This window comes from Melozone crissalis, unplaced genomic scaffold, assembly GCF_028551555.1.
Source record: "Melozone crissalis strain CALT ecotype California unplaced genomic scaffold, PUWL_Pcris_2 ptg000023l_1, whole genome shotgun sequence".
NCBI classification, from domain to species: Eukaryota; Metazoa; Chordata; class Aves; order Passeriformes; family Passerellidae; genus Melozone; species Melozone crissalis.
Window position 1 is genome coordinate 26858504 of NW_026535801.1, and position 121896 is coordinate 26980399.

General features: G+C 47.8%; 2 protein-coding genes across 2 annotated transcripts; one reads left to right on the top strand and one right to left on the bottom strand.

Annotated features, from left to right (window-relative positions):
• Positions 1-40384: 40384 nt before the first annotated feature.
• On the top strand, positions 40385-62758 carry IGFBP5 (insulin like growth factor binding protein 5). The gene is made up of 4 exons (XM_054278167.1): positions 40385-40822; positions 57647-57873; positions 58038-58157; positions 58522-62758. Exons 1-4 carry the CDS (start codon positions 40492-40494, stop codon positions 58651-58653), a joined length of 810 nt encoding a protein of 269 aa, XP_054134142.1. The 5' UTR covers positions 40385-40491; the 3' UTR covers positions 58654-62758.
• Positions 62759-65174: 2416 nt separating this feature from the next.
• On the bottom strand, positions 65175-121366 carry IGFBP2 (insulin like growth factor binding protein 2). Its single transcript, XM_054277891.1, has 4 exons — positions 120967-121366; positions 70436-70659; positions 68896-69036; positions 65175-67094 (listed from the first exon to the last, which is right to left on the bottom strand). Exons 1-4 carry the CDS (start codon positions 121364-121366, stop codon positions 66927-66929), a joined length of 933 nt encoding a protein of 310 aa, XP_054133866.1. The 3' UTR covers positions 65175-66926.
• Positions 121367-121896: the final 530 nt, after the last annotated feature.

A 121896-nucleotide genomic window follows, 5' to 3' on the forward strand; every position in this document is an offset into this window, starting at 1 on the left:
TGCCTCCATGCAAAGCCTTTCCTGCAGTGCCTCCAGCCCAGAGCCAGGCACTGGTGTCAAGGCTTCCATCCTTTTCAGTTTCTCAGGTACCCGTCTGCTTCGAGGAACATTCCTGTGGCTCCTGCCAGGCTCCCTTCCAGGCGGAAAAGACTCAGGTGGCTTTGTTCCCTTTGTCTTTGCCAAACTCTCACATTCCTGCTGACACCAGGGTGCCACAGCAGGGAGCAGTGGCAGGAGGCCAGGGCCTCTGCACCCTGGCTACAGTTACAGGGCACTGGGCATAGAGCAGCCAAGCAAGGACAAATTCACAAGCATTTCACTGGGAGACCCAGCAAACACATCTTCTACTGATGACTGTGTGCTAATTAGCAACACTGCCCAGCCCAAAGGTAGAAGATGCTTCGACTCATTAGCAATGATAGTGATTAACTAAATTTCCCATCTATCTTCACCTCAGATGGTGCAGGATATATTTAGTAACTCTGTCCACGCTGTTCCAAGACAGGGTTGCTGTAGAAACACGTGCAACACCTTCCACCTCACATCCCTCCTCAGGAAAAAGGACAGACATGCCTAGCAAGTCCCCCTTAGGCAGCTTAATGTTCTTACAATGGGAACAGGAAGGCAAATATACCCTAGTACCACAATGGTCTTGATTTGTGGACCTGTGGTGGCTTTGCCTTCTGCAGCTGGGCAACAGAGGTCCAAGCTGGACATCTTTGAAGTTTCAAGAATAGGTTTGAAGGTCTCATTCAAACTTCTGAACTAACCCACTGCCACAAGTACAGTGATTTAAGGCACAGTGGGAGACAGCAAACAAGGGAAGGAAAAAACCACCACAGGTTAAACACGTGATCAGTAGCCTCAGGAGCTTTCTATCCATTGCAACCAGATCTGCAAGGAGCATTTCCAGGCCTCCAAAACGTTGCCTTGCCTGTCAGATCAAGAAAAAGTGGTTGCTATGACACCACAAACCGTATTTCTCAGGCTGAGATGTGCCAGAATTTCAAACAGATGTGGCAGTGCAAACAAGAAGCCCCCTTGGGAGCCTGCCAGGAGGCTCAGACAATGCAGCAGCATCCGCACATGGTTAGGAGCCACGCCGAGCCAGCCCAGCAATAATGGCCTGTGCATGTACTTTCTGGCCTGCCTTGCAGCTGAGCCCAGAGCAACTCAGCAAACAGTGGGACTGGAAAGCTTTGAAAGAAAACTGCTGAGCAGGGAACTCTGCTGAAATAGCACCTGCCTTCTTCTTTTTTTTTTTTTTTTCCCTACCTTCTTTTCTTTCTCTCTCTCTTTCTCTCTAATTTTTTCTTTCCTTCTCATTTTTTTTTCTTTTAGGGCCACGTTTATAGCTCTTTTTTTTTTTTTTTTTTTTTTTGCTGCTTGGAAAGGCTAACCCCAGGCCTGTTTGGCATTTGCTCTTGGCCTGAGCCTTCACATGAAGATCCTCTGTAAATAGGCTAATGTTGGTTTCATTTCCACTCTGAAAGCAAGAAGGGATCCTTCTGTTTCACTAATGCTTTCTTCCCTGGCTGTAACAGAGAGGGCTGGAGTGGGGCAGGAGGGGGGATTTGGCTGGAAATGCCACTGGCCAGATTGGAGAGGTTCTGTCTGCGGGAACAGGTTGACTCTGTCAAACGGTTTGTCTGAGAGCGAGGTTTCCCAGGGAAATGTGCCAGCTCATCTTTCACGTCAAAAGGTCACAAACCCACTTCCAGCGAATTTGGACATTTTGAGGTTTCACTCAGAAGTGGAATGAATTATTTTTATTAGAAGTGGGTTTTTCAAAGAGAGGGAATATCTCTCCTTAGACCTACTAGGAGACTAAGAAAAACAAATCCACTTTGGGGCTCAGCAGCCTTTCTTGGGGTCTGAAATGAGAGTGCACCATTTTCAGCTGCACACAGGTGGGAAACACTTGTTCTCCACTTACTGTCTCCATGTCAGCTGTTTAGGCAATTTGAGGAAAGAGCAATCAGCCTCTGGGGGACAAGGGGAAGAGAGATTAGTGAAGAGAGAGGGGCCAAAGAAATAGTGTGAGACAAAGGGAGGTACAGGTAGATGAAGATGTGTGTCTCTGTCAAAACCACTGCTTTTCTCTCCAATTTTAGTATACCTTTTTTTTGTATTTTTAATTATTCTTTTGATCTGCTACAGTTCTAGAACATTTCTGGGTGTGGAAATCCTGGTCTGAAGCTCCTAATCTACACTGGGATTAGAAAGCAACAAGTCTGCTGCTCTGGAAGAAGGCAGGAAAATGCTGGCATAAGAACAGACAGTAGACAATATTTTTTTCTTCTTTTTCTAAAGGCTAGGGAAGCCAGTATGGACCCCACAAGAGGTGTTAAAGCAACTAGAACTACCCTCAGTTTTATCCCAGCAGCAGTTTGCTATTAGTCATTGTGTTAAACTGAATTAGGTGCTACATGGAAATATCTTGACCCCAAATCTTCTCCATTCCCAGCCCTTTCATTACCTTCTCTGGGAGTTTGGTGTCAGGGCAAAGATGAATTCAGCTCTGTTGTAACATCACTTCAACAATTTCTGTGGTAAAGTGAAAAAGAGCTGTTCACTTGGATGGTTTAGTTCTGCTGCTGATGGTGCACAGAGGAAAAGGGCATTTGTATTTGAACAGTGGGAGCTGAATACCTGGCAAGAGCAGGAAAAGAAAAACTCTGTTTTCTGTCATGTGTTTGGGTCCCCAGGCAATTCTGGACACTGAGCTCACTCCTGAATTCCAAGGAGTGGATGGGCTAATGTAGTCACCAGGCCTCTGATTATTTTATTGAGAGAACTCATGAGAACAATCCATGGATTACAGACCTGTTCTTGGCATTTTTGCAGGTGTGTGGGCAGCTGAGGACAGGACAAAGGAGAAAGGAATAGTGCATGGTTGTGGAAGACCTCTCAAACAGGAGGGTCAGTCTGGGGAAGCTCAAAGGAGCTGCTTGAAATTTTTTACGTTATATACATTTCCCATGAGAAGTTCTTTTGACACTGAATGCTGAGGATGCCAGAAGCAGGGAAGAGGATGATTCACTGAGGCTGGTGCCTATTAAACACCAAGGCCTATAGGGCAGCCTTCTCAGCTAGTACTTTGAGGAACTCATTAATAGGAACTGGGAGGTCCCAACTACAGGATGGTCAGCACCATAAATTTCTTATATTATTTCCCCAGGCAATTTGCCAGTGACCGTGGAAGAAGAGCCTGCTCAGCTGGGTGGACATTTGACAAAATGCTTGGGAATTCACTGGCTTGCCACTGACACAGGCAAGTGGGGAAGCAAAATGACTGTCAGGGGGTTATACTCAGCCAAGGGGACATTTTCTGCAGTGCTCTTTCAGAAACAAATTCATCAAAATGAGAACTAAACACTGGGGAAATTCAAGCTGGACTCCTTCACTGCTGCCTGACCCTGATGAGCTCACAGTAGAGAGATTTCACTACTGAGAACAGGAGACAGTGAGTGACAGGTCTCACAAAGAGCAGTTTGAAATTCTCTCCTAGGGAGTAAATATCATGTTTACCAGAGCTGTCAGCACCCACTGCCCAGCTTTGCACACCTGCAGATGACTTCCTCCCGAATTTGATTCCCGTCCCTCTCTCTTTCTTTAGATGAGCAAGGTAGGAAGGGTGTAATTTATTGTATCTATTTATGTATTTATCTATTTATTTGGCATACTGCACGTAAATCAATTCCTCCTTTGCCGTCCTGGCAGGCTTTCAGGGAGGGAGCAGGAGGATGCGTGGGAGCGGAGGCTCCTGAATGGTTGCACACAACTCCCCGACTCTTTCCTGGCACGGAAAAACGGTTTCCCAGCACTGGGTTTCCATATTGCTCTGCTGGAGAAACAGAGCCGGGCATGCTCTCTCCAGGCCTGATCTTATCTGAGATCGCTCCCATCGCTGTGCGGCGCAGATACGGGATGGCTGCGGAGAGCCCGGCGCTGGCAGCCTTCAGCAAGATGCATGGGAGCCCTCATTTTCACATACCCTGCAGCACCTTTTGTCTCCCTCACATCTTTTTTTCTTCCCTTTGATCCAAGGGAGACAGAGCTCCTGCCTTTATTCCCTTGCTAGGTTTCAGGCCCTGAAGGATTTATGATCATTGAGTCGTGATCATACAGAATTTGATTCAAAGTCAGAGACCTCTTCTTCTGTCTGCCCTCTTCAAGAAATAAGTTTCCAACCTGAACTTGACCCAGGAGAGGAAAACTGATACAACCAGTGTCAGGGCAGAATCTGAAATTGCCTGGCAGGGAAAAACATAATTTGTGTGAGAATAACATATTGGCATCTAAGCCCAACAGGCAATTACCCACTGGTGGTACTCATGGTGGACCAGAGCCAGAGTGTGGACTCAGAATTGGATCAGGACTCACCTCTTCTTTCACTCAAGTGAAACCACTGATTATTCTATATCTGGGCCCCCCCTAGCAGCGAGCCTGTGTCAGTTTTGCAGTAGTGTTCAACCTGGGAAACTTTTATCCAGAGCCATAAACTTATTTTTTTGAGATCAAGCAATTAGGATGTGTCAGTTAAGAACAGATTTACCCTGCTCTCTTCTGTCTCTGCATGTCAAGAGGCAGGTGCCAGCAGCACCACTCAGGAAAGCCACTGGTCTGGGAGAGACAGAAGAGTGGAAAAAAGCTGCCTGGGATACATGTTCTTTGTATATGTGCTCCTTTTGTGGTTCCCTTAATCCAGATTTTTTCAATTCCTTCAACATTTTTCCTGCTGCCTCTGCCTGCCATCCTCACACTTAAGCTTCATCACTGAGCCATTGGCTTGGTGGCCCAGAGAGGAATCCACAGGGCACACCCCAGCAGGGCTTTCTGATCAGCTGCAGGGAGCATGGCAGGATTTTCCCCACATCCTTTATACAGTGCTTTAGAGCAGCCAAGCAGCAGAGCAGAGCTGCAGCATCCAGCAAGGCAGTGCTGGCTCAGCCAGGCAGTCTCTGGTCTTTTCTGAATAAGGGTCTTGTGGCTTAGCTGAGGCAATGACAGCTTTCAGCCATGATCCTGCCCCTTCCTAGCAAACCTACCTTCTGAACAGCAAATTGGCAGATCTGCCAGGTTGGCTGGACCCCAGGCCTTCCTGGATCCCTTCCCTGACTTCTCATCATGCGTGTTTTAAATTACTGTTTAAATCAAAGATGTCAGTGATTCAGGCCAAAGGGCTTTGCTGAGAGGTAATCTCATACTTTTTTTCTGGCATCCTTCCTTGTGCTGATCCCAGCACTGAAGGCTTGGGGATCATGAAGGGGCTGGAGGGGCTGCCTCTCCATGCTGCACAGAGCACACAGCCCACTTCTTCGGAGGACCAGAACATTTTTCTAACATTTCTTGCTATAGGAAGGACATGAGACAAACATTACATGCCAGATATTTCCTGGATTTTGACACATTGCAAGTTGTAGCTTTTAGCCTTGTTTGTTTGTTTGTTCTTCTCCAAAAGAGTTTCAGGGTTCCAGGGACTTGGGTTCAGGGTGGGTGTATGTAAATGCGTGGATGCTGCATGGACTATGAGAGCAAATTTAGTTTTGCAGTATTTGGCTTCAGTGACCCAGCTGCTCTGCTGCTCCTCTCCCTGGGAATGAGGTCACCTCCTGGTGCCGTAGCTGCACCCATGCCCCAACAGCAATCCCAGTGTGAGCTGAATGACACTTTCAAACTCACTGCAGACTAGAAGGAGCCTTTCAGAGCACTGCCCAGCTCCTCCAAACTTGGACTGTAGGACCTCAAAATGAGGGAGAAGGAATCTAATATCTGCTGCCAAACTCTGCAGGAGAGGGAAACTCCCTTCTAAACACAGTGGATATTAATGTTTACTCCCACCCCTATGACAGCATATCCCTTTTAGGGACACTACCTATACCATTGGTTATATCTGAATGGCCTCTCCTGTTATAGCCTCTCCTGTTCTGGAAGGTATTTCAGTAATTATCTGCAGTGCTGAATTCCCTAGGTTGGACAGAAAAGGAAACGTTTCCTTCTGTCACCTTTAATTGCATTGCACCTCCCCTTCATTCCTCATCCACAGCAATGCTAACGGGATGCCTCTGGTGGGATGCTTGGCATAGTGGATTGGTACTGCATTCTGCTCCAGGTTCAAGCTGAGTATGATCTGGGGGAGGGGAGTGTAGGGTGTTAATCAATCTGTACATTTGCCTTTAGTTTATGGATTAATTTAAAGCCCATAAATCAATACTTGCTCTGGCGCAGCTCTGCCGCGTCTTCAGCTTTGGCCAAGAAGTTTTCTATCAGAGCTTATTTCTGCTTTACCCTCCTCTTGAGTACCTCCTCTTGTCTCTGCCTTATTGCATGTCTCTCTATCTCAGCCTCTTCAGTTCTGCTGGAATTTTGTTAGACTTAAGAGTCTTTTTTACAAAAGTCCAATAAAATACGATCACGGCTTTATAAAGTGCATGAACGTGAAAAAGTCAAAGCTGTAAATGCCATGTCCATCTGAAAAACCTCAGCCCACAGACCAATACTCTCAGGCATGAGTGAAGCTCCTGGAGTTAGTCTGAGGGGCACAAACAAGTTTTATTTCCACTCCTGGCAAAATCTTCAATCTCAGCATCTCAGTAGCAATCTCTGTATCCCTTCTGCAGGGAATGTTTCTCCCAGCCCCCAACTTGGCTATAACACAGCACTCTTACTCTCCAGATTTCTATCCTCACCAGTCCCTGCCAGGGATTTGTGTCCAGATCAATCTTTTCTTGCACTTTTTTTTCTGTCCTAAGGCTTGAACAGCTGCATCTCATTCTGAGAAGCAGAAAAGTCCCCAGTGGGTGGGAAGGATGTCTCTTCATTGTGATCTAACCTACTGTTGTCTTTTGACACCTGATTGCTTCTCTTCTACTTTCTAAATGCTGAATCCCAGTGGATCTAGCCCAGTACTGCCAGTCATGTCCTGTTCTTGCACTGTTTCACAGACTGTACAACACTGACTTAAAATTTATAATCCAGCATTAAAAAAATATTAAAATAAAGAATTAAATATAGATATGTCAGTATAGGTCTCAGTTGGTTCCTTAATACTTTTTCTATTATAAAATAATATAAATGTTGTCAAGCACTTGTCTCATACCTGTTTTCAGTGGTCAGCCTATGCTTTCTGTGGTCTCCTAGGAACTTCCATGGTTAATATTTTGGTTAATATCAACATCTCACTGGTTCTATGAGATTTCTGTTGATAGATACCATCCAAGGTTTCTTGCAAGTCTGATTTTTAATGACATCTACTCAGACATGCATCTGGGACATCAGCAATATTAAAAAACCATCTATGATTCTCTCCTTCAGCTAGAAGTGTAATGGGAGGAGATGTTTATGTCACAGGGATATCTGCCTTTCCTGAACTTCTAAATCAGTTACTCCCATCAAAAATTAAATCACAGCCACCCCCGGTCTCCAACAAAGATTTTAACAAAGAACTGTTAGACAGATGTAGTAATAGGACAAATCCTATTACTAAGGATTTATCTGTGTACCAAAACAGGCATTACCCATTATTCTCTGGAATCTATTAAAATTAAACATTAGATCCAACTTGACATAACTTTTGCAGATTTCAAGTTTGGAGCCAGAGAGCTAAGAAAAAATAGAGACAAAGCCCAAACACCTTCCAATTTAAGAGAAGGCTGGAAAGAGGTAGGAACCCACAGTCACACATAATTTCTAAGCAATTTTTCCTAGGTAAGGAACTATTCTCCTTTGTGAAATAGACTCTGAGTGACTTGGGGGACCAATTCAAGTTTATCCATTATTTTTTTATTTAGTCTACAATGTTTCTGAGATTAGGTTGTTGGGACTTTCTTCCTTCAAGAGCTAGGGTATCCACACACACACCTAGCTTTTACAAGTAGAAGGGAAGAGCCTGGTTCCAGTTTCATGCTCAGAAGAAAGGCAGAATGCCAAACAAATTCAAAGATGGTGAGAAAATGTTGCTTTTTACATCTGACACCTGACTGAAGCACACCAGGGGGATTTTGTTCCTTTACCAGGACTTTCGTCCTATCAGTGTTTCTCAGTTCCTTGGAATGGGCAATTCCAATATCTGAGATCACTACACACTCTCCATTTAGTTCTTTTCATCTCTACTGGGTTGGCCATTTAGTGCCAATGGGCAAAGGGATATGCTCCATTTCTGTTCCCCTGGGATATCCATTCTCCAAGAGAACAGACCTGGCCAAGAGAAAACTGTGGACATTCTGAGCAGGCTAGAGCTTTATTTCTGGGGTTCACAGCAATTCAGTCAGCTGCACTGTGAACTCTGTCTGGGAGGAGATCCCTGGAGAAATGTCTCTATACATGGACAGTATCCATGTCTACAGTTTCTGCTTGACACCCTTTTTCCTGGATGACCAGGCACCTCCAGCTCCTCATGCCATCAATCTTTGGACTCTTTTCATATCTCTTTCCTGAACAAAAGAAGCAAACTAATGATATTATAATGAAAGAAACCAGAAGTGATAATTAATGAAAGAGCAGAAATTAAATCTGTGTGAGGCAGGGTCAACTTCATGTAATGCAGGTCTAAGGGATGATGAGCTCCACAGTCCAGAGGTGACCTCAGAGCTTCTGCAACAACTTTCCTCCAAACAAAATAAAAGACTTGAAAACGACACTATATTAGCAGGGGTTAGTCCTTATTTTAAGGTGCTTCCTCTCCTTTCAAAAACACAAACAACTCACACCTTCATAACTTGAGGAGTTGAGTTTGTAGAGGAGAAGTTTAGGTTTTATTTTGTCCCACCTCTATTGGAAGGGTTCAGCCATGGGTTAACCTCCATGCCCTGTAACATTTCAGAGCAATCAGGGAAGACAGACAGATGGAAACACCAGGGGATGGAGGGAAGCTGATTTATATGCAGCTGAAACACAGCCGTGGGGCTGCTGCCAAGCCATATAGATGTGGTGGCAACACAAACAGAGACACGCAGAACAGCCTGTGCAAATATAAACACTGCCACACGTGATGAGGGTTCACCAAGTTCATGCAAACACCAGGGAAGGAAAAGAAAAAAGATACTTAACTGGGGAGGCAAGTGTAAAGATTATGTCAGGCACAGGAGCTCTGTTAAACAAGAAAACAAAAAGAAAGTGCCTCTTTTCTCGTTCTAAAGAAAATCACGCTTAGATAATAGGAATTTGCAACAGATTTAAAGGACACAGGCTGTCTTCTTGTGTCATCAGGAGATATTCTTAACACTCCTGTCAATAACAGTTGTCATCAGTGATCACTTTTCCTCTCCTGTCTAGATCTGGTGGCCTGGTAGTTCTTTAAATCATATGTCTCAGATCGATCATTATGTTTGTTACTCTGTCACTTCAGGATTGTTTCCAAATGTTGGAGGCTCATTACTAAAAGCTGGCCTGGCACTTTCAGTGTCACTCCAGTGAACTGGCATTTCTTCTCCAGCTTTCCCATGTGAATCTACACCAAGCTCAGCAGAGAGTAGAAATCGTCATCCTGCTACAAGGGGCCTGCATGGAAGAAATTTGTGGAGCTGAGTATAGTGCCTAGATGTTATGAATTGCAGGGTAGAAACCACTAAAGCAATTATTGCTGACTGCTATCCTAGGACAGAAGGGACATGGAAACTAAATACTCAGCCATAGCTGAGGACGTCTCCTCCACCACCACGAATCCTCCTGGCCACACATGTAATAACAAACCGTGCTCTTGCTTTGGGCTATCGAGTTGCAGAGATGCCAGTGCAGCATTTTTTAGCAGCACCAAACTGCAGAAAATATTGTATTCCAGATAATTTGTTTTCCAAGATAGTATGCCTTTCTTTCACAGAAAAAGCAAATCTAGCACTTCTTCTTCTGCGCATACCCCCTCTTTTCATATCCCAATGTCCCTCTAACGCCTGCCTCTTTGCTGCCATCCTTTGGCAGCCTCCAGGTAGAAAAAGGGCAGAGAATCACAGACTGCCATCTGTGAAACCTTCAAATATCCCCATCAAAAGCTAAGCACTCAACAAACAAAGCTGTGGTGTCTTACCGAGGGCCCAAAGGGACACCGCAATTTCCTCTGGGCTGAGAGATTAGATGGTTCAGGACTGCAAGCCAGAAGGCTTCCATCCAAGCCCAGCCACTGACTCAAAGTCCATAACCACCTACAGGCCTTTGCCAAATACAGCTGTAAGCAGAAAGTTATATCCATGAGACTGATGAGACACAGTGTCCTCTTGTTTATTGCTGTCCATAATATTGACCTGAACAGACCACACTGTTACTTGAAACTGGTTGAGATATCCTTGAACAAGGGGCCCTCCCATCATACCCAGAGCTGCAGAGACACTCTCGGCTGTTGGCACCCTCTCTTCACCCACAGAAGTCAGCTCCAAGGATGCTGAGAATATTCCAGCCTTTTAGTGATTCTTGCCCTTTCCGTGGAGTGAATCTCTCCTGGAAAAAAAAAAAAGGGTCGTGAGATTATGATGCTGAAATTCCACCTATTTTGTATCCTATAGTTTCTTGTTTCAGTGGAATGTTTATATCCATATGGGGTTAGTTGGATACTCACCATTTGCATTCTCTTTTCCAGATGGATGAGGCTGTGCTGGAATCTCTCATGTGCTAATCAACCCACCTGCAATAATATATAAACACATGCCATTTCAAGATCTTGATCCATCATGGTGCTTTCCTTCAGACTCTTACTTTCTTGATAGTTCTTTCCCTTTTCTTTGGTGTCTTAATCTCTCCAAGTCTTTCCCAACAGTTGTTAGACACCATTGTTAACTCATCTACCAAATGACTGTGCCTTTTGCTCTCCAGACAGACTGAGAAATGGAAATGAAGTGACTATTGCTTTTTGCATCATATTTTTGATAAGGAGATGGAGTGAACTCTAAAATATAGCAGCATGAAAGTCATTTGTCTTTTCAAAAATGCATCAAAATGTCTCCACATCTGTTTACATTCTCCAGTTCTACATCTCATCTCCATAGGGACCGCACAACTCTGTTTGGTCTCACATTGAAGTCTGGATATTTGTTCTGACTCTTTGTGAAGGCTGTACAACCCAAAGCACAGTCCTTTTGGATGCCTCCTCATTCCAGCAAGATCACATTTCACTTTTTTTTTTCGCATTTATTAAGTGCTCTCCATAGTGTGAAGAAGGTTCAGTTGACAGCCCTGGAAATGGAGGTTCTCTGCTTAGATGTAGTAGATGCAATACATGTATCACCACTCCACCCACTGGAAATGAGACTTCATCTTGAAACCTCAGCAAAAAGAAGCAAATTAAGTTCACTCTCCATGACAAAAAGTTAGCTCTTCTGCTGTCGCAATACATAAAAGTGGCAGTTTTGAAGAAAAGGCAGATCTGGGCAAGTCTTGCTTACCCTCTTTGGAGTAGATCACAGAATCATGGAATCATTTCAGTCAGAAAAGACTTTTAGATCCTTGCTAACTTCTGTGCAAAGATCCTTCTATCCCTTTGAGACAGGTGTACCTTGGGTGTTGCCAGCAGGCCTGATGTCATGTAAACTGACACATTATCAAAAAACCCCAAAATTCTGCTGGTGACACCAGGCTCAGAGCCAGATATTGATCTGCTGGGCTCTTCCAGTTTCTTTCCTCATCATTGCCTCCAACTAGAAGGATAAAGAACACTAGTTGCACTCCTGATCTCTTAACAAGTCATCCCAAGATCCTGAAGTGTCTCTTAATATCACCCATTCTATCTCTTCCATTAACAATCAGCCACAAACTCACATTTCACCAACTTTCCTTGGTTCCAGACAGAAACCCTGCCAGCAATGAATCAGATTTGCTCCCAAACTAATCACCAGCATCAACCTCAGCCCATGCAGTACTTTGAAGATCTGAAAGGCCAACATGAATCCACATTTCTCCTGGCTGCCTTATGCATACTGTTCAGTTCTTGCAATTTCCCAGCTCAGCTGGAATTCACAACCAAGCCAAGACAGCCAGGATGCACTGGGCACATGGGAGGGCCAGCAGTGAGCCTGGCAGCAATCATGACCTCAAATAATTCAATTTTTTTAAAAAAATAAATAAATTATGAAAGAGGATCAAGTCCTGTATAAAGCTTTTTCACATTTTCAGCCACCTCCTTTCATATTTTGTTCCCACATGCATACAAATTTGTGATGTTATCCTCCTTGAAATCTATCTTTAAAGCTTCCTTCTTTATGACATGGAAGGCAGTCTCAGCACTTGTAAGAGCTCTGTAATCCTGATAGCTACATTTCACAGTTCTCTCTGCTCAGTATCTCTATGCATTTTTTCTGTCCCTTCTCTTTATAAGAGTTATTGTTTTGCTTATGAAGTTTATTGAATAATCTAATGTTGACTTAGGAAAGAACTTCATGAACACCAATTAGTATAAACCCATCCATTTTAAAACATGATGCAGTTATTCTCTGTCTCACTTTCAAAGACAGAAGATCCATTCTGTGGAAAAGGTAAGGCTGGGAAATGTCTTTTACGGAATAAGATGGGCAGATCAGGCTGGGAACCAGCTACAAGTGATTCCCTCTTTCCTGAAATGGCCTCTAAAAGGCACTAGTGTTAACACTGATGCTACAGTTCAATAAAAAGAGGCCTTTGATTGCCCACATCACTTCTCTTTTTTTTAAGAATTGTGTCTCACACATAAACCATAGAACAAAATAAAAGCTGAAGAAGGACTCTGAGCTGTCCTCCTCCTGCTGTATAACTTCCGAAATCCATTGGATCTACTTCTGTCTCCTTCCCAGAATCATTGTTTCAGTAATCAGAAAAGAGTGAGGATGGCTGTGTGGTATTTACAGCTGTCAGTGATTTCACGAGCTGTTATAAGCACCCCTGCCACTTAAAGCATGTTGGGAAGCGTGTTGAGAATATACACATTCTATATATATAATACATATAATATATAGTATATATATATATATATAAAGTGTCTTGAGAATATATTGACCGTACACTGTCACGGTCAGTGCCATTTTAATAGAAATGAAATTGCAGTTAAGACCCCATGGCTGACGGTGAGAGATTGGTTTCCATCATAAAAACTGAAATGCTTTATTGATAACATGTTTTATGAGCCTAGCTGTTAGCCTTGGGGGTGTCATCACACTGTAACCTTCCAGCTCTTTCCCTCTGGAATGAATTGAAGGCGGCTGGAGCACTAATTTATTACAAAGACAGGTGCTGCAGCAACAGGAAAGAAGGCAAGACAGCAAGAAAGCAAGGAAGAAAGGAAGAAAGAAAGAACAAGCAAGATGGAGAGACTGACAAACTTAACTGCAAGACAGTATTTGCCTGGGCTGTAATTTGTTTGCATGCCAGATGTCCACATGGCTCAGGCTGACAGCCCTGCAGAGGGTGGGAAGTCCAACACTGCCCAAAGCCAAAAAGAAGAAAATTTAAAAACATGAAAACGAAATTATTTTGCTGTTTATTTCCTTCACCAGTGAAAACTGTGTCCCTCCAGATCATAGCTGACCATCCCATGCACTAACACTTTCCCTTGCAAACATGTGATTGGAGTCCTCTTCTTTAGCCAGACCAGCTGAAAAAATGGATTTTAATGTAGTAGGGTGAGGGAATTGTAAAATACACTTCTCTAATTAGTTTATGAGTTTGAGAGTGAAGGACTTGGGTGAAGAAATGTCATGATGTCACTTCTATGATATTTGAACAGGCTTATTTATATTCCTCACCTTAGATCTTTTCCTCCTGCACCCATCTTCCTTTCTTCACCTCTCACTCCCCCCACCACCAGTTTCTTTCTTGCCTCTTGTCAAGTCCATCACATACCCGGGGTCAAACAGACAGTTCTGCAGATGGGTTGATGATGCTGCAAAACACTCAGGGTGAGATGTTTCTGTCTGGCCTACAGATGGGAGACTCATAAACACTTGATACACCCAGTCCCCCATTACTGGTTTAACAGCTTTTCCACTGGAAAGCCAAGAGCTTCCCCAGGCAATGCAGGGAGTTGCCATATGTTCAGAATACTAATAATTCCTCTAAAAGCTCATGTGTTTTCAGGCTAACAGAAGAACTGAAATTCTTTTCTTCTTAGTATGTTTGCAGTCGTTGCAAAAGGATCCATCTGGATGGGCTCTTGTGTGGGTATTGGCAGGCCCTGGATGTTGTGATTGAGAATGATGGTTTTTGTCTTAAGTCATAGAGATTGACTGCATTTAAAATATTCCTCATCAGGATCTTCTGATGATGCCATGCCACAGCTCACCAGAGACACCACCATTCATCTGCCTGACTCTGAGCACAGTGTTTCTGAGAGGTGCACGTGGATACCAAACACCAAGAGGGAAAAAGATGCTGTTCCATATCTCCAGAGTGCTACTCCATCCTGCACAGAGCAATGGACCTCTTTGAAACCAGAATGACCTGGAGCAGGACACAATTAGGAGCTTTCTTTTTTGACTGTGAGATTCCAAGCTTGATCTTAAGGCATCCACATCTGTTGGAAAGTCACAGCAGATTCTTCCTGTGTGAGGCCTAAAAGTGTTTGAGTATTCTACTGGAAGAATCAGTCTTCTTCAATTACTTTGGCTAACCTGAAATGGAGATGGTCAAACAGTGACCAGGTGCCATGAGGAGCAGTGAACATGATAAAATACTCCTTTATCTGCCCTACTTTTTCATGAAGTGCTAGGAAGAGAACGTCCTGCCTCTGTCTGACAGCACCCCAAGGACTGAGGGCTTAAGTGAAGACCACATCAGTCTGGGACAGTGAAGGATTCCAGTCTGCATTTAGTAGGAAAAAGCTCATTAGCCTTGCTTGTCTGGCTGAGTTACTGAGAAAAGAAATTGCATTCTTCTTCCTGAATCCCTTTTGTGGTTTGAGATTGACAGAGCATCCTTCTTTACACACCAGAAATACTTAAGTAATGTTGTTCTGTACCACCTCCTGTCCTAGCTATAGTCATATTTTTTGTATATTATATATTATATTATATATGTAAATCCCTAAGGAAACTGTAAAAAGTTCAGCAGACCTTGGTGAAAGCAAACTGGCTTCTCAATGAGACAGAAATGAGGTGTGCTGAGAAAAGAACACCTCTAAAGGGAAATTCAGAGAGTTGTTCCCTGAGTCTTGTGCCAAATTCCTTTGTAGCCTCAAGGTCTTGGTGTCCAACAGAGACTACATCACTCTTAGGAAGAGGCTAGAAAACATAACTGAAAGTGCTAAAATGCCATTGTGTACACAGCCTCTCTCCCTGACCTCAAACATAGTTTGAATCACCAGCTCTCAAAAGATGTACAACACAAAAAGAAAGATCTAGAGCTGAAACATGGAAGGATTTCCTCATAGAAAACACTTAGAAAGAAACCCCCTGATTTAGATCACTGTCAAATAAAGTACAAGAAAGGAATATAAAACTATGACTGAAATGTACCTAATGCCCTCATCACACTCCTAGAATGAGGGATTTTCACCTCTTTCTGCAGCACATGTTTAGCTTGAAATATGCAAGCTGCTCTTGTCACATCTTCATGCGAACACCTTGGATTACTCATAAGGTTTAAATTTTGGCACCCTGCCTCAGTAAGTTCCTGAGTCAATTCCCCAGTGTGAAGAACTGCAGGAGGACAGGACTGCCCCATTCAAGGCAGTGAGGCTCTGTGGAGAGCAAAGCAGCTGTTGTGATATCCAATCTCATCCACTCGCTCATCCTACCTTCATTCTTAGAGCCATAGCTAGTTCAAAGCAGGGAGTGTTATTCCTCCAGCTGAATTCAATCCCTGTGACATTGGATCCAGGCCATGTACGCTGGGGATGCCTCTCTGTTCTTCCCTCAAGAGCATTTCAGACAAAGAATAAAGTTCTCTCTAGCTGTGCTACATTAAGCAAACTAACAGCCCTCAGTTGCTCCAGACCCCACAGTGGTCCCCATCACTGACATGAACATTTCCAGAGAAAATGAGGGTTTTATTCAGAAGCTGATATTTGCTGTAGAACTTATACAAAAGCCATTTGTGGTGAGATATTTGCATATTGAAGCTGCCTTTAAAAATCCTAGTTTCATAAAAGGCTTTGTCATCTCCAAAAAAAATACTGACACATTTACATTAAAACCAGAATTCTTGGAAAACTGTTTCGTCTTCTGTTAGCTGCAAATAAAAGAAGAAAAAGTCCACATTGGTAATTCTTTTGTCAACAATACAGCACAAAGGCCTTGGTGTCTTCTGAAGTCTTGTCAAGTACTTACTGTCACTCACATGGTGGAAAACAATTTTTTTATCTTCTTTAATGGAGTACTGAAGAATATTTATGTAATGAATCAGATGGAGAAGGCTGGAAGGGCTCATTCTTATCTACATGGATGTTCATCCCACCAACTTTAGCCATTTGTAAATTAGATGCTTAAATTAAATAGCTGTCTAGATTATTCTGTTCATGAAGAAAGGTAGACATTTTCAAGCAGGAATAGCCTCCATCTTTGGGACAGGCTGGGATCTTCCTTAGAGGCACACATTTTACATTTTTCCCCAGTGCCTAAACTGTGATCTATACAGAGTGCTATAGCAAACACCTAAACACCAGACAGTTTAAATCTAGAGGAGATAAACCACATCTTGAGACTGCCCTCCAACATAACATTAACCAGACCACTCACTGGATGACCTCCTTCATTTTATCCTGTTTTTTAACCTTCGGGGTCGTTCTCTCTCTGGTAAAGCTGTACCAGCCACTTATGGGACAGCTGAGGGATTTTGCCAGCCTATCACTGTGTTGATAGATCTTGCTGTTTCAAGTCACCACAAGAGCAGTCTTCTCCCCTTTCTAACTCTGTCCCTTTTGCACTCTGGTTGAGTTCTGGGGACTTTCCCATCCTGTGTCACTTCATCTGGTCACAAAGCCACAACCCTGCCACAGCCTCGTTTGCCAACTATGTTGCATAAGGTTCAGCTTTGTGGGTTTCCTCCAGAACAAGAATACAAAGATCTTCTGTGGCAGCAAAACCAATTTTCTCTCTCAGGGTGCACTAGACATGGGCTTTGGCCTCTTTATTTTCAAGTGAAAGCAGAGTATAAACTTGAGCAGGATCATGGAACAGGGGAAAGGTGCTCAGAAATCCTTGAAAATACTAAAAGGAGATTATTTTAGTACTAAATTCTGAGCTAAGAGCCAGGGTATGCCTGGAGATACTGCCAGCAGTCTCTTCTAGCTGCCACTCCAATAATATCCCAGATGAGGGGCTCCTGACCTTTGCTTGGTGCAGGTCACATTTCTCATCACCCATCACCTAAAATCCCTGCTGTGTCCCCCCTGTACCTTTGGCAACCCCAGTGGTGCCTCTGCATGGCAGTGACAGGTCCAATAAATGAGCCAGGGCAACTTATTCATTTGTGTCTTGCTTGCACATCTACTGTGAAGTAGGAGGCTCTGGATTAGACACAGCTGTCTGGACGATGGACACATCTAGTCTGGTGGGAGCAAACTACCTCAGTACCAAAAAGATATTGAGGCTGTGCAGTCACAGCATGCCATGCAGCCTGTAGCAGGAAACAGCCTCTACTGTGCACACTTTGGACATGAGGAACCAAGGGAGAGCATTTAGCTCTCATGGTTAGCTGTGTTCCCCCAGTGTGTTTAAGAAACAATGTTTTGTGGAAAACATCTTGGCTTATCACTGAGCAACATTTCTCCCCCTCACTCTGTTAATGGCAACCAAGAGGGAAATACTTGGTATTCTCTATGAGCACTCATGGCAGTTCCAAGAAGGGCATACTTAAGGTCTGTGGCCTACCCCAGGCATTGTTCAGCTTAAGGCAGCTGCCAAGGAGCTAGAAGATTGTATGAGAACATTTGGCAGCTGGGCTGGGTCTGAACACATCTGGCCCAGCAACCTGGAGAAAGTAAGAACAGGACAAGTAAATATGCTGTTTCCCCCATGTCATCTAAACATGTTACCCTCTACAAATTTATTAATCTCTAAAGAATTTCTTCTTCATTAACTCATCCAGAGTTCCCTGGAAGCTCATCTCCATCCGTGTCAACCTGACAGATCAACTACATGCCACAGGAGGAAGTGACTACTTTGATTCTGACATGGCCCTCCCAGCCCCATTTGATGTGCACCTCACAAGTGTTTTCCTCTGTCCTCCTGCATCCTCATGGATAGCTCTGCATCCCCCTGCACCAGTACCACTCTCATTTGGTACCTGTGACCAGTGAGTAGAGGCCTGTGCAGTGAAAGAGTTAAAAGTTCAGCTCCTCGTCCATCCTGCTCCAGCGCTCCAGCCCCTCTTTTGCAGAGTTAATACTCCACACATGGTCTGCAGCAGACAGGTATTTCAGACAAGATAGCCATCAGCTGACGCATTTGGAAGTCACAAACTGGCCGGGAGTGCTGCTCCCTGAGCTCCCCTCCAGTGCACCAGGAGGAAAGGCTCTGAGCAATCTGGCTGGAGTGCTGCTCCCTGAGCTCCCCTCCAGTGCACCAGGGGGAAAGGCACCGAGCGTGGAGGAAGGAGATGGCTCAGCATGTCGGAGCATGATGTCTGCTCCTGCTTCTCCTCGGCACCACTCAGGAGGAAGTAAGAAAGATTTCTTCAGGCTTCCCTAAATCAAAAGTGTGTGAATAGCTGAGGCTGGGGAAGAACTTGTCCCCTGCCAACAAATACTTACATACACGATCGTTTCTTCGATCCATATCTCCTCAGGGCAACTGAGTTTCTGGTTGAGCCCAGTGCTGAGTCACTGAGGTATAAATTCAATGAATATAAAAACCTTCCTCTGTGACAGCAATCCAAGAAAGCACAAATGAGCAGAAGAGATTGAAAGAAATAAGAAAGCTAAGAATGTATCAGGGCTGACAGTCCCAGAGAAAGTCCTACAGAAGATATCTCAGCAGCCTCTCTCTGCAACAGCTTCCCCCAGCAGCTCAGAGCCATCCCTTTCCTGAAATCTCCACAAAAACAAATCCAAAAGATTAATGCTTGCTCCAGAGTGGTGCCAAGGAGTCCTCCTACTTATATCAGGAGAGTGCAGAGAGCTTTGCACCTGGCAGGATGAGGTCTTTCGGGTCTTGGAGGGGAGATCCCACTTTATGGCTGGAGGTGAATGGCAGCCATCTGAGCCCTTGTCCCACGCTGTGAAGGGTGGCAGGGCTGCTGGCTGAGCTGCTCTGGCCAGTTTTTACAATGGTACCATTATCCATCAGCCATCTGGCAGGCGTAGCCTTTATTTTTTCTGCATCCAGCCCTGTGTTGGCAGATGTTAGGTGGAAAGGAAGGTTGGCAGGGGAGATTTGACATCTTGTCCCTTCTCCCCTTTGCTAACATTCCTTTGGCTTGTAAGTCTGATAAACCAGTGATGGGAGAAGATTGTTATCAGATAAGTTCTTTGCAAGGGCAGTTTTTCATTTCTTTTAAGACTTCAATGGCAACATACAAGCACATTTCCCAGGAACCAGGAAGGGAAAGCCTGACTGCAAAAGCAACTAGGGAAAACCCTGGGTTTAGGGTTTTTGTTCATTAGCAGGTAAGAATGTCACATCCTCCAAAATATCCTTGGAGGGTCACTGATGTTCTTGGTTATTAAAAAACCTCTCACAAGCGTCAAGGGCAATGCAGGGGGTGTAGTGCAGAGGGAGGATGAAGGTCTTCAACAAATTACTGTAACACAGGTTTCACAACCAGTGTGCTGACAGGGGCTAACCTGCTCCACAGACTCATTTCCTGGAAGACAAGAGTGCATCCTCCCCAAATATGGCTTGACTGCCTCAGCTGAGGATGCTGTTATTCATTACTTCAAGACCCAAAGCAGGGACTGAGGTCCCATTGTTCTCGGCACTGCGTTAGCAGAACGAGGACGAGACGGGCTCTGGTAACCAAACCCAGCAGGAGAGGGGCTCCATCACACCCAGCCCCACCACTGGGTGGTCTCAGCAGAGCTTGTGCTCTTCTGGGGAGACTGGACTTGAGGGGCCCACATTCCTCTGAGTGGCTCAGTACTAAAAAGTGAAGGCAGAAGTAAAAACCAGCAGGCAGAGGAGCTGCCCAAGGCACTTGCCTGCACCACAGAGCAGTGCTCCTCTCCAAACGGGCTCAGTGGCTTCTGCCAAGGGCAGACTCATCGAGAAACTTGTCCAAAGACAGCGTGTCTCACTCTCTGAGTTTAACGTGATGCCTTTTGGTCTCTGCAATTCCCCTAGCACCTCTCAAAGGCGAATGGATTTGATTTTGGCAGCTGTTCAGTGGACCACATGTTCAGCTGATCTGGATGATGTGATTGTTTTTGGGAGGACTTTCCAGGAACATTAAAATTGCCTGGAGGATGTGTGTAGCTGGCTGGAGCAGGCTGGTCTGAAAGCAGGAACCCATCCAACAGTGACGAGTTACGGTCCCAGGTGCGGCGGGTTGGTCCCATCGCATCCTCAGCAGGGTGTGCCTCCAGATCCAGCCAGGACAGACACCCTGGACACCACAGCCCCTGGGAAGGGCAGCTGAAAGGAGACACTCTGGCCCTGCACGAGCTGTGTGAGTCCTGACTTTGCTCCACTAAGGAGTGAAAGAGAAGGAGCAGCGCTCGGCTTTCAGATGTGGGAAGGAAAGGCAGGCTGTGTCCCTGCTGGAGCAGTTTCAGAGAGGTGGCACAGAGCTGCACACCCATCACTCAAAAGAGCCCAGAGGAACAAAACATGAGGATATTTTTTTTAGTCAGCGGATAGTGAGGAAAATAAAGTGCTGCTCTTTGGAGTGAGATGCAGGGCAGTTTTCCAGCAAAAGGATTTTGAGCCTGAACCTCAGCCCAAGGATTTGTCATGAGTAATGGCTGGGTGTCACACTGGCTACCGGCAACCAGAGGCTCTGAGACCCCTGGTCTGGCAGAGCACATTCAGATCTGACTCTGCTCCTTGCAGCAGAGACTAAAGTAGATAATGCAAGATAGAGTTTCCACTGTCATATTTATCTGATAACACACCAAAAATAGGTCTCCCTGTCAGGATACCCTTTTGTCCTCAGAAAAAATAAAAAGTGGAAAGTACTACACCAGCTTCTCTAGGCAGCATGGAAAAACAAATTTTAAAACCTTCTCGTTCGACTTGTGAGATTTAAAATGACCAGCAAGTAGAGAATTTCTAAGTAAGGACATCTGAGTAAAATGAGCCCAGTCCCAACTGCCTGATCCTTCTTCTCACAGTCAAGTCCTTCCTTCAGGAGTTGTTTTCTCAGAAAGCTCCCTCCTGTCCATCTCTCAGCACCCACGTACAGAACTGTTCAACAGGCCACCTCACAGGAGAGGCACAGACAGACCCTTCAGGGGAGGGATGCTGAGCTCACATGAGGATGCCTTTTAGTCTTCAGTAATGCAAACCTTCTCACACAAACACTCAACACTTCCTTGCAGCCTCGTCACATTTCTTCCTTATTTGCAATGGGCTTCAGCAAAACTCATTGTCCATCAAATCCATGTGTCCGAGATCATGTAGTAGGAATCCTGGAGTGTGTGTGTGTGTGTGTGAAAGCAATTACATTTTGCTGCTGGATGTCGTAGCTAAAATGCAAATTAGCTGTCACTCTTCAGTAAATTATGTGGTACTAGGCTTTACTCTGTTTCCCTTTTTTCCCTTGTGTTACAAATAAACATGAGGGAAGGATGGCCTCTCCTACACATCTAGAGATGCTGATAGCTCCATCAGGCAGCAAGATTTGGCTGGGCCTTTCTGTTTATAATAGCTTACAAATCTTGCAGCTTAAAAACTACAAACCACATGAAAATGCAGCTTAAAAACTACAAACCACATGAACATGCAGCTTAATCACTCAGCTCCACATGATTGAGGGAACCCACCAAACCTAAGCACAGCAGAGGAACCCAACAGGAAATGGACATCAGGTGGGACACGAAAAGAGGACTGACAGTCTGGGGGGAGCTGACCCCTCTACAGCTAGAAATCTATTCAAAACTGCCTCAGCTAGGAGCCATAGCCCATTTCCTTAAAAGTCTTTGCTAGAGAGATGTCAACTCTCATCTTTCTTTGTTATCATGTGCTGGTTTTAGCATCCTCAAATCCAGGGCACTTGAATCTCAAATACTATGTTCTTCTCTGATGGGCTGCCACAACTGCTACAAAGACGGCTTGCATCTTGCCCTGTGACCTTCTGATGAGTGGAAATAATGTTTTACTACCAGCAATTACAGCAAGAGAAAACGAATTACTCGTCACAACTTTGAGCTACAATAAAGCAGTTGATGCTAGGTCTCTCGAGACAATTAATACAGCTCAGCTTGGAGAACAACATGACTGTGAGAGCTCAAAGCCAGCTGGAAGACTGCAAACAGACTAGCAAAATGGCAACGTCAGCAGTTACTACCTTTTCCTGGCTAGTTGAGTATCTCATGCCAAAGAGAGGTGACAACCTGCGGTCACTTTACGGGCTTTAATCACAAACAGCGCTCTCAGCAAGAGAACCCAGCATCCCACAGCTTCCCTGCTGCAGCCCCATAAAGCACCAGCCCAGCACGGACAGCCTGCCAGCACCCCGGCTGCACTAAGTGGGTGTATCAAAAATCAGCTCCACACTGTTTCTGTGCACAACAGGACGTTTGTTCCTAGGTTCGGTCACCTCCATAGCTTGATCCAGCCTTTGAAAAACATGTGAATGTGGTATTATCACTTGGGCTTGAGCACAACCTCAGGCATGAGGGAATCTGACTGCTGGAAGGAAGACCTGGAGCCAGCACCAAAATCAGTGAGTGCAAATGGCTGCAAAACTCCAGAGAGACACTGGAAACAAAAAGTATCAAAATCTCAGGCTGTCTCATGCAAATCAGCCAGGAACTGGTGGGCAAAGCACCATTTTCCAAGGCTGCTGCTCCCTCTCTTTGGCTCTCAGTGTGACTAAGTGCTTGCTGAGGAGCTCTGCTCCTGGGGTCAAAACCTGAGATATAACACAAGGCAGAAACATAACACACGGCACAACTGTCTACCAGGCACATCTGGATGCCGTGTAAACCTCACCTCTTCGTCATTTATTGCTCCCTCTGGGAAGTCCAGATCTGTGCAACAACAACAAAAACCAAAACAAAATTGTGATTAGTGATGTGGAAATGTTGCTGCAGGTTGAGACCCTGCAAAATGCGGACTGGTTTAGATAATGCAGGTGAAATGCCCAACTCTCTACAAAACAGAAGACCTCTTCAAGCATGTTTTCCTTCCTCCAGAGGAAGGAAAAGAGACGCAATGAACTGTGAGACTTTTCTCAATGGAGATTACCCCACCTGCTCCCTCCTGGACAAAACCCTGCAAGTTACTGTCTTCTATAGTTTCAATGGACTTCCCATTCTCCTCTCCGCCATCCTTCTCACCTGTGATACAGCAACTGTGACAGCTTCTCAGGTCTCAGCTTAGCAAATATTCCATATCCCCACCAATACATCATCTAAATTTCCCCATTGTGTCCCTTCCCAGCTGTTTAGCTGGACATGATGTCACTCACATGACACTGTTCACTCTCACCCTGCCATAAGCATCCCAAAAGTTTATCCTGCTGCGCTGCTATCACAGTAGGTCTCACAAGAAGCTGACACCAGGCTCTCCTCTCCTCACGTGGCCCATATCTAGCAGATTATGTATAAGCACAGATGGCTCTGCACCGGCTGCTAATTGGGGATTGTTCCTTTTCATCTGGTCACTGGGGCTTGTCATGGGCAGGGGCTGCCTGACTCCTTCCTCTTTGATTTCAGAGGGTTTTGTAAGAAGTTACCAGGCAGAACTGATGATGGATGAGGTTTTCAGGAATGCCTCAGTTTACACGGCCTGCAGGGAGATCTGTAGCTGCGCAAACACACCTGTCATTCCTCAAGGATATTGTGCTATTCACACCAGGCAGCAGGGCTAAGCAGAATGTACAGAAATGTGACCCAAGTCTCCAATCCCCAGGACAAGGATGGAAGTGGATATAGAGTAGGGATGGCTATGTTCCTCCTACCAGCTCACTGGCTCTGTCAAGTCCCTGAGTACAGCAGGTGAATAAGCTCAGCGTGTGACACAAGTCAGTGCATAATGAGCCATTTTTATCACCTCCTTCTCAGAGGTACATAACATCCAGGCATCACTCTGCCCTGCTGGAGATGATGCACAAGAAAAGTTCAGCACAGAGCAGCTTATGCCTGCAATCTCATCCCACTGCCCCCATTCCCCTTGGGAATGTGGTCTGCTGGCAGTTCATGGGAGGCCTGAGCTGATGGTGTGATTCTTTCCTACATTAGCCTTTAAGGGGGAAAATAAGCCTCAACTAGGACATCCAACACCTAATAAAAATTACCTTAAAGAGACTTCTGACAATATTCCTTAGACCTTACATTTTAGTTACATGTTTAGTTATTTCTGGTGGCAGGGGCAATTCCTGTGCAAGTGAGGCATTTTCCAATGTAGAAACACCTCTGTGGGCAGAGGAATGAACTGTCTGGTTGCAATATCTCACACACATATTCCTTAGATGGCCATGACCAAGCCCCTGCCGACTTGGAAGAAGTGAGACAAGCAAACAAACCTTCAGCTCTGCTGTGGAATAGCATCTCAGCAGGAGAGTGCTCCTTCACCCTTCCCGTGAGCATCCTGGCATCTTCAGCATCCCTGGTGTGCAGAAATTCCTCCTCATCAAGAACATGACCTCATTGTTCCAGCGGCTGCACAAATGCAGCAAGGAGATGGCCTCTGCCCCCAGAGAGTCTGTAATAATGTGTAAAATGCTGGACAGGGAACACAGTTTGATTGAAAGAGAGTGTGAAGGAATAATAAGATAATACTGTAATATGTCCTTGGCCTGACTCCCTTTCCTCAGTGTGTTACTCTCTCAGCCCTGATGATGTGGTGTCTCATTTACAATTCTGGAAATGCAGGCCATATATATCCTTGTAACTAAAAGATCAAGGACCATACTCTGGAGTCTGCCTGGCACAAGTCAGTCCAGCTTGGCTTATAACTAAATTCCCTTCCCTCCTCCATCCTGTGGTAGTCACCTCCAGAATCCTTACTGGGAATGAGACATGCTATTCCCCAGGCCAAGCTTCAGAAACAGAGGTATGAGCTGGCCAAGTAAAAGGACATGTTTATCATGACTAGTGTCTGAGACTAAGAAGTTGAAGCTAACACTCATCAATGACTGTGGGGAAAGTCAGTGTCAGAGACTAGGCTTTCCCATCCAGGGACCATGCCAGGAGATAAAGAGAAGTGTTTTTTCAGGTTAGGATTAGTCCTTATTGTATACCTGTTAGGTTTTTTAGCACATCATTCAGTATTAGTTGTCACCTAAGGCTCAGCTTTGTGAGAGTGTGCAGGCACATACATAATAATGTCCTGTGCTGTGTGCACTTGTGAGTCTTGACGAGGTGTGAGGCGTGTTGGCTGCACATGCAAACAGCCACCGTCACGCACAGGGGAAGCCTTTCCAACAAACATAAATGTTCTTTTTCAACCAGTGCATGGCTGGTGCTGCATACGGTGTCCTGGCAAAAGTGACCAGTAGAAAATCACTGCAGTGTTCAGCAGAGGGCTTCTGGCATTGCGTGCTTGAGGAGGATCAAGCTGGTTCCCACTGAGCTGCAGATGTTCAGCCACAGCTTCTGAGCCTACACTCACTACCAAGCTGGAGAGAAGTTGATATCAAATCTTCACCAGTGGTGTCTTTGGCCACTTTTGAGTTCCAGCTTGAAGTTAATCCACTGGAGGCCTTTATCTTCAGTTTCGTGGCTTGTAGTCTGAGGAACTTGGATCTGTGAGGCCTGGATAGCCCAGGGTTCCTATGAATCACTGCTCCTCTGAATTAGAAGGTAGCAATTATAATTAGCAACTTCCAGTTACATGATCACATTGCCCAGACGTGTCTTTACTGTGTGTGGCTGCAATGGCAGAAATGTCACATTTGTTTGCTTGCGCTTCTGTCCTTCCCCTCTGCTGCCCTGGGGTGTCTGCAGTGAGAGCAGGGAAGGGGGTTTATTTTTTTTGGGTGATATAAAGTGAGTGGGGAACAATGAGACCAGAACTGCGGATTTGACCTTGAGTGCTGGGAGAAAACATAACACACAGTCTGTATAAAGTTTCCTCTTGAAGAAAAATAATAATAATAATAAAAATCTTTTTGTTCCTCCACCAGAGAAGACTGTAAAAATTTGCTCCTGCAAAGCTGAAGTGGATTTCACAGCCAGAGCAAGGTCATTCAGAAACTGTTGCCAGGTCAAGTTTTCACTTTGAACATTTTCACAGCTAAAGGAGGATCCAGAGCGTGTGAGAAAACACAGCCCCAGATTTTCAACTTTAAACTTCTTGTTGCTTTAACTATAAGATGCAAGGAAGAGGGAAGGACTGGGGACATTGGAGTGGCAGGGCTTGGGTGATTTGTTTATCTAGAAAATTTGTGCATCTGCTCTTTTGAGTGAAGTTCTCATTGACTTTTTTTTCTTTACTCAATTTTCCAGCTGTGTAGCACAAAGCACGAGCAGGTCAACAGCTTTGCCGAAGATCACAGAGTGAGTCAGTGGCTCTGGAGAGATCAGAGCCAGGACCCCACTGTGTGCCAGCTCTTTGTGCTTCCCTCTGCTTTTAAAATTCATTTCAACCCCAGGTGCTAAAACAAGGTGAAACAGGACAAATTCCAGACTCTGACTTTGGCAGAAGCTTATGAAGGACACAGTGAAAATGCCACCACAATGCTGTGACACCAGACACCACAGACCGAATGGTGCACAGCCATATTTATGCTTAAGGGTGTGGGCATTTCCATGTCCCCATGACTTTACAGTAGCTTTTCCACCCACTGGCCCATTTCAACTCAATCTGACAGCACTGCAGGGTGCTCCAAGATGCAACATTTCTACAGTTTTCCTGAAAACTGGCAACCAGATAAAGAAGAGGGCTGGAGATTAACTACCAGCTATAGGAAAAAGTGACTCATTCACAGCATTGGCCACCAATAAACCATCCCAGAAAGAGCAGGGAGGGTGCAGGGGGCACAGACCAGAGGTTTGTGGCTGCACTTGCACAAGGAAGCTGAAGAGGGCTGGGGCTCAAGCACTGGCATGGAACTGTGAGCACACTCCCCAGCACAGCTGTCACAGCATCTCCTCAGCCTTTGCACAGGGACCTCAGGCAAGAGACAGGCCCAGGCACAAGATGGGTTACATCCTCCTCTTCTGGGGTGGGGACACACACTCTGCAGTTCCATAGATGTGATCTGTGACTTGGATCCTCCAGACTGACACTGAGCGTTCCTTCTTTTTCCTAACTGGACAATTAACCCATTAAAAGTGATCTCTGCCTTTTCCTCCAAATTACTATTTCTTTGTGCTCAGGTTAAACCTTTTAATTTCTGAAATGGATAGCGAAAAAATTATTTAGAGAGCTGTTTTGAGGTATTTGGGGGGGAAAAAAAAAGCCAAGCTTGACTATTTTGCCAGCAGTGGATCTCGATTTGTTATTGTAGGGTCACTAGAAAGTAATGGCTGGCAAGGGTGAAAGTAATTTGCAAGCCCAGAGCTGCGCTGATTAATTGTGGCCAAGCTGCGCAGCAATAGTAGGGTCTTTTATTGGGAGGTCACCAAAGGGTACAGGGCTGAACAGAACGGATCATTACTGGAGGGCTGCTGGTTAATAGGAACTATAGAGCTGTTTATGAACAGGGGGCTCGGCTGGTCTGAACAGGATATTCATGAAGACTGTGCTACAAAATGCTTCGTTGTTGTGGTCATGCGCTCTGGGCTGCTCACATTCGTGGGTGCACTTGTGTGGGCATGTTCGGTTTATTTAGAAAATAAGGGCATTGAAGCACTTGTTTTCTGAGGAGGAAAAAAAAAAGTACAGAGTAAGAATTACTCCAACTGTGCAAATATTGAAGAGAAAGAAAGGAGAATGTCTCATTGTCCCTTTTACAAGTCTTTAAATGACAAAGCAAAGATGTGAAACACTGGGCAGAGCTGTGCTTGCCATTGCCTGGGGTCCCCAGCACAGCAGAAGGCTGCTAAACCAATAATCTTGCTTTCCTGACCTTGCAGCCTTCTAACAAATCTTTTCTACTTTAGCAGAATTGGTTTCAGAGAACTAGGCTGTGTCATCTGGTACTCTGGTAATGTCCCCATTTAACAGATGCAAGGCCGAATCCCGCTCATGCCTTCACTGGCAGAGTCCCATCTCTTTTGGTGAGACTGTTCTGGCTGAGAGCAGACCATGACACTTTTCCCATTAATTTCATTCCCCCTTCCTACTGTGTCTGATTTTACAGTGCCCTGGAAACTGAGAAACCTGTATGTCCTCAGCCATTTGATGTACAGGAAATGTAGTCTCTTAACTAATCGTTTCCCTCAACAGAGAGGGTTTTTTGGGTGTTTGTTTTGTTGAGTTTTTTTGTAGATCTTGTCTTTCAGTGCTCATGGAAACTGGTTATGGCAGAGAGGAAAAAGACTAGTGGATGTAACGCAGCAGCCACACATCATGCTGGGTTAAAACTGTTGCCAGGCAGCTCCAGGAACAGAATTCCCAAGTCCAAAGTTTATATAATGCCACTATCCAGTAACCTCTTCAGCTAGAAGTGGCCCTTCTGGTTCATCCACCAGCTGGAGCAGATGCAGGCATGACTGAGCCTAAGACATCCCGTGCAGGCTGCAGCTGTACCAGGGTGACTGCAGCCACCCGCTCCTGCCTGGGCCCTGGAAGCTGAGCAGCCATCAGCCAAAGGCTCACAAGCCTCCTGGAAAAGCTGTGGACTCCAAGGCACAAAAGCCAGGCTGTTTTGGTGACTGCTCACCACTGCCAGCGGTGACTGCTTCAGCTGCCAACACTGAAGCAGTCACCACTTGGTCTGACCCTGGAAAGGACAGGCTTTCTCAACATCCACCAAAACTCTCTCTTATCTGGGAACATCTCAGATCTTCCACACCTAACTTTAACCACAAAATAGCTCCACAACTACTTTTAACCACACAGTCAACTTATATAAGGACAGATGGGATGGAGCCTGCAAGGACAGGCTATTACATTCCTACTTTTCATTTCTTCACAAGGGTGGCAAGGCACTGGAACAGGCTGTCCAGAAAAGTGGTGGCTACCTCATCCCTGGAAGTGTTCAAGGCCAGGACGGGGCTTTGAGCAACCTGGTCTAGTGGAAGATAACCCTGCCTGGATTGGAGGCAGGTTGGAAAGAGATAACCTTTAATGCCTCTTTCAACCCCAACAATTTTACTGTGCTATGACTCTATCAGCGTCAGTAAAATTGAGGATGAGGTGAAGGTCTTATACGACTCTCTGATCTCCTCCAAAATCTTCCACCATTAGACTTGAAATATGTTTGGATTTTGGAAGGTTTCAGCAGAGAGTGTTACATACAAGATCTGAAAACTCTGGCATGCTTTGGAAAGACAAGATTTTAAGAGGCAGACAAGAAGAACATCAAGAAAGAGATGGGAAATCAGGCAGTGGGCTATTCACAGACTGGGAGACCTCAGAAAAGCATCAAGGATCTGGCAACAAGTAGTGACTTCAGGCAGAGCTAGAGCACAGAGAATAGCTACAGGAGCCAGTCACCTGGGAAAGCTGCTACAGTAAAGTTTATGTTGGATCAGACTGTCCTCAGGGATTTCTGCAGGAAGATTGAAGAGGCTGCTGAAAACTCCGGAAAAAGAGTGCAAATGGGCCATAAAAATGAAGGCACGTGGGAGGAATGATTTTTTTCCTTTGGCCGAAACTTACGCAGAAACTTTTGTTCACAGATAAAGTTCTTGTCCTGAAGAACAATCCATCACTCTGGTATATGAATGCTGGCAGAGATGGCATCATTGCCAGAATGCTTGTTAACTGTGGTCCTTCCAATTGTGACCAAGAAAGGGTTCTCCAGCTTCCTTGTGTGACAGGAGAGGGAGATCCCTGCTCCTCTTCCTAACTGTTGTAAATTGCCTGCTCTTCATGGCACTGTCTGCTGAGTCTACCCTGTCAAGCTGGTCTACATTTGACTTGAGCCCTCAACCACCTTTTGCCCATTTTGCACTCACTGGTTCAATCTCAAATGAAATATGAAAATTAACTGCCCTAGAGGAAGCCAAATATTTTAAAGCATCATTTATACCAGACTTGTTTCAGACAGAGGGATGGTGACCAAAGGTCCACGGATCCCAGTGGAATGTGCAGCCCACAGCTATGGAGCAGCTCTCCTGGAATTTTCTTTTGTAGGAGGGCTGTGCTTTCTTGCCCTGTTGGCATCACTGTCCTCTTGCCAAAGAGCACAGAGTTGGCTGGCATTTTCCTGGGACCACTGCGAGAAGTGCCCTCAAAGACGCGATGTCACGTGTGCCAGAGCATGTCTTTGGTCTGAGCGAGTTCCTGTCAGCCTGATATGCAAGGGAAATGCTGAATTAATTCCTGATGCCAACACATGCATCCCAACACAAAGATGTCACCCACTGGCATGAGTGTGTTGAGTCACAGCATTTCCACAGCAAAAGCACAACACTCACATGCTCATATGCTGTTCCCCAGCAAAGATCCACAAGGGTGCTGGCTCCTGCTGTGAGACCCATGTGCTTCTCTCAAGCTCACAGTGACTCTTCTGAGGAGTCAGGACCAATTCAAGGCATAAGTGGCCCTGACTTTCCCTCTCCCTCTCTCTTAGCCTACCTGTGCTTCTTAGCACAGCTGTGAAGGAAAATAGGAAGACTGCAGAGAAAGCCAGATGCCCCAGGTTGTGAAACTTGGTTCGCAGGAGGCTGTGGAGATTCCCTCCTCAAGAAAAGAAAAGGGAGGAGTGCAGGGGGGAAAGAATAGAAATGATGGCTTGGACCAAGTTCAGGCCTTTGATGTGTGCTCTGAGTCTGGGAGGCCAAGAGACACTTGAACCTTGAAGGCCTCACTGTTTCTGAGCTGGGCACAGACTCTGCTTTCCCTCAACTCCTTCCTGGATTGCTGCATCTGCTCTAATTTCAGCTGCCTTTTTTAGGCATGTGCTCTAATACTACTTTTTATGCATCTAATTTAATATCACTTATTATTTCCTTTAACATTGAGTGAAACAATCCTTAGAGCCAGTCTCAAGCCCATGGACCAGTGTGTGTCCCATGGCTGTTCATGAGATGGTGGCAGGAACTCTTTCTGGGGTATCCACGAGCAATGCAGGCAGCAAGCAGGGCAGAAAAGGAATCAGAATGCTTCCTAGGGAAAACAAGGGGAAAGGATGCATTGTTCAAAGGGTGAAAATGCCTCCCCTCACCAAGGAGGTAAGGGAGTTAGGTGGCAGGCTGGCAGTGAGGCCCTTCAGGTCTTGCTCTGTGTACTTTTGCAATTACTGCACAAGTGAGAGAAAAAGGGGACCACCGCTGCAAGCCATCTGTCAGCAGTGCCAGGGAGATCTGTCCCTGGCTCACAAACACCACCTGTGTCTCTCTGCTGTGATGGCCATGCCTGTCTATCTTAAGGGAGCCAGCAACTGGAAAGCAGAGGAAGAAAGATGGAAAAGGGGAGGTAAAAAAGCTGCTGGTCCCGGATGGATGGACGGACAGAAAATTATTGCCTTTAGGATCCTGGGGGACAGGTAAATTGCAGGGGAAGCTATAATATACCATAAAATTAATATCTCTAGCTGAGGCTGTGATTTGACACAGGCAGGAGAGTTAGTAATTTTAGTTCAAGAGTCAGTATTATTTTAGCTGACCCTTGAGGATCAGGATTCACAGGCAGGAGGCAAAGTGGATGTTGTATAAAAATGTTTCCCTACCAGTAAGAGGGCCTGTGTAATACACAGTTTTAGGAAGGGCATTTGGTAGAAGAAATAAAATGTATCACATTACAGGTGAGAATATGTGGGATCCAAAGTTTTGACGTGTCTGAAGTAAGACAGCTGTGAAAATTAAGATAACTGGGTCAATGACAAAATACGTTTAATGCCTTTGAGGTTTTGCTTCTGATGAGTATTTGGGTCCTCACCCCTCTGACTTTGGATAGGAGAGGGGGTGTCAAGCAGGAAATGTCAAACAAAGGCAATGAGAGCAGGGAATAACCTCGGCTGCAGTGCAAGGCAGACACTTGTCAGGGATTTCAGCACTGCAGGAGACTGGGGAGGACAGTGGCCTCAGAAAGAGGCACCAGAAGAAGGAGCTGGTTGGAGAAAAGCCAAGTGCCTTTTGACATCTCTGTTCTCTTCCCTAATTGCTACACCCCTTTAAATAAATAAATAAATATCCCCTGACACATGAGGAACAGTCTGACTTGTGAGAGCTACTCCAAATTGCTCTGTTTATACACTATATCCACCCAAGCAAGAGCATGCTCCCAGGAGCTCAGAAGGAGGCACAGCTCAGTCCAGGGCCACGAGACAGCACCTCTCAATGCTTCTTTGCCTTTGCAACAACTTTAGACAATTACCCCCAGTCCTGCATCCTGCACCCCACCTCTGCTGTGCTCCAGACCATCAGGATTAACAAAACAAGGCGCTGAAATTCAGCCTCAGAGGAGGTGGCAAATTGGCAAGCCAAGCTGGGACCTGCTTGTGGGAGCAAGCTCTGTCATTGAGGGAGTGAAGCCATCCACCCTCCCTGCACATGCATATTGTCCTCTCCATCACACTGGGGACAGAGGTGTCCCAGCAGCAGCTGCAACTCACAAAGGATTTGTTGTAGAGAAAAAGCAAAGGCCAAAATACACACACAGGTTGCCCTGCAAGAGCTGATCCTCCTACTTGTCAGCAGTGTAACCGTCTGTAAAAGTATAATTATTATAAATGTAATTAATAGTGATCTGGGAAGATTATAACTTTCTCTCTCTATTCTTCTTTCTCCCTCCCCACCCCCCCCTTCCAAACTTTCTGGTTGTGCTTATTTTGGCAACCCTAAAACAGTAATTTGATGCAAACTCTGGCCACAAATCCAACGGAGCTTGATAGGCTTTAAACGAGGGGAGGGGGGATAGGCAGGGGTGATGGCTTTAATAACTGTTCTTGGAGAAAGGCCATTGATGTGTTTTCATTACTCGGAAGAAAAAGAAAGCCAGAAAGAAAACAAGTGGTAGGATAGGCATTAGAAAATAACTATGAATAATTATAGAGTGGGGGTAAGGAGAGGTCCAGGGAATTACTTCAGGGATATAATCATGAGCCCACATCCAGGCCAGTTACTGGTGGCTGAGGAGAGGATGTATCCAAGCAGGGTTTGAGGGCCTCTCTGGTTTGGGACCATCTCCATCTAGTCCTGCATGAGCCCGCACACCCATCACAGAACCTGCTGCCCCCAGACTCTCAGCAGGACCCTGGAACGCTTCGTGCATTTCTGATCCTACAGCACTCTGCAGACCTTCAGGGACGAGGCTCCATGCGTGTGTCTGGGATGGGACAGAGACAGGATATTTTCCTTTCCCATTGGGGAAACTGAGGCTCTGAGCTGATGCCTAGATTAATTTGGTGAGGACCTTAATTGTTCTTTGAATAATACAACTGCTCACGTTGGGTATTTAATGAAGGCAGCTGCACAGAGGCATCCCACCAGCAGAAAGCTCTGCAAGAACTCAAGGTGTGATAGTCACAGGCAGGAGAGTTCTCCCTATTTAAAAGGACTATAAATGGTAACAGCCAGCATTTGCTACCCACAGGTCCCAGAGTAGTCTGGATGTCCTTGGAAACTTCTGCAGCACCTCAGCAGAAGAGACAGGAGGGTCTCTGAGAACTCTTCAGGCTATAGGGATTATGTTTCCTCATCCCTAGAAAGCCTCCTAGCCATCCATACCCACTCCTACCAATGGTGCAGCCAGACACCCATCCATGAGATTCTCCATGACAATTCCATGTCCCTGGACAGGGGTTTTGGTGTGTTCCTGGTGGTAACATTGATTCAGGCAAGAACACTTTCAGGCACACGGCATCACAAAAAGAGATGAAAAGCCTATATCCATCTTGGCTCATGCACAGAGCAGAAGGGAATCCAGAGTGGTTGAAAGATGAAAAAAGAAAAAATGAAATCAGCAGGGCTCCAAGAGAGTATTTTCATGCCAGCTCCTCAGGCACTATGCAAAGGTTCAGGAATGAACGTGCACAGAGCAGGCTTGGAGGGAGGTCACAGTCAGGAGTCATCTCCTCCAGGTAAAGTACTCCTCACTGCTGCTCATGGGCCCAGCAGCAGGTACATGACCACAGAGGCAAAGGACATCCCATCTTCACCCAACACACCCTGTAAGGGACTTCAAGATTCTCAGTCAACTCCAAACACATTTTATACCTTGAATCATTATCCAAGCACTGAGAACATGCAAAACCTCAGGCAGAAAGAAGTATCCTTCTTAGAACAACTGACGCTCCTCTCCTGCCACAGCAACAATCTATTGTATTTCTGTGTCACCCATCACCATGGCACCCACACGCACAGCAAGGTTTCTAGAGCACCTGAGTCTATGCCAGAGAGACAAGGCAAGCCCCTGTATTTTATTTCACTACAAGGTAAATAATTAGCCAATACCTCCAGAAGACAGCAGGCTAGGGCATCTGTTCAAGTTTCCCAGAGACCATCTGAATTTATACTCTTTCTTTATTTACACTACTTTTTCTCCTGGTTATTGATGATGTTTCTCATTTGTTTTTATTAGATGCAGGTGTTTTCTGCACTTCAGCTGGGAGCACTTTCCCTTTTCAGCCAAATTCAGATCTACTTTGTGTCTCAGTCACCTTTTGACTGTGATACTGGAGAGGCAGAAAAAGAGAGAAGGAGATACTGAGTTTTGCTGCCTCAGCAGATGTGTGTTAAACTGTTTTAGTGATTCAGCCAGTGTGTCTGCCTGGGGCCAAAGGAGAGGCATTGTCTGAATCTAAAACAATTAATAACAAAAAAACAATGTGGGCAGCAAGAAGCGGGGGAAGGTGGAGGTGGAAAGCAGTGAATCACATGGATATTTCCAGCTTGCAGAGCACCTTGACAAGATCTCCAGCCACCTACAAAGACAGCCCTTTAAGTTCATCCTGTCCTCTCTGAGACACAAAAGCCTCATAGGTCCTGTTGCACAGATAAGGGAAATTGAAGCTTCTTTTGCAACTCATGCCCAGTCATGGAGCAGACTGCACTTTTCCAATGCCCCAGGGAAGCAGGTACATATGTGGCACCATGACCATGGCATGCATGGCCAGTGGGGCAGCAGACTCACAGCCCCACTTGTTGCTGAGCCAGCACGGTGCTGCGAGGGGCACTGAACTGCTCACCCTGTACCCAGGTCCTTGAGAGAGCCACCAGCAACACAATGACCTCTGCTGTCTGCTCGGCCAGGAAGGCGCAAAGGGGAACCTGTGCTGTCTGCTCATGATGAAACACCTGTATTTGCCCTGTTATCACAAGAAACGAATTTTGTCTGTGCTCAGGCAAGAGGAATTTGTCCCCTGTGCTATTTCTGCCTCTATCATTTAAACATCCAGTGCATTTATGCTTCATTCCTTGTGAAAGTCTCTGAGGAAGGACCTCCTGACGCCCAGGATCTGATGTCCCTCGCTTACTGAATCCCCCCACTTTGCACCCCAAGCTGGCCCGTGTGGGCCACCGGGAGGTGGAGGCACCCCAGTCACCCGTCACCACTGGAAATCTTGGCAGCTGAGCCCTGATAATGTGAAACAGAGCCAACACGGCCCCTCAGAACACCCAGGCGCTGATCTGGTGGGGGGAGACTCCATTTCTACATGCGGTTAAAAATTGATACCCCCATGAGGCATGTTAGAAAGCAAAACATTGATGCTGTCTTCACTGGAAGCATCGGTTGCTTTGTTTTTTTAATGACACAGAAAGCTGCCTGCAAAGAGATAATTTCATTCAGCCTAGCCCTTGCTGGATGTGGAAGGAAGTCCTTAGAGGTGACTCTCCAACGTATCCAGTATGCCACCTAGCCCTCGCTAGCTCTACTACAGCCACTGCTGCGGGATGGGCTGCGGGACCCTGCTGGAAAGGGGCTCCCAGCACGGAGCTGCGAACGCCTATTGGGGTTATCATCGCAGGCAAGAGGGCACTGTCCAAGGGAAGAATGAATATCTCGGGAAGAAATCACATTTTACTTTTGACACTCAACGCAGTCTCCATGCAAAGTGAAATACAGTGCTGATATCTGCACCTCCTGCTGGTGTTCATCTCTGCTTTCCGCACTTCTGTCTCAGACTTGTCCCATCAGTTCTACTTCTGGTGCTTGTCGTTTTTCCCTCCAAGCGTTGTAGAAGTACTGGCTTTTTCTTTTTTTTCAGAACAATGCTTTGGGCCCCTGATTTCACAACTATTCTGTGTTTTTTAATGCTTGCTCATGAAAAAAAAAATTATACATTCTCCTGTATAAGCATTATTTCACTAATGAGTTTCAGATCTAGAAAAATCGGACAGTGGTTCTGGAGAGAGAAGAAAAAAGTATCTTACTTTTGTATCTGTCATTCAGCTCTTAATCTTTCTAGATAGCCTGAACTTTTTTTTTATGTTCTAAGTGCTTCCAAAACACACAGATTAGCCCAAACTGATTAAAGTATGTGTTCCATCCTCTTTATCATACCCAGGAAAGTCAGTGCTTTTGCATATTACTGAGATTATCATAATGAAGTGTAACATATCTGATATGTTAAGAACACTAACTGCTTTCCAAATAATTATTTCTCTTTTTGCAGCAGAACTATATGTAACACATAGAGCCTATAGCAATGAAATACACTAGAAGACACTAACAGAAATGCTGGTTTCCTCTGAACGCTCTCTGTTCACTCCCTCGAAATAAGAGAGCATGTCTTATAAACATAAAACATGATTGTGATCTCCCCTGGAAGAGCACAAGCCAGGAGAAATGTGATCTTTGTTAGCTACAGGCTCTCCTGCAGCTCACGGCCAGCCATACGCTGCACACTGTCCTGTGGCTGTCTTAGGTTGCCAGGGCAGTGGGAGCTTTTTGGTGTCAGCAGAAGATGCCATAAAGACAAACCTTGTGAAAAGCATGGAGAGAGCACAGACCAGGGGTCATCTGCAACTCCATCCCAACTGCTGGCCTCAGTGGCTCAGTACAGGTGGCAGCCCTAAGATCCCCATAGCTGATTGAGACTGAGACTACTTTCATAAAACGGGGGAAAACCTGCCAAGAGAGCACCTCTCATGGCTAAAATATCACCATTTTCTGGCTGAGGATACAACTCAGTTTCCAGGCAAGCTTTTGTGGATGAGTGTCCTCACAGGACAGCACAGGAGTGAAACGAGGCTGGCTGCAAGACAACTTCACCTGACCTGGGTTTTGGCCCAAGAGAAATTTCCCGGGCAGCCCCAAGCTGGAGCAGCTTCCCCTGGGATCCCTCGCAGGATCTCTGCCCCGTGGCAATCCAGCCGTGCCCAAGCCTCCCATGCCAGGGCTTGCAGCTGGGCTTGATGGAGGCAGTTCTCTACATGCCTCATCATTTTGTGTCTCGCAGGTAGGAGTGGGAGTGAAACCTCTCCTCCACCCCTCAGATACTCTCACTGTCTCTGCACCAGGCATTAATACGGGGCACTCTGCTTCTTACAGGGCAGATGAGAGAACGAGGAAAGCCATTTTTCTCCTGCTCTAAGCCCTCTCATAAAGTGTTTCCAGATCTCCAGGTGAGCAGTGCTCACTCTCTGCCTGGTGGTATTTTCTGCAAAGCACCCATTCAGACCAGTGGCAGATTCTCATAAAAAACAGTGGCAGGATGCAATTAATATGCTGTAAAAGCCCTAAGTGTCAACTGGAGAAACCATTTTAAAGCATTTCAAGATAAAACCCCTGGGGAGTGCTTTTCTTACCTTAAAGGTGCTTTTTTTTTTTTTTACCTTTTTTTTTTTTTTCCCCAGTTAACTGTGATCTAAGCAGAGATTCAGGTAGTAATAAATAAAACGTCTGGAAAAAACTCTTGTTAGAAAGAAAAGCAAAAAACTACCCAGCCAAGCTTAGCAATGTTGTTTTCTTTTTTGGAGGGCAAGGGGTAAGAACAGGAGGAATTTGATCCTTACTACTGAGTGCACATGGGGTAGAAAGGCAGTAAAATAAGGAACACCTGAGAGTTGCAAAGAAAGCCTTAAGCTGGAAATTTTGGAGAAGAAGGAGTTAATGCTTTTAAGCAACCATCTCTCCTCTTACCATAGATAAGGGTGCATTCTAGTGGCAAAATCCATGCAATGCAGCTGCACAGATGACTGATCTAAAAAGAAACCTGGGCAATATGAAGCTTTGAAGGAGTGTGTGCCTGTATGGAAGGGGAGTTGACTTGAATCGCACATAAACCTCACTCAGAATTAGCTGATCCCTTTGAATTTCCCACTGCCCTGGTAGGTGCCCCCGTGCTTGAGCTTCTGAGCAGACTCCCACCCTGGGTTCTGCTCACCCCCTGCTCCAGGTGTAACCCCTGAGCACAGCTGCGGGGGCTGCACACCCGCGTTTGGAGATTCCCTCTCCTACGCTTCAGCTTCCTTGCTCCCAGAGATGAATGAGAACTGAGGGAGGCAAGTGAGAAGGACCAGGGCCGGGAGAACTGTAACCCTGAGGAATGCAGCGGTGGAACAAAAGACAACAAACCCCAAGCTGCCCAGGACAGGGGATGAGCACTGCAAAGCGCTTTTTTTTTTTTTTTTCCCCTCCTTTCTTCTCTCTCCCCATTTTGTGCAGGGCAAGAGGCAGAAGAATGAGCTAAAACGTGCAAATTGGACTTCACATGGCAAAATTCCCCTTCTTTTCTGGCATGCCCTAAGCTACAGCGAACTTTTCCAAAGAGGAATCTAACACAGTGCTTACAAGCAAACCAGCCCTCCCTCTGCTCACTGTCCGGCCGCGTTAACCCTTGCTGTTTGGGGGTGTCAGGGGCGCACTCCGGCACAGGGCAAAGCCTCGCTGCGGTTTTCAACCTCGCCCGGGGGCAGAGGGAACACGAGAGGAGAGCTGGGCACCCTGCACACACAAAGGCTCCTTGCTGGGCCCGGGAGGGCGACAGGAGCTCCCTGGCAGGCACCCAGCCATCTCTCCTGCTCACCTTCGGAGCGCACGGGTGCTGCGCGGCCCCCAGCCCGCCGCGGGCTCCGCACCCCAACAGCACCGGGCACAGCACCCAACATCAGCCCCTGCTAGCTCAACCTCCCTCCTGCTCCCCAAACTCAGAGCCCTGACCTCTCCCATCCACACTCCCTGCAGCCCAGGCTGCCCTGCAACCCAACGGCAACCACTTTGCTGCCTTTTTTTTTTTTTTTTTTTTCCTTAAACCGTGAAGATCTGAACTTTCCCCCCACCCACCCCCCCACCCCGCCTTCCAGCGCTCGGCTTCCCCTTCCCCCTCCTCCTCCCCTTGTCTCTCCTCATAATATTATCCTTGATCACTGCCCGGGGTTTGAAGCCCAGAAGTCAGGAGCTGCGCACCCCACCCCCACGGCCCGAGCGCGCACTGATAGGGCCCTCGCTGCTGGCACCTAGTCAAGCTGAGGTGTCATTGGGATCTCAAATTGCAGCGAGGGGCTGGCAGGCAGCCAGAGGCAGTCTATTTAAAAGACAGCCTGTTCTGCAGTATTCAGTCTCTTTAGAAACTTCTCCAGGGGAAAAGTGTTGGGAGATCTACAAAGTGGATTTTTTTTCCTCTTTTTTTTTCCTTTCCCCCTGATTTTTTACCGCTCCTCTGCCGACTTTGCAACAAAACACTCCAACTTTGCAGAAAACTTTTTTTTTTTTTACTCTTTTGGTCTTTTTTTTTTTTTCTTTGCAAATCTTGGAAGAGGAAAGCGGGAGAGTTGAACAGAGCCGATCGAAACACAACTTTGCTTCATACCAAGCTTCCCAGCAGCTCGCTGCGTCGGGAGAGACTTTTCCTCCTGCAGAAGAAGAGGGAGGGGAGGGGAGCTTTGCATCCCCTCTTCCTTCTCCTGCGTTTTCTTTTTTTTTTATTTTTTTTTCCTTCTCCTCTTGACTGCTTTGATGCGTTATTAGCAGGACACTGGTTTTCAAGGAACTTTGCTCCCTTCCCAACCTGCCTCCTCCCAGCCCTTTGGGAAGAGTGAGTGTGCGCGCGTGAGTGAGCGAGTGTGTGAAATCGCCGTCCCACCTCCCCAAACACCCCTGCTCCCCCACGCCTCCCCCTGCAACCTGTAGGCTGTGCAACCCCTGCAGGCTTCGCTCCCTTTCCCCCCTCCTTCCCTCCCTCTTTTTTGCGCTCCCGCGGATCGCGGTGCGAATTCCCCCTCTCGAGGCGAGAAAAAGCTGAAAGGAGAAACGGTGGGGAGAAAGAAAAAGACAAAAAAAGGAAATCTAGACGTCCCCCCTCTCCCAACGCCAAAAGAAAAGCAGGAGGGTCTCGCACCCCGAGAATAACCCCCAGAGTGGGGCGCCTGCAAGCAGGGGCTGCGCTTTCCTTTTCGAATTTAATTTTTAAAATTCTTTAATTTTTTTCATTGAATTTTTTCCTTTTTTTTTTTTCTTTTTTTTCTTTTTTTTTTTTTGGCCCCCGAAGGGGCAAGCGGAAAGCCAGCGCCGCCCGCTGTCGGCAGCCCCCCGCGCCCCGTCCCGCAGCATCCCCGCCGCGATGCTGCTGCGGCTCCTGGTGCTGCTGGGCGCCTGCCCGGGGCTGTCGCGGTGCCTGGGATCCTTCGTGCAGTGCGAGCCCTGCGATGCCAAGGCGCTGTCGCTCTGCCCGCCGTCGCCGCTGGGCTGCGAGCTGGTGAAGGAGCCGGGCTGCGGCTGCTGCCTCACCTGCGCCCTGCCCGCCGGGCAGCCCTGCGGCGTCTACACGGAGCGCTGCGCCCGCGGGCTGCGCTGCCTGCCGCGCCAGGGCGAGGAGAAGCCGCTGCACGCCCTGCTCCACGGCACCGCCGTCTGCCTCAGCGAGAAGAGCTACCGCGAGCAAGCCAAGGCCGGTGAGTGACCCCGATCCTCCATCCGCAGCTCTCCCGGATGCTTATCCGCCCTGCCGGCTCCTTTTCCATCTTTCTGCCCGCTTTTTCCACCCCACCGCCGGCTCCCGGCTGCGTTTTCCCTCGTTCCGGGTGCTCTTCCATGACCCTCCGCTTGCTTTTCCGTCTTTCCGGCTCCCTTTCCATCTTTCCGCTTGCTTTTCTGCTCCCTCCCACTGGCAGCTCTTCCCTGCCCCCGCCGCTGCTTTCCCATCCCGCCGGCTGCTTTTCCATCTTCCCAGGTGCTTTTCCATGCTCCCACTTACTTTGCCGCCTTCCCGGCTACTTTTCCATCTTTCCGCCTGGTTTTCCATCCCCCCTCCCCCCCTCACCCGCCGTGTGCTTTTTCGCCTTCCCGGCTCCTCCATTGCCCTGCACCACCACCAGCTGCTTTTCCATCTTTGTGGCTACTTTTCTGCCTGACTTTTCTCTTTCTTTCACACAATTACACACCCTGGCTGCTGCTTCATCTCTCTAGCTATTTCCCCATTCTCTCTCCTCCCCACCCCCTCCACGAGCAACTTTTCCAAGCCCTCGGTTGCGTTTCCATCATTTCTGTCTGCTTCTCCACAACCACCACTTCTCCCGCTGCTCTTTCACCCCCCCCCCCCACCATTGCTTTTCCATCTTTCCAGCTACTTTCACATCTTTCTAGATGTTCTTCCACCCACACCCACAGTTGCTTTTCCATCTTTGTGGGTACTTTTCCATTCCTCTAGCTGTTCTTCCATGCCCCCTGCCACTTCTCCCATCCTTCCTTCCTTCCATCTGTGCTCTGGTCAAACCTCCTGTTGCATCATCTCACAGCCCCCACCCTGCCTTCCATCACCGCCTCTTGACTGTCCCATCTCCAGTGGAAGGGTTTTCTTTCCCCACTTCCCAGATGCACCCTTTTAGTCACAACTGCATCCCAGTCCTTCTCCAGTTGCGTCCTTTACATCTTTCCTGCATCCCTGTCTTCAACCCTCTCCCTGACAACTTTCTATCACCATATCCTCCACGTTGCTCTGGGGCCCGAGCTGTTCTCTGCAGATTGAAGTACAGAGGAGAGCAGGGCATCTCCTTTCAACCAGCAGCCCGTTCCCAAAGTCTCAGCCACCCCCAGGTTTGTTGCTCTGTCTCACACTTCCTCCTTGGCATCTCACTACAGCCTGTTCTTTCTGTCTGCCAGCTGCTGGACATCTTTGTTGGGCGATGGGCTTTAGCTCAGGGAGATGAAGAGAGCAGGTGCATTAGGGTCAGGATATGGGTTTGCAAAAATAACGGTGGTGCGGCTAATAATGGGCAAGAACAGGTTAAAAGCAAGCATGAAGGCGAGCATGGCAGCACCAGTGCAAGGCCAAGCTTTTGAAATGTTTGTACCTTGCACGTGACAAAAGCATGAAAGAAAGTGCTCCTTCATTTTGACACTCACTTCACTCCCATTTCTGGATCCTGTAGCTCATGTGAGGACAGATTCCCTGCATTCCTCCAAGTACATCCGTATTTCTGCCACGGTGTGAAGGGAGGTAGGGAGGGTGTCTGCCTGTCCAGGAGACCACTTGGCAAAAAAAAAACCAACCAGAAACCCCCACTTTTTCTGGTCCATGAAACAGTCATTTCTACTTGTTAGCAAGCGTCTGCTTAGACCCATGCAACGGGAATCCGTTTCTCCTTCCTAGCACCTAATAAATTGTGATGCTTTTATTATTTTTCCCCTTTGCTGCTTGCAGGCAGTGGTTGCGTTGCTACGCGCCATCCTTCAGAGCAAAACCAAATTCTGTGTGTAATAACTTCCCCCCTCCCTCGAATGACATTAGATGTCCAAACTCCCTTTAATCAGCTAAAAACAGCAAAGCTGAGCTTGTTTTTTTGAAGGGCAGCTGTCAGATAGGAGGGTTGGGAGCTGACGTGCACAGGGAGCAGAGGGTGAGGCCAGGAGCCACATTCCTGCTGGGGAGCCCAGGAAGCTGGGCAGTAACCACTGTCAGCAGAGATAGCCAAGTATCCCGGAGTGCGTCATCCTGGTGTTTATTTACTCTGCACGTGTGTGCGCGTGGCCAGGGGCAGGCAGTGTGGCTGGGAAGGCAAAGCCATGCAGCTGGAAGCCAGCAGGAGAGCAGGGCCCATCCCTGTGCCTGTGCTGAGGGTGCCCCATTCAGGCACCTGAAAAAGCTTTGAGCTTTGGCGCTTGGCTCCCAGCATGAATGTCCTTCCGTTCCACCTGCCTCGCACCTCCCAAGGAAACTGGTCCTTTAGCAGGTGCTTTGTGTGAAAACTTTTAGCCAGGGCCCTTGTAATTCCACTGCTTTTGATTTTCTTGGGATTCAACACCCATTGAATGAGCAAGGAGAGGGACAGGAAGGCGGTGGCAGGTTTGTCGTGCAAACCAACCCTGTGGCACTACCTGCACTTCCAGTTTGGACTCCCCAAGTGCCGCAGGGGCCTCTTTTCGACACATTTTGTTCGCAGACAGCAGATGAGCCTGGATTGGAAAGGCTGCTGCAAGAAGCCACAGGAGACCAGCAGGCTCCTCTTGAGATTTATGCAATTGCAAATAGAAATAAAAAATAAATCAGGAATTCCTGAGGATGGGAGAGGGGAAAAAAAAGTCACTTGGCATTCGACTGGTAGTGTGTGAGAACAAAGTATATTTTCATAGGCATGTTACTAAGCAACAGGGCAAGAAAAGAAATTAAGTTTGACTTGAACTTTGTGGCCTCTGCCAGTTTGGCCAGCAGCACAGGGATCGTGCACTGGGGAAGCTGGCCTGGCCCTCCCATCTATCAATGACCAAAATTGGCCCTGAGCTGAGAACTGCTGAGAAAAAATCAGCACTCTGCAAAATAAATTATGTGACAGTGGTGAGGACTAGATCAAACTGCATTTCTATCTATTTCTGCCCTCGTGCTGGCCAAGTTTAAAATCGCAGATGCTTTCCTCCTTATGGACAAGGTAGAAATGCATTGAGCAGCACTGCCAGAGCCTGGGAGGCCAGGCTTAGCTCTCCTGTAGAGCAGATGTCTTGCCTGGGGACAAGATGCTTGCAGTACCATGCCTCAGTTTCTTCATATGTATGCTGGGCAGTGGTACTGAGGAATGCCAGAGGTAATGAGCAGAATGTCCTCCTGGTTTGTTCAGAGGTCTGAAATGAAAGCAAGTGTGGGATTAAAGAGCCTTAGTAGGACTTGTTTTAAGTAATGGATATGTAGGTACTGACAGGATGGTCCCTGTAGTCCTTCCTCCCACAACAGTCAGACACTGTCCTTTACTTAAAGCTAAACATCACGTCTGCAATTGACTGTTCCTGGTAAAAAAAAAAAAAAAACATGAATGAGCTTCATTTATGGCACAGGCTGCAGGATTCTGGGTTTTCTCTGTTTTGTTTAGGTTTCCTTTGAAATATACCATGTCTTTCCATTTTTCTCCCCTGTACTCCTGCCAGACTTCCTCCTGCTGAGACAGCAAGGTCAGGCTGAGCACCAGGGAGCGGAGGGCACAGATTGGAGCCTGCTGCCCTAAAAACGCTCATGGAAAAACAAAGGTTGTCAAATATTTCCTTCTCTCTCATTCCTGCCCTCTTTCTAGAAAGCGAGCAAGACTTGGCAAGTTTCCTTATGAAACCGTGAGCCAACGATAACCAGGAGGGGAAAGGGGAGGGTTTGCAGAATTAGCCCTAAGAAAATCATCTTTGCAGCGTCAGCTGAAAGGTGGAGGAGGAGGAGTGCTGCTGAGCACAGATTTCCTGCAGCAGCTTGTGTTTGGTGCTGTCCTTTGTTGCTTCCCAACATATTTTCCCCCATCCCATTCCCCTTTCCCGTACTCCCCTGCTCTGCATTTAGGGATGTGAGGCTTCAGGGGTGAGCAGAGGGGATGTGGGGAGCAGGTGGGCAGCTCCATGCCGAGCTCCAGGGTGAGGGTGAGGGCAGGGTCATGGGAGCAGGGATGCGCTGCCTTGTGCACATGTTGCTGCGGGAGGGACCCGGCTGGTGCGGGCTGCGCATCCATTGTGCAAAGCAGCTCCGAGCTGTCAAGGTGAAAGTTAGTATCAACAGGCCTGCAAAACCTCAGACACAAAACAGGAAAATCTCCATTTTTTCTTTTGATCTGGAGTTTCAATAACAATATATTTAAGAAAAAAAAATAGACGGAGAGTGAAATCCATCAGGTGCCAGCAAGAGAGCTGGGTTTCTGCGGTGTGTGTGTGTACGGGGGAGGAAGGGATGGGGTGGTTCAAACAGGAAAGGAGGGGCCTTGGCTGGAAGGATTTTTCAGCAGCCTGGTTTCTAAGGAAGGAGAGAGAATATTAAGTAGTTGATCCAAATGAAATTCCTGCCGAGTGCCAGCAGAGTTCACCGGAGAAAAGACGTGGCTCTGTGCGTGCGTGCGTGCATGAGTGATAGAGCTGGCCCCGAGCTTCCACACAGCCCTGGACCCGCTCCAGGTCAGTGCAGGGAGTGCTCCAGAGCTTGCACCACCACAGCGGAGAGCAGGGGCTGCTCTCAAACGGGAGCCTCTGCAAACTTGAGGGATGCTGGAGGAGGCCATTGTGCCTCCTTGTGTCATACTTAAGCAGCAGCAGCAGCAGCAGCAGCATCCTGAGCCCAGATGATCGTCGCGGCTTTGGCACGTCAGTGACTTGAGCACAGTCATGTGCGACTGGAAGCGTTTGCTTCACTGCGGGCCGTCCCCTCCGGCTTGACAAAAGGGGGCAGGAAAGACTGGGTACCTTCTGTGCCAGCTTCAAGACATCCCCCAGGGTCGCCTGTCGCTTAGTTGGTCACACGTGTCGGGGCAGAGGGGGAGGAAGAGGAGGAGAGGCGGCGCCCGGCGCTGCCGCACCCGGAGCGCGGTGCTCTGCTTCCTCCTAACGACGGCTGGAAGCGCTGCTCGCCGGGCCCGGCAGCCGCACATGCAGCAGCAGCGCTTCCCTGAACTCTTCACCCAAACTGAAAATCCTGGGAGCAGCCTGGGAAGGATGGCGGGAACCTCATTCCCTCCGGGGCTTGCCGTCCTCCTCTCAGCTGGGTGAGCCGCTGAGAACAGTTGTAGCTCGTTTCGCTGTGCTAACTCACGGGGCAGATAAAAGCGCCCATGGCACAGCAAATCCTGCCCCCTTTTTTTTTTCTTTTCTTTTTTTTTTAACCCAAGCACTTAGTAGTGCAAATTCAAGGGCAGACGTAAGTGGAGAATTTGTCTGGAGCACACCTGCCCCGCGATGTGGGCTGCAGAGCAGCAGCATTAATATGCACAGGGCAGATATGTGTGTGAGCAGATGCACACACGTACCCGTGTTCACACGCCCACACACGCCTGCATAAACATTTAATGTGTGCAAGCACACACACGGAGCATTCTTGTCTCTGGAGGCAGAATGGTTTCCAGGCAGCACACACAAACCTCTTTTAGATGCAGGGGTTCTGGTTATGACTGGCACATCATATTTTGCCATGAAGATCAGATACTGGCATACAGATCAGCCTATCCTCTCCTCCCACTGAGGGCTCCGAAATGAGGTGCACCAGGTGAGCATATCAAACAATGGGAGGTGAGGAAGGAGATAGATGCAAGATTTATCCTCCTCTCAGCCAGCTGTGTGGATCCAAACTCACCCCCTCTGTTTGGAGGTGGCTTATGTTTTCTGGCTAGACTAAGATAATACATTGAGAGATTTCTTGAGGGCAAATTTTCCCATGTCAAACAAGCAAATTCTTCCCAGCGAAGGTGTGAAGTTGTGCCTTGCAAATGACAGCCAGTCCACCTGCCAGAGCAGTGGTTGCTGGTGTCATAGGTGGAAGGAGATGGGACCGGGGACACTGAGGTCCCTGGGATCCTGCAAACTTCTGCATGCCAGGCAGCAGCAACTGGCCTTCAGGAAAATGTGAAAGAAGAACTGAATTGGGAAAAAATGGCACATTTGCTGAAATGCAGCAACTGAGGGCAGGAGAAACAGCCTTCATTCAGCACTGAGCAGAGGAAGCTACAGGACACAAAGACATGATGCATGCAGAAGTCAGGGATGATCCAAAGATCATCTTCAGCCTGTGTGAACTCATTGGCAGCCAGCCTGATAACCACCCAGTTGTTAATAAGGAGGCTTTTTACAGGGAAAAAGTAGATACTGTCTGTTTGTCATCAGGACTGGAATAGCCAAAAGTATGAGGAGGCTCTGCTGGCGAGAAGGAGAGGGATACTTGACCCCTTGTGCTGGAATCCCCTAAGTCCTGGCCCACTGGGTCTCCCCCGGGTGATACACAGGGCAAGGACAGGGAATGGGGGAACAGTTGTGCCAGCACTCCTGGATCCTGGGTCTGCCCATTTAAGATCACTGGGCACAGTTCATGATTCGTGCCTCAGGTAATCCTGGAAGGGTCCCATCATATCTGGTGACATCCCCCATCCCCTTTCCACTCAACCCCCACCAGACACTCTGTTCCTTCAGCTGTGTAGCCAAGGCAACTCTCAGCAAGATGTTGTTTTTGAGGTGGCTCTTTGATGCTAGTGATCTGAGAAGACCCCTTAGTGTTCATGTCAATCTACTGCTTGAAGTTCATCTCAGCGGGAGCCAGCATAATGTGTTTGCAGAAATTTGGGGCTCTTGGTGATTTGCTGTGAGCAAATTTGCTCTCAAGGAATCCATTTCTCAGCATGTTTTGGTAAGTCTTTTGTCTATGATGTTTCCAGGACATGTCTGAGAGAGAAACTCTGGGCAAGAGATTAAACTTTGAGAAGGCATGTTAAATTTATCCTTGTGAAGTCAGTGGGCATTTCTTGTGTGCACATGCACAAGGCCTTGCTCTCACTATTGCCCTTATTCTCCAGACTCCTCTGATATTCCCATAATTTTTCATTGTACCTCCACCCCAGTGGTACCGTCTCTTCCATGCAGAATGTGGGAATGGGGGGTCAATATCTCCTCCAACAAACTGGCACACAGTTCCCTGTTAGCCTGGCAGATCTTGATCCTGCAGGATGCTGAGCACCTTTCCTCTAGGGCCAAAGAATCAAAGGCTTTTGGGCACCTCTCCCCTCAGTGGGAACCAGCTGCTTCAGTCCTCGAAGGACTGTGGGGCCAAAGCAAGGGCTGTTGGCTCTGGTAGGGCTCAAAGCTTCTTTGCAGCTTTGAGCCTGGAGGGCTGTTGTTGCAGTTTGGTTTGTTTGCTTGTTGGATGGACACAGCTGGCTTGGTGATGGAGATAATTGTTATGTTGATGGAGATGAGTTGTCTGGTTGCTATTTAAGGGCAAGAAAGTAATCCTGACAGATACTTAGGGAAATGATTGCCTAGCTAAACAGAAGAAGGAATGTTTTTTAAAGGTAACTTTGGGGGCAAAGTTGGCTAATATTCATAATTCTTTTTTGTAGAAAAACAGTAGAAATACTTTATTTTTCTAAATACAGATGGGATTCATCAGAGGACAATTAAATCAACAGAGTCATTTATTATTCATGCTTAAGAAATCAGATGTTATGTGTTAGACTAATGATGAAAATCTGTAATTAAATAAGCCAGTGAAAACTATGGAACCTGGCTTTCACTTCTTAATTTAAAGAACATGCTGGAAAAGAAGAAAAGTTTTACTAGGGAAGAATTGCAGAAGAATTGTCTTATACCTGTCCTATAGCTGTCCAGCAGTCAATTATGCTGATGCCACAACTACATGTCTTAAGATATTATTACATGTCTTAAGATATTTTATCTAAATACAAAGTGACATACAGTCATTGCTCTTACTTGTGTGTCCTTCTTTCCAAATAGTAGATGTGGGTGAAATATTACTGCATCATTTCATAACCATTTCAATGGCCAGTTATTTGGTTTTATAAAAGCAGCAGTGGCCTGAAGTTGCAGGAGAAACAACAAAGTGCAACAAGGATTTTATCATTCCAGAAAGGCTCTAGATCTGTGACAAGGGGTGATCAGTTATCTTTCATGGAATTTCAGACCCCAAAATGGAGGTCTATACCCTTTTGTCCATCAAGATACTCATGGGGATTTTTTAACATTCAAAAGCATCTTTGCATTGTGTTGGACCAAAAGAAATTGCTAATATATGCAGGAGTACAGGGTGGAAAATGGCCAAGAGAGGCAAGAGTCGCCCATTAGGATCAAACTTGGGGAAATTTCTCCTTATCAATATTGTCTGAGTGTGAATGTCTAGCTTCTGGTACTTTTTTGTGGTCCTACTTAGGTGGACTGAGAGACTAAATAACATCCAGGCCTACTGCAGGCAAAGGCTTTCTGAGAGAGGGAGCCATTAAGAAAGGAGTCCTGAGGGCAGAGGTTGGAAATTTCATCCCTCAGAGGTGGTAATAGTCAGGATGGACGGTACATGTGATGATGTGTCATCTGGTGCTGACACAGAGATGAGCAATGGATGATCTCACACAGCTTTTCCATCTGGTTTAAGGCAAAACTGTGAAAGTGAGGCTGAAGGCCTAGAAGTTAAACCAGGCTAGGCTGGAACTTGCAATCACAGCTGCACATCTGAAATACTTTTGGTGTTGTAACAGTTCTTATCCAACACCTCACACAGGTGCATCTCCATGCTCCACCTTGATGGGCCTTTTCCTGTCTCTCTGTGGTGAGCAAGGGGCAAGCATCCTGGCAGCACCTGCTTTTAGTCCAGATTTCTTGATGTCTCATGTAGATTGGTAACACTCCTCACCTGAGTTTTAAAGATAAACCCCATGGAGTCCAGGAGGGCAAATTACTTATTCCTTCTCCCTGATTACACCTCCTCCACTGCTGATGTTGAGCTACCTGCATCCAAAAAGTCCCCCTGCCTGCTTCTTTTTCATGCAGTAATGACAGCTGATGGACACATCACACCTCCTTCATTTCTGTGGGCACAAGAAGATTTTTTCCAAGTCATCTCAGGTGGTCAGATGATCAAACAACTTCTTGTTTTCATTCAGAAAACCTTAAAGCATGTGTGTTCTCATCTTTTTGTCACAAAAAAGCCCTATGGAGAAACTGCTGGTAAACAATTGAGTGATGCCTTGCAGGAGCTAAACCAGATTTTCCTCACCCTTAGTTAGGCAGAGACTGTCATGCAGTCTCCTCTGAGTTTTTCTTTTTTAATCTTTCCTGCTCTTAGTTTCTTGGCAGCTTGGTATGGGGTTTGCCTCCTTTATTGCAACCAATGAAATCTGCTGCTTGGGTGGATTTATTGGAAAAGAGGCGAGACTAAGAAAGTCTGAATTACTTCATTCTTTCCAGGAAGGAAGAATATGTCTTGGTCACTCTGATATTGAAAGATGATTTATTTAGATTTCTGTGGGTCATAATTCAGCTCTCAGCTTCTTCTGCAGTTTCAACATATGGAATGGTGAACATCTGCAGCCTCCAGATGATGTGAAGGAAATACGTTTTATCTTCCTATCATCAGTGCATCAGCAACAGGAGCTTCTTGATATAAATCTAGTCCTGCAATACTTCCTTCCTCTTCACTTGCCAGTTCAGTTCTGTGGAAGATAACTTTGTTCAGGAAATGTCAGGCTGATATAAGCAGCTATCTAGCAACAGAGTGTCTGCAATTTTGCAAGATGGTGCACATCAGCATCATTTAATTGAAATGGATGGACATTTGCTCTTCATCTTACTGGAGGGTGAAACCCTGGAAAGTTTCCCAATTCTTTTATTGGTTAGACATTTTGGGCTCTCTCTTGGACAGAAATCATTGTCATGAGAACCCAGAGTCTCTGGCTATGCTGCCTGTTGACTCAGACCATCACCACGTCTTGGTGTGTCTTGTATGTGCATTGCAAACTCCCACACCTGCATGGAGAACTGACTGTAAACAGATTTGGGAAGTTCTTGGAAAGAGACAAAGACAACACCTGTTCAGCCATAGTCTTTATTGTTACATCTCAAGGCAGCACCAGTCTAGCCGGTGCCCAAGCCTGGTGCCCAAGCCTGGCTCTTCCAGCACAGCATGGGTGCTTGGAGACTGCTGGACTCACAGCTAGCAATGTGTAGGGAAGGAGCTTCCATCATGAAGCTCCCCATATCCAAACCTGCTTTTCTCCTCGTTCTACTGAGTTACTCTCAGAGTTTTGTGACTGCAGTAAAGGACAACTCAGGAAAGTACCATGTGCACATGGCAACACAGATCCTTCCTTAAGCTTCCAGTTCCCATAGCTGTACCTCTCCCGCCTCCGTGGCATTTGCTGGCACTGCGAAGTCATGCTGACCCAGAGATCCACGCCTACAGATAGCTCCTGCACTTCCAGAGCAGACCAAAACATGAGCTGGTTCCCTTGAGAGCTCCTTTCCCACATGCTGAGCTGCATTTCTCCCCCATCCAGATCTGTATGAGGACACAGAGGTCATCGGGATGATGATCTCCCTTTCCCATGAATCCTGTGTGAACCTGGGGGCAGCCCAAGCACCTGATATTCACGCTCTGCAGGTGAGCCCTGGCTGATACAGCAGAATCTCTATCCACAGGTTTCTGCTGAGGAGACATTAATCACCTGAGAAAGAGCTGGTCTTCCAGGGTAATTCAGCAAAGCCCAAACAATTTATTAAAAAAAAAAGTAAAAAATGCCACAGAATAGCAGATCCCTGTGCCATCAGTGCTTGTTCTCCGAGGCTCTTCAGGTATTCTTGAGCTGTTCCCAAGCATCGTCCTGGCTCTTGGCTTAAGGAAATGGAGATAAGGCCTAGCCTTCCAAGCCAGCTCTCTGAATGCTTTTCCATTATCTTCTCTGAGCTTGGCCTTACTGATCCATATCCTTCCCTTAAAAGGTGTCTCAGTGGAACAAGGCATTGAGGTCTCATCAACTTCCACCATGTTGTCACAGGGGTATAGGATACTGGAATACCCTGGAGCCCCTCTTCCAAAAGCTTGTGTGGCTTTTGAGCCATGGACTGATTGGATTCTGATCATCTGTCTTTGGTAGGTGACTGGGTGTGGTGGGGCAGAGTGGGTGTTTCTGGGAGCACTTCACAGTGCTTTGACTGCTAAACACTTCCTTCCACACTCTGCAAATCACAAAAGTGTTTTGCTGCCTTTGGCAGGTTTTGAAGTTCTAATTCCCAGGGCACGTGTTTTCTTACTACTGCTCCTGTGTCTGTAAAACAGCATGGCCCATGGGAACTACATCACAGGCTTCAAGAGGACCAAGACTGAAGAGGTGGTGGGAGTTACCTCTCTTAACTTCAGACCTTTGGAGGCCTAAGTGTGATCATTGGAGTCTCAGGAGAGGAGACTGGACTTTTGTTCCACCCTAAAATCATAACCCAAGCCAGATGATGGGGCTGGTCACAATTTGGAGGGTGCAGCATCTCTGCAATGACTTACACATGGAGTTTGGCCATCCAGAACACCTCAGTGTTAGCATTTGGGTGTTATGTGACATAGATTTAAGTGTCTGTTGCACGTTGCTGAGACTTGTGAGAGGTGGGGTGGCAGTCCCAGCAGGGCTGCTGTTATTCTGTCCTTCATGGTGTGTGGTGTCTCATTTGAGCCTCTCATCACCTGCAAGCATTACCAGCATGCTCCCTCGCCAGTCCCTGCCAGACTGACTGCACCGGCTTGATGCCAAGACCCCACCAAAGCACAAAAGTTCGTTCAAAGTCCAAGGCACGTTGCAGCTGGCTCTCCATCAGACAACACCCTGGGCTAGTGGAGGAACTGGCTGTAGCCTCCATCCTCAGCCCTGGCTGCTCCGGCTCCAGTGGGTGCCAGATGGCCTCGGGCTGGGCTGCCTGAGCTCACTGCCTGACCTCACCAGGGCGGTGGTCTCAGCAGTGACCCCAGCACAGGCACAGCGCCTGGGTCGCTCTCTGACCACCCCAGCAGGGCTGGGGGCCGGTCACCACCACGCTGGGGGCCTGGGGGCTGTGCCTGGGACGGGAATGTCAGCGAGCTGTTCTTCATTAGGCGGGTGAGAGCTCCTGGGCTTCTGCCTGGGCTGAGTCCGGTGGCCTTTGGGGAGCTCAGGAATGCTTTTGCTCAGTTGTACTCTCCAGCTGCCAAAGGGTGCAAGATGAGATGACTCTCCTCTCTTTGCATCTCTTCCCTGCCTGCATTCTCCCTTCCCTGCCTGCATCTTGAGAATGCAAACACAGTGGCTGTCTCTGTGTGCTGACCAGGAAGGGGGAATTTTTATTTTCCCATCATGGCCACAGATGCTAGTCCAGGTCAGGGACGAATTTGCCTGCCAGTACCAGGAAGTTTTGATGTAGATCAAGCATGTCCCCTCCTCCAGAGTGGGCAACAAATGGGGAGGGCAGCTGGGGAAAATCCTCAGGGTTTTTTCCAGCCAGGTATCTAAGAACGGAATTCCTGTATAAGCTCCATATGCAATGAGCACCTCTGAACAGACATGGCTGAGTTTGGGGCAGAGGAAGGACTGGACAAATTCTCAGAGTCTCCACAAGTCACATTTTAGTTGTTCCTGTGCTAGAGGTTTAACTGAGATCCCCATTAAGTCTTTCTCCAACACCTGCCTGATTAAGTGGTGTATTATGTTAGTGCCTATGCTGTAAATAATAATGATCATGATAATAATCAAGAGGGCTGTTTAGCAAGGTTGTGCTGTGGTTGTGCATGTACTTCTTCAGTGCATGTGGCTTTTGGGGGTGGTGTTGAACAGGACAGCAAGTCCTTTAGCAGTGGGCTGTGGCTGTAACAAGCACGGTTCATTAAGAGCAGCAGTCAATAGATCCTTTCTGCCAGAAACCAATGAAAATGTGTTACAAAAATTTGAGCCTCCCAGCCATTTGGAAAAAGTTTTGTGTTCCACTCTGTAATGTCAGCAGGCAGGGTTGCAGTGTTCCCACACACTCTGCTCCCCCATGTGAGTGCACCCGCAACCTTATGGGTTACATGGGCCCAAAGCCTCTAAAGCCCAGGAGCACCAGGCTGGGTTTTGATGCGGGGCAGAATGATGTGTAGTCTGCTCTGGGTGGTATCTCTTAGGGACAGCAGGCAGCCAGACAGGAGCAATTTGTGGCTTCCCAGAAACAGTGCCTGGTATTTTGCTACTCCCCTTCCCTTCTGCAGGGAACAGTTGGAAATGGTTCCTGTTAGGGAGTTTCCACTGGAGTGGGGAGAAGACACTGTGCCTCAGCGCAGGGCATAGGACATCCCGTTCTCTGCTGTGGGTATTTTCTGTGTCCCAGAACAGAACAGCACAGTCCTTTTGGCCTGGCCTGGGTCAAGAGCCTTTCCAGATGCTTGCCCTCTTTCCCTGGGCAGCAGTGGATCAGACCAGGCATGAAGCCATGGAGTGGCTCTGAACTGAGTTCAGTCTCCTGCCTTGGCTGTAGGGTCAGCATCCCTTTGAAGTGGCTTCAGCCCATGTATCACCTCCAAGCTAGCCAGGCATCCTCAGCTTGGCTAGCAATGTCATTCTTTTGTGTTACTTTTCTGTGCCAGTAAGCTTGGGACCTCTAGTGAGAGGTGATCCCCTCCTGAGTTGTGGGGAGAAGGAATGGAGCTATGTGAGCCACCCGCCTTCTGTTTCCCACTGTCCCTCATGTGGGACCTGAGTAGGGCCTGCCTGCCCACGCCCTAAGCCCACAGGGATGCAGCGTGCTTTGCCGTGCCTTGTGTCCCCAGACCGGCAGCTGTGCCTCTGCAGGTGGCACCAGGCTGGCAGGCAGATGGGAGTAGGCGGGAAGGGGCTGTGTGGCAGGCCAGAACCTGACAGTGAGGGAGGAGGAACTCCAGCCTGAACTCCTTCCTGAGTCTTCCACAGAAGTTGGGCTCATTTGGTGAAACTGGGCGTTGCTCCTGCTAGCATCTCCTCAGGCATGGAGGCACAGCGGTGCCAAATGCTGCCTGCCATGAGCCAGCCTGGGGGCAGACAGAGGGTAATGAATGGGCAGGTGGGTGAGGATGGGCAGGTGGGTGCAGGAGCTCTGGGCTTGCTGATGTGAGTGTCTAGTCTGGCAGGAGTGGGCAGCTGCAGGTGAAGGTGAATGGGCCAGCCAGGAACAGAAGGGAGGGGCTGCGTGGATGCTGCATGTGCCAGCTCTGCCTTTCCCTCTCCTCTTCGCCCTGGGAAGGCCCCTCTAATAAGCTGCCCAGAGCTTGTTAGGTGTTTCTCTGAGAGTCCCCTGCCCTTCAGTTTGCCAAAATTGGCTTGTTAGAAGAAGGGGTTGCATCAGCCTTGTTGTTGAAGGAAATTAGGCTACAAAAAACATAAGAGGATGGAGGAAAGGAATGCCTTCAAGGCATCCATGGAGTTATCACTGGGATATAAAAACCCAGACTAGACACCACTGCTGAGTCACAGATGAAAGAGTCCCATCACTTCTAATCCTTGTTGTATGACATCCCAAGCATATGTCCCCACTTGAGGGGGAACACATGCATGCCAGGGACAGCGAAGAGGGTCAGTTCCAGGTGCTTTTTCAGCCCTGCAGAAAGCACCAGACTTGGGTTAGGATCTGGGCAGCTTTTAGTGCACATCAGTTACAGGAGCACAGGGCTCCTGTGGCTGCTATCTGTCCTTGCTGAAAGAGCTCCACATTAGTCCCCAGCTCACTCTGGCTTGCTGGCAGCTTGCAGGGAGAGGAGGGATAAAGTGCTTGCAAGGGGGTAAAGCTGCTGACCATGTGAGCAGTCTGAGCTGCTGCAGACACCCATTGCATGCTGAGTTCTGGGGACTGGACACCCTGTACTGTTTCTCTGACTGAATCCTCACTGCCTTGTATCCTTTATTTGTTACTTGTTTTTATTTGTTAGGATTGCCCTAAGAAGCTGTGCCTCACTTATTTGGTGTTGCTGAGGTAATGAGTTGTGCCTCTCCTGTGTTACTGGGGGTTTGCCAGCACCAATGTGAAACTTCCCTTTATTACTGTAGGGCAGCCCAGGGAGGTACTCTGGCAGCACCAGCCCTGGATGTGGGTGCCAGAGGGGATTCCTGGGACAGAACACTGCGTGTTTCACTGCTATGAGAAGGGCTTAGTCACTGCAGATGCCTCTGTTCTTCTTTCAGACCTTGAGTTGCCAGAATATCATTTGAGGCAAAGGATGTACTTCAGCTGCATCTTGTGTTGTTTCATTTTCTGGGGAGTAATTTCCAGTTTACTCAGTTTCTTCTCTATCCCTGTCTGTCGTCCTCTTAGAGTAGAGGAGTCCTGATCTGTGCAGGCAGTTGAGTCCTGCAGCAAGGAATAAAACCCCAAGCATATAAGCATCATGGGGTAAAATGGCAAAATTATCCCATCCTGGGGAGCCACATGAGTCCTGGGGATGATACAGGGGATTGTTACATTGCTCTTGGCAGTTAGGAGGGTGTAGAGTTGGGGATGCTCATCCAGTGCTATTCTTGTGGAAACAAAAAATAACAAAGGGCCACTTTAAATAAGTGGCCATGAGAAACTTTCAAATTTTTGCTGGGAGAGTGCAAGGTCCCCTTGGCAAGGAGGAATAGAAGACTTGTACCTGTGGTTGGCTTGGGCACCCAGTGACCCAGTGACACTCGGTCACCTCCAAACCCCCCGGCTGAGGTGTGTGTGACAGTCTGGCACTGCCATCTGCCACTAAGCATCTCGTCTGTCCCCCCCACTGGGCATCCTCAGGCATCCCTGGGCAGCAATGGCATCCTCTTCACCTTTCTCCCTCCTGGTGCTGCATCTGGGCTCCAGGAAGCAGTTGCTTTGCAGAAAGAATCCTGCTTGCCTTGTTGGGGGCGTATATCTGCTTTTATTTTAATCCTGAGCCTTTTTCCCTCCCGTAGGAGGGGATGATCTGGGTTCACTGGCATAGAAATTGCAAGAGATGCTGTTCAGGGACAGATTTCAGCTACTCTGATGCTTTCCTTCTGCTGCAGTGAGTTTCCTCATGGTCACTTGCTGGTCCCAGCACAGACTTGTCATCAACACCAGACAGCTGGGGACCCAGGGGTCAGGAGACCAGGAGCCTCAGGACCTTTAAACTATATTCAAATTTAGTCAAGAAATAACCCTTTTTCACTCTGGTGGTTGTACTAAATGTCACAAGTCATCTAAGTTTAGACTGTCACCAGCTTGCTCCTATATATAACTGCTCAGGGCTCCTGCCTGCATCCTGCCAGCAGAGGTTGTGCTGGGGGATCTACAGGAAGATGGGTGCCATGGACAGAACCTAAACATGCTCCCCCTTTGCTGTCAGTCCCATCGGTGGCAGTCAGGCAGCATTACTTGGCAGTGTTACCCTTGGCTTTGCAGGCTGCTGGGTGTGTGTCAGCAGATGGGAGCTGGTTTGATCCCATGAGTGGGGCTGCAAGCTGAGGACCCTGGAGATCCCAACACTTGTCAGCCACATCTTTGGTATCACTGCTGAAATGTCTGCCCAGCCACGTGGTGGCTGTGCTGTGTGATTGACCTTGGCTTTGGAATTGTCTCATCTTAAAGCATTCCTGGCTTGTGCTCTTTCCTTCTTAAGGCAGAGTGAAGTATGAACTTGTCACTTAATCCTCTCAGCATGGATAAACAGGGGCTTCTCTGCCTCATTTATGTGTCACCTGGCCCTGGAGTTAGGATGACCCTCATACTGGTCTTTTTCCACAAAAAAACAACGATGGCCCTTGTATGTAGAAGTGCATCTTAGACCTCTGACTCCTCCGTGCTCTCTAGACAGCTTCCTGTCCCAAGCTCAGAGGTCACAAAAAAACCTTGTGAAGTCCCACACAGTGGGATAAAGCTAGGGCTGTAGGCAGCAGCTGGGAAAGGGATTTCTTCGGCTATTTGTTTTCATCCTGCCTGCTCCAAAGCTCTTTTCTGGGTTGGGCAGGAGGGTCTCTGTGCAAAAGCAAGCCCCACTCATCTCACAGAGACATGACAGTTTGGTACCCCATCCCTTGCAGAGCGGGAGTCCCGGGAGCACGAGGAGCCGACCACATCGGAGATGACGGAGGAGACCTACCCGCCCAAGGCCTACCGGCCCAAGCACGGGCGCCTCTCTGAGCTCAAGGCTGAAGCCCTGAAGAAGGACCGCCGGAAGAAGCTGACCCTGGCGAAGTTTGTGGGCATGGCTGAGAACACGGCTCACCCTCGCGTGGTCATCCCCGAGCTCCGGCAGGAGTTTGAGCTGGTGGGTGCCTTCACCTTGCCTCCATGAGGCTCCCATGGGAAGGTGACTGTGGAGGGCTTTTACCCCTGGGAAATGGGTACTAGTCGGGGGGGACCTGGGGGCTTTTGCAGCTGGAAGGTTCTGTGAGGTGCTCCCCTTCTCACATTTGCTCTCCCTGCGTGCAGGGCCCGTGCCGCAGGCACATGGAGGCGTCCCTGCAGGAGCTGAAGAGCAGCCAGCGGATGGTCCCCCGCGCTGTCCACCTCCCCAACTGTGACCGCAAGGGCTTCTACAAGAGGAAGCAGGTAAGATGTTCCCTACCCAGGAAGGCTTCTCTCTGCCACTGCCCTGGGTGGGAAGGATGGAGGTTTTTCCTTTGCTGGGTTAGTCTGGGTGGTGCTGCAAGCATCTCCAGACTCACTTGGTGGCAGGTGGCCTTGCTGATGGCTCCAGGTGCCATCTGGCTTGAAGTAAGCATCCTGAAGGAGCTGGTGAGGGAGGGGGGAAAGTCAGAGAGCCCTGGGCTGGGGTAGCGCTGAAAGCAGAGAGCAGGAACCAGATCCTACCATGGGGATTGCATTGCTGGTGTGATAGGCCTGGTCCCCAGGGAGGGAGCCACACAGCGTCTGGTGGCTCGTTTCTGATCTCTGCCCTTGGGTGTCTCCCCAGTGCAAGCCCTCCCGGGGCCGGAAGCGTGGGCTGTGTTGGTGTGTGGACAAGTATGGCATGAAGCTGCCGGGGACGGACTTCCTGAGCGGAGACCTGCAGTGCCACGCGTTCGACAGCAGCAATGTGGAGTGAAGCCACATCCCCTCCCTCCGCCCCATCACTATCTATCCAGACTCCCTTCCACCCTCCCCTCCGCACCTCCCCACGCCCCGGGACTCCGATTCCTTTCATCTCATGTAAGACGAAAAAAGAAAGGAAAAGAAAAAAGAGAAAGGAAGAAAAATGAAAAAAACAGAAAGGGAAAGAAAGAAAGGAGAGAAGTAAGGAAAGGAAAAGTAAAAAGAGAGAAAAGAAAGAAAAAAGAGAAAAGAAAAAAGAAAATTAAAAAAGAGAAGAAAAGAGAAAAGAAAGAAGAGAAAAGGAAAAAAAGAGAAGAGAGAGAAATAAACCCTGAAGAAACTGAGGACTCGGAATCTACAACAGCCTTTTGACAACAAGGACTCAGCAAGGAAAGGATAGAGCCAGAGACAAACCAGCCATGGCCACTCTGCCATCCTGCACCTCTCCCCAACGCTGCCTGCACCCCTCTGCCACAAGCAGAGGTCACCCTGATGTAGGAAGCTCTCCAAGTTGCTGATTCTCCAGTACGGGTTTTGGGCAGGTTCATTTTTGTTTTTATATTTTTTTCGTGTTAGCTAGTTGATTTCTGAAGGGTCTTGAGAGAAAATCTTGTGGCCACCAGCGTTCCCCTTGCAGTCCCCCAGAGTGTCCTCCCCGTGTTGCTGGGACTCACTTGAGTTGATTTCCATCTCAAATGACTGCCCCCCAATCCAGGCAGATTTCAGCAAGGGAGGAGACGTGGGACTGTTCACTTTGTGTCTGGAAATAAGCTGGGGAGGGAAACACAGATCCTGCAACAGCACAAATACCCCCAGAAAGTATCTGTGGACTTCAAAAAAAATTATCACAAAAGGAAATACAGTCTCCCCTGTCCAGTTCATCTTGATTAGAAGGTCAGAAATTTTCTTGGACAAGCAGGACTGACCTTTGTCCATCCAGGTGTGAAAGTGTTCGTCACCTGCATGCACTTGTGTGTGCATTGATGTGGCTTTCCCTCCTTGCAACGCTTCACCTTGAAATCTGGAGGTTTCAATGTAATATGCAATTGGGGGATATGCTGCCCCTCCCAAAAACAAATAATGACCTGCTGGATTAAGCACAGAAGCAGAGTTGTGGAGGAGCATCGGTGCCTGTGGAATCAGGGCCTCGTCAACACTGAGGACTGCATCACTGTTCAGACTGAAGTATCCCTACATGGGGACAGGGGAATCAGGGCCAAAACTCTTCACCACCCTTTGCCACCACAAAGACGACCAACTGTGGAGATTTTTTATTGTTTTTTAACACAGCCGAAAATGTGGTTTGCTCCAGGGGGAAAAAACCCCCAAACCTCCACTTTGTTTCATCTTGGTTTTTTGTTAAGGCCGGTTTATAGTTTTCCCCATGGGTAGGAAAACGCCATCCTTTTGCATTGAGGATACTGCTCATGTTGCCACGGCTGATTCCCACGATCCTGCAGTAAGATCCTGAGATGGGCCCTTGCCTTTAACCTGGGGCCCAGCTCCTTGTTGAGTGACAGCAGCCACTGCACCATGGAGACCCACTGCCTTGGGCATGCTGGGACAGCCCTCGGCTGCCTTCCTAACTCATTTCTTGTTCATAACATTTACATTTGATTTTGGGACTCTCGCCTCTTGCTTATCCCTGACAAGGGTCTCCACGATGTTGGTGCTGGGAGGAGATCCTGCAGTGAATGGAAGGAAAGAAAGGAAAGGAAGCTGTGGGGTCTGGGTGCTGTGGTGGGGAAACACACCCGCTGGGAACCACATCCTACTGCAACGGCTGGAGGTGGCAGCCAGCACTGGCCAAAGGACACAGCTGACCTCAGGTGGAAGGTTCCTGAATCCCCATATCCCTTTCAGCTTCCTGGACCTGGGCAGAGAAAAATGGAGGTCCACAGCACCACTGGAGCCCCACCGGTGGGGATGGGACAAGGGGGTGCTGGTGAAGACTTCTTGCCATCACAGGTTGGGAGCCCTCATAGCCTCTCGTGAGATGACCTTGCTCCCCTAAGCATCCCGTGGGCTCCCCACCAGGACGTTACCCTGATGGAGGGCAGGACTGGACACCTGTGGTTATTTCCCTCCAAATGACAGCAGGAGTGAGTTTTGCCTATGGACTTCCACGGAGACGCAGCAGAACACATTTTGTCCTGGGGACAAAGCACCTTCCCACCTTGAAAAGAAGGAAGTGTGCTTCCAGTGTAGATGTGCCCCCAAAAAAGCCTGTTGGAGTGGGGTAATTCCGTGTTGTTGGAGGGGAGCATGGTGGGGGCTGAGAGAGGGACCCCTCCAGGCTCTGCAGGGCTGATGGAGCAGGGTTGGTTTAACCAGAGTGGTGGATTAATGCTGGGGTGCAAGTGGAGTAAAGAATGGGGTGAAGAAAGCGGGAGGAAGAGGAGATTGTGCTAACCCCAAGGGCCACTGGACACCATTGTTGACACTGTCCGCTTGCTGATCCCTGTGCAAACCCTCCTGACTGTCACAGGCCAGTACCACCTTTCCCAGGACCCTTCCTTCCTTCTCTCTTCCTCTTTCTTGCTTTTTTTAAAAATTTGTTTGTTTGTTTTTTTGTTTAATTTCCCAAAACTTGAAAGCCTTTGGCTGCAGAGAAAGGAGATGTGCCCCCGGGGTGGGATGGACAGGGCATCAGACCCCCATGGACCTTGCCTTTTGGCCAGGATGCCCCCAGGTGGTGTCACAAAGAGGCCACCACAGACACTGGGAAGGGATACAGGGCAGTGCTCTGTCCTCTCCCTACCAAGCAAGTCTATGTGGCCCTGGGAGCCCAGAGTACCAAAATCCATCCCACAGCCTCCCTCACCCCTGCACACCCCATGCTGGGATGGCATTGCCTGTCCTGTCCCCACGAACCTGGGGACATTTGGGGTGCACCACCCTCACCCCCCAGATCACCTCGGCTCCCAGGATGGGGCACCAAGTGACCCCCCCAGCTGCCCACTTCCTTAAGGATCCCCAGCAGGACGAGGCTGTTTACAAGCTGCACTAATATTTAGGACCGGGGTTGGAGCCTGGGATTGAGAGTGACTTCAGGAGGGCTTGGTCACCCTCTGGGGTGGCAGTGATGAGGTGCTCCCATTCTCAGCACCCAGCAGCACCCCTCTGCATTTAGGATGAGAGAACCAGAAGGGGCAGATTTGGAAGCTGGGGAGGGTTGAGGCACACCAGGAGATGCTGGCAATTTGTGCATCGGGGGGTCATGAGGCTCAGGGGTCTCTGGCTACGGTATTTGTGCTGAGCCCACGTTTGTATCTAGGATGGGAGCTGGGAAGGAGAGGACAAGGATGGCTCAGGACAGCCCTTCCACCACATCTGCCCAGGGAGCGGCGCTCAGTGGCTGGGCTACCCCTTGTCTGTACTGCAGTGGACTTCGAAAACCACTAGTACAAGAGCATTTTGCACTATTTCTCCGCTCTCTCCCCCCTTCCCCTTTTCTCCACCTTCCCCATGAAAATTCTTTGCTGTTGGTTTAGTTTTCTTTTTTTTTTTTTGTTTTGTTTTGTTGTCGTTGATTTTTTTCCCCCCCCAAATGGAGCATTGTATATTTAAAGAACTGTCAGTTCACTTCGCTTCCAGACCGCTGTCCTGGCCCTGGCCAGGATCCCTGCCTGCTGTGGCCCCCTCCCCAGCCCCACCAGCCACCGCCACTGCCACCGGGACAGACGTCACCACGCACGTTACCCACCGTTGTAACACAGTTGTTAAAACACACCAGATTCCGAGTTTCCTGCCTGGTTTTTATCTTTAAGCAATACTCACTACACATTTTACGGTAGCTTTTTATAGCTTTACATACATACGGTAGCTCTGTTGTTTCGTTTTGGTTTTGTTGTTTTGTTTTTTTTTTTCCAGTAAACAAGAAATACTCATAATCTTACTGGTGGGAAAAAAAAAAAAGCAGTTTGTGAAAAACTGACAATGGAAGAAGAGCTTAATGCTCTGTTTAGCATTTTGTACTTAAAAAAAAAAATCTCACATTTTATTAAAAAGTGAAGATTGCTGTATACTATTTATTCAACTTATAATTTATGTTACTCTTTGATCTTTGTCTTTTCTCATGACAAAGCATTTATTTAATAAAGTTATGCATTCAGTTAGCTCGTGCCTGACCCTCGTGGAGCATCTGTGTGCCAGGGCCTGCCAGTGAGCTGCTCCAGCCCCGAGCATCCCACGGCCGCCTGTGTTGGGTCCCTTGGGGGGCTCAGCCAGCTCCACAAGGGTGCTCAGGGAGGTACAGGGCATGGGGTAAAACGGTGGCAATGCTTTAGGGGAGCTTTTGATACTAGAACAATCTGCTAGGTGACTGGTAAAAGCTGCAAGTTTAACTTTACAGCTTCCTGCAAGCAGAGCTACATTTTTTTATCTTTTGGGGGTTTTTTTAGAATTTTCTTTGCGTGGATGTGGAAGTGGGGCACAGGACACACATTCAACCAGTTTACCAAGACAAAGTACCTAGCAACCAGTGACGTTAAGCCCCTAAATGCCATCTCAAACTGAGCTCCACAGCTTGGGAGCGGACGTGCTCTTTGAGTCTCAGACCTCTCCGGGTCGCTGGAAGATTTGCCCCGATGTCCCAGCGGCAGGAACATCCCTGGAGCTGCTCAGCCCAGCCAGGCCGTGTCCTCAAACACTCTGTGGTAGCTCTTGGTGGCTCATCCCACTGTCCTCCCCGGTGCTAGATCTGACCCTGCCCCACCGCCCAGGCAACCATCACCCTTCATTCTCCCGCTCCCCGTGATCTCCCTGTTCTGTGCCCCTCTTCCCCTCCATTCACCTGCCAGCAATCCCCCGTGCGCCCAGAGCGGGGCGGGAGGCGAAATCATCCCCTTTGCCGCTGCACTGAGGACGGCGGGTTGCCAGGGCTGCGCTAACAATGCATCCCGCAGCACATGGAGCTGGCACAGTCACCCTGTCCCCGATGGACGCCCCGTGTCCCCGGACATCCCACATGGGCGGGTCCGACCCCCTCAGGCAGCACCGGGGGCCGGAGCCGCGCGGTGCTGCTGCCGCCACCAGGCGGCGCCACGCCCCGCCCGCGCTGCCCTCAGGGCCCGGCCAGGCCCGGCCGCGCTGCTGCCGCTTGCAGCCGCAGAGGCCCTGAAATGGAGCTTTTTCATGCAAAAAGTTATGGCTGCCTTCAGCTACGGGTTGATAAATCACATCCCTAAGGACAGGTGGAGCTCTACACACGTGTATAAGTAGCTAAAGCTATGCAACATACAGTTTTACACTAAGGATGTTCTTTATATTAAATATCGTTTATATTGTACTATTGTACAGGGTTTTATACTGAAAATACTAGGAAGAAATTCTTCGCTGTGAGGATGATGAGGCACTGGAACAGGTTGGGCAGAAAAGTTGTGGATAGCCCAGCTGTGGGAGTGCCCAAGGCCAGGTTGGCTGGGGCCTGAAGCAGCCTGGGTGAGTGGAAAGCGTCACACACTGTCACACACAGCTTGTGTTTGTTCCCCTCCAGCCCCTGAACAGGAGGGTGACCCCAGGCACTGCTGGGCTCTGGGCACCTCTGTCACCTCCAGCCCTCTTGGGGCAGCACCTGGCTTGGAAAACCCTTGTGTTCCACCCCGCTACTCAGCATTCCCCCCATGGCATCACCTGAGCCACCTCCAGCTCACCCCAGAAGCACAGAACAGGACAGTAATTTTGCTACTTTTCCCATGTTCTTCAGTCTACATCCCACCCCCCATCATGCCAGTGCTCTTTCCCCTCCCCTGCAGCCCCCTGCACTCACTGCCTCCTGCTCACACAGAGTGTCCTGGTGCTCCTCAGCACTGGCAAGCTCCTCAACATGTGTCAGTGTGAAACTTGGTGCAAGGGGTAGAAGAAAACAGAAGGGGAAGAAGCCCAGTGGTGCTGCCTCCCTTTGGGGAGTCCAAAGGGAAAACAACAGTCAGCTGGATGCAGGATGTTAGGGCCAGCAAAGAGCCTCTCCTTCAATGCTGCAATTTTAATAGCATGTGGTGGGTTTTTTTTAATTTTTATTATTATTTGCCTCTCTATGATGACCAAACACCAAGCTCTGCTGTCACACTCCCTTTGGCAGCACTTCTCACCTTGGGAGAAGGTGCAGGACACCTCTCCACAGCCGTGTAAGTGGAGCAGCTCAGCCAAACTCTGGTCACATACAGAGCCTGTACCTCCCTGCACTTCCCAACAGATTCACAAGGACCCATGTGTACAGCAGGAATATAGCCAGGCAAAGGAGGAGTAACACCAGTTGCTCCCTGCCCACATAACCAGGGCCAGTAAAAATAAAAGCTCAGCTCCCATTACTGCCTGTTGGCCATGGACAAAGGATGAACAGGGACAAATCTGTGTGTGATGCATCAGGCAAAGAAATGTCCTGCCAGCAGTGTGGAGGGGAAAGACAACAGTTTTGTGGCATCTTATTTAATTTATTCCAACTTTATGTAGCTCGGCTTTCTTAAAAGGGAAGAAGTCAAACAAATAAGAAAACTTCCCTATTCCTAAACAAAACAAAGTACAAACTGCAGATGAGAGCCAGCATGTGCAAGTTTTATATGAAAAAGCAGAACACCCTCAGATGTTAACAGAAAACAGCATCATTTTTACAGTCACTTGGTTTTGCACGGAGGTGTGTTTTCTTCTTTCATTTGCTCCCATTCATACACATCCACATGTGCCCATCCCCGACTTTCCAAAGGGGGTTCTTCCCCAGTCTCCTCCACTGCCAGGTACAGACCCCTGCAAAGGCACGAGGGCCCTAATTTAACAAAGCCCACCTGCGTCCTTCACACTTCAGATGTGAAATGTGGGTCCAAGAAGGGGGACAAGAAACAACAAACCATTTAAGAAAAGCCCAAGACATTTACTCCAGCGAGAGCGTTTTTGCAATTGCCCTAACAAGGACATTCATATTTAATAAAAAAAAAAGGAAGAAAATAATAAAACCTCCTTGCTTAGGCAATGGGGAAGTTATTTATTCTCAGCATCAGTGTGTTCTGTACAGAAAGAAATCAACAGGTGAATTAACAGCAGAGACACATCTCTCCCCAGTATGTCCAGCACAAAACCTCTCAGAGCACCTGGAATCACTTGGATTTCATCTATACAAATGTGTATGTGGGCAGAGGAGTGTGAGAGTGTATGAGTGTGTGTGTGTTTGTATGTGTGTGTGTGAGTGAGGGCCTTTACAAAGCAAGATATATATTGTAATTTACTTACAAAAAGAAAAAGTTATGTGCTGAATAACAGATGCTCACTTCAGTCCCAAGCAAAAATGGAGGGACAAGGGCAGCTGCTTGGGAACGCAGGTTTTAGATGTTTTGTTTTGTTTTGTTTTTTCCTATCTAGAAATAAAGAAAAAATGAATGAGATAAAGAGAGACATTTCCTGGCTTGTTATCCTAAATCTACACACGCATCCTTCCACCCAGCCTCGGCAAGTTCATTTTAGCTCCCTCGGCATAAGCTGATCCTAAGAAATACTGTGCAAAAGCCCTTCAAATCCCTTGGAAAAACAAGCACTTAGCTTTGCTATCACCCAAAGACCCCATGCTCCCACACCAGTGGCTAAAGCTGGGCCCCTGTGGAGTTGTCTGTGCCCCAGCACAAGCAAAGGAAGCACCCAAGAGTGTTGTTAGGGGACAAGGTGGCAGCTGTCTCATCTTTAGCCCTTTCCCTCACTGCTGCTTCCTTGGGGAACACATCCCAACTATGGTGATACATTCAAGCTGGGAATCCAGGGTCTTTCTTCTTTTCCTACCTCCCACACCACATCCCATGCCAGGACTGATGGCCGGCCTGGGGCACAAGAGACTGACTGGCAGGACACAAGAGGCAGGTGACAGTATTTACAGTCTTTGGTCTTGGGGAAGAGAGAAAAAGAGGGGAAAAGGCTGGGCTCTTTCAGGTTTTTTACCCTCTCCCACTCATAGCAAGGGGTTCTGTCCCCAGGGAGGGGTCAGGGAGCACATGGCACTCTGTGCTGGAGGGTGCAGAAAGATGCCACAAAGCAGCAGGGAGGGCAGGGCTGCAGGGCGAGGAGCAAAAAAGACCAGTTCTCTGGTTCATGTTGGGTGAAAGACTAAGAAAGCAGTCCCTTCTCCTTGCAAACCCCCCACCACCTTCCCCTCCCCTTATCCCTCCCCTCCCCAGGAACCAGGCAGCTGAGGAAGGAGGGCAGCACCCAGTCTCTTCCAGAGCCTAAAGAGACACGCTGAAACCCATGTAAAATCCAGCACTGGGGCCACAGTGAGCCACCTCCAGCCAGCAAGACCACATCTGTCTACAGGCTCCGCAGGGCGTGCGCTCCCCGGTCCTCCTGCTCGTGGGCTGTGTAGAACAGGTGGCACTCGGGGTCCCCGCGGATGGTGGGCGCACCCTGGATCACCTTCCCATGGATGGGGTCCACGCACCAGCACTCGCCACGCTGCCCATTCACCGACATCTTGCACTGCAGGGAGAGGGACAGGACACATGTCAGAGTCAAGAGAAGGACAGGACAAACCACTTCCCAGGTCACCCAGCCCAAAGCCCCGGCACTGGCAGAGCTGGGGTTTCTCTGGTGATCTGGCACTAGTTTAGATTCAGGCAAAATCCATGGGATGCTGTACTCAAACCCCCCAGGGCCTGTGCTGCACCAGCAGTGTTACTCCAGCAGTCCAGCATGAGGGCTGAACGTCTTTCCCCAGGGGCTGTGCCAGGGACCAAGAAGCTAATTTTAATGAACCAGAAGGACAATTGTCCCTGAAATGCATCACCCTTTGCCAACTGTGGATGAAAAGCATCCAAAGAGACAAAGATCCCTTGGGAAAGGGGGATGAAACAGACTGACAGAGGATCTGTGTAAGATTCTTCTCACCTGCAGATTAGGCTAAACAAACATCAGATCAAGGTCCCCACAGCCAGACCAAACAGAGATTCACTTATCCCAGAACAGAGGCAGGGACCATGGTGCATCTGGACCTGGCCTCTGTCCTCCCAGTCTTGTTAGAGAAAAGTTTCTTGTCTAATAGTTATCCTCCTCTTGCCTTGCAGTGCTGCAGGCACTTTGACCCTGATGTTCATCCCTCCAGCTCCAGCAGATACATTTCTGAACAGGTTGTAGTGGGAGATGCAGAGGTTACTCCAAGCAGGCCAGTGCAGGCTGACTTGTTCCTCAGGCACAAGGAGCAGCAGAGGCTATTTTTCCTTCTGTAGCACACAAAGCATCACCTACAGTGTCCAGGCTCATTCCCCAGACGTGGCTCATCTTACAGGCAATCTGCCACCTCTGCTCCATCCAGCCCTTCCAAGTGTGCTCATGCTGGGGGATCCAGCCAGCCCATGGGGCTCTTCAGGGGTGGATGGGTGAGTGCCCAAGGGGGACAAAGACAGGAGAATGGACAGAGGGAGATTCTCTCAGAGCATCCTATTTTTTTTTTTAATGCTTCTGATGAAGGGATAGAAGTAGCCCTGAGTAGAAGGCCTAGCCACGAAAAGAGGATGGATCCCCTCCAAAGGCTCAGCTATAAGGAATCCTCATATGCAGGTACTATTCACAGATTACTTCAGTCAACCCTGCACCAGCTGTTGCTCCTGCTGTTTTTCCCAGCAGTTTTTTTCCCATTCCTCAGCCACTGACACCTGGTGGTTTAGCATGAATGAAGCCAGAAAGTCAGAATTCAGACACACAAGTTTTCGGAGTTCTTGCGGGTCCCATAAATACCTTCAGAAGCATGCTGCACTCCAACCCCCACCCTGCCTGGAAGGAATCCCTCCTGGATCTGGGGGACTAGCCTTGACTTGTGGAAGAAAACCAGTGAAGTACAGTAGAAACCTTCCTGACTCCCAGAAGCACCTTCTGCTTTGTCTGCAAGACTGGTCAGTATTCAGTCCCTCTCTGCTTTTTTCCTGCAGCAGGGCCCAGACAGTACAAGATCTGGCTCAAAGTTAAAAAAAAATAGACCTGGACAGATAAGCAGCTCTTATGGGGAAAACTAAACTGATTCTCCATCTCTGGACTGCCCACGGGCCATGTGTGGATGTGCATTTAATCTCCACTTGCAAACTAGTGGCTGCAGATGTACAGGGGCGTAACTAAACCTGTCCACGCCACGTGCAGCATTTTCTATTTACCCCACATCTCACATCATGCACAGGGTATCAGCTCAGCCCTGAACTATGCATGTTCTGTGTCTGCACATGATGGGGACAGACAGTGAGCCAAGGGCTGCTGCTGGAAACACAGACAGCCCCAGAGCCCCACCTCTTACCTGTTTGAGATTGTACAAGCCATGCTTGTCACAGTTGGGGATGTGAAGGGAGTAGAGGTGCTCCAGGGGCCCTCGCTCATCTGGCAGCCGCATGGTGGAGATGCGTTCCAGGACCTGATCCAGCTCCTGCTGACAAGGGGTCTGAAAACAACCCAGAAAACAGGAAAAACAATTATTATCAGGACAATGGCACCATTCAGCATCAACACTGTGGACAATGGTAACACCAGCAGGGGTGAACACATGAGCATCCCTAAAGACACAGGTTTGCCCCAGGTCCTGCTCCAGAGTTCACCTCCAGTCACCCAAAATCAGAGTTGTGCATAGACTTGCACATCTCCCATGTAGCTGACTGGTACAAGAGCCAACATAATACCAGATCCCAAGTCCTGGATACAGGGGAGAAACCTCAGAGGGTACCATGGCTCCCACTGGTGGTGGCAAGTGACATGAAGCAGGGCTAGTCCAGATAGATCAGGAGGGTTTCCATGAGCATAACCCAGAGCACACACCTGTGATGCAGTTTTGGCCAGGAAGTACAACTCAAAAGCATGTGAGACTCCATGGGAGTGGAGAGGGAGACCTGGGAATGGGAGCACCCCAAGCCAGCCTCTGGAGGCCTCCTTCTTGCTCCACAGCAGCTCCCAGACAGGGCTTCCACCCAAGGCAGTGTGGCTGAAATATGCCTGATGTGAGGCAAACTACGTCCACACCTCTCTGCTTTTGCAGTGCGTGAGGTTTTCTTTGCAAAGGAGCGGCAGCAGTGTGTGAACTCTCAAAGCTGATGGTGCCTGCATTTTATTTCGAACTTCTGTTTTGCCAAGTCTTTGGAAGGCATGAGGACTCTTTTAAAGTTCCTTTCTGTCCCTGTGCTCCCCAGATATTAATATTCTGTATGGTTACAGGGATGTATATCGTGGACCCTTTGAGGTGGGTTTCAATCTCCATCTCCACTCCTATCCCATCCAGTTGCCTTGATCAAGCTTCCCACTAGAGGGAAGCCACGGCCAAGAACTGGATAACAGACAGGGACAGAAAAGTAGACTGGGAGGTCTTAGAGCACTCTCCCTGCTACAGGACAGTCACACAGGTCATCCTCGGGGCTTGTGGCCTTCTTTAACCTGGACTGGGGCTACCCTGCAGCAGGCAGACAGCCCTGCTTCTAGCCCCTCAAATCCCCTTGGGCCATGCCTACTTAGGGAAACAGGGTGTGAGAAAGCCAGTCCATGGGCAAAGGGCATGCCTGCACTTCTGCAGAGGTGGATGTTGAGCCAGCAGAAGCCCCCCTTCCAGAGGTAAATGGAATGAAAATAATGCCTCCTGACCACCATATCAAAGTTCATCAGATAGTGTGTTCAGGCCCAGCATCAGAGCAAAAATGTTTGCTTCTCCTCTTCTGCTTCTCCCCACTTTTTTCTTTCAATTTACTTTTTCTGTTTTTAAGACAGTTTATTGCAGGTGCCATTTAGGATTTGCATTCAGCATTTCCCAGTTAGCCCACAGCTGCCCCCCTTAGCTCCCCACAGCCCTGCCCTCTCACCCTGCCCGTCGACAGCCGTGACTTTTTGGAGTCCTCGTGGTTGTGATGGGCCTTGCTGACTTTGCCCATCTGCCGCTGCTGCTCGTTCACCTTCTCCCTCATCACTGCCAGCTCCTTCATTCCTGTCTTCATGGGCTTCCTCCCTCCAGCTCCACTCAGGATCCCCACGGTGCCATCCACGTGGTTCTCAGCAAGAATGCTCTCAGAGCGGTCATCACCATTATCTGCAGGAGACAGGGCAGACAAGGAAAGTGTCCAGCTCAGTCAGGCGCTGCCTCACATGTTCATCCTGCCCTGGATCATTTTCAGACATGGCTGGTTACCAAGCCATAAAATCTTTGCATGCAAAAATTTTAAATTGCATTATCCCTTTCATCTGGAAGGTGAGAATAGATTCTTTCATTCTGGAGTTATTACCACTCTAAAAGACAGTTCAGAGAGCAGGGGAAATCGCTGCTGGAGAAGTTCTTTCTGGCTTTTCTGTGACCTTCTAAATTACTTCCCAAGAATGCAATTTTCCCATTAGAAGTCCAGTTGGATTAGAGATGCCAAGTGTACTTCAGTTCCAGCACTTAAAACCACAGTGTTTAGTAACAATACCTTGAGTCCATCTGTCATCCCCCAGAGTATCTCCAGGAATACTTACTCAACATTCATGTGCTAAAATAAATTCTCAGCTCTGCTTTCAAAAATACCTCACCTCTGTACTGAGGCCATGTGGCCACCCTAACATCCTCTGGAGATCCTGCCATTTCAGAGATCATCATCCTTGCCGTACCATCTTTCCCATTGTCTCTCATATCCTGTGTTACTCACTTAGCTTCTACCTACTACTGCATTTGCTGACAGTGGAACAGTCACAACTCTGCCACTGGTGAATGCCACAAGATCCCAGCTAGTATAGCCATTTTAAAATCAGTTAGGGAAAATCTGGGGATTTCTCGACTTTTTCCATCTCCTCTGCTCTGTTATTTATGCATTTTCCCAATTCACCAGGAATTTGAGAGAGCAAACCTTGCCACAGCAGGACATGATGGTCACAATGCTGCAGCCACCAGTCTCTTTGGACTTTGCAGTGGCAATGAGGAGAGATCTCAATTCCTCCTGTTTGCCTCTAACACCTAGGAGGTGACAGCTGATCACTCCTTTTTGCCTGCTCTGATCTGGCTGAGAAAGCACAGTCTAATACTATAGCTAAATATAATATTAAAGCTGAGCCTGAATTAAGCAGGGACTTGAAGCAAGACCTCCAGAGGTCCCTTCCAACCCAAATTAGGATTGAACCCACATATGCACATCACTTCCCAGTGCAATAACCCAGGCCAGGCTTTGTATGTATGTCTCTGCACAAAACCTCTTCAGCAGCTCCATAGGTATTATACCAGGGGGCAGACCAGGCTGTTCTGGTGATGGTGTCTAACAGGAAGTGTCTTTCAGTATTGCCAAGGAAGAACTGTAGCCCCCAAATTCCCAGCATCAGAGCTCTCTCTAGCACCTCCAGTTTCAGCTTTCCAGCATTATGGAACTCAGGCACTTCTCTAGATGTAAAGAAATAATATCAAACTGTGCATGATGCAGGGCAAGCAGTGCTTTAGCTCACATAACAGTGCTTAATTTATAGATCTCTCCTGCTTCTCAGAGGACCAAGCATACAGAGCATTTACAGATGTTAACAGTTCCTTTTTTCAGAATCTGCATGATGCTGTTTATCCCTACTGTCAGCATAGCCCTACTGTCATGACAGAGTGAAAAAATATAATAGAAAGTGTTTTATTTCTACCACAGCTTTCTAGGCTCTTTTCAGGTATTACAACCCCAAGCTCACAAAGAAGAAACTGCGAGAAGAGTTTCGTCTGAATTCACTCAGCAAACATGCAGCTGCCTGATGCCAGGATGGCCCAGGTGGGCTGGATCAAGGAGCCATCCAGCCCAGCCTGCCATTCATGAGAGACCATCAGCAGCTGTTGGGAGCAGAAGGACCATTCCCAGTCTGTGCTGCAGACCAGCAGTAAGAGCACTTTCATGGCTGAAGACTGCATCTGATCCACAGGATTGAAAAGTCACCAAAAGACTCAACCCTCAGTGGATTTGTCCAGCATCTTTTTGAACTACTTCATGATTTCCAGAAATACTAAATGCATTTGGTCTGCAGGTTTGTAGCTGCTTAGGTAGCAACTGAAAAGCAAACATGGGGCAAAACCAATCTGGCAAAGCCCATTAGTTTCCTCAGTTCTGGTTCCAGATGAGAATTGAGACCAGGTTTGATAGCCAGATGGGCAAGCTCAAAGTCTAGGCTGCTGTCTGGTGATTGCCATCTGGCCATCATCCTAGGAGTCAGACAAGCAATATTTTGAGCAGGAATATTCTGTTTATACACCAGTCTCCCCATTAATTAGAAACACATAGTGAGAACAGAGAAGGCCATGAGGCCACCTTTAGAGAGAATCAACTACAAAAGCACCATGAAGAGATGGGCAAGGCTGAAGAGGCAAAGCTGGCTTAGGAGAGTTTCAGCCTTCTGACCTCTTTTGTGCTCCTCTCCTTGGTGCCCCCCACGTTGTCAACAACAGCAGAACAAGGGCAGCAGTAGGGCAGATTCTCAGACACACTGCAGTCCTCTGCTTCATTCAGAAAAAGAAGGTACAAACTGACAGGAAAGCAGCAAACTGGAAGTGATGTCTTCCCCCATCCATTCTCACTCCTTCCTGCCTCCAACTAAAACACATAGACATCTGCCCAAATAAGCACTGTGCTAGTAAATGCAGGCGAGCTGGTAAGCCTCTCGTCGGCTGATTCATTCACAAAACCTGCTTCTGATAATATTTTTGTTCATTTTTCTCACTTTCCAATGCTAACAAGTATCAGCCCAAAGAAAACCACTGATGGGAGTGGAGTGTGCAAGTCAATGTGCGTGAACACACCCAGGGACAGGAGAGATTGGTCTTGGCTCCCCAGGCACCATCACAGGAGCAAGACTGGATCAGCAGCCAGGAAGGTCTAGCTGCTATTGACTGTAAGCTTTCCTCTCTGAGGCCAAGTCAGCCCTGGTGAGCCATGCCTTTGACCCTGCTGCCAAGCTGGATTGGTCCACCTGGGGCTGATGGCAGAGCCCCATCACAGCTTTTCCCTCTCCCAAATCTGTGCTGCTCTTAAGAGAAACTATCTCGACTTGGAGCTTCCAGAGGTGGCTTCATCACAGAAGGGAGAGACAGAAGAGTTTGGCCCCATGTGCAGAGCACCAACATTTCTTTCAGGACAAGCTGCATGCACAGGAGAAGGCTGAGCACCAGGCGTGATGGACCACATTTGAAAGAGCAAAAGGGCTGGGGAGCAACAAGAGTGGAAAGATAAAGACTCTGGATCAGGACACCACAGAGCATGACACAAGCCAAATAACCCCTCTTACAGCTAGATAAAATGCTTCCTAATGCTGCCTAAAAGCTGCAAGTCATGCTTGTTTATTACAATCCATGAACTAATGAAGCCACCTACCGCCCTTACTAGCACGGGATGGGCAGGTATGTAATAGCCCCAAGACACAGAGCCCTAATCTGTCTGTCATCCTGACCAACGCCTTTTTGCTGACCAATTTCAATTCACACTAAATATATCTGTAAGGGAGTGGTGCCAAACTCCAAAACAATTGTTTTATAGTTCTTTCTTACGGCATGTGGAAAACATCTCCTGTGTTATTTCAGATCAAAAGGTAGAGAGCTTTGTGCAGGGTGGGACAAGTGTGGCAGGAATCTAAGCAGATAGCTGAAGTTCTCCTGAATGCTGATGCAGAGTCCATGAAACACCTCTCTACTTGCCAAGAAAACAATTTCTTTATGGCCTTTTTCAAGGAAAATTCCCATTTGCTTCAATGGGGCGAGGACTTGGCTGAGGAAAAAGCCTGTTCAAATGGCCATCAGTTATGTCTGTAGGGAGCTGCACCGTCTCGCCAACATTCTCAAAAGCAACTACCAATTTCCAGTGCTAAAGTTTTCGGGAATCTGGTTTGAGACCTCTAGCCACCTTTGCCGAGACAGCTGAGAAACAGAGGGGCTGAAAAACAACCTGTCACTTCCAGAGCTACGAGAAAAAATGTACCACACAAAAAACGGCAGCTGCCTCAGGTTAAAAATATATTTTTATCCCTTTGAAGAGCCCTGAAGCGTATCTGGGCAGCAGAACAGGATGGAGCCAGTAGCACTCACTTAGCACAGGAGAGCCAGGCTCTATCACGGGGAGCACACACCATGCCAAGGACCGCAGCCGCCCTCGCCAGTGCTGCTCCTGCTCTCTCTGCACTTGCTTTCCTTCATCAACAGCTTGCCCAGAGGGTTTCACGTGCATTTGCTTATCTGCCCAGGGTGTTTGTACAGTGTTTAAATGCTGATTAAGGTCCCAGACCCACAGAAAGTTTCACCCAAGTAGCCTTCAACACCCTGCCTGAAACCCCACTATCTGGGGGTCCCAGCTGTGTCCTGGGCTGGACAGGGCTTACATCTCCCTCCCGCAGCAATCACAGCCTCCATTGGCCAGCACTTTCCTTCTGAAGATGTCTGAGAGCTTTGCAGTTCATTAATTACCCTGAAGACAGAAAGGTGTTCATCCTAAATTGCACATGGTTCAAGAAAACCAAAAGAAAGGCACAGAAATAGTTGAGAATGCTGCCCAAAGTCATGCATGGAATATATGGGCAAATCCAGAAGCTCAAGTCCTGGCCTGGCACCATGTACAAGAGTGAGCACACTTGGGATTGCGGGAATGCAGCATCCATGAAGAGGTTTTCCACCCTGAACAAGTGTAATCTGTCTTATCTAGGTTTGGGAGGATTTTTGCATCTTTTAGCTTTTTGGGTCTGCAAGTTCTATCATTTCAACATAATTTAAATGCCTTATTGCTTGCCACTTTTTATTTTAAAGAGCAGAGCTGCCTGTCCCAGGCTGCCAAGAAGCCAGTGCTTGTCCTGTGCAGCCTGAGAGCAGACAGAGTCTTTAAGCCTGACCTTTCATACACATAACAGCCCCACTAGAAGAATTAATTGTAGGAAGGTAGGTAAGGAGCAGACAAACCCCAACCACAGCCCCAGTGACCTCTGCCTCATCAATATGCAAAGTACTTCAAGAAGAGCCCTGGGCAAAGGTGCAACAGCTCTGGTGTGTGTGTTATGACTTGGAACTCAGAAACCTCAGAAAAACTTTGCCAACAAGGATTATACTGGCATTGCGATTTCCTCACAGCAGGAGCTGCCAAGAACAAAGCCCACACCTGCGCCCAGGACCTCTGGCCCACACCCTACCCCCAAAAAGGACCCAGGGTTTGCTGATCAGCACTGCCAACCTGTAAAGCACTGAGCCGTGGCACAGCATCCATCCGCACTCAGCTGGCAGCAGAGGGAAAAGGTGGGAGCACTGGTACATGGTCTGGCCCCATCATCATCCAGCCAGTCTGGATGCAGCTGTCCAGAGGCAGATGAAACCAAAGCACCCACTCAAGTTTCACTCTTCGCTTTGCACAAAAGTGCATCTGGAAATGCCAGAGAGAGAGCATAAGCAATGGGCTGTGTAGGACAGGGAGCAATGGGAGAAGGGCACACATCAGAGAAGCAGCATCACCTGCCCTGGAACAGCATCTCTCAGAGGGCAACCATGGATGCTCAGGGGAGGGGCAGAAAAAAAGACAATTACAGAGCAATTCTTCCTCTGCTCTCCTCCTGGCCATTGGCAGCTCAGAAACCAAAGCTATTTCATCTAGCCTAGGTTTAACAGCCATTGACAGACCTAAGAGGGAAAAGCTGTGCATGACCCTTTCTGGATTCAAGTACAGGGACAGCCCCATATTGCTTGTCCCCTCTCCTCAGCCAGCAGCCTGTTCTGCTTAGCCTCATCCAGTTCTGCACAGGGAACATGTCATGTTTAAAGCTGGTGATTTGGTTCCAAACGACTTCCAGAGGTGTCTGTGCCACCCAGCCTTGCGAGGACTGGCCTGAACATCAGCATCCCAATCTCTCAGAAACACAGGCTACCATCATGGGACATGGATCACTTCAGAGCATCTCTCCATCTGCTGAAGAGTTCCCGGGACTCTCTGCCTGCCTGCACTCCCAGGGTTATTTCATCACACCAACTTGCTCAGTATCAGTGAGGAATTGCACACCACAGCCAGAAAATTCCCACATTAGTCTCCAAGAGCTCGCTTTACCTCTCTGATAAGCTGTCCACAAAACACTCACACATCTCCTAGGGCCAAAAGCCCTGAGGGCTCTGCAAACACTTTTTTTTTTTTTTTTTTTTTTGCCATGAGATGTTTTCAGCCCATCTCTACTAGCAGGGAAGGCAGGACTGGGGAGGGAACAGGGAACAGCATGTTCTGGCCAGGGGTTGCTTAGCAAGCTCCTCTCCCTATCCTGAGCAGCTGGCACTGAGGGGTGATCCAAGGGGCACCCAGTGCTTTCCTTTGACTCTGGCATTCTACAGGAAATGCTTTATGCTCCTCCAAAGTGCCAGGGACACTGACTCCGGGCAGCACAGCTTTCAGCAGCTCGCTTTGCTCTCTTTTCTCTGCCTATTCCTGGTGGCTGGAGAGCTCAACTTTCCCTCCTCCATCCACCTGGCTCCACCCAGAGCCAGAGGAAAACCTCTTACCACTGTGCAGTGCCCCGTAGCACACCTGTGCACCTCTGCACGCAAAGCCCTCCAGGACCACAGGACAAGCAATGCTGACATGAAGCTGATGTCAGATGAGGACAGAAGAGGGACCAAGATGTTCCTTCCGCCAGGCTTTACTTCAAACAGCCTTTTTTTTCTTTTTTTTAACCATGTTTGTAGACTGGTATCCCAAGGATACAGGACTTGTGCAATTACACAGCCTACCTCTGTGTTTCTGCATGTATGTTTGTATGACTGCCTGTCTCCCTATTAGATCTCCTCCCCCTCCACCTCTCAATATATCTACAAACACGTCAGCAAATGCCAACTGCATCTCAAACAGGAACACAATTCACAAAAATAGTAAGTTTCCACCATTTCATGGAAATGTGCAACTGGGCTCAAGAGAGACAAAATAGGAGGGTTTGTTTTGTTAGTTTTCTTTCCAAATTATTTTACTGAAGGGCTGTGTAGCACATTACCAGTCCACTCTGTGCAGACCCAGCAAAGCACAAACCACGGCTGGGGAAGGTCTGCTCCAGCCCTCCTTTTGCCAGCAGTGAGCCTGCATGTATTATTTGCAACATCCTGCTCTCTCCCACACCAGCTGTTCACTGTGTGCCAAGAATGGTGAGAATGTTGTTCAGGACCCTCAAAAATGCAGAATACTTCAAGTCCCTTCATTTACCAAGCTTCCACTTACAGTCCTGCTTTTCTTTCACAGCTTCTCCCAAGCATGGAGCTACTGTGCATCCCAGTGCACACCTACAGCAGAGACACTCTGGACTTAGCTACCAGCTGAGGCTGAGGAGCCAGAGGGTCTCATCTCACGGCTGATGACAGTGTTTTTGTGCAGGTACTTAACCTCAATGTGTGTGAAGGCAGCATGCTCAGGGGAAAGACCTTTAACGCGTTTGGAAGGTTTTGCTGAGTGAGGCTCTGCAAGCTCCCTGCCACCATAAAAGCATTCCCCCTTGTTAGTGAACCGTATCTCAGCCTTTTCAACACTGTTCTGCAATTAGCCCTCTGCAAAGCTCCAACCTTCCCAGCAGAACCAAATGAATTAACTTGAAAACACTTCCCAGCTTAAATTAATTGCACTGCAGCTTCCCAATTTGACATTGACCCTGTCTGTAAAATCCCCAGAGTTGTTACTACTTAGTCATTAGGGGCTTCTGCCTGAATGAAAGAAGCCATTAATCCTACCAGACCAAGTCTCTGCTCTCCTTCCCCGCTCACTCACATGCATCTGTGTGGTCTTCAGGCACCCCAAAAAGCCTGAACCAATTTCTAGTATAAGATCAGCACCTAAATCCTTGGTCCCTATGAATTTCCAGATTAAAAGTGAATCACAAAACTACCTTATTAATTTCCTGTAGGTTTAACTGCTGTGTTTGAATTACCTGTATTTCCACAATGGAAACATGGGCTCGTCTCCAACCCCAAGTCCAAATCTGTCAGGGGTTTTGCACCCCACAGTCCAGAGTATGCAAGCACAGGAGAGTTCTCCTTACCACAGCCTCCATGAGGGTGCCTGCATGTTCATTACTATCTAGGTGATCTCTGTTTGGCATTGGGCTGCTGCACCTCTCTTTCCTGCAGGAGAGCCAGATGCTGCCAGCATGACAGGAGCTGTGAATCTCAACAAGGCTGATTCCCAGGTATACACTCTGCAGCCTGCCAGGAAGGACTGATGAAGGACTTATGATCTGATGGACACAATCACAAACAAGAAGCTCTTCAAAATCACACTAAATGTTTCTGCTTCTATCACATATTTTGGGAAAAGTTATAGTATACAGGACCTTTCCAGACTATTCTCCTATTTTTAAATTATTACCTTTATAGGTGCAGGCAGCAACAAGCAAACACCATGCTAGCTGGAGACAGACTGCCAAAGATCAGTTTGAACCTGCAGAGAGATGGACTACTAGAGGAAGTATTCACATCTGTCCCTGTCTCTTGGATAGGGTTCTTGAGCCAAACACAAGACATCTTGCTTCAAGGAGAGGTGGCTGAAGGAAATTTTGTGGGTTCTTTCACATAAGCAGCTAAGGGAGATAGTCTATGAAAATGCCCTCTGCCTGTTCTGGCTCCTCAAGGATAGACAAAAGCTCACCAAAAAGATGTCCTCTGGCTCTGGAAGCCCAACTGCAATTCACTGATTTGTGAGTAACCATTTGGTGCCTGTTCACAAACCCATCAGCATCAGTGGCTGGTGGGGAAATGGCTCTGGACACAGCATGAGCAGAGGAGCCTGTGGCAGAGTACTGCACCATCTGGGAAGGCTGTGTACAGCACAGCCAGAAATCTGACCTTGGACCCTCAAAAAAGTGGAACATTCCTCAAAACTAGGAACAAAAACCACCAATCAAACAAAAAACAAAACAAAACAAAAAAAACCAAACAAAAAAAAAAACCACCACAAAGAAAGCAAAAAAACACTTAAAATGGAAAAAGGTGCTTCATCCTGCCTGTGAGAGCCATCTCTCACCTATCCCTGGTATTGCTCTGCTCCCTTCTCAGCCACATTGCCTTCTCCAGTTATTATGCACACAAATGGAATGAACTTCAGTCATTTGTATTACTAGTTTTTAAATAACATCTCACTTTTCCAAAGTCAATTTTCCAGACAGCAGCTGAGGCCAGGGCTCCCCTCACCACCCACCCAAATCTCATTGCACATTTCCTAAAAGTCTGCCTTTTTCAAAACACACTATTATTACAGTAATTTCTCCCGAACTTCTCAGAAACTCTGCCAGAGCCCAACAGCCAATACCATCAGTATCACCTTAAGGTCTGCTGGACCCACTGTCCCCATGCAGCCGCTGAGCCCTAAAGCCAACCCTGTTTGCTTTTTCTCCAGAAACCTGCCTGTTCCCCAGGCACAAAGCACAGTGCCTCCAAATAAAACCAGAGCTCTGCATTGTAGGTAGAAGAGGGAGTTATCTGCTGCAATTTAGTTGAGCCTTTTTTGCCCAGAGCATCTCCCCGCTGCCTCCAGCACTCACAGTCATTATCTTCCCTCCTCATGAGGGCTATTACTTAGTTGCTATATCCCACATTTAAGCCACAAGTTGAGCTGTTCCCAGATTGTGTTTTTTTCTCATCTGACATCCAAGCTAAGCAACACCACAATTGTTTCAGGTTATGTCAAAACACTTTGGCCATCTGTTCTTGGGGCAGTATTTCACTCAGTTTTGCAGTCACTTTGTTCAATTTCTTTAACCCTTGTTTTACCCTTCTCCCAGCTGGAGGCAGAGCTGAATTTGAACCCTTGTGTTCAAGTACTCCATGAGAAAGGACTGAACCAGGTCTTGCATGTGTATTTGTTATGCACATTTACCATTTATCTTAGTATGTGCATTTACTGAAACAAGGCAACTGCCACTGTCTAAGGATAAAATCTTCACTGACACAGCACTGCTACTGAAATAACAATGAATGCACAGTCAAGTAATGCAAGGCACCTTTAGTCAAGTAATGGAAGTCACCTCAGTGACTTCCAACCTCCAGAGCCTGCAGCATGGCCACATCCATGCCACCTGGCCTTCAGAAGGGGAAGATTCCTCCCCACAGGTGTGAGGGAAGCAGTGCCAGACAGCCTGCTCCTTCACTCTGATGATATTGCTTTAGTCTCTTGCCTTTTTTCTATAAAGGGCTGGATCTCATTTTGTTGGAAAAGACTCTCTATTTTGGGCCACCCATGAAGCTGCCCAAATTCAAACCTCGGGAGTTTGTAGACTCCTGCTGAGCAAAAGGCAGGAAGAGAGAGTCATAAAACTGTGGTAGAGGAAGGAAGAAAAGACAGGGGAACATCAGTAGCTGCATTCCCAAGGAGAATGGAGGCATTGCAAAGCTTAGGAAACAGACCACCACAGAACACAGGGACTGAGACAAACGTGATAACCCAGCTGAAGCACTGGAACAGAAGCTGGGATGCACATCAGTCAGCTTTCCATTTAAACAGCTCCAGAAAGCATTTTGTGTACAGCCTGCCAGCACACTCAGCACCAAGCACCCTGGTGTGTTTGCTTTACACCTGATCTATACAGCACCCCTTTCTTGGCCAGACGATTTGGATACCAGAGTCTTGGATTTGGATACCAAAGTCTTGGAAGAGATCCAGGCATGTGGCAAAGAGCACTTGAAAAGTGGGATCTGATGATACACTGGGTGGGATGGCCCCCAAATTAGAGAAAACCACCCCTGCCTTTGTAAACAATCCAAACAGTGAAACACTGAGCTTCTGCAAGGAAGTGCAGGGAATCCCCCCAGCTTCAAGAAGAACTGGTGTTCCCATGGAACTCATCCCAAAATGCCAAACACCATAAGCTGGCTTGTAGCATATGGATGTTTACATCCCAACTCCAAACCAGCCCTGGACATGACGCACACCTGACGTGGGTCAACCTCCCCAGCCACAGCCCAGACAGCTGCTCTGCAGCAAGTACAGCTCACACTGCACTCTGCTCATGTTGTACAGCATGCAACAGGTTTTACCTGGCCTTTATCTCTGGTATTTTGGAACCCCCAGATTTTCAAAGCAGACTGCAGCAGTCATTTAAGGGCATGTAAGTCCCCAACACAGGCTCTGGGGAAGGAGCTCACCAAGGGAGGCACCAAACCATCCCAGGAGTTCTAAGGTGGGTGGCTGTCAGTGGGCAGATTGCCCAGAGTGCTGTAACTCGCTCTGCCCTCAGATAGACCACCACAACTGGAAAGCACTGTACCCACAGCCAGCCCAGAGGAAAGGGGGCAGGAGCCAAGCAGACAGTGGGGAACAGTCCCCAGCAGCTACACACCCCCTTTCATCAGTCCCCAGAACAAAAGCACTGCTGCACTATTCCCCATCAGGAAGCAACAGGCACCAACATCAACCCCCACCACACTTGGTCCATAAAGCTCCACTTCACTGGAGCCACTGTTGCCACATCTGTTAGTGTTTTAAAGCACATACATCTGGCTTAATTGAGCACTTGACTTTATTGCTGCTTTATCTCCATTTTCTGAACAGGCCTTGGAGAAAGGGCTTTGTGAGGCTGAAGTTTGCATCTTTCTTTCTTCATTCTTCCTTTTTAAACTTTTTTCCCCACTAAATTCCCACCTGAAGCAGGAACAAAAGCTACTGTGACAGCTGCTCACAATCACTGGGGCTGCTTTTAGGAAAGTCTCCTCTCTAGACAATAAATCCCATGCTAAATATTCTGGTTTATGTGCTTCAAAGCTGCAGAATTAAACCTCACCAATCCTCCCTTCCCACTGTTTTCCCAGCAAAAAATCAGAATTAGTGGCAGAAGGTGGTGTAGTACATGTCAGGAAGAAAGAAAAAGGATCTTGCTGCCCCTGCTGTCTCTGAAACTTTGCCTCTGCCAAGTTACAACAAACAGGAAAAGCAGAGTCAAAACACAGCCCCCATGTACCCCTTCAACCACCCAGTGCAGGCTGTGCCAGTGCCAGCTACTGCTCACAAACAATCACACTGTGAGACTCCTCTGGCACATCCTTCCAGGTGGCCTGAACAACAGAAGAGCCCAGCTCAGGAAGCCTGCATTTGATGCATGCAGTGCTTGAATCCCTTCCAGAAAGCACAAGGGTCCTTCAAGCCCCCAAACTGAGGAGAGGTTACCTGAAATGCCCTTTGCCAGCTCCTATTTGCCTGTTTCCCTGTGAAACCAGAAGCCAGGCACACAGTAGCTGGGAACATAGAGGAGCACTGGCTGTAAAGTTGGCTGTTCTCCCACTCAGCCACCCCAAGTACTTTTCAGTCACTGGGAAAAGTTTTGATGCCTCCCGGGGCAAGGAGTTTGGGCACCTTTCCTTTGCTGGTCGGTGGCATTCTCACAAGGGCTCATGCCCAGCATCCTTCCACAGCTTTCAGGCCATGATGTGGGATGGGCACCATCCCAGACAGTATTTTTCTCCCTGCAGACAGAGGCTGAGACTGCTCAGCTGGCCGCCTGACTGTCACGGGGCACCAAATGCACACAAATACATTATGCTGCTTAATACTAACACAGAATGCAACCCACACAAGCAGCCTAGGAGCTCCATACCTGCTGAAATCAGGACTATTGCAGCTTCAGGATAAGTGGCTGAAGTGATGTTTCATCACACCACCACACGTCATGGCTGTGATGCAGCAATCCCCACAATCTGTTTCAGGCACCCAGAAGGAATCTCCTCAGTTACACCACCACTTGCTTTTTGTGCCCAGCAGAAATGCTCCCCACCCCTACCAGTCATCTCCCCAGTGTCCTGCCCTGACCTCAGCTCCTTGTTCTCCTGCCTGCCATGTACAAGAGAATCCCCTCTTCAGCCAGTGTCACACCTTGTGACCTCTGTGGCTTTCAACCTTTCCAATGGAAGCAGGCATCAATGTCCTGCCTGACCCCCTCCAATGAGAATAAGATATTCAAAGCACTGTCAGCTCTCCCAGTGCTGTGTTCCAGTTTGATTTCATGCTGCAGTGCTGAGTCCAGCCATCCTTTATCCCTGCTGCCTGGTATCTTTTCTCCAGTGTCTAAACACAAAAGCCACCCTTGAAGCGAGCAAAAAGCAAGGCATACTAGCAGCAGCTGAATGAGCTCCCCTGCTCCTTCCTGTCCCAGTCCAACAAGACTTCAAACCCAGGAAAAGAAATGTCTGAATAGTGAAGTGAAAGAGAGTCAAAATGTAATTAAACTCTGCACTTCCTATCCCAAACTGGCAATGGATGTTCCTGTGTGTTTGATGATTACTCAGGCACTCTTGTTTCACTAGAGAGGAAAACAGACCTGTCTTTAACAAAACAAACTTCTGGATTCCTTGGGAGGAAAGCAGTGAGCAAATTACAGCCTTCAAACCTCTCCCTGCCCTGCTCTCTTCTGCCAGCTCATAAGCACAAAGCAGAGACATCTTTCCTATGAAAAAAATCCCTCTTTAGGCTTTACAGCTGAAACCAGCTGGACTCTACCTGTGGGAACACCAGTTCAAGTTATCCTTCAAAGGACACCCCATCTTCTACAGTCAGGGAAGGCAGAGAATTTAAGTACTGGTGTACAACCCACACTGACACCCCCTTCAACCATGACAGAGAGGGGACAGCGGATCAGCAGATGGCTTCTGCAGCATGGCTTCCCAAAGAAATGGAGCAGTCAGGGAATGAGCTGCTCCTCTGTGACCAGCAGCTGACATCAGGAGGGCTGTAATGACTGATCCTCTCCTCTGCTTCTGGAAACCAGTGACACAGGGACTTTCCAAGCCAGAGGCTGCACATGGATCATCACATTTCTTAGCCAGCCAAATATCTATCAATTTCTGTACTTCCTTTTAGATGCCACTTACACATCGAGGCCATTTCCAACTTCTTACAGGAGCGACCTTCATAGTTCAGCTCTGTGCCCTGCTTGATCTTTTCATGGAATGCCAAATGAAACTGAAAAATAGTGATCTTCTTGTTCCTGCTTCATAGCTTTCCCTCAGCCCACAGGAACAAGTCAGCAGAAAGACCTAAACACCACAGTGCCAGCCTTTATACTCTGTTGAGACAGGCTTTGAAGACCCCTTAGCCAAGGGGTGACCTTCAGAATGCTAAGTGCACCTGCTGTGTGCCATGCATGCCTCCAAAATCAACCACAGCCCTGGTGAGGGGCTGGGAGCCAGGACACCTCTTCTTTAAAAAGAAAGAAAAATGCCCAGCCTTTTTGCAACTACAGAAGGCCTTGGCATGAGCTAAGGGCACAGGAACAAAGCCAAAGCACATGGAAAACAGCAGCAGCAGTTCTTACTGCTGCCTAAGTGGAGAGCTGGGACATCACCCCAGAGCAAGGAACTCACTGCAAGCTCCTGATGAGCTGCACAGAGTGCCCTGACACAGAGACCCCTCCAGTGCCACCCCCAGTGCTGCCCCCCAGCCCATCTCCAGCCCATCAGCCCTCGCTCTTGTCACACAGTGAAACATGTTGGCTGAGGACCAATGAAAGCACCTTCTAATGGGATTTTTCAGGTTTCAAGGATATCAGTGTCTGGCACAGGCTAAAGTAATTAAGACAACTTCCAAGAGACAATCTGGCATTGATTAACCAGCTATTTACCACTGAACATTACAAGTTCCCACTCAAACTCTGCACCAGAACACTTGCTATTTTCCTGATTGTTTTCTCCCTTGCCCCATTCCAGTGTCTCACAAAGCCCAGCTGTGGCCTCTCACACCCCTCCCTCAGCCTCACCATGCTTTGCCTTGCTAAATAAACCATGGTGGTGTCAGCCAGACTAAAGCTGAAAGGCTTCCTGAGGGTTAAAGGGAAAAGAAAGTTGCTCTTGGCAAACAGATAAATCCAGTTTTCACTGAACAGGTCTCAAGATGGACAGCCACAGCCACATGTGCTTGCAATCATCATATTTACATTTGAGTCCTCCTACTGAATACCAGTAGGAAGAATACCAGAGTAAGAAAAGCCTTGGGTTGATCTCATTTCTGCCAGCTTCATTTGGCTGATCCCTACACAGCCACTGATCCCTTCATCATCAAGTTCCTCCAGACCAAAGAGATCCCTAACGCCACAAAAGCTGAGTTAACACCTCATTTCACTACTCCCTCCTACATCACATAGAAAGCGTGCCTGGAGGAGCAGCAAACAGGTAATGCTGGAAGGAGGGGTTTGCAGTGAGCAGGGAAGAGTTACTGGTGGCATTTAACACCTCACAGGAGGAGTAATGCGAATTTTGCATTCAAAGACAGGATTTGTTACAGGACCAGAGAAGGTAAAATGGGTATGTCCAGTTTCAGGGCATTTTCACACTCTCCATGTGTAATACCACCAGCTGCTGTAATCCCCTCTTTGAAAGGGGATTAGGAGGGCCTTCCATCCCCAGTGAGCTCCAGAGGAACAAAATACACCCAGCCTCTGCAGCATGTGAGTCCTTCCCTGCAAAGCTGTATCATCTCTGCTTCCAGTGCCTGCACAGCAGCATGGAAGGTGCATGGAAAGACAAGAAATCGGTGGGCAGGACTTTGCCTCTTTTGAGATCTGCAGAATACTTTGTAAACTGATGGGGCAACATAAATATTTATTGTTAAGGAGGTGTAAGAGAAGAGGAGAATGGAAACTTATGAATAATGAAAAGCAAAAGTGAATAAAACCTGTGGAGATAATTCCACACAAGCATCTTTCTTGTACCTAAAATAGATAATGGAGCGCCACAGAAGAAAGTAGGGCAGATTGGTCAGATAAGATCCTAGAAAGGAAAAGAGCAACCAGGGAAAATTTGACTACACCTATTGTTAAGTCTAGGAAAACCAAATGAACTCTTATAAATATGCAGCTTTTACTGAGATGAAAATTTACTGGATTAGAGAAACATGGAAAATCCAAATAATTAGTCGCTGGTATAGTTTACAAAAGGGTTGTAATAGTGTATCATGTTATGAGTGATTTTAAAGTCAAGACCAAATGTTTTTTGTAGTGTTCTAATCAAAACAGTGGTTCACATACCAAAAATCTGTGGTCTGAACTGGACCAGGAAGCAGGCTTGAGAATGGGACAGTGTCCTTCTGGCTGCAGACGTGTGAAAAATTAACCTGGGAGCATTAGAGATGGATGCCCTGAGAGATGACCTGCACTGTGTGGAATGATCCCTAAACCAAGCACCTCCAGCAAAGAAAAGGACAGTGCTCAGATCACACCTACTGCAGTGGAGCTGGGATGGAGGTCTCCAGATGATGATTCCTTACAAAAGTGGCTTCGATCAGTTGCCAGAATTCACAAGATCAGCCTGAATCCTTAAACTGGACAGAAAATAGAGAAGCATCCATACAATGAAACAGCCCCAAAGACAGACAAAGGAACAAACCCTTATTAGAGCATCAGCTGGTGGAAAATGTGAGAAGTCATCAGAGAAGTCATCCAGACAAATTAACTTGGAAAATGGCAGAATGCTGATGAATATTTTGCATCAAAACAGCCATGAGCCTCCCCGGGATGTTCCCAGAATGAAACTGTACAATGAGCCATAAACAGTCTGGAGTGCATCTTGCTCCTTTGCCCCAAAGGCAGCATGGCCATGCTGGGGGGAGCTTGGAAGTGGAGAGAAGCAAATGCTTAAAATCTAACCCTCACTGAGTCACAGGAATAAATCAGTCTAGAAAGGCCCGCTGTAAGCTGGGGAAGAGCCTTCTGGAGGCCTTACAGGCATGTGACACTTCTCAGTTTCTCCCCTACCAGCTTTTGTTTCATTTGCAATTAAAGTATCAGAGCTGCCAACTATCCTTTTCCCTGTTTCTGTCAGGGCTGTTGGCCTCAGACAACATACCTGATACCTCCTCTTGAGCAACCGATTCTCTATCTCTGTTCCCAACTTTACCACATTATCTGGTCATTGGCATTGAATAAAGGCTTTGTTTTAAATCCTTCCCCCTGCTTACCCGTTGCAAATACTCACTTTCTGATCACTTGCTCCATTTCCCAAATCCCCTTTCATTTAAAGTGTAAGGTCACAAAGTACACATTTCCTGGTTTCAGCTCCCCTCAAAGCTGGAGTAGTTTGGCTTGGCTGCGGAGTAAACTCTAGAGCCTAAAGAAAACAAACACATAGGACACTTCTGCTACTCTGAAATGCTGAGCAATAAAATCTCAGTAAATAAATAAATAGATGGAAACTCTCTTTAGGTCAAAGAATGTCATGCCACTTGCTTTGCTATAATTTAAAATAAAATTAACTTAAACAGGAAGACCAGGGACCCTCACCTAAAAACAGTATTAACAACTACAGCAAAATGATCTCTCCATTCCCTTTGAAAATTCCATACAGTAAAACATTTTGTGAAACAGGAATACTGCTTCAGCCTCAATCCAACTGTACTGTAAATGAAACCCCAAACTCTTCTGAGCACAATTTTATTTTGAATTTGGTCTTGATCATCATTTAGTCACACTAATCTTTAATAAACACTCTCCCATGACAAAACCTGCCTTTGACCAAGCTGAAGGAGCATTACTATGGCAGGTCAGCACTGTATTGACAAAACCTGCTGGGCTCATGAAGAGAACTAAAACATTTTAGAAAATTCTTCTTTTAAGGAAAAAACTCTTCTATGAGATTAGTGCAAGGGCCTCCTGAACCACTGGACATGAGACTTGCCACGAGCCACATCACAGCAACCTCCCTGGGAGCAGAGAAGTATCTGCCCTGCCCTTGAGGTATGAGATGCCATATTTTCTAGACATTAATATCTAGGATATTATTAGGGCTGAGTTATGGCACGGCATCCTCATGCCAACACTATTTTCTCGCTCACAGTGCTCTTTCCCCTCCCTGTCTTTGTTTTCCTCCTGTAACTCGTCACAGCAGCCAAGTCCTCCCCGTGGCACAAGCTCCCACTCCCCTGGAGCTCTTCCCTGCACCTGTGCCTGCCTACATCCATTTCTCAGGCTCATGACTGCTGCCAAGGGCTTGCCAGCTGCTTTCCAGGGGGCTAATGCTTCCCTCCCCCCGTGGGACACTTCTGTGTGGATGCAGGGTGAGCCTGGGTGGTGTCTTCAAAGCAGGAGGGAAGCCCCCTTTCCCCCTGGGATCAATTAACACGTGCAGGTTTTAGCTGTCCACTGGCAGGTTTCACTAGCAGAAGTCCCATTCATCAAAGTCTTCAGTCTGGTCTTTCACTGCCCATCCCAGCACTCTGTTCTATTCAGCTTTATCTCACTCCTGTCTCTCTCAACTATCCTCTTTATACTAAAGATTTTTTCTGGGCTTTCTCTCTTCATAGCAATGAGCCTAACAGTGCAATCACATGTATTCAACATGTTCACACCTACAGTTTTCACCAGAGGTTGTGCTCCTACCCTCTGACTAATTTCAATCAATTTGATTTTTTGACTTTCAGTTCTTACCCTCAGTTTCCAAGATTTCCATGTCCTCATGCCCTCCAACTGTATTGAACAACAAAGCAAAATTTGGTTAATACTGGATCCATACCTACATCATCTTTGATCTTCCAGCTGGTCCTTGCTGCACAGCAGCTTCAAGTCTGATTTTATTTATGTAGCTGAGAAACCTGTTGCTATTTGTTTTAATTTTTTTTGCCAGACCTAACGCAGCATGACTTCTGGCAATTCTCATTTTATCCCTACCCTTCCTGACCTCTAAGACATTGCTTTTTTTGCCAATTAGTCTTTTTTTCCATTCCTTACAGACTCTGTTTAATCCCAGCTATCCTTTTTAAGGTGGCTATTCACCAGCTTTCAGCAAGGAGCCCTTTCCTGCCCTGTTCTCCTTCTCTGCCTAGAACCCCTGGTCCAGACAGTTTCTGCACCTCTGAATTAGAGGCTCTGTATCCTCTGCATTCTGCATTCACCATTCTCTGCCCAGATGACTTCACTCACTGGGTTTTTTCATTTTTCAAAGTTTGCCCTTTCAAAGACAAGTATCCTAGTTCCAGATCTACTTTTGTTTAGGTTTCTATTTAATTTAAAAGGAATCCATTTTATGAGCACTAGGTCCGAGATTCCTCTGTACAATCAGGCTCTCTTAACATCAACACTAGTTACCAAAACAAAACCTAAAATAGCACCTCCAGTTGCTGGTGCTCTATTTAATGAAAAAAGTCTGGGCTACCACATCCAGGCATATCTATGTTTTACCTTATTAATAAAACATGTTTGTTAATGTGTATTCCTAGATATTAAGATACATTCCTAAGTTCCCACAGAAATATTATTTTGGAAACATTACAAAAACATTACAGAGACATTTATCCACACGATCACTACCACCCCATAGAATTTCGTTCATTTTCTAATTTTCCTAATTTTCATTTTTAATTCCTTCCCCACAAAGGCTGCCTTTCTCATCTTTACACTGCTATAGCAAGGACAGCATCACTACCAGTCCATATAGGCTACATGCCAGTGCTTCTGGTATCACCAATTCTGGGTCCTTGACTTCTGATCACAGCCACCCAGACCTTCCTCATTTCTGAGGATACTATAAAAGAAAACAAAACACACCATCACAGAAAACCACTACCACAAAAACCTGTCACTGCAGAGCATTTAAGTCTGCTAATTGTGGCCTCATCTTTGGTCTGTTTGAGATGGGAGTCAGTAGTGTTGGCTCAACACGAGAGACTGTGAATGGACTTGTCATGGATGTCACAGGGCCTGGCACATTTCTTCACCAAAATCAGTGTGAGCCAAAAAAAGGGGAAATGCAAATGAAAGAGGATGAATTAGACTAAAACAAAAATGAATTCTGGTAGACTAAGAAAGTCTCAGTGTCCATTCTGTTACTGACTGTGGGACCAAAGAGTTTTGTTTTCAGTACTTTCTTCGTTCCTGATCCCACTGCATTTTTTGTGTGCTCTGTTTCACAGTGAGGTCCTTGAAAGCAACTAACGTGGCCCTGGTCATCATCTGCTTAAGGTAATTTATGGTGGTACAATACAGCTGACTTCAGCGAAGTCAATCCTGACACCAGGAAGGTCCCATAAACAGTTTCAGAGCCAAGTTCGTGAACTACGATTCAAGAGAACTGGATTTGAGCCCTCCTACCCTGCTTCTTGATCCTTCAGAGACCTTGAGGAATTAATTCTATCACTCTATACAGCAGTACACATCTATAAAAAAGGGACCATAAAAATCCCATCCTTGACAGAATGACTGTTAATATCAAGCTAGCAGATAGGAAAAATTCTTGTAACTATGGCAAGGACAGCCACATAGCTAAAATGAATAGATAATTTAGGTGCAAGTCCCTTGCTCTGACACTGACTGTGCTTTTAGTGCCACATAAATAATTCCCCTTTATTTTGTCATGCTATTATCACTGAACATAAAGGTTAAAGTAAAAAGGGGCGGGGGATTGGGGGAAACTTTGATTCCCTTCTCTCTTTAGCCCTGCAAAGGCTGGAGGCGTTCAGCAAAATCTAAAAAAAGGATTGTGGTAATTACCTCACCTGCCTTGCTCCAAAAATTGCCTCTTCACAAAACACCTCATGCACTGCAGCTCCACAAACTAAGACAACTCTTGATAATAATCCTGAGCTGTGCATTTGACCTGGGTTTTTTTTCCTCACGCTATACAGATTAAGCAAAACTGACCCTATGCAGAAACCCAGGAGATACAGACAACTGCCTCTGAATACTCACCCTAACACAGCCCCTAGTCTGGATCACACAGCAGGGTGGGTGGGGGAAACACAGATGTTCCCCCACAGCACCAAACACAACTGACCTCACTGTTACCTTCTTACCTGCTGAAAAATTCCTATTGTTGCTTGGCATCAGGCACAGGTGATTACCAAGCCCGGCTAAGGTTGGACACTCCTCAAACTTGGAAATTTCAGGAAATATTTGGATGCTTCTTTTTTTTTTCCTTCCTCCTTCATATAACAAGAATCAGCAATTTTGCAGAAGTGATTTGCATTTTCTCAACCCAATCATTTTTCATATCAAAGAGGTGTACGTGCCAAAATACATGTGAGCCTAGGCATGTAAGAGGCAACAGCAGTCTGCAACTTGCCCTTGAGAAACGTCAGGCAGTAATAAGCTATTCATTCAGAGTGCTGCTCCCAGGCAGTGAACAGCTTCAGAAGGACCAAGATTTGGTCCTGAAGGAACTGTAAGACTGGGAGCAAAGGTCAGAACTCCTAGAAGTGATAAATCTAGCTCTGCACCTGAGCCATTTGATCAAATACTATTGTTACAACTTAAAATCAGTGTGTTGACCTGAGGTCTCTCCAGGACAACTGAGTCCCAGTATACAATTTGCTCAACAGCCTAATTTAGAGATAATCTTGTCTCCTAAAGACTTTTTCATCAAAGAACAACACTTAGGCTCCAAGGGAAAGGATGAGCATCCCCAATCTCACTGCTTCATGACTGGATGAGGTAATATGGATCTTCAGGTCCAGAAGCTGAAGTTGAGCTCCCTCAAATCCACCTGCTCCTGCTGAACAGAACATCCTGAGGCCTGGCTGATTCCAAGACTGCAATAAGCAGCCACATTATGAAGTCCTCCAGCCCTGAGCCTTTACTCTCCATAAATTCATCAGAGTTTATAAATTCTCTGAAATCAACACTGCACCATCACAATGCTTAGCGCCCTTGTTTGCTCCACAGTGAATAACATAACTCCAGTGTTGGGCAACTTAACTTGCAAAAATCCAGACTGTCTACTCCTCCCACCCTAAGGAATGCTCTTGCCTGCTCTCCATTGTATGGGCTGGATAGCCATGGGTTTGGAAGGAGGACAAAGCAAAACAAAGGGACAATACAGCAGTTTAAGACAGCAGCCTGGTCTCTCACATTGCCATATCACCTCAGATGGTTATAATCTCTCCACAAAATGAAATAACACACGAATGACTAATGACTGGAAGATGAGTGTGCCTTGCTGAGGCAACACAGCAGGGCAAAGGACCCTTGCCAAGAGCAGTGAGAATCTTATTTCAGTGCTTCCATGAATACAGCTGCCATTTACCTATCTCCCCAGATCCCAACAGGCCTTCGGAATGCTGCTGCGATGAAAAGGAAAAATCCTGTCCTCCTCTTCCACCAATTAATGTCCCCAGATCACCTCAGCTGCTCTGAACCCATTTTCCCGTAATGAGCTAGGCCAGCCTGATCCTCATCCCCCACAGCTGTTCACAAGCACCTATTAGAGATCTCTCAAGCACCCAGAGAAAGCAGCATGAACAGGATCAGCCAGGAAATCCCCAGATGGCCCAAGGGGAGGGAAAAAAGGCTGCATGATGCAACCTTGTACTGAAGTAAACCTGCCCTAACCAGTTCCCATCCAGAGTAGCTTCTTCCCAGGGCAAATGAATTTCTTCCCAAGACAGCTGTTTGTTCATGTGCAGATGTCCAGAGGCAGCTGCCTCCCTGCCTGTCTCCACCACTTAAGCCACATCATCACTTACATTTCATGTTATTTCACTCCTTGCTTTGAGCAACAGCAGCTTTTGTTGCAGCAACAGCAGGTAAGGACACACTCCCCCCTCTTTGTTTCCCCATCTCAGACCAAGCCTTCATTGTATCTTCTGAGAGCAATATTAACTTCTGACAGACCCTGATCTTCCTTACACTCTGATGGAAAAAAAGCAGTAGTTCAAACCCATTCCACCATCAAAATTCTCACATGGAACCTCTGGGGACTGCACTTTCTGTGGCAGCTTAATCTGAATTTGAGGGTTGTGTTGTGCTGCATTATCAAGAAACACGGAGAAAGGGAACTGGGCTCAGGGAGCTGGGGAAGGAATCAGGAAAAGTCTGACAGACATCAACCTGCCATCAGCAAGGGTGTAAGCAGCAGCTTTCAGGAGGTTGCAAACAATAGGAAAGGCTTGAAAGCCAGAAAGGAACAATTGCATTAAAATGTCAAGATTTCAACCAAAATACTCTTGAATTGGGGGAGGATGAGGCCAGCTTTAACATCTCTTCTGCCCAAAATGACAATGGACTGGAAGATTCTCCAGGGAGCAGAACAAGGAAGTTGTCTGTTCAGAGGACTGGCATGGATGAATTCTTTCCATTTGGCTTTCCAACATCAAATCTGTAGTATTTTAAGTTCAAACATTAAAAGCCTCTCTGCCAATTTTCATTAAATGAGTAACAAATAGTTTTAATGGCTCCAAAGATTATTATACCGAGCATGAGATGACTGAAACATGGGAAATGTCACCACTTATGTTTAAAAAAACACACTGAAAAAAATCACCCATAGGACATGACTCCCACAGTCAGTCTAGAGAGACTGACAAGTGACTACACATTTGCTCACCACCAAATCTTGTCCAGCCTAGCATGGAAATACCCAGAGACACAGCTGGGCTGGAAAACCTACTGGTGCCAGGCAGCATCCGTGTGCCACTGCAGCTGGACAAGGCAGAGGAAGAAAAAGCACTTGGCACATCCTAATCATTGTGCAGGACTAGCCAGTAAGTCTTCAGTGATTGTCTCTCTTCTAGGAGACGTAAAGCCCAAAGGAAACATCAAACACAAGGTTCCCCTTCCACTGTCCCCTCCCCGCTTTATCTCCTCATGCTCACTGTAGAGTGTGTGACCTTCACGAGGGGAGCACAGACAATGCTCATCCCAGCATTGGAGGGACAGAATACAGACATCTCTGCTACCGAGCCTCAGCAACTCTCATCTCCCAGATCTTGAAACAGTGACTAATTAGAAACATCTTTAAATCCCCAGCTAGGGAGGTGACTGAAGAGACAAAACATAAGGATGATGATGATATGTGCAAATGGTGTTACTTGTTATCGACTCAAAATGTTGACAAGCATCTCTTAGCAAGGACACACCAGTGAATAGCTTACATGCACTAATTCTCTCTTAAAAAGCATGTGTTTAACCCTCATCAGAGACAGCACTTCTCCATTCCACATGGAACCTCAGAAATTGCCAAAATGATTTAAAGCCCTAGCAAACAAGAGCTCTTGGAAGTGATAATCAACCCCCTCTTGCCCACATGTGACTCTCAAGGTCTGTTTCTCATGCTCTACAGTTTCCAGATGGGACCCATCAACAAGCTATCAATTGCCCCTTACATGCAGATGAACAGGTAATTAGTTAAATGACCTAATTAATATTAATACACTTGAGTGACATAACTAACAAAGATTGATTTTTAAGGAGTTCTATGTATCTTTCCTGAGAGTGTGCTTGTGAGTACATTGCTGGTTCTCTGATGTCTAATACTGGCTGAATTTCCGCTTCAACCCCTAAGGAGACATGAACAAGGTACAGTCCTACCACCCAGTAACTATTTCCATAAAAGCCATAGGAAACCAGTATCTTAGAGCTCAATCTCTCAACTGAATTTTCCGGTTCAAAAGTTTTCAGGGTAGCCATAGAGACAAAGATAATCCACACGTGCCCACACACAGGCTCGTTTGGAAGAAAGCCAGGCTCAAAATGGGACAGCCAGTGCCTTGCTTTAAAGCAAGAAAGAGAAGTCTTTACCGAGTGCAAGAGCCAAACAAGGACCATGTTTGCACTTCGTTGGCCAGATGCCCTCTCAACAGAGTTAATATGGCATGGCACACTGTAGAGGCGTTAAAGGTGAGAGACCTGCACTCTGACTACAGTGAGCACTTGAGATGCTCTGGAAGCATGAAGTATGCATTCATATGATGGGGATTAAAAAAAAAAAAAAAGGTAAGATTTGGAAGTTTTAAGGGGCACAGTGAACTCAGCCTCGTAAAACGCATGCACGCACTCGCCTGCACCAAGCGGGGACGTGGAGCGCTGCGGTGCCAGGTCCCGGAGCGGCGCAGGGGATCCTGCCCGCCCCATCCCCGGGGCTCGGGCGGTGCCACGAACGAGCAGGGCAAGACTCGTTCCGGAGCAGCCCGCAGGGAAGCACAGGGCCAGTTGCTCCCCTCGCACAGCCTGCGGGCAAGGCTTGCTCAGCGCCTGCCCCCAGCTGCTGCGCAAGGGGAGACAGGGGATGGGCCCTGCGCGCTCAGCGCGGCATCCACAGCAGCCCCACACAGGAATGGGGGTTCTGCTCCAGACACCATCCAGGAGGTGTTCTGCATCTCCATGACTCCAGCACATCACACATGGAGGAAACCCAGGGAGAGGGCTGGATGAAACAGGAGAAATGAAGTTTGAATTCACTTAAAGTAATTTTAGGACCCATACAAAATACAGCAGGCCCAGGGGACCCTTCTGCCTGGCTGGGCTGGCCTCACCACAGCTGAGGAATTCAGCAGTGCCTTCTGCAGCAAAGAACTCCTTCCAACTCTAGGTATGCCAGTAGCAACATTTGCCCCTGTGCCCCATGACCCAGGAGACCATTGAACCAGTTAGTTATTCAAATATTCCACAAGTTTTCTGCTCTGTCCAGGTTGGACCAGCTTTCAAGGAATATTGTCAAGACAGATATATCCCTAAAAAATCCCCACCACACACATCACAGTCCCAACCTGAACCCTTCAAAATGTGAGAGAGGGAAAGAAAAAAGCTGTGTCAGGATGGAGGACACAGCATGAAGGGTGCAAGCACAGGCACATCAACAGCTCCTGGGAAAGAGGAGGGGGCTGAAACACAGCCCAGACCTGCTGCTAGCAGCTGGGATTTAGCACTTGTTGCAGCAAGAGAAATTAGTAACAGAAATCAGCACAGAGAAGGATAGGGGTGTCAGGTTCAACACAGGGCTGCACCAAGGGAGAGCAGCAAAAGTGGTCTTTAGGGAAGTGTAGTGTTGGTTGGGTTTGTTCTATTTTGTTTTATATTTTTTGTGACTAGATCTTCATACTCCTGATCATAGTCCTAAGAGAGTTTACCCTCCCTTAGGTCTTCTTATTCCATCTTGGTGCATCTCCAAGGCATGAACACCCTGGAAACATGAACAAGCAAGTGAATTTTTATTATTTTCTCTGCTGGAGCTCTTAGGGATTTGAAAGAAAATGCCTTTGTTAATGGCAACAGCTAGCTTTATCAGCTGTAATTCCTACCGCTGATCAGAATATTATGGATGGGAGGAGTAAAATGAAAATCCGCATCCCACAAATATTTGCCTCACTAAACGTGCTGGTGCTGCTCAGACATCTCCCACTGCATGGCTCCTCCAGCACAAGATAACCCATTGACCCATTCTCCCCTGGGGAGAGGGGAGGGGGCAACATGTGCCAGTGAGTGTGAGACCTCAGCAGCCACACTCACCATTTTTGCAGGACAAACCCATCCTCATACTCCTGTTGCAGATCCTCTGCAACACCAGGGTCTGCAGGGAGAGTGAGGGGACAGGAGGAGCCTTCCCTGCCATCCCACCTGGGTGCACATGCATGAATTCCCTGACCTGAGAGCAGCAGTGGTGTAAGATTGCTCCCTACTCTTACCTCAAACCACAAACCTTTATTTCTATTTTCTCTCCCCCGTCCAGCTGAGGAGGGGAGCCATGGAGCAGCTTTAGTGGGCACCTGGCATCCAGCCAGGACCAACCCACCACAGATGTGCAGCACACACAGGCTCCTCTTTAAAATTTAACTGGTGCCAGCAGCAGCTCATGTTCCTGTTGCAGGTGGCAGAGCTTCCTACATCAGGATGAGCAGTCAACACCTCCATCCCACATATGAAATTGTTTGAGAAAAATGAAACACTAGCTCAGCTACCACCCATCTGAGCAGATACTCAGGAAGTGAAGGCTCTGAGATTTTCCCCCATACCTGTGCACTTCAGTCACACTCAGGTTGGGACTGCAGAGGATCACACAGTCCTCCGCTTCCAAGATTTCTTCCTGCAAGAATGTGAACCACTTGACTTTCCCACACAAATGAAGGGAGGAAAGCCAAGACACCAAGCAACCACAGGCTCTCAGAAAAGAATTCATGATGAAAAATGATGGCTTTTCCTCTCAGAAGGTGCGACCTTAAACTGGGAAGAATCTAGGACCTCACTGTGCACTGCAACCCCTCACTCCCTGGAGGGCTGCTGGATCAGGACTGCCCCTACACATTAGAACTCTTGCTAAAGCATGTTAGTCAGTGAAGAGACTCAGCAGGAACCTAGTTAGGCTGGTGGACAAAAGGGAGGAGGCAGAGAAAAACTGTGACAAATTGAAAATTCATCGTGAATTGCGTAACTGCATGAATAATTCCTTTCAAGCCAGAAGAGATTCCTGCAGAAGAGGTAGCTTACTGCAGGTCCCTCAGCTCCATTTAATGAAAGCACTCCCAGATATCCAAACCTGGGTGGTTTGGATATTTGGTTTTTTTGGCGGGGTTTTTTGGTTTGTTTTAACAAAAATAAAACCACACCCAAAACCAAACTCAATTGCAAGATGCAGCTGATCTTCTATCAGCAGAGAAGAGCTGGTGGAACCAACCAAACAGGTGACACTGATAGGTTTCCCCACCCTGGCAGGACAAGAATTTGCTCAAAATGGCAAAGATTCTCATTCTCTTTTGCTAGAGACAATTTTTCATTCATGAAAACAATTGAAGAGATGATTGTTGGGGGGGAGGAAGGAAGATATGAAAAATATTTTCTCTAAGCCACTGATGATGCCTCAGGTTTTAGCTTTTATGTTTTTCAGATTCTGTACTGCTTTAGTGTGTAGTTCTGAGCTTTGTAATAGGGGATGGTAAGTTCTCTTCACAGAGTGGGGAGACAAAACAATTCCTTTTCTAGCTGAGGACAACTGATCCAAATCTCAGGCCCAAGAGCATAAACAACAGCAGAATGAAGTGAGAAAAACAAGAAGAATGGGACTTCATAACCTAAAGCTATAATTGGACAATTAAGTCCAATATGCAAATGGACGAGAACTTACAAAAGTGAGAGACACCACGACTGGTCGTCCATTTTGTGACCATTTTGTCGTTCATCTTGGGTGCAGCCCTGGCTGGGCTCTTGTACTGCCTAAGGTGTATCCATTGAGGCCTTCTAATAAATACCTACTTTATAACTCTGTCTAGTGTCTGTTCTAGGTCAACCTTCACAAGGCATCACTGAGACTTATGCAAGCATCAGGAAAGAGGAATTGGTGAAAAAAAGAAAGGGACTGGAAAAAAAGTTCCAACAGTAAGATATACTTAAGTTACTGAGTTTCATTCCCAGAAACAGGGAAACCCCACATCTAAAATTACAGGATTCAAATCTGGAACCACCCAGCTCAGGAAGGTTCCCATCCCCTGCATCTCCCAAGTGCCATGGAAGGGTTAGGCTTTTTCCATATGCCAAACAGAATTCTGCAATAATGTCTTCAGGCCCTTCTTGGAACAAGCAATAGGACAAGGGGAAATACCCTTAAGCTGTAGCAGGGGAGGTTTAGATTGGATATCAGGGAAAATTTCTTCATAGAAAGGGTTACCAAACATTGGAATGGACTGCCCAGGGAAGTGGTGGTGTCGCCACTGAAGGTATTTTAAAGATATGGAACTTAGGGACATGGTTCAGTGGAGAACTTGGCAGTTTTGGGTTTATAGTTGAACTCAATGGCCTTTTCCAACCATGATTCTGACGCATGAAGAGCACCATTTCCCAAAGACAGCCAGGCATCTCAGGAGCAGTATTGCCAAAGAGTGCATCTTTGCCCTTAAGCACCCACACAGATGTCCTGATGTCTAATATTCCAGTTGAACCCATCCTGCAGCCTTCCTCTCCAAGTGGACACTAAGAGGGCTTTTCCTCCTCTATCTGGTCATTTATTTTTACCAAACTTTGAAGATGAAAATCATTGGTCTGACCTCTGCACTGCCCCACCAGCAGGGAGTTGGTCAATGGATCCAAAAACTAGTGGGAAAGAGAAAACCTTTACAGAAAGCCGACTAAAATCCATTCGGTCCTGTGGGATCTTTAGGAGCCAAGCCCACTGGCTTTGGAGCTCCCTCCTTGAATTCCACATATTTTACACTATTTGCTAAAACCAGATCCCCAACTCTGTGCCAAGCCCTTCTAATCCATCAGTTTTGAGGCCAGGACTGCAGCCCACTCCACAAGTTCCTCCTTTCCTCTGTGCAGCCCCAGCTTCTCCTCCTCTTCCCTGAACACCACTCCCACAACTGCTTATTACCCATTTTTCTCCTTCACCTCAGTTGCCCTCTTCCCTCTTCTTGATTCCCACATCAGGAGCTCTAACTCCCTACCTAGCCAATCTCAGGTCCCATTTTTTTCAGGGGAGCTATGTATCTACCTACGGGCTCCAGGACCAGCAGGAAGATCAGAGAAAACAACAGGGTGGCAGGTTAGTTTGTAGGCTGATGTTTGTTGGGAGAGCACTGATCCCTTTTTCCCTGTTTGGGGGTAGGGATGTGTGAAAGGGGTTCAGGATTGCCTCCTTCTCCAGCCCCTCCATTGGCATCAGCACTTTGGCAGCTCAGTGCTTCACACCCACATTCACACCCAGCGCTCTGAGCACCCACATTGCTACCAGGAGATGTTGCTCCACATGCCCTCACCCCAGCCCACTCCAGACAGGGCTCACGTGGCAGAGCCAAGCCTCTGCATCCTCCTGTCCAGCTGGGCTGGGGTGTGAGCGCTGAATCCCACGGCTGGCCCCCAGCTGGGCAGCAGCTGTGCTGCACAAGTGCTGACTCAGGCGTGAGCAACACCGGCACAAGGGCATCGCCTGCCCTTGGCATCCAGGGCCAGACAGCCGGCAGCCTCAGCCCAGAACACGCTCTGCCCTGCTGAATCACACACCAACCCCGGCAAGTCCTTTCAAGACCTATCAGTCACCAGAGGGGAAAAAAAATTACACGCACACAAAGTAATTAGAGGTGTAACCCTCTCCCCTCCCTCTGTGCAGGCTTAATGCTTCCTTTGTCCAGGCATGTTTGCCTTGCTAAGTCATGCTTCAGGACAACTTTCTTGACAGAAAACAAAGGTTAATTAATATAAAAAAAAAAAAAGAAACAAAAAACCACACAGAAGCCCCCTCATTAAAATGGCCACCCTCTCAGCACAGCTCTCTACTCACTCTGGTCCTTCTTGGAAACAGAGCACTGACCCATGGCAATGACCCCTGCAAAAAAGCCAAACTGCACACAATCACCTCAGGGCTGTCTCCAGTGATGGACGGGTGGGAAACCAGCCAGCAGAGCAGATCAGAGACACAGCAATGTTCAAACCTGACGGCTGTAATCCACCTCACTCACAGAAATCCCAGCCCCACTGACCATTTGCCTCCAGCTAATTCAAAACCTTCTCCTGGCAGCTCGGTGGCAACATCCTGTGACCTGCCGTAGCTCTGCTACCCCCTGCACCAGCAGCTCTGAGGAGTACATTACAGAGGAAGGGACACCAACTGCACAGATACAGACACAGATACTCTGCTCCCATCTCTCCTCACCTAAGCAGCTGAAACCGCAGTGAAGTCACTTCCCATTTACCACCCGCAATATCAAATGCTTCACCTCCATGGTGGAAGTCCCTCTTTACAGCACACACACGAGAAAAGCAGGTAGAAGTCTGCTTCAAACCTGCACTCTCCAAGTGTAAAAATATCTCTTCCACATACTCCTCCAGTTCACCTCGGACACACATAAGCACTTCTGATCCAGCTGGCTCCAGAGAGGTGGTGAAAGCACACATGCACACGCATGCTCACCAGCCAGCTCATTAAATCTAATTAGACAGTCTTCCACAGGGAATTTTGAAATTCATATCCAGCAATTACTGTGTCCTGTTCTTTCCTCAACCCTCTGGATGTGTGAGCATGATTATTCACCACATGAAACATAAAAATTAATATGAAACTTCAGAGAGTTGCCATATGTGCACATTATCAGAGGTGCACTGTAATTTAATCTGTGTTCCTGCTTAGAGACAAACATGGTGGCAGCAACACAACGAAAGAACACTCAAGCCTCAGTTTTGGATCCAAATGTCTCCAAGAAACTGACAATATGGAATCATAAGTTTTCCCCAGTAACTTTATAAAAAATTTGTCCTAACGCTGACATTCTGGTGTGTAAGGTGTGAAGCCAAACATGCACAAGACCACCACCAATCATGAAGATAATGAGGCCAAAGTGCAAAGGGACTAATTCTTGACGGAGTCAAGGAAAATTTAACAGTCATTTCCATGTATGTCCAGAATAGGAAAACTGTAGTTTAGGAATAGGAAAATCTGTACTCCTCTCCAAAACCCTGCACAGGACCAGCCTCACCAGCAGCAACAGCTGCAGCCTGACCATGCTGAAGGAGCAGCTTTACTTGATGCCACAGAGCCATCAGCCCAGGGAGCCAGCACAGCCCTTCTGCCACGGTGCAATGGGACCATCCCATGCAGCCACATCCATGCACACAGACATTTCACTGCACACAGGGCGTACAAGTGGCTGTGTGTCTGTCTGGGCATGCAAACTGGTAATTTCATGTCAGCTGCTAAAGATAGAACACAGATGTGACAGCACAACAGCCACCAAAACTCTGTTCAACAAAGTAAACGCCATAATCTTTCTCAGATATACTTTGGGTCAAATCCAGCTGCAGGCAAGGATTATGGAAAGGCTCCCACTGGTTTTCTGGGAGCTGCACAGGATCTTCATGTAGATGCACTTGTACAGGGCACAGCTAGTTCAGTGCATGGTTGGCACTGTTCAGTGAGTTTGCAAGCTCAGCTAGTGAAGCCAAAGGATTTGCAATTTCCATAAAGCAAGCTTTTTCACCCTTGCTCTTTCAGGTCTTAAAGACACACGCAGAAAGGAAAAAAGAAAAAAAAAGCCAACAAACAAAAATCCAACCACAACACTAACAAAAAAAAAATACACAATAAAACCCTCCTACCTTAAAGCAGAAAAAGTTATGGAATACAGTATTATGGATACAACCATCATTTGTATGGATGAACTATGAATATTCATAGCATTTGCCTTTGTTTTCCTTGCTGATTAAGTATCTAATTTAGATTCCTACTGTTGACAGAATTGCAAATCCTAAAACCTACAGGACTACAAATATCCACCTAGGGCTAGTGCACACAGCTACCCTGACCAAGCTGCTTAGGTTTCATGATTATTCTAATAGCAGAATTTCGTCAAGAGAAACTACAGCTTCAATTTTAAAAAACATAAGAAATTAACTGTGAACTGCAGTACAACAAGTTAGCAAATAGCCGTCAAAACAAGAAAAAAATAAAAACCACCCAAAAAAACCACACCCAAAACAATTTCACCAGTAAGATCCTTCAGAAAATCAAGATTCCAGCAAATTCAAACAACCAATAAGTGACAGAAGGAAGCTGTACTAAAAAAGAAACCCAAAAAACAGTTTTCCAGAAGTTTTGTGACTTTACATTAGATGACTTTTTGTTGCTCACAGTCAGAAACAGCAGTGACATACTTCCAACTTTTTTCCATTTTGGTCTGAAAACTGGGAATTATAGTAAAGATTTTTAATAAAAGGAGAACCTGTAAAAATTGAGATACAATGCAACTAAATGCTTAGCTGTATTACAAAACTGGCTTTGCTCTGTAAAAGTGTTGTTTCAGCAAGAAAAATAAAAGATAATAAGACATTTATTCGGGCTACTGAAAAATACAGATGTTAGTCCTAGATCATATCCGGTTACAAACAAAAGCTAAGGGAGGGGGAAATACTTTTTAAAAGTATTGGAGTCACAACAGCTTTTTCACAGAGACAGAGAGAAGCAACTTGAATATAAATAAGTGTCCAAAATAGGTCAGCACTCTTTTCTTGGCCACTGAAGTCTGATACTTTTCACTTGAGGTTATCCTGGCCGGTGGTGGCACACACACTGCAGGGACAGAGGCTGAGGCCAGACACGGCCCCGCAGCGAGCGCTGCCCGAGCACTGCCAGGCACCACAGTGCCCACACACTCCGTGGCAGTACCTGCATTCCCCTGACTGGAGCTGATCCAACCTGCCCTCACTCCCCTCCAGGAGTGAGGAGGAAAAGCTCTGTCTGCTCAGTTTTGAACCCATCAAGCAAGAGGTGTGATAATAGACTGTGTTTTCCACGGCCCCTATGGAGATGCACCAGCTCCATGCATTCAACCCTGAGCATCCCAGGCACTGCCTCTCTGGGCCAGGAGAGGATTGGGCCCTGCACCATCCAGCCATGGTATATGGGCAAAGCCACTGGCTTCCCACCAAAGGTTACAGTCCCTTAAGCCAATGCAGAAAGCAGTTTTAGACCCAAAAATCAGGCCATGAGGTACAGAGCGTGCACCTCAGCTGCTCTGCCACTGCTTCCATGGGGAGCATCAGGCTGCAGAAGAGCCACAGGTTCTCTCTCCCTCTTTAAGGGAAAGAAACGAACAAGTTATTTCTACAGCACTGAGAGGCAAGCCTGCCAGTCCAGCCTCGGCAGCATTCCTGTCTAGCTCGGCTTGTTTACCACCAATAAAAAGCCCATTAGTTGCACAATGCGCCTGTTTAAAATAACTCAAAAAAAATCATCACTGGCAAATTAGTAAGACATTAGGACATGCAGACACCTCAGCATGCTGTTATGGAAACCACAGAGGAGTCAGACTTCCCTCAGGAGCTTTTCCCAAGGAAGACAATTCCTACGATTTCTCTCCCTTTGAGTGGGCCCATCTAACTCTTCAGAGCTCAGGACCAAAATGCAGCAGTCACCCAGTCAACTGACCCAGGGTTTCCAACCAAGTGACATCCAGAGAAAGTAAATTTACCAGGCTCAAATGCTGCTGGTTTGCACTAAGGAGAGCACAAGGTCCCCCCTCACACAGGGGCAGCCAGCAGAGAAGGCTGCAATGGCCTGAGGCATCCCCATAATTCACACCCCCCATCAGGGTCTGATCTCAGCAACAGCTGCTGACTCAGCACACTCCCCTCCCCAGCCATCACGACCCCTGCTTTAAAAGCATTGCTCATGTAAAGGCAAAAGGAAGAATGGGGTGAATCATAAGCTGCCCTCCTTCAGGGACTGGTCACATAACTGCTGTCCCTCCACAAAACAGTGGGGTGTCTGTGACTTCTCTGCAATGTCTGCCTTTCTTCCATGTCAGCACCTGTGTGAGCCCAGCCACCCCTCTCCTCAGCCCCTCAAGAAGAAGCTCCTTTGGGAGCATGCCAGGCAGAGATATGTGTCAGGGACACTGCATTTGTGAAACAGGATAAGGATTCCCTTGTGCTGACAAAGGGATAAGAGGGGATTTCAACAACAGCTGCAAATATCCAAAGCAGTGATTTAACTTTTCACAATAGAAAACTTTCTCTTCCCATGCCCACAAAAAGAGATAATGTATTCTTTAGATAATGCATTCAATCCTCCAGATTTGTATGAATGAAAATGGGGTCACACAAGCAGGCGAATAAGCACTGCAATAAAGCCTGGTGAAAGTATAATCTCTGGATATAAGCAACAAAAACATCCATCACCACAGAGGTTGCCCACTATCTCCATTACCTGTGCGACAAGCAATTCTGCTGCAGAGACCTGAACACCAAAAATTCCCAGGGAAGACCCAAATACCACATCAGAAACACTCCCCATGTCCAGACTAGAGGACAACAGCTCACTGACTTACATCCAGGAGAAGAGGAGCTTCTCTCAGCTCAGGAAGGAGAAACTAACAACCAAATCCCATCCCACCTAACATATAAATTCAATTGGGACTTGATGAACACCACAGAGGAGTAAGAGCTACAACTAAATTAGTACCCAGTGTTTTGGCTGGGATCATAAAGATGCTCAGTGATTAACTGTGATCACCTCCATCTGGAAATGGATGGGAACCACTCCCCTCTCAGGGTCTCTGTTTCTGAAACCTGCATTATGATTTTAAAGCTGTACTCAGGAACAGTTTTCCTACTGCCAACAAGCCCCTTCCACAATGGCTAAACCAATAATGCCAGCAAGGTTACAGTAAGAAAGAGCTTAACCTACTGAGGCTCCTACCAGATGTGTTTTTTAACAAATAACAAAGGAGAGTGCTTAAAATCCAACACCACAATGGGCAGTGACCCACTCTGCTCTTCCCTACTGCATCTAATGCATCCACAACAGTTTTGGGGGAGGGAGCAGGAGGGGTGACTGCACTCCAGCAGATCTCACACCAGATAAGAGTACCACAATTGTCAGTGCCCTGGTGCTGCCAGGCAGCATGCCAGCACAAACAGCATGCAGGTGCTCCAGCTGCTTCGACAGCATCACAACCACATCCTTGGGGTGGATCCAAGCCCTGCCAGCCGAGCCACACTCGAGCATCTCTGGTGCTCATGGCCATGGAAACTGAACTTCAGTTCGCCCTTGTTAGGCTGGTTTGGGGTGCAGGGTCAGCACAGGGGAGGTGGGTGAGGGTGCAATCCCCAAGAGGGTGCAATAAAGGAGATCTGTGTGGCTGTTGAGTGTGAGGTCTCCTGGGAACAGCCCTTTTACTGGGCTCCAGATGCTGTGGAGTGATTGCTTATATGAAGGCGGGGGAGGCCTCTTTACTGTTTCTCATTTCCTCTTTTTTTTGCTTCCCCCCCCCCCCATTTCCTGGTTTTGTTCAGAAGCACAAGAGAGTCATTCATCATTTTTCTTCCAGCACAAGGAGCGCTCTCACCTCCCCCTCACCCCTAAATCCCTCCCCACCAGGAAAGGGCACGCGTTCTCCAGCCAAAAAGGCTCGCAGCAGGGAAGGCAAAGCTCCCCAGCTCCTGCAAGCAGCTCCCGCACAAAGGGCCACATTCTCAGCTGGGTTTGGTGGGTGCCAGCCCCCAAAGGGGGAAGGCCAGAACTCAGCAGCAGCAGAAATGCTAAGTCAGAGAACGGATATCAGCGGAGGAGGAGAGCGATTTGCACTGGCTGGAATTATGATGCAAAGCAGGGAGGAATTACATGCTGAGACAGACAGACAGCACCTCAGGTAATTGGAGAAAAAGAGCCAAGACATAAAGGTCCACATATGTCTCAGCCCACATGCCATAATGGTCACTCAACTCACTGAAACCTGGGAAAACCTTCCTTGTGGACTTGGCCCCCCACTCTGGAAAGTGGATGGGCACTGGTCCAAGTGCAGTCCAGGCACTGGATTGGCACCACTTTACAAGCCACCAGCCTCAGGTTTGGGATGGGCTTCCAGCAAAGCTCTGCTCGGTTTGCAGGAGGGAAGAAAGGGGGTGGCTATAGATGCAGACATTTAACCCACCCAGAGGGTGGACACTACCCCCAGGAAAACTTCGTTGGAGGGCTCTGCTCCTAAGTTCACTTTGGTTCTCAGTCACACTGCTCTTTCCACAGCTTCCTGATGGCTTCTCCTTGTCCTGCCTTGGAGAGAGACAGTGCCAGGATAAAGACATCTCTGTACAGCTATAACTAAGAGGATCTCTCTTTGAATGCCCTTAAGAAAGAGAGCAAGTAGGAAAACCCCAAATTCTTGCACACATTTTTATAAAGGAACTGTGCATTTTCATGAAAAGCAGGACAGTGCAAACACCTGGGGTCTGTTTGGAGGTGTTTAGTTTGGCTGATGACCTGGAAAAAAAAGGAACTAAAACTGGACATACAGAAAACATTCCAGGTTTTGGTTTTGTTTGGGTTTAATCACAGCAGTAACAGCAATCAAGTCAAAAAGGCTGGCTTATGGTCAAACCCAATGCTTCTTTTTGGTCCTTTTAGAAGGAAAAAAAATAGAAGATTGTGGTCAGTTCTGGGGCCAGTTGGGTGGAGGGAGCCTGTGTGCCAGCAGCTCCACCAAGGAGGTATGTTTATGGCCCAATTTCAGCAAGAACTGGACGAGCAATGACAACACAAGCCACCAAGAGTTTGGCCATTTGGGACTAAAGTCTTCCACACCCACGGAACCAGAGATCCTGCTGGCTCCTGCAGTTGCTGCTCAGGACGTTCATCAGGCCCAGAGGGATCACTGTGCTCCTCCAGGCTCTCCCCTAAACACCACCAGCTGCTTTTGCCAACTGAAATGTCAGAGTTTTGCAAAACCCATGTGTTACAGTGTGGGAGCCCAGACAGCCTGGCTTCACCTCTCAGGCATAGGAAGAGTTTGGGATGACTTTTCACACATCCTTGGGTCACTGGTGGCGTGTTCTTTGGAATTGCTTTTGAGAGTGTAGATGTTCATTCCCTTTTCTTTCTGTAAAGATGCTCAAGTGGTGAACTTCTTTAGCTGCTAGTCTCCCTAAATATCTCTACAAGCTTGTTTTGAGGTTCCTTTGTGTTTCCAAGGAGAAATGTCAATATTGCAAAGTTACCAGAATAAAACCTTAGTTTTACCTTTTGTTTTCTTTCAAATGGTTTGGCAGCCAAACCAAAAGGATCAGTCCCAAGCAGGAACCAACACGTGGCTTCCATCATACTCCAAACCCAGAGTGTCACCTGCACAGCTCCCAGGCATGCTTGTGCAGAGCTCTGCCTGACCCTCCCAACCTGGCAGGAGCGCTCCTTCACGGCTCTTCCCGCTGGATCAATGAATGGCAGGTTGCAGCAGGTCTTCACTGAGGCAGACAGGTCACAATAATCCTGCTAGCACCCTGCTGAAAATATGTGAAGCAAATATGAGACCAAGCCTGGGGAGAGAAGATGAGGCTGGCAGAAAAGCAGCAAGAACACAAGAGGAAGAAAGAAAGCACAGCACCTCATAGCAGGAAAATAATAAACTTGTTGACCAAAAAAAAAAATGCAATGGGAGAAAACTACAGGGCTGTAGAGAAAAGAAAAAAAAAAAAGCAGCAAAGGAAAAAGGCAAGGGAGACTGGGATGAGCATGCTGGCCTGAATGCACATGGTCAGCACGGGTATAATGATGCATATTTTCTTCTTGGCACTAAGGGGATCCCAGAGGGCTCACAAAAGATTTTGCAAGTCAAAGGACCAAGCTCTTGACTATTCCCAGGTGGAGCAGCTGCTGAGTCATTCCTTACCCATCAGGCTCTCATCCCACAAAAGTCCAGACTTCTGCTATTGCAAAGAGTATTAAAAGAAATTTTTTAAAATCGCAGGGAATTTTGCACTGGAGCCTTTTCTGTGATTTCCCCTCCCTGGCATTTTCAAACTAGGCAACACGTGGCACCATCATAATTTCTGTAGTGCTCATCACTGGAGCAACTAACAAGCTGTTCAGTCTAAGGAACTTACTCTCCTAAAGTACATTACTGAATCTTCCAGCAGGACCAAAGGACAAGCACGCCCAAGAACAACACACTCAGCTGTACCTGCCTCAGTTTCCTTGACTCCCAGGTGGAGCTCTTACTGTGCAGCAGAGGCTAAACAGCCAGTCAGTGCCTGGGGGCTGCAGAACCACAGTCGGGGAGGAATGAGATTAATTACATGAATAACAAAAAGCCGGATGCCAGCCACCAGCCCCCACCCCACACAGCTCAGCGGGATGCAGAAGGGAAGCAAGCAGCTCAAAACCCAGAAGAGCTCCCAAATGAGGCCAGTCTTATCCTATTCCAGCTACAGACCTGCATCTTGGCCTTCACAAGGGCCAAGAAAAGCCCTGCACATTTTCTTTAGAAAGGAGCACAACAGTGAAAAGCCCCCAGTAGGAGAGTTTTCCTTTCAGTCTGACCTGGACCGTCCTGTGCATCCGCCACGAGGGCACAGCCACCGGGAGCCAGCTCGCCCGCTCAGAGAGGAGAAAAGGGAAGTTAATTTTTGCAGCCAGAAGAAAATAGGGAATTCTTTTCAGATGGCAGGAATGTAACCGTGACATTTAGTCACTTGCTATTTCTGCTTCCCCGGCTATGTCTCTCCACAGGAAAGCCCCTGGACAGAAGCATCCTCCAGGCAGCATTGCAACATGTGTGTCCTCAAATTCTGGTGTCTAATCCCACTCCTGTGGCCCCCACTTCAGGTCCTTGGGATAAAGGGTGGTTTTGGGGAGATTCAGTCTCACTCTCCCTGTGCCTTGGCTGGCCTATACAGATGCATGTGTCTGTCTGGGAAAAGGGCAAACCTGCAATTCTGGCCCAGGGTCTGACCCTAGCTGAGAACAGCACAGCTCCACTCTCTCCAGGACATGTCAGCCAGGACAGGATGGCAGCACTGCCCTTGCATCTGCACTGGGCTCAGATCAGAGGGGAACCAACACCTCTCCAGCTCTGAAATGCAGCCATTAACTCTGTCACAATGGGAAATCACATTTGCTCTGGGTTAAGCTGTGATTATGGGTGACCCTTTCCAAAGGCTTTGCAGCACGCCCAGCCTAACTCCACCACAGGAGCAGTCTGATCTGCACTGTCCTAGTCCCTGCCAGGCTCTGGCTACATGTCCTTCAGGCATAGTGCATGCTTCCACAGCTGGAGAAAGGAGAGCATCCCAGCTGGGGTTGCTCCACTACAGGGCAGGCTGCACACCTTGCACAAGGTACTGGTGTCAGGCAGTCAGCCCAGCTCAGGTCACGATTTCAGGGATTTCCAAAGCTCAGCTCAGTGTGCTGGCTGCTCACAGAGATACCTTTGTTACTGTCTGACTGCACTAATTCCAGCCGTGCATTGCAGGCTCCTTCTGCCTCACAACCTGAAGTCCAATCCATCCACAGCTATTTCTTGGGCAAAACTTGGGTAACTTCCCTCATCTGATGGGAGTCCACTGCTTCAACAGCAGAGTTGCAAAATCTTAATGTAGGCTGCACACTGGTTGTCAGGATGTGGTTTGCATGGCAGTGGGCAGCCTGTAGTGGAGTGTAAACATTCCCACAGGAGCATTCATACACTCAACACTGAGCTTGATATCCATCTTAAACATGATGATGATGGAAGACAAGCAAGATGCATCACTTAACTGCCAAAAATGCCATTTCATCACAGGATGCCATGGAGGGAATGTGTATTCAGCTGATTATCCACATACAGGCAGGGAAAAGCAAAAGAGAAGAACTGGAAAAAAAAAATGCACAGCAAAACACACACTCAGTTAAATATGTATGGGGCCACTGCATTTCAATTACAAGCAGTTTTTTAGGTCAGCTGAGACATTTTAGTTCTGCTCGGGCAGATCAGCTCCAGGGGACAGGATACTGCTGACAACGACAAGCCAGAGGCTCAACCCTCTTAGCACACCCTGTAGCTAAGGATAAAAACAGATCTGGGCAGGGCTGTTCTTCCACTGGGCACAGCCCAAGAGATGGGACCTCCCTTCTCACCACAGCTGAAGCCTCAAGACACAGGACTGATGTACACAGACATCACTGTGGGTTTGTCTGCCCTGCTGGAAGTCAGGGCAGCTCACCAAATAATGAAGACACCTCTGTGAGCAGCCAGCAGACCAGGCTGTGCTTCGGAAATCCCTGAAATCGTGGGCTGAGCAGTATCAGCAGCAAGATGGGTTTCCATAGCACTGTTCCCACCTCTCAAGGCTCACTCCAAACTCTTTTGGTAAATCCCCGATTTGTGCATCACTGGCTGTCACCCAAGGCCAGATTACAAATGTGACAGACATTCGGCCAGGATCACCTACTGCCCTGTCATATCTTCAGTGCAGTCTGAATTGGCAAAGGTCAGTTTCAGATGTGCAGGAGCAGCCTAATGGCAAGGAGTAAAGTAACAAATCCTTGAAACCAGCGTGATAAACAGAAGCAGCAGAAAAATGAAGGAAAGCAGTGACTGAAATCTACAACAAACATTATTAGAACAACAGAAGCTTTCCACTCATCTGAGATTAGAAGAAACTATGTCTGCATTTGCATTTTTTACTCTTTGTACAGGCACATTTTGTTAATGCTGGAAATTCTGTGTTTCAGTCCTTGTTAGCTCATTTGGCAGTAGTCCAGGATGAGGGTCACAATTCTCAAGAGAGTTGATCAGAAACCATACGACTCTGTGCCGTGGGACCTGCAGGAACTTTGCCACCTCACTGGTCAGCCCTCTCATGTTGAACTCACTTCATCCAAAAAGCACAAGCCAAGCCTGGGTCACAAAGGTGGGGCTGAGCAGAAAGGAGGGGTCGGACTCAAAATGAGTCCATCCAACCACAGTATCTGAAGCAATGTTCATAAAGCAAACACTGGAATGACCAGCAAGCAGTACACCTGCCCTTACCAGCAGGGCAAATCTCAAGACAACATCAGCACTTCTAAAAAGGGATTAAAATAAAAGCACACAGAGTCCACGCACAACATTTGTTTAAAACCATGTGAGAGGTGGTAAATTTCTGCAGGCTGACCCCCCACAAACCTAAGCAAGGGAAAATTATTGGCTCTGGGTTCCCAAAATATTTACTCAGTCTAACATTACTCTGACTACACTCAATCAAGTATTTCCAAAGTCCCATGCCACCACAACTCAAGTGCAGAGCACCCTTTCACAAGGGTACTTCCAAGTACTTCACTGCCATAAAAGCCAACAGTGTCCTTGCAAGGTAGGAAACCCATTCTAATGGGGAGAGGAGGCTGAAATGCACAGTCTTCACTGTGCAACATCCAAGGGTCAGATCTGAACACAGCATCAAACTGAAACTGTGTGAGTGATTACAAACTCTAGATGAGCAGCCTAAACTGAGCAGGGAATGAGAGGATGAGAGAAGACTGAGTCGTGGAGCAAGCAGGGGTGTTTAAGTGGCTGCAATTGATCTAAAACTCGGGTTTAGATCTCATCTGGCCAAAAGCCACAGCTTGGGGAGCACATCTGGTGGAGGATGTCAGTATACCCTGTGTGTTTCCTCACAGAGGCTTGGAATACCAGTTCTTATTTTGAGTATTATTTCCATTTCTTCATGTAATGAGTTCAGTGTTTCAGGCAGCCCTGGAGGACCAGGAAGGACAAGTCTTGTAATAAAACTAATTAATTCATGTGGAATTTCTAGCCACTATTGTGAAAGTGGACAAATTCCTCACTTCTGAAAAGCTGCCCAAGTGGCCATTAATCTGGCTGTGGTCACAAGCAGGATTCCTGTGGCCTCCTGCAACACCCAACCAGCCCCCGGGACAGAGCCTGCAGAAACCAAAGTGGATGTTGTGATTTCCTCACACCGACTCCCACAGCCCGAGTTTTACTAGACAAGACAGTTGCTTCAGAGGGCTCCATGCCAAATTCCTCCCCATGCCCACAGACCAGCCATGCCTCAGTTATGTACAGAGAGATCTAGACCTTCCTAGCCCAAAACAGGCATTTTGGCTTTATTCAAAGCTCAGCAGACCAGTTGCTTTCCACCTGCCCAGTCTTGGCCATGCTCTCAGCAACAGGTGCTCTGAAAGGAACAGGGCACCAAGTTTGTCCTGAAGACATCTGAAGCTGTGTTCCCACCACCCAGCTGGGTGTGTGAGGCAGCTGAGCTTTACAGGTCCCATCTGCAGGCAGTGGGAAGCTGGGCTCCTCTGCAGAGAAAGAATCTAATCAACCAAAATCCCTTGGTGCACAAGAATTAATGGAATCTGAAAGCTTGGGGTGACAGGGTGTGTGGGGTCTGGCAAGGAAAAAAAGGAGAGAATACACTGATTTTAGTTACTAAAATCAACAAAACAAAATGACTCAGAATTCCCACAGTGAGCTGGCCTGTAAGAAGGCAACATTTTGCTCTAGTCTCACTTTTCTCTCCCAGCCCCAGACTGCTCTTTAAATTCAGTGATGAATTGGTGGGTTAGCCTCTAATTAGTACCTGCACTGCTGACCCAGCATCCTGTCCCAGGAATGGCAATATTCCCTAAACACCACTAGAAAACCCAATCTTCTGCTCCAATGATCTCTGTAATAGTCTGACACAACCTGGATTTCTGCCTAAACAAAATCCTACCCAAACCACCCCTGCAGAAGCCATAGAAGCAGTCCTGTTCATTATGGCCAAAAGAAGAGGAACCCTACCAGTCAACAACTCACCAGTCAGCTCAGACTGAGCAGCAAGCACTCTGGAAGAAACAGATGTCAGATGCTCACTCTTTCCTAGTTAGAAAACAGCAAGGAGAAAACAAGGGAAGGAAGGCTTCAATCTCCTCACCAAGCCAAGAGAAATTAATCGGCTTGGACTAAGCCTTCTACAGCTAGCCAGGAGAGCTGAGACCAGACTTCTGGCTGAAGCCTGACCAGCAACATCATACCGGGAAATCTCGCTGTAGTCTGGAGCAAAAATACTGGGCAAAGCTTTATGAATTTTCATTATATTACAGGACATGTAATCCCACACATGTTGTTATGCAAGTGAGTGCAGTGTGTCAATGTTGTAGACATCCTGCAGCAGAAGAACAAGCTGCAAGGAGGCTCAAAAACACCTCTCTAAAATAGCCTCCAGCCAGTAAGGTGTTGAAAATATTATAAATTTCAAGGGCAGAGCATTAGAAATACCCTCATCCCACCTGAGCTGGTTTATCAGCAGAAAACAGAAAAAGCAGGGATTTCAACACAGTCCAATTCCCACCAGTGCTTTGTGTCACTCTCAATTACAGTCCAGAATGAAATACCAAGAAATCATTCCTTGCAGCCGGCAGAATTAATGGGATCTTTGACTACAGAGAGCACCAGGCAGTGAACTTGTTCCCTCACCAGCCAAGAGGCACAGTGCAGCTTTCTTCAGAATAAAAGCTGCAATGTCAGAGGACAGTTCAAGGCTTATAAAAGTGACCTGATGTCTCCCAGAATTTCAGTCCATAACAAAGGCATGTAATTCCTGATCCTTTCCTTTCTTAAACAATTTATTTCTACCATAAGCTGATGCAACAAGAGACTTCATCTTTCTCACTAAATGACATGTCTGGCAAAGCACTGAGCAGAAATCAATCAATAATGCAATTACAAAGAGCAGTCAAATGCTGGGCTGCAGCAAAGCTCTGATAACTGTTCACTAACCCTTTTTTCCTCAGCCTTTACCTAGGATAGCCATCACATCACTTGTTCTTGTAATTGGGTGTCAACTCAACCTTTAATGAAGTCACGCTTGGCCAGTTTGTGAATGAGAAACACCTTCCAGCTTGCTGGCAGTGACTGCTGAAAGTAGGCAGAGATGTTTCAGTCAGACTTGGTCTACTGAAGGTAATTTGTCTTTGTAGAAAGAATAATAAGACTAGATTTGAAATCTGATAAATTGGCAGAAAACTCATCCTTCCAGAAAAGTGAAGATTCGGTTGGGTAAATTTCTTATCATGGCTCTGCGGGTCCAAACAAAAACCAAGACCTGTATGACAGAGCATGAGAAATGTGCACGGCGAATAAAGTGGCACGAGGCTGCCACGACATCAGCTCAGCAGAATGATCTGCACAATATGTTAGATCCACTAGCAAGGATTTTTCCTTCTCTCCCAAGTCCACAGCAGGGCCATGCAGCATGGTCAGCCCCCCAGTCCCACAGCACACTCAGCACCCATGAGGCACCATGTTGTTGCACACATGTACTACAGCTCCCTCCCACGGGAAGACACTAATGCAGGCCTCAGGACTAACCTGCCCCTTCTGGCAGACACAAACAGTCAGAGAGAACAAATTGGAAAGCACAATGTGTTCAGTATGTGCCGCTAAAGGCCACCCTCACAGGGACACTGATTCCATAGGGACACTGATTCCGGCAGCACCTCCCCAGGGGAGAGCCAGGATGAAGATGGGTGGAAGCGATAGTGGAAGTGCAAGCAATGGCAATGGATTTGCATCTCTCTAGTACAGAAAGGGTCTGCTAAGCAGACACTTAATCACAGTTACATATCTCACCCCAATTTAAGGAAAGAGAACAGGAATTCTTACACCTGAAAATGCAATACACCACCAAACTCAGCCTTCCTGCTGTAACAGATATGCTTTATACAGCATCTTTACATTCTACCTTGGCCTCCCTCTTGTTCTGTCTGCTTAGAGCAAAAGATCCTCCCTGAAGGAGTCCCAGCAGGAAAGGCAGATGTCACCATGTTCAGAAAGCTTAGAATTGTCCAATCCAAACAGAAATTAAAAAAATCCACCAAGGAAACTACTGTTTCTCCTAGCTCCATAGCTCAGAACACATGACCAGGAAAAGCAGGTACAGGAATGCTGCTAGCTGCTGGGATGAAACCCTGCCTTCACAAATCCAGCTGTGTTTGTGGATAACAGCGACAGCTGCCCATCGGGCAGATAAATTAGACCCAGATGATACTGCAGCCAGGTCTAGTACAGAGCCATACACAAAGACACCTCTCACATTCCAGTTTTCACTGTTTTGCCTCCTGAATTGTTTATCTCAGCTCAATTCCTGGATGTGGATAAAACAAACGACATGGACTTTCTCACAGACGGGGCTTCTTGCTGTTCCCTTGACAAATACCATACTCAGTGAGTATAAGCCTGAAATCCAGAGGAAAGGAAACAACTGCAAAGGGCAAGAAGGAAACAGATCATTTGCCAAGGGACAGCATGAAAACACATTTCTGCTTTGGGTCAGAGCCTTGAAATCTTCCCAGGCTTCCCTCTCCCTCCAAAACACCATTTTCACACCAGCAGCACTCTCACCACGGCAAACTCCAGTGGGACTGTGGAAGGGGGTAGCATTATTTTCAACAAGCTGCTTCACAAAGGTGTTATTTATTGTCTTAATACTTAAAAGATGACCAGGTTAGCTCTTGACCAGACACAGCTGCCACAGATGAGCGTGAAGCCCTGGTCCACCTACTGGCAAAGCCCCAGAGGCAATGAGGACAGATGAACTGTGTGGTTTTCTCATTCACCTATAATCCCTACAGCTGTTCCTAATTGCATTTGACTTTTAATAATTTCTTCCAAGGCAAGGAGCTGTGCAGATGTTCAGCTAATCCTGGGCAGAGCCGCTGCAGTGGCTATGGACATACTAACACACCCCTGTGGATCTGGGTCTGGTAGTCAGCTTCCCTGGTGTGTGGTAATGCCCAAGCTTGCACAAATCGGGCTGAAAGCCTGATTGCTGTGCCCATAACTAACCTCTCTCTTGCTCGTGTGCTTCCAGCACAGGATGGGGGGACACTCACAGCCTGGCTCTCCTCTGCTCCTCAGCCATGTTTTAGCAATGCAGTACTTTTAGGATATCCACTGCTGCATCGGACCCACCAGCTTGACTGACAGGGTCAGAAGTTGTGGGGGCGGAAGGACAGATACACACATGCACATGCAGATCATGACGGATGCTTCATTTCCTTATAAAAGCAAGAGAAAAGCAGAAGTCTTCCTGGCAATTCAGTAGAAATGAAAAATGCATTCATAGCATTACTGGCATGGTTTTCGAGTTGCTGTTAAAATTCCAGTTACATTATGCTACCTCCAACCTCAGAGTCTTCTGTGTTTTCAAGCAATACATTAAACTGTCTTTTAGCAGCTGCCTGCCAAGGGGAAATGAAGGTTTTGACATCTGACCTGTAAGGAAGGATGTGTGGCATTTGGAGCTACCCAAATAAGGATTTTAGTTGGATGCTAAAACAAGCTGTGTTTTTAACAGTTAACTATTTTGACGCTGTTTTTGTGTCATGGGAGTTCAAAGTGAAGACTCTGGTCAGGTGAGTGAGGCAACTCCAGACTCTTAGTTCAAGTTTGCTTGCAGCCACATTCTTTTCACAGCTCTCTTTCCCTTTGGAAAGGTTACTTTGCACTGGCATGGACTGAAAAACACATTAATTTTAATAAGTAAGTGAGATTCCAAAGCAGGACTCATTAGCTAGCAGTGGGCTCTGAGACATATCCCACTAAATCAGTACAAGTATCCCAACAACAAAGTAATGCCACAAACACAATTGAACTGAATTGGCAAAGGGAAAAAAAAATTCTTTCAACTGGTCAGCTTTGAACAGTGGCTCAAGAAACATTTTTTAAGAGTGGAACAAGTTTTATTCCAAGGACCTTGTCTCCATTAGGAGAAAATATGTTCTTCAACTATTCTCATAGCTTGGGTAAAACAATCTAGGGCATTTGCTGACATCATTGAGATCTGCCCTGCTCCACCTCTTAGCATAAGTTCCCACCTGGAAACAGCACTTGGCATCCTGCTGGGCACCCTGCTGCACCTTAAGCCAGTTCAGGTCATTGACCTGACGCTTGTTTTTTAGGGCTAGCTTGCAGCAGGACTATCTCCTGAACCTGCCTGCTCTGACATAAGGTGAGGGCTGAACCAGCAGAAGGAAGGGCAAAGGACATGGGAGCTGAGAGTTGGACAACACCACACAAGCCCCTGATTCCAGTTCATCATGGCTAAAACAGAAGGCAGGGTCCCCACCCTCTGGCTGAGATTGGAGGGTTTGAAAGACCCCAGTGCTACCTAAAATGCCTCTCAAATCACACTGTGTCTACAAGACCCATATGGCCACCTTAGCCCTATTTTGAATAGAGGGTGGCTGCAGGGACTAAGATATTTTCTGCCAGGACACAGACTAACACAATGAAAAGACAGTCCTCACTCTGCTCCCTGTGTCCTGGAGGACCTTGGGCACATCATTTACGCCATCTGCAAAACACTGTGATAATCTTGCTGAGGTGCTGAGAGAATAAGAACACTCAAGACCAGCTCTGCACACACAGTAACAATTCTGCCCCCAGGTCAGGCGGTTCCAGTCAGAAGTACAGGAATTTGTTACACCATGACCCGAAACAAACTGCAATGGAACGAGGTCCAGAGACACCAGAACTACCTAAAAGGCCCTGATCCCTGTAGATGCTGAGTCTCCACCTCACTCCCACCACTGATGGGGGTTGATGCACTTGCCTCCCCTGGGAGGGGAGAAGTTCTCAGACTGATTTCCACAGACTGCTGCTGTTTGTTCCAACATTCCCAACATCTCCAAAATACCCAAAGCCTCTTGTGCAATGAGCAACATCCCTTGCTCCTCAGCTACATGGTGGTTTATGTTACTTTCCGCCTACAACCATTTCAGGATTGGCTTTACAGACCTTAGTGGAAGACTAAACAATGCTGGAGCCATAGCAGGAGAATTTGCAGAGTTTTATTCCTTGTTTCATTTCGGCAATCCTTCTGCCTCTCATCAGGGACAAAAAAACTTGCCAACCTCTTAATTTAGGAATAGCACGAGCTCTGCATTCCAGTCCTGAATCAGCCAAAGGAGCCTTTTCAAGCTGGAAAGGGGAAAAAGGGTAAATACCTTTAAGCACATTTTAAAAGGAAAAAAAAGGCACCACAAAACCAACCACACCAAAAAGCCCTCAACACCTGCTTTTTGCAGGCAAAAACTTGCTCTTGGGGCACTCTTGAAACTGGCTTAACATCAGCATTTGAAAGCAAATTCCAGTCCCTGCTCTTTTGGGTGCCAGAGTGCTTTCCCTCTCACTGCTTAAAACTAAAAGCAAACTCAGCTCCCTCATATATGTTTAGCAAGCAAGTGCAGATGGGATCAAAGATGACAGTCTAAAGGGAACAGTATCAAGTGAAGCTGGCAGATTCGGATTTTGTTTTTGTTGTTGTTTTGGTTGGGTTTTTTTTTCCTAATGGCTACAATAACCTGTTAAAAGTTTTGTAATCTGAAGAGCACAAACCCTTTTCTGGATGTCCAAGCTCCTCTGCCAAGACATGCTCAACTGTGAATATTCCAGCTGCATGTTTCACATCACGCTGGTTAAGGATGTGCCAGTATTTTGATTATTCACCCCCTATGGATATTGCAGAACACCACATACATTACAGGGTTCTTACAGTGTGCTATTTGTGTGTGTGTGTATTATCCACAGAGATACAATCAAATAAATCACACTCATTGTAAAGGAATAAAGATATTCCAATCAAACAAAATGCTGACTGAAGTTAACATAATTCTGAATTAAAGTCTGTAAAAGAAAAAAAAGAAGCACTAACTCAGAAAATCACCTCTCAGCCCATCACTGCAATGCCCTCCACCCACCCCAACTTTTTGTAAAAGCATAAGCCTGGAAGTCAGTGCCAAATTCCTTACATCTAAATGCCCTTGGCTTCTTCTGGAGAGTCTAAAATTCATTCCCTTGAATCAATTTTCCTTATACTTTACTACTTATATTCTGTTGTCAAGGAAGATTTTGCATTAACGTTGTTCTCCAGAGTCCTGGCTCTCCACAGCCCTTCACACCTGGGCAAGGGAGCAAGGACAGGAGAGGGGACAGGAGTGGGGACAGCAGCAGACACAGCCTGGCTGTGTGAAGCAGCAGCTTGAAACGTGCAAAGTTCTCCGTGCTGCTCTTTTTCCTTTACTTCGCTCTCTCCATCTCTCCTCCTCGAGCGGAGCAGCATGCACAGGTACCCTGAGGAGCATGCACAGGTACCTGGCTGCATTCCCATCCCCACAGAGAGGGAAGCCAAGAGGTACAGCCCGGTCCAGAGCGCTTTTAAATCAAGCCTCAAGAGGGAAGGGAGGGAGTTCAAAGTCGTGCTGCTGAACTAGTTATGCAAACAGGGTCAAGAACCCAAGTTACAGCTAGGGGAGCAAAACCAGCAAGGAGGCAGAAGTCAAGGAGGGGTGGTTACAAAGGAGAAAGTGCTAGTGTTAATTTCCAGAGCTGATTTGTCAATTCAGTCGATTGCACGGGAGAGGAGGCATTAATAAATCCCAGCACTGCTGTACCAGCAACCCGAAGAGCGCTCCCTCCCACGGCAATCATAGCAACAGGTCAGGAGCCTGTTGGTGTCCCTGTGCCCGGGGCTGTGTCCCCGGGAGGCATTCCTCTTATCCCTGCACCCAGTTCCCGGAGAAGGGGAGCCTGAGGGGGTCAGGACCCCCACGGGAGCTGGCAGAGGTCACCTCATCTCCAAGGTGGACTCTGGAAGGGTGGCCATAGGGAACAGGTTCCTCACATAGCAGGGCCCCCGCAGTCCCTCAGCTTCCCCCTTCCCACCAGGCAGCACATGGTCCTCCCACACCACCTCTCTCCTTATCTGTGGGGCATCCATCACCCTTCAGGGTGGTTTTATTCTTCCACCAAACACAAATCTGAACGCTCACTTCTCTCTGCTCCCCAAAGGATCCTCCCTATCTCTCAGCTGCATCTCCACAAAGTTCACCCGTATCTGCTCCCATGGTGGGTTTTTTCCCCTAAAAGACCCCAACCTCCAGCCTGCCCCCTGGAGCAGTCCCTGCATTCCCCCTCACTCCCCTCGCTACATTCCACCCCTGGGGTTCTTGCCCCATACCAAGCAAACCTCTCTAAGCCCGAAGTAACTGCACCCCCAAACACCCCATTACGCCCACCTCAGGGATGCTCTCATGCTTTTTCCCCCCTCCAGCCCCTTTCATTCCCTCCCTCTTTGTGCTTCCCTGGACTTACTCTCGCTCCTCTCCCGCAGGGATCCCTCATGTCTGCCCTCCCGCGGGGTCGCTCTGCCCCGGGAGGACCCCCTTGATTCCCCTTTAGGATTCCTTTGTCCCCTGGACGTTCCGCCACCCCGGTGCTGGCCCGGCACACGTTCCCGAGTGCGCGGTGTCCAGCGCCCACCTGTCCCCAGCGCCCGGTACCCGGTGAGCGATGCACGGTGCACTGCCCCCAGCGCCCGAAGCCCGGACAGCGGTGCCCAGTCCCAGGTCCCCGGGGCGCAGTGTCCGGTCCCTGGCGCGCCGCGCAGAGCGCTCGGTGCCCCGTCCCCGGTGCGCGGCTCCCGGCGCGCCGTGCCGGACCCGCGGAGGCCGAGGCCGGGCGCTGCTCACCTGCGGGGCGCTCGGCGCTGGCGCCGTACTCGGCCGTGTCGCGGCGGCGGGCGCAGGTGCCCTGTCCCTGCACCAGGGCTTGCAGGGGCAGCTCGGCGCCGGGGTCGGGGTAGCAGCGCAAGCCGGCGGCGCAGCGCGGCGTGTAGACACCGCACGCCTCGGCCTCCAGGCGGGCGCACACCGGGCAGCAGCCGCAGCCCGGCTCCCGCACCAGCTCGGGGCAGGGCGGGCGGGCGGCCGGGGGGCAGGCGGCCAGGCGCTCCGCCGTGCAGGGCGGGCAGCGGAACAGCACCTCGGGCAGCGCCGGCCCCGCCAGCGCCAGCGCCGCCGCCGCCGCCGCCAGCAGCAGCCGCGGCCAGGCGGCCCGCGCCGCGCCGCGCCCGACCCCGCCGAGCGCCATGGCGGGACTGACGGGCGGCGGGGCCGGCAGGTGGACGCGCCGCTCGGCCCCTCGGCGGGGCGGCGCGGGGCGGAGAGGAGAGGAGCGGAGCGGAACCAGGCGGCGTGGCACGGCCCGGCGAGGCACGGCACGGCCCGGCGAGGCACAGCGCGGTACAGCACAGCACGGCACGGCTCAGCTCGGATCGGCTCGGCGCGGTGTCGGGCTGAGAGGAGCTGAGCGGAGCTGAGCGGAGCCGGGCGCGCCGCGCCGCCGCTGGGTCCTAGAGCCGCCCCCGCGCCCGCCCCCGTTCCCCTGCGGGGGTCGGGGCTGTCCCTCCCGGTGGGGAGCGGCGATCAGACCCAGAGTGGGCTGGGGCCAGCCGCACACGGGATTGGGGATGAGCCAGGGAGGGACTGGGGAGTCCGACCGACACAGGGCGAGGGCCTACTGTAGTGAGAGACACATCCCTCTGGGGATGGGGGTCTGCCCGCTGAATACGGCGGGGCCAAACACGAAGGGAACCAAGACCCGCTTCACAGAGACACCTG

What these genes read in the sequence shown, in the direction of transcription:
- IGFBP2 (XM_054277891.1), bottom strand. Translation starts at nt 121,366, where the DNA reads ATGGCGCTCGGCGGGGTCGGGCGCGGCGCGGCGCGGGCCGCCTGGCCG. An exon ending in CACGGCTGTCGACGGGCAGG is followed by an intron (nt 69,037 to 70,435) that starts GTGAGAGGGCAG and finishes GGTTGTTTTCAG; the next exon opens with ACCCCTTGTCAGCAGGAGCT. An exon ending in GCTTGTACAATCTCAAACAG is followed by an intron (nt 67,095 to 68,895) that starts GTAAGAGGTGGG and finishes CTCTCCCTGCAG; the next exon opens with TGCAAGATGTCGGTGAATGG.
- IGFBP5 (XM_054278167.1), top strand. Translation starts at nt 40,492, where the DNA reads ATGCTGCTGCGGCTCCTGGTGCTGCTGGGCGCCTGCCCGGGGCTGTCG. An exon ending in CCGCGAGCAAGCCAAGGCCG is followed by an intron (nt 40,823 to 57,646) that starts GTGAGTGACCCC and finishes CATCCCTTGCAG; the next exon opens with AGCGGGAGTCCCGGGAGCAC. An exon ending in GCTTCTACAAGAGGAAGCAG is followed by an intron (nt 58,158 to 58,521) that starts GTAAGATGTTCC and finishes GTGTCTCCCCAG; the next exon opens with TGCAAGCCCTCCCGGGGCCG.